Below are 140,815 nucleotides of genomic sequence, written 5' to 3' on the forward strand. Positions count from 1 at the left end.
TTTTAAAGAACACTGTGAATACATGAGATAAATAAAATTCAATAATTATTTATTAAATTTTATCCAGTATCATGTCTCATTTAATCTGCAAGAAAACTGGCATTTTTCTATACAATTTATTAGGTATTTTCTCCCTCCTTCCTGCATCCCTTCATGGTGCAATTGGAAGCATATTCGAGTGGTCCAGGGTTCAAATCGTTACGAGGGCACTGCACATTTTTCATGTCCCCAGAATCAAAATAACCCAATGAGTTTCAAGAACTGAAAGGTGATGGATGATAATTCGTCACCATCATCTCCAGTTGCCCTTAAAATGGGGAGTATATAATGTATTTTCTTTTTCCACAATCCTTCGTGTTGTAATTGGAAGCATGCTGAAGGCATTTTTGAGAGGTTAGGTTTCCGCACATTTTTCACGTTTCTAGCATCAGAAAACCTAATAATTCTACAAACTGATTAACAACATTAAGATAGTAGACTACACATTTATATGCTTAATTAAATTGTAAAAAATCCTTACAAGATAAAAGAGAAAGTATTTTTCAAGCTAAAGAAAAATACATTTGAGAGCATATAACAATGCACAAACTCTGCATAAGAAACCAACATAATTGTGTATGTATGTGCTATTTTTTAATTCACACATTTTGCACATTTATATTTTTTATTTATTAATTTGACAACAAATTACAGGCGAAAAATTCAAAACAACAACAAAACAAAAAATGGTTTCAGAAAGTTAAACTACAATTAATAACAGCTTTTAAATTGCATTTATAAATTTACATTGTATGCAATTCAATAATTCTACCTCCAAATAAAATTTGCATTAAAACATTAACTAAAAATTTAGATCTATGAAATTTCAAGCACAATATATTCTTAAGCATATCACTAAAAGAAATTTTCATATTACTTCAAAAACACTGTTCTTGGAAAGTAAAACTCATACAGCAGCCTTTTCTTTATAAGAACTCAACAGTGTGCTGAAAAAATATCTATCTATTTATATACAATACTTAACATTCAAAATATACAAATGAAATTTTACTGATGTCATCTTTAACAAATTAAACAATAAATGACAGAGTAAATTAACCGTGAGTATCAGAGGGAAAAAATATAGAATAATAAAACTTAAAATAAGATTTAACATAACACAGAATCTCAAAAAATTAGTATCACCTACTGTAAATATCAGAGGGGAAAAATATAGAATAATCAAACTTAAAATAAGAATTAACATATGGAAACATACCAAAATGCAACTGGAAGAAAAAACATACTTCTTCCCTCTTCTTTTTTTAGACTATTCTTTCCAACCTTTCAGTAATCTTCCAGTTCAATAAAAATTAATTTACTGTGTTCATCAAAATTATGCTGTAATTATGGCTGACTGTACAAGAAATATATTTCTTTTAAACAGAAAATTGGGAGTTATTAATGATTAAAAACTTTCCAATTACACGTCTTGAAAAATGAAGCAAATAAGTGAAGTGAAATGAGCTCATAATAATGAAATTTTTAATGAATAGTTAAAAAATAAAGTATAAAAAAGTTTCAATCTATGAATTTTAATCCATTAGTTACCTGATGTTACACCTACAAATGCAGTTGTTCTATTCAAACTGCTAAAAAGTGACAATGAATATATGCTTTAATTTAAAATGCTTGATTTTATAACATTCACACATTGCAGTAAAATGGAAAGAGTGTTCATGGATATTGATCGCTTAACAATGTTAAATTGAATACATTAACAACATCAATTACTTAACATTACATTAACAATATCAGTATGATGTCAATTACAATGTCAGAGCACATTAACAATGTCAATTACTTAACATTACGTAACATACAATGCCAATTACTTAACATTACGCAACATACAATGTCAATTACTTAACATTAACAATATCAATGTTAAATCGAATACATTATTAAGAAGTTAAGAAAATACAAACTCTTCAAATGCTTTCTCATTTATACTTCAATACTCAATAAATTTATAAAATACTATAATATTTAAATAATTAAATCTCAAGGCATGCCATTTATGTGCAAAGCATTCAGAATTATTAAAAAAAACTTGCTTTTTGAAATAGACTGAAAAGATTAAACAAAATATTTTTTTTTCCATCTTAAAGTTGTGATGATAACTAAAGAATTCAAGAAATGTCTTTCTTAAGAATAAAATTACATTTCTTATATATATATATATATATATATATGATTTAAATTCAAGTCCCTGTACGAAGTTTTTTTCATAATTTACATACAAGTTACTTTAAAACACAATTTTCAAAATTAAACTTCCTACACATGGGTTTCTTCTTTTCGGATACTTCTACTAAATTTACATTAGGAGATAATATAATCAACATTTCTTTAGTAAATAAATGATACATATGTATGTATGTATATATATATATATATATATATATATATATATAATAGGGCCTAACTTTAGAAATATATTAAACACAGTTCCCCAAACTTCAGAAACTGCAGCATTCTCAACTTCGGTAACACTTATTATTTTAATATCATATGGGTAAAGAGATATAAAGCAGAATCACCACTAGAGAGCTGAAAAAAGAAATTTTGCACAAGATCACAATACAAGTCACAAGTATAAGCTACAACAGCACAGAATATTACAATTATGGCTCTTACCACTTTTCCATATCCTCGCATCTGTCATCATCACAACAATTATGTATCAAAGTCAACATATATTTACTTCACTTTACTTAGATCAAAAACTACAATTTTAACACACATATAAATGACAGAATATATTCCTTAATTCAGAAAGGAAGAAACTAATTCCCCATTACATACTGAAGACAAAAGAAACAAAAGACGATATATTAACAATGGCATGACTAGAAATAGTACATTAATGTAAAATGATGTCACAATAAGTTTCTACTTGAACATACAGTACTATTAAGACAAAAATTACAAGGGGGTAGTATCAAATCTGGAACACAAAGGAAAAACTATTTTCTAGATTCTGTACTTTTTATCTTTAGAAATAATTTAGTAAGGAAGATGATTATTTAGCATACAATCACTATAAAAAAATATGAAACATAAAATAAAAAGAAAGAATGGGAAGGGAAAATAAATGATGGATATAAGGAAAACGAGAAACTTTGAAGCAATAAATTCTACTGAAGAGCAGGAAATTCAAGTTATATGATGACATTAAGTGCTTCTCATGCACAATTTTCTAACAGTTCTTTCATAATTCAAAATTCCTTTTCTAGCATAATATGCTTGGTTCCAATAAACAAAACTTTCTAAAATACGTTAGTAATATTCCATGAAACAAAACAATTTTAGAATATAATAAAGTAAATTTATACATTTTAAATGATGGCATCTCATTTATAACACAGAAAATAAGAGAAACAAAAGAAAAGTACCAAACTCAAGATTTAACATGAACATAAATACTTGTTTACTTTTATAACAGATAATAAAAAAGTTTGTGAACTTATGCATAAATCCTTGCAAATGGTCCAATACTGACAATTTTTTTCATGAAATGAGACAGCAATAAATTTAAAAAAACTTAAGAAGATGCTCATTCACATATTACAACACAAAATTCATGTTAGCATTGCTTTTTAATGAGCATCGAGAAATGCTTCCAATTTTTTATGAACTAGTCCTTTATAGGGTATTCCTGACTTTCGAATAACTTGGGCACAAATACATTGTAAATTTATGTATTTTAATGGATAAATATCCAAACGAGAAGTATCTTGGGCCAAGTGAAGAGGCGTTTTCCTTTTAGAATTAGCAAGATCAAGATGAGCGCCATGGTTCAAAAGAGCTTTAAATACTGCTTTTGCAAATGGGTTGTTCATTGCTGCAACATGAAGTGGCGTATTATGATCATAATCTACAGCATTAGGGCAAGCACCAACTTCTAGCAGCAGATCCACAACTTCAGGAGAAGGAAATGTAAACACAGGATACCTTCCAATTAAGGAGGAATCTTTGAAGCATGCAAGATGCAAAGGAGTCCAGCCATTACGGGATCGAGGATTCATTCGAACAAGTTTATAAACAGACCTTTTTAACTCTAAATCTTCATCCACAGTTAGCAGTGGTTGCAGTCGGCACATGAGTCCCACTAAATGCATTGCAATTATGAGAGTACGATGAAACTGGCTTGTGCCATTCAAATCTTTTCCTCCATTTTGGGATGATTCTAAAGCAGCTTCTATTTCTCCCAAAGCTCTTTGAAATACATTCAGCAAGTCTCTAAAATGAACAACGGGAAAACCTCTAGCCCGAGCCCAAGCTTCAGACATCATATATGAAAACAACTCAGCAAATGAAAGGAAGCTACTTTGGGTCATAGGACTCAATGGCTCAAGCACTTTTTGCTGTACATCTAAAGCATACATCCACAACTTAATGCAACGATCAAAATTCCCATTATCTGCATAAGCAGCACCTCTGTATCTGACATAATAAGCAGTATCTGGATGACCAGGGCCAAGAATTCTTTCTCGTATAAGTAATGCTTGCATTCTCACTTTGTCTGGATCAGTAATCAATTCATTAAGTTGAGCAAGTGTACGAACTTCAGTTATATCTATATAAGCTGCTATTGGTGATTTTGTTTCTGGTTTCTCAATAGGGCAATGCGGATCCTCATAACGTAATGCCATCGCACGGCGCCAGCATTCAAGTGCCATGACCATGTCTCGTTTTTTATCCATAAATGTGGCACCTAATAATTCAACAGCATTTATTTTTTCTAGCTTTGAACAATGGTATTCATGAAGAAAATATTCTACTATGTCTACATGGCCAATAACTGCTGCAGACAATAAAGGTGTAGTGCCACTAGAGTCATAATTAAATCTAGCGCCATGTTGCAAAAGCATCTTCAATATATCCAAGCTTCCAGATTCAGCACAATCATGTAAAGCAGTATTACCTAATGGGGGGGAAAAATCAAAATATTACTAAAAACATTACAATTAAAAATTTTTAACATAAAGCAGATTTTTATCCAACACAAATGAAATTTTCTTAGTAAAAGTTAAAATAAATTTAATTACAGTACAAAGTCCGAAATCCGGACTCGTCGGGACTTCGGCGATTCTGGATAATACATCATCAATTTAAATCTGGTAAGATGGCATGCAGAAATTATACAATTAAAATATGAAATCGTAATTTATGAAATAAAGAACAATTATGTCTCTAAAGGATATCAAAATTTACAAAAAAGCTTAATATTTGTTTGTTAGCTTTATTAAACATTTCTTTCAATGTAAGTTGTATAAGTTGCTTCCATAAAAAAATTCAAAAAGTTTCTTTTTCTTATGTCATATACAGTAGACTTTCCAATGCCATAAATCCTTGTATAATTTTGAGACAGATATGCCTTTATCCATTTTTTTTGCAGTAATTCCAATTTTTGTTTAATGGACATCGAAACATGGTTTTGCTTTGTAGATCCTTTGGCAGCTCCAGAACTTGGAAACTCCTTTCGATATACAGTACAAAGTCCGTAATCCGGACATCTATTAATCCAGACTTCAAAGCCACAAACTTACACATGCGTGTAAAGACAGTAAAGTGTTTCCCCATGCGTGCTTCCAATAGTGAAGAAAGTTACATTGAAAGAAATGTTTAATAAAGTAAACAAATAAATATTAAGCTTTTTTTTTTTTAATTTTTATACCCTTAAGATCATAATTACTCTTTATTTCATAAATTACGGTTTCATATTTTTAATTGTATAATTTCTGCATGCCATCTTACCAGATTTAAATTGATGATCTATAATCCAGAAAAACCCCTAATCTGGAATTGCCGAAGTCCCGACGAGTCCGGAATACAGACTTTGTACTGTAATCAAAAGTTCAAGCTCAATTTTTATAAAATTTCTGCAATAATAACAGTCTGCAAAAAATAATAAGCAGGATCAAATTAAAAGATTAAGGAGCAACGCAGTCTGCTACATTAACTGAAATGCCTTAGAATAAAATCAGTTAAGATAATTTTAGCCTAGCTTAATAGCATCCGTTATACATTATTGGCTGTGTATCACAAGATTGGCGACGAAAGCCAAGTTGTTCCGCTAAATTTTGTCTTGCTCTTATTGCATACTGAATGAAGCCTGAATTGTATTAGTTATTTACTATACCTACGTTTATTTCTTGCACATGCTTAAAACTAATCCGAGTCCTGAATAAATAAACTCCCATACATACTTAAGGCTTTATCTCGGGCCGACGCTAGATACCGCCTAATGCAGTCTCTAAATTCTACTACAAAGCGCATTCCTAAGTTCTAAATTTTCACCACGGCTAAACTTTGGATCCCAGTGCTTTCCCCCCTGAATTATAAAAAACTTCTCATTCCTTAATTTTGCTGCTCGGTGCTTCCCCAAATTCCAAACGTTGTGTCTTCCCTAAATTCTGCTGCCACTTCTGGGTTTAAGGTGAATAACATACCAGTTATTCTTAATTGAAATAGCACTAAATGTAATCTTTTGGCCTATGAGTTTCATTAACAAAACGTATTTTTAGTATATGACAAGAAATTTTTGTTGAATTTTTTCCTCGTCAACATTTCTTAGAGCATTTAAAAAACCTATAATCATCGCCAAGCGCAATGTTAGCAGAAAAGGTCGCCTTACTCTTGTTATTCAATTACTAATATTAAAAAAAAGTTTAGACATCACTACATGAGTTATTACTGCAGCGTCATGTATTGATAAACATGTGGTGTTGAAAGCAAAATATAATAAATAATGACTTGCTAGGATGGCGTCAGGGATATAAAATAGGCGAATGTTTCGGTTTGAGATGTAATGCCAAGCAGATACTCAGCTGCAGAGCCAAATTATTAATCTCACAAATTTATGCTTACATGATTGTTGTTTCGTAGCGATGTATTTTATTTAGTGCCCAAGGGAAATTAAGAATTGGAATTTTTAAGTGAAAATCTCCACACCTTTTATTATGGAATTAAAAATCAAATGCGCATATGCAAAGCATACAAAAAAAAAAAAAAAAAAAAAAAATTGTGGCTTTGAGGTCGATTTTAGATCATTCCGGATAATGGACGTCCGGATTTTGGACTTTGTACTGTATTTATTAAATGTTCAATTAACTAAATTATACACAATAAAAGTTTATTTCATGAGTGTTATCTATAGAAAAATGCTAACATTTGATGCACAAATTCAAAGCCCAAGGATTAACAATATTTCTGTATACATAATGAAAAAGGTAAGAGATAAATATGGCATCATATTTATTTCTGCATGTATAATGAAAAATGTACATCAATAGAGACAAATATGGGATGCCAATTATTTCCCAATACCTAACACAAGACAGTAACAAATTATTGGAAATAACAAATCAAAGGAATAGTAACAAGTCTTTTGTAAAAAATTATGCACAGAAATTGGCCATGTGCTGGTATCACACAGGTCAAAAATGTACAGGCCCTTACCACCATAAATTAATTAAGAAAAAAGAAACTCGGTCTGCGTTTTTAAAACAAAGGGTGAGGCTGGCTCAAGACTTCACAAGCCTGATAATGAAAGCTGCAATTTTCAGGTGAGCATGTTTCTTTCGAGCTGCGACGCAACAACCATGATGCAGAGGCACACTCATTAGTAACTCTTTCCAGCACACTACCTTTTAAAGTTGGAATTTCGATAAAAAAAAGTTAGACAGTCTAATTAAGGCCTAGAGGAGTGAACAAGTAAAATTTTATGAAGATAGCACTTATCGTTTTAATTCTGTAGGTGTGCCTGAAGTGAACACACTGATTGAAAAGAGCTTCGAAAAGAGTGCTGAAACGAGCACTGCTGGGAAGTGCGTAAAAGAGTAAGAGATTTTGCCTACAATTAAAAAACATTAGATTCTAAATACTGTAGCCAATTTAGCATTGCCTAAAGTGTGAAACAGGGAGACCTGCTACTCAACACCCCCTAAAAGGCTCTTTTTAGTTATATGATGATTACATGCGTATGAATGAAAAAAAAAAACGTAACTTAGGTATATAACACAGTCAAAAGTCTTTAATCCGGAGACTCGTCGGGGCTTCGGCGATTCCGGTTTATAGATCATCAGTTTAAATCTGGTAAGATGGCATGCAGAAATTATAAAATTATGAAACCATAATTTATGAAATAAAGAGCAATTATGATCTAAAAGGTATCAAAATTTACAAAAAAAAAGCATAATATTTATTTTTTTACTTTTTAAGCATTTCTTTCAACGCACACATGCGCAGATCATACATTACGCATAGTTGAAATTAGAAAATTGCAACCAGAAAACTATTTTATGTGTATTCGTGATATTTATAATGACGAGGAATTTGATTTAAATCATATCAAAGATGGAGTACATCGAGATGAAATACTACATTTAATAATGAATTATAAGGCGAATAAAATAAGAACATCTGCCCTGAAGATAAGAATGGTGCTGACAGATCAGCTTCCAGTTCATTGCGAGCCGCATCGTCCCTCCCCCCAGAGCAGCATGAAACTGATAAACATCGGAATGGTTAGAGAATCAAAAGCCTTTATCTATTTTTTGCAGCAATTCTACTTTTTGTTTGATGGACATCGAAACATGCTTTCGCTTTGTAGATCCTTTAGGAGCTCCAACATCGGAAATTCTATCTAAAGTTCAAGCTTACTTTTATAAAATTGCTCTAACAGTCTGCAAAAAATAATAAGCCAAATCCAATTCGAAGATTAAGGAACAACGCAATCTGCAACATTAACTGAAATTAGATAACTTTAGCTTATACCGTCTGTTATACATTAAACGCGCACGTGTAAACGTATTATGCGAATACCGTCCGTTATACATTAAACGCGCATGCGCAGCTGTAAGGTCTTACGCGCATGCGTCAACGCAACACAAAGTTTGTAGCTTTGAGGTCCAGATTATAGGCTTTTGTTCTATTACAGCTTTGAATAGCCCTCCATATCCGGTCTCACTTTCCTCTAGCTATCAAGCTTAATGCCACTAAAGAAGAAAAAGCACTTTCGTTTTGGACAAAGCATCTAAAAGCATAATGTTTAAAAGAAACTAAGTATTTAAAAAAAATAAGTTGGGGAATTTAATTTTGAGATTTGCTACTTATTGTCTAAATATTGCACAAAAGAGGGAAGGAAACACAGTGAAATAATTACATTAATTTTGAATTTCAGTTAAGTCAACAAATATAACAAAAATATTAATTTTTTTTGAATAATGTAAAAGCACATCAACTTCGATGCTTTCAATGCAACGAATTTTATTTTCTTGGTCATCTAGCAATTTAAATTATTGTCATTTAAATCGATCTAATAAGATGTAGTTTTTAAAAACACAGATAAAAAATTCATTCACTGCAAGCAATTTATTTTACTTTTTTATTAGCCCAAAGGGACAAATTGTCCAGAAGGGCTATTCATTTCGTTTTGGAACGTTGCGGCGTTTCACTTTTTGAATCGTTGCCACCAAATAGTACAGCCCTGCATTATATTTAACAAAATTAAATAATGAAAAATCTCCATGATTGTATGTATGTTTCTCACATTGTGATAAAACAACGGTAACTAGCGACATCAAACTTTAAATAACGTAGTCCTTCACTCAATATAGGCATCTGGAAGCCCAAATTGTGAGTTTAGAATTTGCTTTATTATCTATTTCCTATTTTGTAAAACTTAAAAAAAATTTTGATTAACAAACTCATCGATTTCAAAACGAGCAATGGCAACACTGTGTGTTGGAGGGGGGCATTTCCACCGCGTGAGGACTGTATTGGAAATTCTACAGATATGGTATTTTTAGTTCATTTTGTGGTATTGCTGTTGAATTGAATTTTATGATTTAAATGCGGAGAACATGATATTTAATAAATAAAGGTAACACTGAAAACGTTAAAAAATGCCCCTATGAGCGTATTTATTTATTTAGTGTGCGTCCGTATTTGAGAACAAATAATCAGATAAATACCAATTAAAAGAAGTATAAATTAAGGATTTTTAAATAGAATGAAAAAAGCACATAACCTAGTATTAGTGGGCAAAATGTATAAGATTGTTGAACGGTGCTAGTTCAACATAGGTTAGAATATCAGGGAACGAATTGAATGATCGTTTATGGTTTTCCTTGCGTATAAGGTAGACAGATAAGTTTCTCTTTGAAAGTCCTCCATGAATGGGATGGCAACCCTTCCCACAGACAGATAACCTTTCTTTGCTTTTCCGTACTGATTTAAACAAGCAGTAGCAAGCGTATATAATGATAAAAATTTGATGCAATTGTAAGATCATATACATCGCCGACATCATGCCAAAACCACAAATCAACAACATCCCTTTCCGAAGGAAATAGCTTTATTGGCATGGTCTTTGTTTTGCAAAAATCAGTGTTCTATAGTTTTAACATGTTTATCAAAAACAAATGCATTTTACTTTTTGATCATAATGCAAAACAGAAAAACAATATTACAAAATTCAGTACTAATATTAGAGACTATTACCGTTGTCCTCGGTAGGGGAATGCGAAAAAATCATTAATTTTCCCCTGGTTCATTATAACAGGTTAGATTCATGGCCTAAAATTTTGAAATATTTATTCATTTTTTAATTCTATAGTATAGAACATCGATTTTTGCAAAATTCTTAAAGCTGCTTTTTTTCAGTTTTAAAGCTTCTGTTCCTTTTTAAGGAAAAAAGAAAAGATCTACAAATGACACAAAATGTAGGCACACAGTTCTTTGCTCTCTTCCTCTGTTTAATAACAAAGGCATATCTACGAATAGAACCAAGGCATTTTACTGAATTGCAGGAATCACTATAGAAGATCTAATTAGCTCTTGGGGATAAACTATGAGGGATCCAGCCAATTTGATCATGGGAATCGGTGAACAGCGAAAAGTAACAGATCCGATCTAAAGTCTTTGAAATTTACTGTTTGTTTTTCTTGCAAATTTAGCTATGTGTTGTGTTACTAGAAATAATCCTTTAACTTGCATTGGGTTAATATAAATCATTTAATATGGGACGCCCTGAAAAAAGAAAACATAAATTAGAAAAAAGTGTAAAAAAAATTGAGGTTCCTTTTCTCCAAAAACATGTACATTTTCTAACGAAGTGAACTCTACCTGAAGCATTTCTGTTGTGAAAAAAGGCAACTAGTCTTTCCTCCTTATTTGAAAATTCTGACTATTATATAATTATAGCTATTATAATAATAAATAAAATGCATTCAAAATTCATGCGGTATGTCCTATTGTGTATTTAAATGTATTTATCTAGACTGAAAATTTTGGTAACTGGTAAAATTTTTAATTACCTGCATTTATGAATTGTACACGAAACATTAGTTTCATTTGGAATAATCTTAATTTTATTTAACTATACAGTTCAGAGATATCATTTATATAGTTAATGCTTCCATATTGCATTTAGAAGACATAATTTTCATAATAAACTTATATCTTTAATGTATGATATTAATAAGGGGACAGTTTAATTCTTTTTTTAAGTTTTTCTTCGAAGAGCAACACTGATCACAAAGGAATGACTGGATTAAAATTTGCTAATAATGTCTCAACTTCACCAATTTTATAGAGGTGTAAAAGGAAAATGTCTTATACTTATCTGTATGCTTATCCAAGACCTTATACTTATCCATATGCTATAAAATATTCCTTGCTCCTATATCCAAGAATTTAATTGTTTAATCTCTTATGTTCTATTAAAAATTCTAAGAAATGTGAGAATCATTGAATTAGTGGCGGGAGAAAAGTACAAAGCTTCTCCTTCTAACTCTTTTACATTGAAGAATCAACTGTAAATAACTTAACCTGTGCTGCTTCTGTTAATTAAAAACATTGAATCGATATGTAATTTGACTTATTGCTTATGAAATTATAAAAAAGTTTAAATGTGATCGATCATATCTAAAGTGTTAGTGAAGCTTTCATAAAATTCTAATCCATAAACTCAGAATTAAAATAAAAGTTTAAAAATAATTTATACTTAAATGATAAACCCAATGACATAAAAGTAAATTAATAATAAGTAACTAAAGCCAATCATTTTTTTGGCGAGATATCATTATTATTTCCAGCTATATATCCACATATTCGAATACTATTTATCAAGGGGAAAATATATGTTCCCTTTTCTGTTTTAGAAACAAATTAAATACAGGGAATCCTCTTATGATGACCATCTTCCTTAGAAGACCATGTATTGATGGGTATTTCTGAGAACGGTGACTATTTACTTAGCAGATCAAAATTGTCTGCAATAAAGGACTTTCGTTTAAAAAAAAAAAAAGACTCACAGTATATTTCACGCAGATAAAATAGATTAATAATACAGATAAAATAATAAATTTTGTATTCAAATAATAAATTCCGATACACCGTTTAAATGAAGAATGCTAACAGAAAAACTGTAAATCCCTCAAGATATTGACTTCAACATAAAAGGCGGAAAGTCGCTTTCTGTAGCTTAGCAGTAGTTAGCTCTTATCTCGCAGATAAAGCACTGCATGAAATCCATCTTTATTTAAATTCAAGTTATTGTTTTAAATAAAAAATATTACTTGAGATAAAATTGTGAAATGAATCATCATATGAAACGTTTTAAACAGTTTTCAGTATTATTCTTATTCTGTTATGAATATATTTGTTCTTCTGTGTAATATTATTAAATGGCTAAGTTTAAATATTTGTACTTTATATTGTCTTGCATTTTGGTGCCTAATAAATTTGCATTCTGGCTTACATTAAACCCATGTGATCGACTCTCAGATGATTTAGGTCGACAAAAATAGTATCAGACCTTTGCCGGACAAAATCGACCACGCAGTGTAAGGCGTACCAGCATTTTTATTAAAGCTTTTTTGATAAAATTAAAGCCCTAGAGCACATTGTGTGCCTCAACCAAACTAGATGCTTATGCGCATAATCAGTGGAGTGCGCAATGTAAGCCAGACGCTATGGTTCTGCTGAGTTAAATCATTTAATTTACTTTCATAGTAACATTCATAACAGCATATCATTATCTACCTCATTTAGAAAGAATTACAGTTAAACTTCAGAGACAACCTGGAGTTTTGAGATCATGTGATCATGATGGGCAAATGTGTAAAAAATTAAATGTAGAGTTTAAACTGCTACGCATCATTTGAAAGCAAGTCTATTGAAATAATGCTTATTGTGATTCTGTGCTTAATTATTATAAAACTATTTTAGCAATTCCTTCACTTAATCATCTCATTTTCCATTTAAAATCTCAAGTTTTAAATTTAGAAAAGACTACATCATCCCCTGTTTAGCATAGAACCATCAGTTTGCGCTGATCATGTAAATAAAATTGCTGTAAATAGGTTGAAAGTGATATATAAAGATGATTTACCTTTCCGGAATTTCTAAATGAAGAAAAGAAACCTTGGCGATGGCATTTTATGTCTATTCCCAAAGTAAAGCTCCCAGACACACCAGTTTAAAAACTTCAAATAAAATCTTTTTACCAAATATTGATGTGCTTTTGCACATAGCAGCTACACTGCCGATAACATCTTGCGAATGTAAACGTTCTGCAAGTGCTTTGAAAAGGTTAGAAAATTGTAATAAAGCTACTATAACGGAAGAACACAGAAATTCTCTGGCATTAATGCACATTCATTACACCAAAGAAATAGCAATTGACAAAATTATTCATATATTTGCCAGTTTGCAGCCATGGAAAATGGATTTCGGAAATATTTTAATTGCCGAACCAAAATGAAAGGCCAGAAAAATGTTTGCCTTTTAAAAAAGAAAATAATACTTGCAGTTTAATTTCATGTCCAAAATAAATGATGTGTTTACAAATTTTATGTAACTCAATATCTTTATTATAAAATTATACACAACAGAAATATGGACTTTATATATTTATCTTTATATTTGTATAATGAAACCAAAGAAAGATGAATTTTAAAGTTCTGTTAATATTTTAATAATAATTTTTAATTAATTTAAAAACAAAAATATTGAATTTAAGCATTTAGTATGTTTGTAAGGTAATAATTATAAATACGATAATGAAATGCAATATATCCATAATTATGTTACATAATTTTATTAAGAAAATTCATAATATAATTATTATTTATATTAAGATAACTGCCATTAACATAATACATTTGCCACGTAATAATCACCTATATACTTGAAGATGCTGTAATAAGTAGAACAGTATAGCCATAGAAGTCGTAACTGGCACACCCCCGCCCCTCCCCCCAGAATTTGAGCTGGGTACGCATATGCCTAATGCATTAGTGTTGGTTTTATGTTTTATTCGTAATGTTAGAGCATTTTGTGTAATGTCTGATTTTGAGAAAATTGGGATAGCAGGCTGCTGTGCCTCTCACATTTTATGAGATTAAGTCTGGCAACAACTGTAGTTGTAAATATGATTAAATTTGTTGCCGAGCTTCCCCTCCCCCCAAAATAGAGTTAATTTTTTTTTTTTTTTTTAAAAAAAAAAGGGTTTTTAGGATTGCATTAAAAAACTGAGTTTTAGTTTGGATGAAATGAAATCCGCTTCGGATTAGCAAGCTTTCTCAATTTGCTGAGTTTTAGAAAATGAGGACTCCTATTTTTGAGGTATACAAAATTACAAAATAAAAATAAATTACAAAAGTTTTCTCAAGTTTAGAAAAAACATGTTGGGCTTATTCTCAATGTATAGATAAGTGAAATTTTATGCTATTGTGGTTACATATAATTTGCAAATATAACTGTGAATAGAATTCTATTAAATGCTTTCAAAAATTTGAAATGGTATTTTAAGTTGTAGATGCTGAGCATACATTCTATGTCGGAGACTGTTTCAGTGAGGTATGAAAAGTAAGAATTTTTACTCACGACAACATTGTTACATGCCCGGGGATATATAATTTGCCTGTAAGCTCTAGTTTGAGCTTATGGCTGTTTGTTGCATTACTGCATGACAATATTGTGTCCCTCTCCTTGCTTCTTTTGTAGCCATGTGCCAATTTTTTTTTCCCCCTGGATGGCAGCGTTTTCAAAGATAGCATTCGAAATTTCAGATCAGTCTCATCACAATCATAAATTTGATCTCCAGATATACCCTCCTTTTCAAATAGTTTGTAGAAATTATCCTTAAATATTGCAGCATTTTCCAAGCTAACAGACAGCTTTACTCCAAAAACATACGTTTAACTGCATGATGCAGTATCGCTTATCTGTCGAGCCAGGCAGCACTAGCAGTAAATACAGCCTCTCCTTGAAATTCATCATAAATTTTTAGTGATTTCTCTTTTAAAACTGGTCCTGATATGGGCATTCCCTGCTCCCCTTGCTGCCTGAACCACAAATAAAGTGCACCTTGCTCCCTTTTGGGTATTCACCATCTTTCATACTTTTTCTGCCCTTTAAACTATCCGTACATGCTCTTTTCACACATCAAGAGTCTATTTCGGGCCTTTTTCCCCCCACCCTATCAAAGTAATCTGTGCAATACCTAAATCTATGGCAATTTTGTTTACATTCCCCCCTTTGTTCAGTCTCTTTAAGGCATCTAGTTTCATTTTCATGTATATTGATTTTCTTTTTGAATGACATTTTCACTTCACAAAATATCAAAAGTTCCCTAAAATATGTCAACACTTATATGCTTGGATGTGAACTGAGGAACAATACCCACAATGAACTGGTGTATGTTTATTTTTCAATAAGATACAGTCACAAAACTTCAGACAAGTCTCCTGACCTTTTGCAACAATACAAAGGAATGGATTGGAGTATTCAGTTATGGCAAAGCACATGACACACAATACAAAGGAATGTGAGCCAGCTTGCTACCTGACTTTCTTCATATCCTCAAAAGATGCAAACAGTGTTGCTAAGTATTACAACATATCTTGAAATCTGTTAGGCGGTTCCAAAAATTAATGACACAATGTAAAAACGGCAAAAATTATAGAAAAATAACACTCAAATGCCAAAACGGAACAGAAAAGACATATACTTAAATAATAATTATATGTACTGTATGTAATATTTGCTCTGTCTGGCATACAGCTATCTTAAAAACGTTCCTAAAATGTTGTTGAGTTACAAGGAATGTCAAGATATCGGGAGTCGAGTTCGTGCTAACTCTACTGTACCACTAAATTCTAGGTTTTTTTAAATTTATTTTTTAGGATACTCTGCTTTTGTTTGCAACAGTAAATATCAACTCTTTGAAGACTAGAGTGACCCACACGGTCACAACCGCCCCAAACAGCCGAAATTCCAATGTTGTTTTCTTCCCTCTAATAAGGTATACAGTAGCAGGTGCAGTTTCCTCAAATGCATTGTATCAGCTTATTGCAGACAGCTTGTCCTAAATGGATTTATTTGTCATTTCTATCTTATTTGTTAGACGTAGAAAAGATGCCATTTGAAAGCTTCACTTTTCTTTGAGCGCTATTAGATGGGGTGGGGAAGAAATTCGACTCTCAAAAACCATTTCGGCAGTTCGGTATTTTAACATACAGGTTAGTGAAGGCTTTGGCTTTTAATTTGTAGCAAGCCCCTTATATACATAAGTTGAAGGGAAAACTTATTGAACTTTCAATTAATTTCTTTGTTGTATTTGGAAAACAACATCAATTTCTGAAGACAATACAGATCTGACAGCTGTTCCATTTTAAAAGTGTGATAAACAAAACAAAAATGAAAATTTAGTGACTGGTGCAGAAACAAGATAACATTTTTTAAATGCCTAGTTGAATGAAAGAAGTAAAATTAATTTTTAATTCAGTATAAGCCTATTCTGTAACTATGTTCACATATATACTAGATAAATGATCTGTTTTTAAAACATGCCGAGTTGCTGACATGAAATAAGAGAACTAAAGTTCAACTTCGTCCATTTATTTCATGAAGAAATTGAGAATTTTCTACGATTCAAGCTTATAATAAAAGAAGTTGCAAATTTGCTTACTGATATAGCATGCATAGAAACTACAAAATTAAAAGATATAGATACATTTAATACAAAGTATTGCCTTATCATACACCTCATTCAAATATATCCTATAAAAGAATTTTTTCCTGTTATCAAAAAGAAGCAGATTGTATTTCAACTGAAGTAGAAAAACTCTTAAGGCAGTTGTTATACAAAAAGTAAACTTTCAGGCAAATTATAAACTCTGTTATTGGGGGGGGGATGTGCAATTCATAACTTAACAACTGTTAGAAAGCATTAAGTTCTGAATCACAGAATTTGTGCTACTAGCAATGCAGAATGATCTATAATCCGGACCTCAAAGGCACAAACTTTTTTTTTGTATGCTTTACGCATGCGAGTTTAGCACAAAAAACGAAGCAACTTACACAACTTACATTGAAAGAAATGTTTAATAAAGTAAACAAATAAGTATTAAAGCTTTTTTTTTTTTGTAATTTTTGATACCCTTTAGATCATAACTGCTCTTTATTTCATAAATTACGGTTTCATATTTTTAATTGTATAATTTCTGCATGCCATCTTATCAGATTTAAATTGATGATCTATAATCTGGAAAAAAACCCTAATCCGGAGTCGCTGAAGTCCCGACGAGTCCGGATTATGGACTTTGTACTGTACATAGTCTTTACGATGAATTCTATGTGTATTTCTTGTCCATCTAAAATTAAAATAATTTCTTTTTATTTCCCTATAGAAATCAGAATCCATAAAGACAGACTCAGATTTTCTCTTCATAAGATTGCACGTGACTTAAAACATTCATTTCAAAAGCATACTAGTAAATTTTGTGATACTTCTGCTTAAGTTATAAAATGAAACTTTCTCATTAAATATGCATCCAAGTAACAGACAAAACCTTTAATTTTTTTATATTCAGAGATGTATTAAAAATATGGTTAACGATTCAAAATTAATTATTATGTTAATTAAAAAAATATGCACTATATGAATATGTTTAATGTTCTGAAAATGTTTGCATACTGAGTACTGAAAAGTTTTGCAATATTTTAGAGTCTATGCCCACACACATATATACACACTGCTGGCCATTAACACGTTGACTGCTGCGCACATTTTACGTGGTTTGCCCATGACGCCAACTTGACATTTTTATTATGCGATGTATATTATGTTAAATTATTTACAGAAGATAACGTGAGTTACATATAATCGTGCTTAATGCATTTTTTGTGGTGCGGGTCAGGCACTGTAGACCATTATTGCAATTTATAATTAAAATTTTTACAATTTATTATTCTCCAAACCATTATAGTAACAATGGTACTATTTAAATATTTATCAGTATCAATATTTACCCCAATTATGTATTTTACTATTGGTCTGGTCACCGGTGGCACCCACGCAGTAGCCAAGTTGAGTGCCAGTCACCGGTGACCTCCACGGCAGTCAATGTGTTAAAATTCCAACACCATGAAGGATAAAAAATTAAAAAAAATATTTACTGTACATAAACAGTATGGCATAAAGACAAAATGATTAAATTTGTAAGCAGTTTGGTGGTTTACAGGGATGCAAAATTAGTAGAAACATCTACCACCCCTGGCAGCCGAGGCAGACTTTGGCAACTCCTTCATGCTGCTTTAAGTCTATGCCACCCTTCATCAACCGCATTAGCTGCAGAGGGGTGGTGGGCCAGTCTCTCAGCAACCCGACCAGATGTTTTCTGTGGATGACAGATCTGGAGGCCGTGCAGGCCAGAAGAACAATCAAATACCCCGTGCATCAAAGAAGGTCAGAACACGATGTGCAAATCACGATTTGCATTATCTTGTTGGAAAATGACGTTGGCAAGCCTCGAATATAGAGCACAACCAATGAACGTAAGATGTCAGAAATGTACCGATCTGCATTCAAATTAGAGTCGGTCCGAACTAGAGATATGCATGTGGTGTACCCAATGGCTGACCAGATCAGGTGCAGGTCCCCTAGGCTGATATCAAGTACAAGGAGGGGAAGCCTCCAGGCACGTATACACCCATGAGAAGACTGCACGCAGAACCAGAACTTGTCTGAAAAGACGACATTGTGTCACTCCTAGAACCAACTTTGTTGTTCAGCGCACCACGGTCGCCATCTCTCTCTGCTGCATTGTCAAAGGATGCCGAAGTAATGGTTGCCATGCTGATAGTCCATGATACTACAAATGTTGACGCACTGTAAGAGCTGATACTCGGCGTACTGCAAACATGCCCATTTTCCTGACTAATTGTCTGCAATATGGTTGTATGGTTTTGCAGGGCTGACCTGACAATATGTCTGTCTTTTCGGGCATTAGTCATGGGAGGGCATCAAGACCCTGAATGCTGTTCAGTATTACCCCTAACTATCTATTAATTCTATATTCGCATCACAGTGGTTGGATGTCGACCAGTGCAACATCATAGAATGATAATCCACATTCTCAATAGGCAACGATCCTGCATCTATCGAATTCCAACACTTAGTGGTAAGCATTTCTTATTATTCAAGGCGTAACATTGCCCACCAGCGGCTGAGTGGTAAAGTCGCTAAACACTGGTGGTTTGGTCCGAGGTTCGAATCTCATGAATGGACTGGCTGCGTGGGTGTTTTCGTGGTTTTCCCCATGTGTAATGTGTATATGAGCCAGTTTCTCTTAGAAAGTCCTCCACAAAGGCATTCCTCCCTTTAGGCAGATAGCGCTAGTGTGCTTTGCCTAAATCTCAATAAACCAAAGCAAGGCATAACATGATATTCTCAGCAAAAATTGACCTTACAAAACACTTTCCGAATGAGAAATCCCCTACACAACTTTTCTTTTATGCAGTGCTTCAAATGTCATTTCTCCTTCCTGCGTTATCTAAATGCACAGAAATTCTAATCATTTGCATATACCAACCACTTCTTCCTTTCATTTGGTTTTGAAATTTGTCAGATCATTCCTTCCTGGTGTTGCAATTCTAAAGGAAAGCAGTACACATATACAGCTACATACATATACAAATACAAACAGAAACAAATTACTTAATCTGTTGTGTCAATGTTGTATTTTTTGTTGGTGTAAGAATTCTGGTGTACTTTTTTAGGGATGGGGAATATCATCAGGTGGATTCAAGTCTATGATAATAAAATTCTTATATTTTTATAATTTAGTTTTATTTTAATACTGTCTTTTAATTTTTAGTTTCCTCTTTTTACCTTTAATTTTCTGCTTATTTTGCTATTCTTAGCAATTTTCAATTCTAGATACTTCTGGATGTGCCCTGGGTTATCTGTTCAGGATAATCAAACAAGTCATTTAGCTCATACACCTTCGGAAAATAGATTACTGTAACTTATATAATAATTTGGATAGTCCTTGAAAAGACTTAATTTCTCTATTAACTTGACTATTAATCATTAAATCATAAATATTTTTAAAGTTAAAAGCAATGATAATTTGAATTCAGAGCAGTTCCTTTTTTATTCAAATTTATTCAGTTGCATGAAAAATCCTGGCTTGTTTTAAAACTGTAATATTTCTGTTTTCCTTAGGGTTAATTTTTTTTCTTTCAAAAGCACTTTTTTTTGGCTTTCTACCATTTTTAATTATTAAATAGGCCTATTTCCTTTTCATATGTCTTAGTAACTGTTTAAGCAGAAGATTCTTCTATTTTTAAATTGTTTACAAGATTATATATTAATTCTTATATTGCTGCTTTGTGCATATAGTACTTTCATATTTCTTTTTTTCACCTTTTTTTTTAAAAAAAATTATTATGTTAGTATTTTAGAATGACTGTATGCACACACACATATAGTATATATATATATATATATATATATATATATATATATATATATATATAAAGAAGCCATGTTGAAAAACTTGCGGATTTAAAGTACTACATAAATTTGATTTGTAAATTTAAACAGAAATGAAAACAAACAACAAACCTTTCACACTTTTCCTGTTTACATCTGCTCCACATTCCAGCAAATATTTTGAAATTTCATAATGACCTTTATAACAAGCAATCATAAGACATGTGTGACCATGCCTGTTTGCAATTTCAATATCTGCACCATGTTCTACAAGGTATTTTGCAATCTCAAAATGTCCATCAAAGCAAGCAGCTCGTAAAGGAGTGGAATTAGTTTTTGTAGTGCTATTGACTGATGCATTGAATTTTATAAGAGTTTTGACCACATTTAAATGTCCAGCAGCTGCTGCACACCACAGCGGTGGAGCACCTTCAATTGTTTCGCCGTCAAATGTCACAGAACCAACCTATTAAAAAAGTAAGCATACATTTAAATCTGAACAAACATTAACTTTGTTTTACATTTTTTTAAAAAAAAAGAGAGCATAATTCTGATTTCTTTGGGTAAGCAAAGCATTTAGCATTTAATACATAATACAATTTTTATAAATATTACAAAGAAATAATAGTACTTTCACTGTTATTTATTATTACTATATGTGTTTTAAAGAATTAAGAAAAGAGTCCTAATGCAAAGACACACACACACATAAAAAGAGTAAGAAGTATTGCACTTTATTTACCAATATTAATCAGGACAGCTCCAAAGTCTTTTTACAGTTGTCGAAGATCTACTATAAACACGCTGTTAACAATCAGCAACATAGCCTTCACACTGTCAGGCAACAACAGTGGAGAAAGCTTCCTGCAAAGCACTAGAGTACAGCTCTTGATTCAGCTTGGTCGTTCTCGGAACTCCATGTACTCTCGAGACTCACCACGCTACAACTCGCAATGTACTCGACGACACAGGAGCACAGCTCCCGACTCTTCGGTTCAGTTATTCCTGAAGCTCAACACGCTCTCTCGACGATGCACTAACCGCGATACACTGCGAGACACTTTCGGTGCACTCAACACTCGCTGCCCGGCTGTCAATGCGATCGACTCTGCAGGGATTGACTCGCTAGACGTGACACCAACTCGATACTAACTATCTTGCACTCTATGCGAGGCACACTCCCCTCTGACTGCGACCAGCAGGGTTTATATAGCTTTTGGGTTGTGTTCGAGAACATTCTAGGCTAAACCGGTAAGAATTCGTTCCAGAAGGTTCTGCATTCATTCATGGTATATTGCCAAATGTGGCAACCCTGCCTTCCCTTGCCATTTTGACAACCCTAAACCTGCTTTGCGGGAAAGCTTGTACATTTCGTTGCAATATCATAATCGGACTTTAAGCTGGCACCGGGCCAAGCATCGAAGTAAGCGCAGTAATTAGAAAAAGGACTGGAATGCAAGTAGCTGTAAATATAAGTGTGTATGCGAGTGATGAAATATTTTGTATGTATAATAAAAGTAGCATGTAGTTTAAAAGAGTGCATCTTGTTAAATAATTACCCACTAAAGGATACACGACAGTAATTAAATACATGTTTTCAAATCAGCAACATTTATAAAATAATAGCTTTAAATTTTAAATCCATAAGAGAATTAATCAACTTTTATATGATATATAACAGATACTTCCTTAACTATTTATATTATTTACATTCTCATATAAAATTATAGTAATCCTATATTTATAACATAAATGCTTGAGCAGAAAACACAAGGCCATTTTGGGGAAAAGGGACATGAAATGCATTTGTTAAAAAAAATTATTTCACTTTTAATGCAATGAATTAAACTGCCTAATTTGTTAGTAGATATGGAAGTTTGGTACAATTAGTTTTAATACAGTTAGAATATATCTTCAGGACAGTTCTCTGCAGAACACAAGATTAGAACCAAATTGTAAAAGTATTGTTTTAGCAGGAAATTAAAAAAATTACTAAAATCTACATGTATAACAAATTTTTTTAAGAGGAAAAATTAGTCTTGAAAAACAGACAACTGGCTAAATTGTGTTCTTAATGTTGACTTCAATCAACTATGTAAGCAAACTGAACTATGTTATGTAAGCGAACAATCTATGCATATTCGTTTACATAACACAAAAGCATTAAATATTCCAAATTATTTGGTAGTATTATTTTGAAAATTTTACATCACTGACAACAGAAAAAAAGGACTGCTGCTTAAATGACTAAGGCAGAGCATGTAAGGATTACCTATCTCAGCGAAATGATGCCTTTGTGGAGGATTTTCTAAGGAACTATTTGAATCAACCACTGGTACCCGAAAGGGCCTTATTTAATAAGCATTACAGATCCTACATAGGTAGGTCCTATGATCCGACGCATTGTGATGAAACTTGTATTGCAGTTTTCATGATTTAAAAGATTTTTCATACTTCATTTATGTAAATTTATTTTAAGTCAAAATACCAAATTACAGAGTAACAGAACACAGCACAAAAGTTTTAAATTTTCAAAGAAAATCAGATGATTCAGGTTATACATTACCACTCAGAGAAGTTTCAACAAGAACATAATTATGAATTCAAATCAGATATTTGTAGGATCAATTATAAGGCATATTTTTATAACCATTATTTTAATTTTGAAAAACTTTTCTATCATTTCTTGTTTCCATTTACAACTCCCTACAGTTTTTAGAATCGTGTTGAATGCAAATAAGTTAGAAGAAATGTTTAAGGAAGGTTTAGCTAACTTCAATAGAGAGTGCTAGGAGTCCTTAGTGGCGCCCAAACTAAAAGATGGATGATGATTCTTCACCACCAGGATTTGGCAATTGGGTCTCCTAATTCCCAGTCACCCTTTTAAAGGGGAAGTATAATTTTCTACCTCCTTTTCTGCATGCCTTCGTGGTATAACGGTTAGCAGACTCGGAGCGTATTCGAGAGGTCCAGGTTCGAGTCCCAGCAAGGGCACTGCATATTTTTCACGTCATCAGCATCAAAATAACCTAATAGACTCTACAATATGATAAGAGGTATGAACAACCGAAATGACTAATTTGTACATCTAACAGAATATGCTAATCTCAGCACTTTTTGTGTCTACCTTTAGAAGTAATGGATTATATACGGTGTGGCAAAGTTCCTGGAGGGTTGTCAGTGGGATGCCATTGTATGGAAATTCAGCGCTACAATATATCATTGGAAGTCGAAATTGCTGATGTATGGACTAAACTTCAAACAATCCTATCCCATTGATACATGGAAGACTTGGGAATTATTTGTGACATGTTGAAAGGCAGCTCCAGGATAGTTCCATTAGGAGTAGTAAGACTTTTGGTTAAAAGAAATTGCTGAGGTACCTTTGCCTCCAGATAAACAGACAGAGAGCTTTATGCAAAGGTTTGTCATTATACATTTAATGCCTGCACTATCAGAAAGGTGTATGAGCAGAACTGTACACGTTCTTGTAACACACACCATACATAAGGCTGACTGAGTTCAGAAATCACACGATGGTTTGATTTTGTAGGGCTTTGTAAAACAGTTTCAAGAATTTTTTCAATCGTTTTGGCTGCTGTTCCTCCTGGACTGGTTTTCGTTCACACGCAGCCTGTGTCCTGAAACTGCCTCACCCACCATTCAACGCTGTAATGGTGCGATGGTTCTTTACCAAATTTGTGTGAAAATGTCTTTGAATGACTATTGGCAATGTTTTGATGTATTCCAAAATAAAGAATGCTTTCTCCTGCATGGATGGTGCCATTTTGATTAACAGTGCCTCTAGCGGCAACTTCACACCTGGAAGATTTTTCGCTGTTGCCAAATAAAACTTAAATAATTACAGTTTCAGATTAATTTTTTGGCTTAATCAGTTACGAAATTTGTACATTGCTATTCTTTTTGTCCCATTTAATATGAAACACCCTGTATTTTCATAATATATAAATAAAATAAAGGTCTTATAAATCATCAGTTGGTAACAACATGGTGTAATATTTCTTACCATCCTTTTTTACAATGGATAAGATCATATTTTAACTAAAAATAATACAGTGGCTTTGAAACATTAAATTTTTTCCTCATTAGTGAAGTTCGATCTGATATCAAAATGGAAAATAACATAGAAATTCTATAAAAGTGAACAAATACAAGTTTTAATGATTGGGTTACTTACTTAATCAGCTTCATTTCAATTACTTAACACTTCATGTATGGTGATACCAATTAACGAATAAAAACTATCACCCAACATGTAATGTTCTTCAATCATTCAACTGAAAGAAGTCATTTCATAATTCCAAAGTTCAGTTACTATTTTTCAACCACTGAAATCACTTGATAGTGACAACGGTAATGAATCAATGTAAATTTAATACTTTTATTAGAGCTTGAGTATAATCATATTACAGCCAACCATTATACTTACAGCACATTTTAACGATTTTGAAATAATCACACTATATTAAATCAGTACTAAAAGGAGAAGCTATATGCATGTCCTTCAGACAATTTCCCATATACTCCCACTGTATGAATTAGGTTTTGTATACCAATTCATAAACAGTAGAAGTAAAATTACTATTTATACAACACCGACAAAAATTTCCTATTTCGAACAATTACAAAAAGTGTTCGTTTAACTAGTACTTACATCAGCTGTTGAAATGGATATAAAAAAATGATAATGATTTATTGTATCCTTTAATAAATTAATAACATTATTATGGATGTTACGCGGTTTCATCTAATCGCTAAAAATTATTTCTATCACTCAAATAAATTTATATGAATTTTAATTGGAGAGCATGGGAACAAAGTTGCAAACGTATGTATCAGGTTAATTGAAAGGTAATGAGGATTTTGGCTTGTTAAAATTTACTTACATAATAATCACGCTATGTATACTAAATGCAATCAAAATTTTTAAAGATCGCTATAATTATGACAAAGTATCCTTTTATTCAAAGCCATATGACTGAAATAACATTTCAGTTCATTCCTAGGTAAGTGGAATCAAATAATATACAATATATTCTCCATATTATATTTCATGAGCTGTTCTTGAATTGAGAGGCTGAAGAAACCAACGGAAAATACTTCCAGCATGCTTAGATGCTATGAATGAATGTCAATGTCAAGAGCAGTTTAAAAAGTTCCAAAGTATAAAATTAATCTTAAAAGTGAGTATAGAATTGGGCAACCAAAGAAGACAGAAGATGATGAATTGAAGATGTTAATCAAATCAATTCCAATTTATGACTAGAAAAGAAAAAATGAAGAAGCTGAATGGTATTTAGTCAACAGCAAAAGGCAGCTTGAAAGCACTTTTAAGCTAGAAACTCAACCCAAAACAGCTGGAAAACATCTGAAATTAGTTTAAAATTGTACTCTTCAAATTATAAGATATGAAATGGAGTCTTCTTAAGGCCTGTGATTGGAGAAGCAAAAAACAATTCTTCTGGCTAACGTTACTAAAAAAAAAAAAAAAAAAAAAAAAAAAAAAAAAAAAAAAAAAAAAAAAAAAGACAATGGCTGAACCCAACACAGAAAACAGTTTCCCTGAAAACAATGACTGCATTCAAAGAAAGTTTTTGTCCTGCATGTGGAAGACATGGTTTTATTTGAACAGTTAAAATAACCAAATCTTTAATGTAACATAATGTAGTCTTCTGTTAAACTACTTGGAAATGCTTTACCACCTAGTAATCTGCACTGAGCAACAGACCTAATGCAATTTTCAGGAGGATAATACTACATCACTTAATGCACGACAGCTTAGGAATTCTTACTTATCTGCTTACGGGTACAGATATCGTTCACTCAGATTATTTCTGTTTAAGTCATTGCAAGATTTTTTTGGTGGCAAAAATTTCAATAATATACATAAGAGGTCAAAAGTGGTATAAGTTAACATATTGTAGCAGAATTCTTCAAACAGGATACTGAAAAGTTGCCTGTGAGATGAACAGAAGCCAAAGACAATGAACCTGTATCAATAATTAAATTTATACCCTAAAACTTTTTTTTTTTTCATTTGAAATTACCTGTCTCAATTCTGCATTACTTTCTAATCAACCTGATATAGTCTGCTACTCATGAAAAAAACTCATCATTTCACAAACAGCATCAGTTCGTTAGAGAGAAAATGCTTAATTACCTTTTACTTTTCAAGATCAGTTAAAATTTTTAAAATTTGTTACTAATAATAATCTCAGAATATGTAAAAAAATATATTACCTGTTCAATATCTGCATTACACTTTTCCAAAAGATATACAGCTACATCTAAATGGCCATTTCGACATGCCATAACTAATGGTGTTGCACCATTCGTACGTGAAGAAACTAATGCTGCAATTTCTTCTTTGGTTTTGTTATCTAAGAAAACCTGGAGGAAAAAAAAAAAAAAAAAGTGACTTCCATGATCAACATTTCAACTTTAAAAGCCTGTACGAAGAATACAGTAAGTGTAGAGCAATTGTTCCCAAACTTTTTTGACCCATGGACCTCTTTTTATAGTCAAAACTTGCCCATGGACACCTAAGTGAAAAGCTACATAAATGCATAGTATAAAAATTACAAATTTATAAAAACATTTTGTTGCAGAAGTATCTATTGAAATTATAACTTTTCTTTACAATAAAATAAAAAAATATTAATGACTTGGAAGAATTTGATTTGATGTTATGAGTGTATTTATTGTTCGGCTCAATATTCAAGTAGCAACCACAAATCCCCACAAGCATTAATTTCTAGTCTTTTTTTTTTTTTGTGATGAGGTTCATAACGACATTGAATTCACGTTCTACCAAACAGGCAGACAGGAAAACAGTCAACAGCTTCTGTACAATAACCCATAATGTAGAATACGAAATTGGAATCTGTTTTTGTAACCATAATTTATGGTACCCTTGCTTAAACATTGGTTCAAACATTTTCTCATCAGTGGATATTTCAATAAGCTGCTCCTGTATTAGTATGGATTCATCTATCTGTGTTTGGGATCTGAGTTTGTCCACGCGCAAAAGGGTTCAACACCTAGTCGGGTATAGTCAAAAACATTCATATAGAACAAAAACATCCTATTACAGAACATTCCCCTCTTCCCAAGTCTTGTTTATACAGAAAAAGTTTTAACGTTAACTAACGTTAAAGGATTACTATATTGTTCGTACTATAACTAATCCCTTAATGTTAGTTAATCCCTTAAAGGATTACTATATTGAAAAATGTGATATATACTTTTTTATAACAGAGATCAATTTTATTCAAATATACTTATGTTACAAAAGTACACATCTGCATAACGATACAAAAAAATGCAACTATGCCAAAACTTCCAACAATAAAAAACTTCTTTTTGTCTAACACTGGAAAAATTTGTTTATACACTTCGTATCAGCATCACATAGAACTAAATTGTTGATTAGATGCACGATGTACGACTCTTTTATAGTTTATATTTATATAGTGGACAAGTTAGTAGAATGTAGCTGCATTATTGCGTTCCTGTATAAACCTGTTTTCGGCCATCTGTCTCGCACTGTACCATGCTTGTTGTTAACTTATGTAACTGGCAACATATAGAACTATTAAATCATAGGAGTGTGTCAGTGGATTTTCTATATTTTCATTTTTGAGGGATTACCTTTTTTTATTATTATTTTGTTGTTACCTTGTTAATAGAAACCAAACGATTAAATTTATTGAAATAAATTGAACAATAACTAAGTTTTAGTAATAACATTATAACAAGTTATACACACCACTGTTATTACACAGCACAAATCAGTGGAAATAAGTTTTTGTCAATGTTCATTCTCAAAAGGTATTACATAACGCTCAGTACTTAAATAACACACTGTTTTTTAAACATTCACCTATATTTATATTTTACTCAGGATGTAAAAGTTGATACTATTTTATTTATTGTTGTTTCTTTAAATTTTGATGATAATAATAAAAATGGATCATACTTTTATTATTTTATATTAAACCTTGTACAGACCCCTTGACATTGTTCAGGGACCCTCAAATCAATTTTAATTTCCCACGGACCTCCTGAATGATACAAGGGACCACTTTGGGAACTACTGTTGTAAAGCATACGTGTAGAGCAAATCCACAATGCGATACAAATATTGTAAAAAGCATCCTGCAAATCATAGGTGATCTGCTGCATGAGATAGAAAGCAGTAGCCTCTTTCATGTCGCTGAACAGCAGCAGGACTTCAAAAATGACAAGTTCCTTGCAGAACTCAAACGAGCTTAGGTCTTGCTTACATTTTTGTACAAAATCTATTACTCTCTTTTTTATTGTTTTCTTTCTTTCTTTCTTTTTTTTTTTTTTAAATTCTTATTAAATTTTTCATCACACGTTTAAACTCTTCACAAATTATACTTAAAATTTATGCACATTAATATCTGTATATTGTTTCTAATTAAAAGTAAATTAATTTTTTCATTTCTTTTCACTTTTATTTTACAAAATTTTTATATTTTCTTCTCCAAATTTTTTCCTTCTTACTTAAAAAAAAAAAAAAAAAAAAAAAAAAAAAAAAATTTTTTAACATTTCACTTTTTTAACTTACACAAAGGTAATATTTATTTCCGGAAGTTTAATTCCCCCCCTTTTTTAAAAAGTTGTTTTTTCATTTTTTACTTTATTTATTTTCAGATTTTTATACTCCTAAAATTTTTTTCTCACATTTTTATTTTGCACTTAACTCCCTTGTTTAAAATACTTATTGATGTTGCATTTGCATTTCTCCAAAAAGTAACTTATATTTTTCCATCTACAAAATTTAAACTGGAATTTACATGCATATCATTATCTCCTTGTTCCCTTAAAAGGATCCTTAGTATTTAATTAAAAATTTTCTTAAAAGACGTTTTCAAACCTGGCCTTAAAATGACTAATGTTGCAAAAAAATTAGACAACATTCCAAATACAATCCAGCACCACACTTGAATTTGCTGCCTGAGACAGAGACTCCAGCTTGACCACTCTTAGATATGGATGGGTATGCGCTAGTGTTTCAGAACTTCAGATATTAGATCATCCTGGATTTTGGACTTTATACTGAATATTCTGCATCTAGTACTGTTTTGCAGATTTCATGAAATTTTGAAATGTGTCAGAAAATTTGCTACTAGTGATAAAAAAATATTTTTTCTGATTGGCTTTAAAATATTAGCAGCTACAGGTTTGTGAAGTTGGAGTAATTGATGATAACACTTGATGAAGAGTATTACACAGGACAGTTCCGAAGAAACATTTACAGTTGTCAAAAAACTATGATTAATACGCTGAATCAATCAGCAACACAGCCTTCACGATATCAGGCTATAATGATGAAGACAGCTTCATGGCAAAGCACAGCCCTCAAATTAATCGATCGTTCCTCAAGCTAATCTTTGAACTCAACATACTCTGTATACAGGCAAGGTATTTATAGCTTTGAGAACATTCTTGAGAAAAACTGTCAAGAATGCATTCTAGAATGTTCTCGCTCCGTCTATGGCATATCGCTAATCTTGTCACCAAATGTCGCCCAATGGCGATTTCGTGCCAAATCTGGCAACCCTGCCACTTTCTGGCAAAGCTAACTCCGCTTTGCGAGGAAGCTATCTTAACAAAGCTGGGCATTTTAAAACACTATAAATCAGTAAATTCATATTTATATTGTTACAAAATGCCCAGCTGTGGTAAGATAGCTTACCATAAAGCTGGGTTAAGGTTGCCAGATTTGGTGCAAAATTTCCTCTTTGGAGACAAACTTGGCAATATTCCACAGACAAAGCGGGAACATTCTGGAATGCATTCTTGGTGGTTTTCCTCAGGAATATTCTCGAAGGTGGATAAAGCTACATATACCCTGCTTGTATGCAGAGTAGGAGTATGATGAGTTCAGAGCAATTGATTAATTTGAGATCTGTAGTTTAGTGCTTTGCTGTGAAGCTGTTTTCACCATTATAGCCTGATAGTCCGAAGGCTGTGGCTGCTAAGTGCTTCAGCATGTTTGTCATAGTTTTTTGACAACTGTAACATGTCTTTGGAACTGTCCTGTGTAATACTGATGAATAAATTGTGTTTTGATTCTTCATCAAGTGTTGTTATCAATCACTCTAAATCCATGTACCCATAAAATGCAACAACTGACATCAGAAGTGGGTTTATTAGTGAATGCCAATGACCCACATGCAGGAGAAAGCCATGACGGAGGATATGAAGGCTTTGATTGACTTAACAGCAACTGTAAAAGCCAGACAGGAAAAGATGAAGGCTGAGATCAAGGAGGGACAAGAAAAATTAGTGAGCAAAATGAAATCGTTGCAAGAAGAAATAGAAGCTGGACAGGGAAAGCTGCAAGAGCAACTCCAACAAATGGAAGTGCAGCAATATAAGATTAGAAGCAACATGTAAAGTTTAGAGAGAAAACTAGAGTCTAAATTGAAGATGAGGAATTGACAGTAGTGACACCTGAAGAATCAAAGGATGAAGAAATGAAGGAAGTAGCTGGTGAAATGTCTCAGAAAGACGAAGAAATGAAGGAAAAAACATCTAATGTGATTAAAGAAAAAAGAACATAAAGATGTAGAAAGGATAGGAAAAAAGCTTTTATTCTTAAGTGCTTGAAGTTAAAACAGGAGGTGGTGAAAATGTGACTGTTAAGTCAGTAGAAACCGATAGTGAAGTTATGAAGTTGCATTTAGCAAGGTCTTGAACATTCTGAACATCATGTGATGCAGAGATGGGAGAAGTGGATGTACAGCTTAAGCAGAGTGTTCCAGTATTGCAGGAAGAGCGAGAACATTTTAGAACACATTCTTGGCAGTTTTGCTCAGAAACATTCTTGAAGATAGAATAAAGCTATATGTACACCCTGCCTGTATGCAGAGTAGGTGTATGTCGAGTTCAGTAATAGTGTCTTGAGTTCAGAGATCAAGTCGAGAGTGATCGACAGATTTGGAAGCTGTACTTTAGTGCTTTGCCTTTGCTGTACTTTTCGGGAGCTGCACCTGTCTTCACCGTTACAAATCCCAAATTCCAGTTTCTAGGCAGCAAGGAGACTGCATTTTATTTCTCAAGTCAAACTGTCACTTCTTGGTTATTACAGGTATAATCAACGCTTTCTTTTCTTCTTTTGTCAGCCTATAATGACCAACCCCCTTTTTTATTCAGAAAGAAAAATTTTTAAATTCATTTTGGAAACTTTTGCATGAATTTTAAAGCTTAAATTAGATTTAAATCTCCGGGTTTAAATTCATATATACAAATAAAATCTCTTTCCTTTCACAATTAAAACAAAATTAACTGAGCTACTAGCACAAAGTAACATAATGGTACACATTTTTCAGCCAGAAATATAAAATCGGTTTTATTACAGCTACTACATTTTCTAAGTTACAAATATCGTTAATTTTATTATTTTGTGATGGGAATTATTATCTTCATTACTCTTTAGAAAAAGAACAGTAATAGCAAAATAGAAATCTGTTGATTATAAAAAAAGACTGATGCATTTTTTTTACACAAGAAACTATAAATTTTTATAAACCTTCACAATATTAATACAGTCAAAAGTCGTTAATCCGGACTCGTCGGGACTTCGGCAATTCCGGATTATTGATTTTTCCAGATTGTAGATCATCAGTTTAAATCTGGTAAGATGGCATGCAGAAATTATAAAATTAAAAATATGAAACCGTAATTTATGAAATAAAGAATAATTATGATCTAAAAGGTATCAAAAAAAAAAAAAAGCTTAATATTTATTTGTTTACTTCATTAAAAATTTCTTTCAGTGTAAGTTGTTCAAGTTACTTCGTTTTTTGTGTTAATACTTTCTCTTTAATTCTATAAACAGACATAATTTCTTGTTCAGTTACAAAAATCTGCTGTTCAAGTCCTATAATTGCTGTGTCGAGAATACTGACTAATTTGTCAATTGAAATTTTTTCGTTTTCAATAATCTCTATGTCACCTACCTCACTATTGGAAGCGAATTATAATAACGAGGAATTTGATTTAAATCATATCAAAGGCGGAGTACATCGAGATGAAATACTACATTTAGTAAGGAATCATAAGCCAAATAAAATAAAAACATCTGCCTGAAGATAAGGATAGTGCTGACAGATCAACTTCCAATTCATTGTGTGCCGCGGCGTCCCCCCCCGCCGTCGCAGAGCAGTGTGTAATTGATAAACAGATTTCGGAATGGTTAGAGAAACAAAGGATATGCCTTTATCCATTTTTCACAGCAATTCCACTTTTTGTTTGATGGACATCGAAACATACTTTCGCTTTGTATATCCTTTGGGAGCTCCAACATCAGAAATTCTATTTGACATAATCGAAAGTTCAAGCTTACTTTTATAAAATTGCTCTAACAGTCTGCAAAAAATAATAAGCTAAATCCAATTCGAAGATTAAGGAACAACACAATCTGCAACATTAACTGAAATAGATAATTAGATAATTTTAGCTTATATCGTAAGTTATACATTTAATGCGCATGCGTAAATGTATTATGCGCATGCGCACACGCGCAGCTGTAAAGGTCTTACGCGCATGCGTCAACGCGACGCAAAGTTTGTAGCTTTGAGGTCCGGATTATAGATCATTCCGTATTATGGGTGTCCGAATTAACGACTTTAATATTCAAATTAATAAATTCCGATAAATTGAATGAATGAAAAATGAAGACTGCTAAATAAAAATTGCAAATCCCTCACAGTATTGACGAGAACAGTGATGGCGAGCCTATAGCACACGTGCCACAGTCTGCACGCAGAGCCTCATCAGCCGGCACGCGACTGAAATATGGCAGCGAGTTTTAATACTTTCATTGTTAAATAGCTTCTAGTTTTCAGATCTAAGCATTTTGAGGTAACTTATGAATAATTCTAATTTAATATCTTAAATGGAATGTAAAAAACATGCCATTTGATAATATAGTAAGAAACAAAAGCTTAGTAGGGAAACCAAGCTTATTCACATGCACTCGGCCAAAATAAGCCCAATAAAGCCGAAAAGGAGCATATGAAATCTTAAGTTAGAAGTTTAGCAAAGAGATATCCAGGTTAATGGTTACTGCTGTCCCAGTCTCAAAGTCTAACGATCTTGAAGCCTCACAAATGACTCCAGCAAAAAAGGCAAAATTAAACATTGATAGTGGAAGATCATTTCAAGAGATCTGGACAGAATCATTTGGAACTATTGAACACAAATAGGATTATGCAGTCTGTGCGATGAAAGTGCTATGTGTTGCACATCTAGTGTTAGATGGCACTTTAACACCAATCACAAGATTGTTGCCAAACTTGATGAAGCTAAACGGAAAGTGTTTATTGAAGAGAAATCGTAGAATTATAATTACCAGAAAGTTGGTTTTTGTAATTATCTTTCTAAAACAAACCATCTAACAATGGCCAGCTTTCAAATTTCACCATGCCTCGCAAAACATGGTAAACCGCTCTCTGATAGGGATTTAATCAAAGAGGTTTTGGGCACACAGCCCCCAAAAGTTCGCCACCACTGGACTAGAACATAAAAAGCACAAAATCGCATTCTGTAGCTCAGGATTCACAACTCTTATCTTGCAGATAAAGCACTGCCTGAAATCCATTTTTATTCGAGTTCAAATTATTGTTTTAAATTTAAAATATTATTACAGTACAAAGTCCGTAATCTGGACGTCCATTATCCAGAAAATCATTTTATACCTGAGGCTTGGTGACATTGGAATTCGGTTGGTTTATCTGAAGACTCAAAAGTAGCCCTGATTGTTGACAACTGTTTGGCGCATACTTCACTTAAAAGTTTTAGTGAAAGATAATGTATCCGTATTATTCTTCCCCCCAAATTGTACGTCTATCATTCAGCCTATAGATATGGGAATAGTGCATGTGCGGAAATGCAAATATAAAGTAGCATTTTAAAAATCTATGTCAAATTTCTTGATCAATGGCAAGACAATTCAAGACTTTTTGAAATTTTTTAGCATAAAATTGCTGTGTGGAGCATAGCAAGATTGTGGGAGGATGTGTCTCCAGATAGTTAAAAAATGCTTGCCATAATTTATGGCCAGCTACAATATTTCATGGTTAGGACGATGAAGATGATAGCCGCGAATTTGAAGGTTTTCGGACATTGCAAACTAAAGGTGAAATTTTCCAGTTACTGGATTTTGTAAAGAAATGTGAAGAAGCGGTAATAAGTGAAGATGATATAACAGAAGTTTTTCACTGTGACGACAATGCCCCAACCATCAATCAATTAATGGATGGCGAAATCTGTAGTATAGTTCTAGATCCAGAAAATACCGCTTCCGATAGTGAAGAAAGTGACAGAGAGGTTATTGAAAACGAAAAAATTTCGACTGACAAGTTAGTCAGTATTCCTGACACAGCAATTACAGGACTTAAACAGTGAAACTTTGTAACTGAACAAGAAATTATGTCTGTTTATAGAATTAAAGAGAAAATATTAACACACACACACACACACACAAAAAAAAAAAAAAAACGAAGTAACTTGAACAAGAAAAGTTTAATAAAGTAAACAAATAAATATTAAGCTTTTTTTTTTTTTTTTTTTTGTAAATTTTGATACCTTTTAGATCATAATTGCTCTTTATTTCATAAATTAGTTTCATATTTTTAATTGTATAATTTCTGCATGCCATCTTACTAGATTTAAATTGATGAGCTATAATCCGGAAAAAACCCTAATCCGGAATTGCCGAAGTCCCAACGACTTTGGACTATGAACTTTGTACTCTATTGAGATAAAAATTGTGAAATGAATCTATCATACCATAAGTTTTAAACACTGTTTTCAGTATTTTTCTTATGCTGTTATGAATTTGCTTGTCTATTATTAAATGGCTAAGTTTAAATATAAGTCTGTTTGTACCTTATAATGTCTTATGTTTTGGTGGCTTTCTGTACAATATTACTAAATGGCTAAGTTTAAATATACGTCTGTTTGTACTTAATAGTGTCTTATGTTTTGGTGGTTAATAACTTTGCATTTGTAGTTACATTAAACTCATAAGATCGAGTCTCCCCCCCCCAAAAGCAAGGCATTCCATTTTAGATCACTTTTGGTTATTTCTAAAAGAAAACTGCAAAACAACATTGCACATACTGTTGTGCACTTACTTCATTACGCATCTTACTTTGCAAATAAAATAATTACTTACAATCTTTTTCAGAATTATGATTAAGAGTAATAATTTAAGTAATCTGGTTTTAGATGTATTATAAGTGTATTGTAAATGCAATTATGTGAAATATTTTAAAACTTACATGAAAGCAAATTTCCGAAATTCTTAAACAGCACAGTAAACACAGTAGCTAGAAATTCAGAATGCGAAAGACTCCAAAATTGTTGAAAATTCAAAAATTTGTCATATTAATTAGGCTTTTATTTAATTAAATCAAAATCCCTAGATAATGTATATAAATAAAAGCAATACAATTCGAGAATATTCCAGCAACTGATGGTGTAAAAGAAATCGCAAAAAATAATACATGTTTGTTTTTCAAACACATTATGCTTCGTTAAAAAAGTAAAAATTAACAAATCATATACATAAAAGATGTAACTTCTGTTTTCTAGTACGCACCATATTTTACTTTTGCATTACTTAATAAAAACAGTTTCAAGCTTCACACATTCTCAATTTCATTATGAATGATTTTACGCTCATGAATAATATTCCTGCAAACTAATTAATCCAATCGGGGTAAAAATGCCAAGGAGTAGGATGGCTTAGGCATGGGTTTGTCATAGTTTTCTCCATCCATAATGTGAATGCAATCCAGTTTCTATTAGAAAATCCTCCACGAAAGTTTCCCACTCCAGTTAGAGTAGATTTAAGGGTGCCCCTTGTACATTGACTACCAATAAGTATTTGGACACCTATGCAAATGACGATATCTGCGGTCCCAAGGTATGCCACGGACTCCGCCGGTATATATCGTGTAGGAAACAGCATCGGCTTTAGTCGCATGCAAGATGCCTCGCAGTTCGGAGCTCTCCGATTTCGAGAAAGGTACAATTATCGGATATCACAAATGTGGCCGATCCTTAAGGGACATATCTAGCAATCTGAAGTACCCAATATCGACAGTGGTCTATGTGATTAAGAAGTGGAAGGTGAGGGGCGATTGTCGGAATGTGCCCCGAGTCGGCAGACCAACGAAACTGGGGGATAGAGACTGACGAGTGCTGTTCAGAGAAATTCGGAAGAACTGCACCCAGCCGATAGCCCTCATCCGCGAGGAGTTTCAACTGGCATCCGGGAGTATTGTTTCAATGAATACCATCCGTAAGGAAGCACATCTGCTTGGTTTTCATGGTCGTGCTGCTGCCCATAAGCCTTTGATTACAAAGTCCAACCGTGCTGCTCGGTTAATGTGGTGCAAAGCACATCGAAATTGGACCGTAGATCAGTGGAAACGGGTTTTTTGGAGTGACGAATCAAGGTTCACCCTTTACCGTTCGGATGGCAGGGTCTGGGTCTAGCGTCTACCTGGAGAACGTCTCCTGCCAGAATGCATTGTGCCAACAGTCAAGTTCGGCGAAGGTGGAATTATGGTCTGGGGGTGTTTCTCCTGGTATGAACTGGGACTTTTGGTCCCCATTCATGGTAAACTCAACTCCAATGCCTACTGCACTATTTTGGATGACAATGTGCTTCCTACGTTGTGGCAGTTTTACGGGTTGGACCCCTGTTACTTTCAGGACGACAATGCCAGTTGTCATGTTTCGACGTTAACCAAAGCTTGGTATGGTGCCAATGGAGTTCATCGAATGGGCTGGCCTGCCCAGAGTCCAGACCTGAACCCTATCGAGAAACTCTGGGACGAGTTGCATCGCCGAATTCAGGAGTGCACTACTCATGCAAAATCGGTGAAGGAACTTCCATGTGTTCTCCAAGCCGAGTGGAAGAAAATACCATTAGCTGTCATACAAAGACTTGTGGAAAGTATGCGCCGGAGGGTCCATGCTGTAATTACCTCTCGTGGAGGCTCTACCAACTATTGATTTTGAATAAAGTTAGTTCTTCTTTTCTATCACAGGTGTCCAAATACTTATTGGTAGTCAGTGTATTAACACGAAGTTGTTTCATTTATGGTAATCTGAGTAATTGAATGTTATGAAAACCCTATTATGATGTAATCAATTGCGTGACTACAATGAATTTAAATGATGGGAAAAGATCTGTAAGGGCTTGTGGTGTGTGTTGGTTAGGAAGTTCGTTGCTTGTTTTGTGGTTTAGATGGTAAAATGGCTTAATGTGGCGAGATTAATTTGAAGTTTCTGTATGATTTGCAACGGAAGGGGAAAAGAGTATTAAATGACTTGGTGTATAAACGAAGGTTTACTTCGTAGCCATTATAGGTGTCCTGCTTGTAAGAAGGAAATGCGTATGGTCAAACGTCCCAGCACTACGGAGGATATTTTTTAGTCTTTGTGAATTTATGTGGTAACTCTAGTTCAGATAATTTTAAGAAGTTTCTAGATGCTGTTAAGGAATTTTGTTTGATTGAAGACAGGAAAATTTCTAAATAAGGTAAGTGGATATTTCCTTTCTGTAGTGCTAAGATGAATTTCCTTTTTTATGTTATTTGATTGTTTTGATTTAAAATGTAGTTTATTGAGAGTACATATTTTTGGGGGCTGCTCCTGTAACTTTTTAAGTGAAAATAGATCGATGTATACATGGTCAAAGTCAAGGGAATGTGCAATGCCAAGTTTGTGGAATTCTTTGACTTGTTATTTTAGCTTTGTGTAGTAGCGATTTTTTACTACACAAAGCCAAAATAACAAGTTAAAGAATTGCACAACCTCGGTATCCATGTACCACCAAAATTTACCAAAGAGCACCCATAAATATATTTTTACCCCCACTCCTTAAGGTGTTAACTCCGAGATCCTTTTACCATAATCAAATAGCCTAATCTAAACTTTTACAATCATAGCTTTGTTGAGAATTGATTTTATGTTTTTTTTTAAACACCTCCATGCAAAATTTTATTCCATTATGGCTGATGAAGTCACTCCAAATAATGTGGAAACTTTATCATTGTGTATCATTGCATCATCAAGATTTGTCGACAGTCAAAAGAAATATTATAGAAGAGTTCCTAGATTATTCTCAGACTAGATAGTATTACAGGGGAATTTATTTCAACCTCTATAATTTCAAAATCTGGGTTAGATGCTAGCAACATTAGAGGTCAGAGTTATGATGGAGCAGGTAACATGTTATCAAAAAATTTGGAGGTTACACTCGGATTAAAGCTTTCGCTCCAAAAGTGCACTGCACTGTCATACAAAATTCCTGAAATTCACAATAACCTGAAACTGAAAAAAACATTTTTTTTAAACAGTCCTAAACAAAATGTTCTTCTTATTCAAATTGTCAACAAAATGATTTTCTTATTCAAATTGTCAACAAAATGATTTTCTTATTCAAATTGTCAATCAGAATGCAATACAGGATTCAGGTTAATGAAAAATAATATTTTAGACCTTTGCAGGAACAGCTGGGCCATGTGGCATAAGGCATACCAGCATTTTTATCACAGCTTTTTAGATACCACTGAAGCCCTAGAGCATATTGTGTACTCAACCAAACCAGAAATTTATCTGCATAATCAATGGAGTGCACAATGCAAGCAAGATCCTGTGGTCCTACTGAATTCAATCATTTCATCTGCTTTCATAATAACAATCATAACAACATATCCTTATCTATCTCATTTAGAAGGAATAATAAAGTATATTTAAGGGTACCCCTTGGTGAAAATTGGCGATTTTTGGCAGTACATGGATAGCAAGTTTGTGCAATTCTCTGACTTGTTATTTTGGGCTTTGTGTAGCGGCGATTTTAGGGACAAATATTGCCGCTACACAAAGACAAAATAACAAGTCAAAGAATTGCACAAACTCGGTATCTACGTACACACTGACCTATTTTTACTTAAAAAAAATCACAGAATTGTACAAACTAGGCATTGCGCACTCCCTTGAATTTATCCATGTACATGTCGACCTATTTTCACTTAAAAAAAAAAAAAAATCAAACTTGGCACTGTGCACTCACTTGACTTTGCTCATGTACACATGGATATATTTTCACTTAAAAAGTCAAAGGAGCACCCAATTCTACAGTAGAGGCAAACAAAAAATACATAATCTCAATAAACTACATTTTAAACCTTCCTTTACCCACCAGTTAATTAATGCTCTTTTTCCTTTTTGTTCCAAATCGTACAGAAACTTCAAATTAATTTTACTACATTTAGCCATTCTACCATCTAAACAACTTACAAAACATCCCATAATTCAAAATTTACTGCAATCATGCAAACTGATTACATCTTAATAGGGTTTCCACAATATTCAACTAGTCAGGTTACCATAAATAAAACAACAACTTGGCGACAAGCGATACAACAACTTGGTGATAAATGAAACAACAACTTCGCGATAATACAAGGGGTACCCTTCAGTCTACTCTAAGCAAAGGAATTATAGTTAAACTTCAGGGACGAGCTGCTGCTAAAGCCTATAAACATGGCCCAGGAAATAACTAAGTTTTAAATTTCTGAGCGTGAAAATGTAGAAGAATTTTGAGAGTACTTTTGATTATGCTGGGTTAATGTTTATAAAATTAGATGTAGAGCTTAAAATGCCATGCATCATTTGAAAGCAAGTTTATCAAAATAATGCTCATCGCGATTCTGTGTTTAATTACTACAAAACTACATTTTGGCAATCCCTTAACTTGACCATCTCATTTTCCATTTAAAATCTCAAATTTCAAATTTAGAAAAGACTACATTATTCCTGTTTTGCATACTACCATCAGTTTGTGATGATCACGTAAACGGAATTGCTGTACATGAGTTGCAAGTGACAGATTAAGATGTTTACCCTCTCCAGAACAAAGGGATGAAATATTGGCAATGACATTTCATGTATATTCTCAAAGCAAAGCTCCCTGACACAGCAGCTTTGGCTTTAAAAGCTTTGAATAAATATTTTTGCCAAATATTGATACGGTTTTGCACATAGCAGCTACATTGCTGGTAATACAGGGTGGGGCAGCGTTCATAGCATAATTTGACTTAACTCGTGCTGCATCCGTGTACTAATGAGCTGCCATTTCGAGTGTGACAGTGATATGGATCGTTGGAGTGCACAGCATTGTGCCTTTGCTGTTGAAAGTTATTTCAAGAATAACTACTCTGTTATTGGCTACCTAGCGTCTATTTCGGCAACATTTCAACTTGGGATGTTATGGGAAAGTTCCAGAAGGACGGACCATAGCGACAGACATTTTCAGGTAGAATAATTTCCCATTTTGGTGAAATTTCCTAGCTGCCTCGCTCACCTGATCTTTCATGTGCCGACTTTGGGGGTATCTGAAGCAAGAAGTTTTCCGAACACATTGCGCCACCATTCCTGAGTTGAAGGATCGCATCCGAACTGCCATCTGAAATGTCCCAGGGAATACGTTACGCCGAGTTATGGCAAGCTTCTAACGCCGCCTAGATGAATGTGTTGTGCAAAAGGGGGCATTATATTCAAAAAGTAATCCACACAATGGACAATGACTTACACATTAGTAAATGGCATACCTTTAACTATTAATTGACATAAGAGGTAATAAATAAATTACAGTTGCTGCCTTATAGTGTGCTTTTAATATTCTACCATGAACGCTGTCACACCCTATATTTTGTGAATGTGAACATTCTGTACGTGCTTTGAAAAGATAACAAATTTATATTAGAGATACTATGACGGAAGATCGCAGAAGTTTTTTGGCATTAATGCATATTTATTACACCAAAGAAATATCAATTGACAAAGTTGTTGATCTATATGCCAATTTACAGCCACGAAAAGAGGAATTCAGGAATGTTTTAATTGCCGAACCAAAATGAAGAAAAATGTTTGCTTCCCCCCCCATTTTTATTTGCAATTTAATTTTATATCCAAAATAAATAATGCATTTACAACTTTTATGTATTTAATTCAATATCTTTACTATGTAATTATATAGAAAAGACATATGAATTTTATATCTTTATTTATCTTTATAGTTGTATTATGGAACCAAAGATGAATTTCAAAATTCATTTAATATTTCTTTGCACGTATGTGAGTGTGTAGGTCAGAAATGAAAGTAAAATACTACAGAAGTACTTTTACTAGCATTATTCTATATTTGTTATTTCGTTAACTATGCTTAAAACTGCTTTAATAAAGGTTAAAGCTGTTAAGATGAAAATACTGCATTACGAATTTAATATGTTTGTAAGGTAATAATTATAAGTACGATAATTAAATACAATATATCCATAATTATGTTACATAATTTTATTAATAAACTTTATAATATTTATATTAACATAACTGTCATTAGCATAACATATTCATCACGTAATAATTACCTATATACTTGAAGATGCTGTAATAGGAAGAAGAATGGTATAGTCATAGTCGTAGAGGGCACACCCCATATTTTAAGCTGGCTATGCCCATGATATGTGCCGATATGTGTGTGTGTACACATATACGTATGTATGTACAAAGAGCTTAAATTGTGCCCGAGCCCGGCTTTGGTACTTCTTAGTTTTGGGGATAAATTTTAATCCTAGCAGGAGTGCATTGAAGCCCTAAATAAGGTTTCAGTACTTCTTTTATGTAGCTAAACAGCAGTTTCAGTAGAAATTTAATCTCGAAAATTTTATTTTTAGGGATAAAATTATATTAAAAATCACTTATTAAATTTTAATTTATCTCTTTGCATTTTATTTAATTTTAATAATTTAATTATTCAATTGTTTTATTAAATAATAATTCATAAAAATAATTATTAATATCAATTACGTAGTTATTAATAAATTTGATAATCATTAACTATTTAATTTTTAAATTATTAATGATTTTAATAGTAATTTTATTTAGTTATTTACTCTAGTCCCTCTTTCCTGACAGTCTTCCATAGGACTCCAGCACTTCTACTCTTAGAAATTAAGCCCTGTATGTACACTGCTATAAAATTTTTTTTTTTTTAAAATATTAAAAAAAAGGAGGAGACAGTTCTATATCTCCCGTTCTACTGGGCCGATTGACAAAATTCAAATTGCGTTTTTCATGTCTCGAAAGCGTGACTTAAGATATATATTAGATTTATATATAGCACTATTCTAACATAGGTATTTTGACACAAAATCAGACTTTTTCTGAAATAACATACCAATTTTTTTCCATATTTCGATTCTACGACTCAAATTATGCCAGAATGCCAAGTTTTGTAAAAATCGTACGAGTAGTTTTTAAAATATTAGCTCTCAAAATTTTATCTCCTCAATGTTAATTGAATTTGGCAAATATTTATTAATATCTCTTTTTTATTAAACTTTTTTGATTTTTCCTTTCACATTTCGAAATTTAGGTTCATTCCAAATAAAATTTACCCATTTTTTCTGTTCTACTTTTTAAATTTCTATTTTTAAAAATTTTTGAATTATAAACCTATAAAATTTTTACCATCATCTTAAAGTAGGTGTATTTCCAAGCATATCTGCAGAAAATTAAACTTTTTTTATTCAAAATTTTCTAAGATATACACGAATTTACATATTTTCGTGTTTTGAAATTTTTTGAGCGATAATAACGCCAAATGCAGTTTATGGATTTTTGTTACAGTGAATTGCCACAGCTATTTTTAACCTTAAATTTCAAATAAAGTTTTACGGAGAATTAATTATATGAATTTTTCCCCCTCAATGATGCGTAATAAATATTTATTAACCCTTTAACTGTCAAGTTATTTTGATGATTTGGGTACACAAATTGTCAAATTCTTTTATTGGAAAAATCAAATGTTTAGTACAAAATAAAATATACTTAAGTTTTAAAATTTGATATTTTGAAGTACATGGGTAAAATTTTTAAAGTTTTGTAGCCACTGCATATTTGCTTGAGGCGGCTGCCACTCAACATGGCAGTTGTAAAATTCGCTTCTAGTGGAGCATTATTTTCTAAAAATGAAAAAAAAAAGTGAATACCTATTAGTAGTTTAGTAATTCAGTCTTGTGTGGTACAACTGGAAACACTTTTCCAAGCACAAACCAACTCCACTATCACTACACCAGAATCGGGTTTCCTTCCTTATCTTTTCACCATTTTTATCCTTTTTCGAACAACACACTTTGCACTGTCCTGTAGGCCCACGTTCCACAGGAGTAGAAGGAATACGGGAAATAAAATGTTGTTCAGTAAGATGGGCAGGGTTATCTATTGTTGGTGGTCTGCCAACATTCTTTTGTCCAGAAGCTGCATCACCATATTTATGTAAAAGCTCTTCTACAACTTGGAATCGAAATTTTAAAAACAATCATTTTTATAGAGCAAATATGAGTTCCATAGTACCTTGTCTAGTAAATGTAAAAATATCTTTTTATAATATTTTTTCTGACGTTTTCGGATTGTTGGACGAAAGGACATTTCCTGATCACAGCGATCTACACCACCCATAGTTAGACTGTAGTCAGAAACAATCTTCGGCTTGAGAATATCTTCATTTTTTTTTATTTTTGAGGCTGACCACGGAAGTATCATAAATACTGCTCATCAAACACACATCCTTCATCTTCGGTTGAAGAATGTAAATCATCTATATAACGTTTCAAAGAACTGGACGCCATTTTACAACAAAAAGATCCCGTGCACTTTGAACCAAAGAACTTATAACCTCTAACATTTGAAATCTTCAGTAAAGTGCTGTCATCTATTGAATTGAGCACACATTAACTTTACCTGAGATACAGTTGGGTTTGACAAAGAGATAAAGCCGAAATAAACGTCTCCCGATATATATTCGAGTATAACAATACGATGCACTCAGAAAAAAATTACCCCGAGAAATACTCGGGCATGACATTTTCGAACACCAGTGCTATCTCGGGCATGACAGTTAAAAGGTTAATACCATGTGAAAAGTTATTGTTTTTTTAAATTATAGATATTATTCAAATTTTTAACTTTTTCCCTTTTTAAAAATAATATTTGCAAGAGTAAACTTTTATCTTCACCGTGTTATCGTCTGCTACTTTACTTTAACTTCGTTTAAATCGAATTGTCTAAATCTGAGAACTTTTGATGTTTATTTTCACAATGTTTTCAAGCAAGCAGGACGTTGGAATACTTCTTGGACATTTCCAATGTGGAAACTCTTTTAGGCAAATCGCTGAAATTACGGGCATTTCTAAAAGTAGAATTCATCGTTTGTGCAGCAAGTATTTTTATATTAATATATTAACATATTCTTTAGCACTAGATTTGACATATTTTTTGTACTGCTTTAATTAAATAAACATAATAGCTGCTTACTTCACCTAATATATGCGTTTCAACACATGCACGAAAATTTGTTTGCCTAGTAAACAAAAAATAAGTTTAATATTTATGCTTTCCCTCATCCACTGCAGGCGTAGCAATTTCAATAATTCATGTAAGCACTAGCAAATTAATAAATAGAAGAAAACTTAAATAATACTAATAACGATAATATTTGAAAAGATTAAAATGTTGTTGATTACCCAAAGTTTAATATGGCTTAGTGGAGTAGCAAAACATTTTATAGGAATTGAAATTTTACACAGAATGAATTAAAATTAAAAAATTTTTTTTCTGCCTTCTTTTCTAAAATCTCGTCACATTATCTTAAATTTTAAAATACGTATGCTAATATTCTGTTCGAATTTTTATAGGAAAGCTGCAAAACTTTCTTGTCATGCTTAAACATATAAGAAGTTTTTAAAACTAAAAAAATTATGCTTTGACTCTTTTCAAATATTAATGTATAATTATTCACACACTTTATTATTATTATTATTTAAAAGTGCATAATTTACCAGTTTTTGCTTTTTTACTTTGTGTACGCAGCTAAACCTAAAATGTAAAATGATTATTCGTATCAATTAACAGACCATTTCTAAGTATTTTAAAAAAGTTAAGTTCAAAGTAAAAAGAAATCACAATTTTATATTATAATTTAATGCGCTTCCCAAAAGTGATTTTACAAGTATGCTTCAAATCTTGAGTGCTATATTCGCTTAGAATGTTTAGAATATCATTCATTTATAATTTTTATGTTATCTAAAAAACAAAAACATTTTTGTTTTGATATTTAAATTTAGATATCAGAGCCTAGGCTCCACTGACAGATGGAAAGGGAGTGGCCGACCCAGAAAACTGGACCTGTATGAGGAGGAAGGTATTGTAAATGCTGTTCAGCATAAGCCAACGGTAAAAGCAAAAGAAATAGTTGATCTTTGATAACCAGTAAGTATTTATATAATTATATTATTATTTTAGTATATTAAATTATAATAAGCAAACTGTATTATAGTACTTTGCATTAACTGAAAGATATGTAATTATTTATATTCAATTATTTCATCTGGAATATTAATTACTGTTTAATTAAACTTTTAAATACTTTAAGTTAGAAAGAATTAATAATGTTCTAGCTTTGATAGTGATTATTTTGTTGACGCATTGCAGGACTTTTTCTCTCAGCTGCCGGTTTCCGAAAATATTTGTTATTACTCATTATAGTAATCTCTGCATATTACATTAAAAATTGCTGCATTAGAAAATCTGATGTAGGCATCGCATGACTTCCTTGTATGGCCTGCTAACCGATGAAAGTTTTTTGTTGCACTTCACTTAAAATTATTTCCTGGAATTATTCTAAGCTAGTTAAACGATCCCTCAAGGTAAATTGAAAATAACATCATAAGTTGCAAATTTTGAAACTTAATAACAATTTTTGCCGTACGGGAGTCAATCTTCTTATAATTTTATTTTTTTCATGACGATTATAAATGTTGTTCAAAAGTTGTATTATCATGTAGATATACTTTTATCAGAAAAGTATATCTATAGTGCGATAAGTACTCAATATGTTTACCGTTTTAATGTTGTTACTATACTCCAATACTATTTTGAACAAAATGATTATTCTGCTAAAATAAAAAGGATTTGAATAATAGGATATCTTGCCAATTTTTCCACGAATGTGTGTCGAAACAAGAAACCATTGCTGCGCCATCATCTATATATTCCTGCAAATACATTCTGCCATTTCTTTCCTGTATGATTCCTTTCCGCTTTTGCCTCTCTCCCAGGAAGAATTATTTAGCTATGTGCTGTGCTTTTAATTTATTATCACCCCCACACATATACACGTTTGTCTGACAGCAATAAGAAAGGGAGGTGCACAACTAGATGTTATAGCAGTTATATATATATATATATACATATATACATATATATACAAAATTTCAACTTCTATGAAAATTTTTGGAATGCTGAATCTACGAAATTTTTCATTGAAATAAAAACGAATAATAACGCCGTTGAAATTAAAAAGGTTTCATTGAAATAAAGTGTGCTCAGGCAATTTTTTATGATTACAATATTTAGGTTATACTCTGTAGAAGGAAATAAAAAGAAAATTAGATTATAATTGAGAAGAAATTATGAAATATTTTTAAATAATTTAAGAATTTAACAAATGTATTCGTTTCTTTGCAGGTTTCCGATCAAACAGTGAGAAACAGACTGCATGAGAAAAATTTCCACAGCAAACTTGCAGTTTGTAAGCCTGCTTTGACTGATCTTCAAATTCAGGAGAGACTGAACTTTTATAATAAGTTTTCTAGTTGGGGAGTTTCTGAATGGGGTAATGTTCTGTTCAGCAATGAAAGCTGCATCTACTCTGATTATTCTGGGCGTATAAGGGTTTGGAGACCTCCAGGTCAGCGTTCCAATCCCTTATATTTTCAGAATGTCAAAAAAAAAAGTGGCCGATTTTCTATTTCCGAGTGGGGTTGCATGTCTGCTAACAGACTTGGAATTCTTCACAGAATTCAAGGCAATCTGGATGCAACTCTCTTTCGTGACATTCTTGAACATATCATGATGCCAGAAGTGTTAACCATTTTTTTGATGGGCTATGTTATTTTCAACATAAATCCCCCATTCATAGTTCTAGCCTCGTCAAAGAATGGTTGGATCAGCAAACTTTCTGCCTCATGCCATGGCCAAGCAAAGGAGCAGATCTGAAACCCATTGAGAACGTCTGGTCTCGTCTGAAAATGACTATCAATTACAGAGGCATACGAAATGCAGACGAGTTGTGGGATGCCGCAATATCATCTTGGCAACTCATACAGTCTGATTCAACATTATGTCACTCTTTGGTATCATCAATGCCTCATTGCATTGAAGATGTGGTAAATCAAAGAGGAAAAATGACATTGTATTGAATTAAATTTATTGGACTGTTCTCCATTTCCATTCTGGGCTTTATTGCATGTAAAAATCATCTGTAAATAGAAGAATGTCTGTAAATAACAATTTTAAATTTCTGTAAATAGTACTTTTGATGATGAAAAATAATTTGAATATAATAATTATTATTTATTATTCGTGTGTTGTATTTTGTTTATCTTGTGTGTAAATGGTTTTGAAATTTTCCAATCCTAAAGAAAGATCTCAGCTCATTGCAATTCAGACTATCACGAAATATCCTTACAGTATTATATTATGTTTAAAGTAATGCATTAGCAAGTAATATAAATTGATACAAAAATTCATCTATAAATACTGAAAACCAAAATAATTTTCCTAGAGAAAACAGTAATTTTAGATTGTTTTATTTGTGAAGATGAAAGAATGAAATCAGTTAGCTTTTACAATTAAAAGCACTTAACTCGTATAACTATATGATTTTCCACATGTTGAATTGAAAGAACAAATATCATTATCTTATCTGAATGAGTAATTTTTTATTGTGATAAGCTGAAATGTAGAATCCGGAATTAATGTTAATATTTTTATTCATAGCTTTTTAAAATCCCTTCAATTTCAGCTTATCTGAACTCTACAATTTATATTTATTTTATAAAGTTTCTATTTCTTTAGATGATTCGAACATTTTATAATATTTTATTTGTTGCTGTACGCACCTATTTGTTAGTGATATACTCTTAAAAAGTGACATACAAACCCAAAAGCATATGATAACCTTAGAGATTAGCAGCCTAATGTTTCATAGTTTCACTTTCTATATCTGACAAGGAGATTTTGCACGAAATATAACTGATCGAACGAAATAAACTACAGCTTTTTAAATCAAAAATAGTGTTCCAAAAGTTCAAGTCGATGGAGTTTATTCATTACCTCAAAATACAAATTTTATAATTTTGGGATCGAAAAAATTCTATTCAATTCACAGTGTTTCTTTATGACATAATGTCTTTTATGTTCGATATATATGCACAGATTTATCTTCAGATTTGAAACTGATTTATCACATAATATATGATATATTTGATACTTCTGAACACTTCAAATAACACGCCAAAATATTGTGTTGCCATTTACTACAGAAATCTTTTAACGATTGCAAAATTTACTAGAATGTAAGGTTTTACTTTTCCTTCATGTTTGTAGCAAATGCAGCAATTAAAAATTTATGTTTTATGTTCCAAAATATTTTATGACATTAACTGCATAATTTATTTCTAAACAAGCTGCTGCTTATGAAGTTGCTGAAAGAGCGGCTGATACTATCATTCATATTTTTTAAGCACAGTATATTTTCATAGAAACACAAGATTTAGAATAATAATTTTTATAAAAGTCAAATTATTATATAAACATACAACCCTCTAGAGACCAAATTAATGGAAGTTCAATGGTTATGTAGAAATGATATGCAGCTACTTAATGGCAGTCCATTAATCTATACAAGACCAGATGTGGTGGTCTATTATGGAGGCACGTAATAGGTGGGTCACCACTGCCTTCTATGAAGGGACGGACAGTTACAACCATGCCTTCTCCGGGATTCAAACCCAGGCCCTTCGTCATTGCAGTCAGGCTTCCCTAACCACTATACTGTCTGGGCGGCTTCATCAGTAATATAATAAGTGATTATTACGGTTATTAATAAATCCTTCTTATAAAGTAATTGCAAATATTTCAAAAGTTGTCCTTTTCTATGCAAATATTTCTAATTTTATATTAATCAAGATTACACAAGATATTATTTATTTGCACTTCATTTTCTACCGTCAGCTCTAGTGGAAGTTACAAACCAATTACGTTTAATTAAGGAATGACCATCTAAGTTTAGAAACAGCGTATTGGTGCCGTAACAGCAATTCAATTATTGACGCCGTATCTTTCATGTTTCTCCTGATTGGCAAGCTACATGATTTTTTAATGAGTGTTCGGCTTTTTCTAGTTACTTCACACGGAAATTGCAATTAACCTTTTCGCAACAGTGCACCTTTGTTTAAGACGCTCGTGAGGGACGGAAGGGAATCGAAGGCAGTCACCATACCGGACGGAGGTTTTGCATCGCTAAGCCTGATTTTATTTAAAAAAAAAAAAATCAGAAAAAAAAGTTTCACTTCTAGCCTCATGATTTTTGGTATCATTTTAGATTATTACTTGAGCTCCTATATATGTTAAAATTAGCACTTAATAACATTTTTTTCTTTATTTTACATGAAAATATACTTAAAAATTTCCTTATCTTGTAAAATAATTTTTGGAAGCGCTATTCAAATTATTCCAAAGTTTTAATTGACAAAATTCATCAATACAGTCTAAAATTAATAAAACACAATAAAGCCCAGGCTGATCTTTAGAATATGGTAACTGGTAGTTTGGCGACATTTTGGAGGCGATAAAGGTTACCTGTGACTTTGGTAATAATGTGAGCAGTACTCAGTTCCGATTACGCATTATTTTGTGTGAGGGAAATGAGAGATCATGGGATATGTCATGTGATATTAATGGACGAATTACGGTTCTTTAATCGGAAAAGGGGGGAAATCGGGAAAAAATCTGGAAATTTTGTATTTGGCTTTATTCTGTGTTGTGTGAAACAGTGTTCGTAAATTTTTGGATCCCATGGCCCTAATTAAAGTGAATTCAAAATGAGTATTTAGTGGGATTGAAAGGGGTAGTAATAAGTGTTTCTATAAGGTTGTGCGAGATAGAAGTAAAGATGTTTTATTAAGTTATTTATTTTACCTGGTACCTTGCTGTGAACTATATGTATGATTTTAAAGATCCTGAAACAGAAATAAGAAAAGTTTATCGGACACGTAATCAAGATTCTGAAGAAGATTAGGTAAGTTAGTATTTTTAATTATTTGAGGGTATTATTCTTATGCATTGTTCTAAATGTAAGGTGGAAGTAAAGTAATTTGGTATTATTGGGAAAATTGTTATTAGCAATGACTTAGTTTAAAGTAATTAGGATTGTAAGCTAATTTTTATTAATTTAATGTATGTGCTTGTTTATATTTTAAGTAGTGTTTTTGAATTTAATTATATTTTAATTAAATGAGTTATTTTGTGAATTTTATGTTTGTAGGAATTTGGTATACGTTTTAGTTGAAGTAAACGTGCATGGAAATAATTTAAATATTTGACACTAAGTATTTGTAATGTTTGCGGTATGAGAGGTAAAAGTTTTTGGATATTTTATTTATTTTATATGTGGAAATGTTCATATTTGGAAAGGGTATATACTTTTTCGTTATTAGGTAATTTAATATATGTTCTTTTTAACGGGTTTAAAGATTCAGAAAATTGTCATGCATTTTCGTGAAAATTTTCTAATTTATGAGAAAAAAGGAGTGTACATGGATATGGTGAAGAGTGTGCGCAATGCCATTTTTGTGTAATTCTGGGATGTTTTTTAAAGTAAAAATAAGTCGACGTGTACATGGTTTATGTGTATGTGTTATTTTGAAAAACGTGTTAGGAGTATGGTATTGTGCACTTTTTCCCAATTTTGCAGTGAATATTTGTCATGATTAAGCAGTTTTGTTTGATAAAATTTCTAGCATAAGTGTAATTCGGCTAGTAGATTGTTGGAAGAAGTGTTCAGTAGATAAAAAGAAAAGAAACATGTCTTTACTTCGTGAAGACAAAATGGCGGCGGGGAAAAAAAAAAATAGAGGGTTGCTGTAGGAGAGTTGGTCGCCAAAAAATCGCCAAGTTACCATAATGTAAAGATCAACGAAAGCCTATTTACAGTAAGAAGTAACAAAATTTAAAATGAAGACTGAGTGTGGTAAATCTCGAAGCACGGAGAAGTATCCCTTTCTAACTCTTAAGAAAAAAAATCACAACTCTCATCTGCGTTAGTAAATGGTTCATTAACCATACAAGGGTATTCTTCCTCTGATAAATAGCGCCTTCGCGCCATAATAGACTAGAGGTGAGATTTCCCGAAATAAAAAAGAGAAAAAACGAGAATATATCTGAAGTCAATGCAAAACTGGACTGTCTAGTAACCCTAAAAGACCGTATATAGTAGAGGAAAAAATAGAATTAAGAAAGGAATTGGATATAAATCGGACATGCGAATATTTACATTAGCATGTGGCAATTTAAAGAGCCCACCTCTGTTTACGCTTTCGCTCCCCTCCACCCTCGCAACAGTTGATGAGTAAAATACCAAAGTCGGACAGAATATATCAAAATCAAGGTCAGGAACCTAAAACTGTGTTCATTTCAAAAGTAATGGACATAGAATGCCATCTAGTGGCCTTCAGAATAACGTTCCAGCTTAAATAATATATAAATCTAATACATATCCTAAGTCATGCTTTCGAGACATGAAAAACGCAGTTTGAATTTTGTCAATCGTTCCAGTAGAACAGGAGGTATAACACTGAACCATTTTTTTTTTAGCAGTGTACATACATATGTGCTTGCATGAACACTAACATCCATGCATACATCGTACATTTCTGAATCCGCTCCTGGAAACAGAAGAATACATAAAAGAATTAAAGGGAAAACTGTAAATCAGACAATATATATGATGATATGACAATTTTTAGAGCTATACTTACTTATAGGCAGGGAATACCTCCTTTAGAAAAATAAAGGGGTGAAAAACCTAATTAAATCAAAGATATTTATACTTCTTATTTTTTTTCCCTTAAATAAGTTGAAGCTTTGTCTTTTTATCCTTTTATTGCAATTTAAAGCAAGTTTAAATTTTTAAGCATCTTTTATTTTTGTAATGACAAGTATTGAATAAAGAAAATAAAACTAAAGATAATTTAAAATACAGAAAAGTTAATATAAGAAATAAACATGCACCTTTTGATAAGGGTATTGAATTTAACGGCATACACCACAATCACTGTTTCACAAGCACTTTATTATACTAGACCTTCAGAAAAAAAATTTCATGCCATTTAAATTGTGGGCTAATCTTTGGAATATGGTAACAGGTAGTTTAGGCGACATTTTGGTAAGGCGATAAAGGTACATGGATAAAGTCAAGAGTGTGCACAATGCCTTTTTTGTGCAATTCTGAGATGGTTTCTTAAGTGAAAATAGGTCGATGTGTACATGGATACCGTGTATGTGCAATTCTTAAAAACGCGGCAAGCGATTCTGCACTTTCTCCCAATTTCGCACCTAATCTTCGTCATGATTAAGCACTTTTGTTCCATAAAAGTTCTAGCATAAGCGTAATTCGGCTAGCAGATTGTTGGGAAAAAATGTTGAGTAAAAAAAAAAACCTTTACTTCATGAAAACAAAAATTAGCAGGTTGCTGTAGCAGAGTTGGTCACCATATTTTCGCCAAAAAACCGCCGAGTTACCATAATCCAAAGATTAACCAAATTCTGTTTAATCATTTCCTGTACGTCAAAACATTTATTTCATTTCAAAATACAGGAAATTTCATTGTAAACTCTATATAATTTGCGATCTTTCTATAGCATGTACAGCACTGGAGATAAAATACACTCTTTCGTTCACAATTTTATGATTGAACTTCAGTATTGGGCCAGCTTTCCTCAAATTCCTTTTAATTAAAATAATGGTAATTATCAGCGAAGGAAAATGAATGCACACACAATATGTTTACAAAAGTACATAAGTTACTAGTACATCAACACAACAATGACAAATATACGACACCAATACCAAATAACCCAATAAGACATTTAACACTAAATATTTTGAAATCTCTGTATAAAACACAAGTAATACATACTTTTACCCAAGAATTGGGTGCCCCTTCAACTAGCGACAATTTTTTTTTAAATTTTGGCGATGAAACTTCACTTCTGGTTATCACGATAGTTTTTACTTTGTTGTAGCTTCCTGATTTTATTTAAATGAAAATAGATCGATGTGTACATGGACAAATTTAAGACAGTGCCCCATGCCAAGTTTGTGCATTACTAGGATTTTTATTTTAAGTGAAAATACATTGATGCGTACATGGACACAGAGTTTGTGCAATTCTTTGACTTCTTATTTCAGTTTTGTGTAGCGGCCATCTTGAAATTGTCTCTCCAGGCGCTGATCGTGGCGTCAAAAAAAGAATCATCAAAAAACAAGGGGCACCCAATTGTAAACTTTTACCCAATACAAAATACAATACATTTCTACGCAGAATATTTCCATTTTCACAATTCTACGCATAACGATTAATTACCATATGTTTCGTTTTATGTATAATGTATACCTCACTTCTGGTTACCATGATAGTTTTTACTTTGTTTTAGCTTCCTGATTTTATTTAAATGAAAATAGATTGATGTGTACATGGAAAAATTTAAGGCAGTACGCCATGCCAAGTTTGTGCATTTCTAGGTTTTTTTTTTTAAGTGTAAATACACTGAAGCGTACATGGACACAAGAGTTTGTGCAATTCTGACTTCTTATTTTAGTTTCGTGTAGCGGCCATCTTGAAATTGTGCCTTCCAGGCGCTGATTGTGGCATCAAAAAAAGAATCGCTAAAAAAAGGGGCACCGAATTGTAAACTTTTACCCAATACAGAATACAATACAATACATTTCTACGCAGAATATCTCCATTTTGACAATTCTACGCATAACGATTAATTACAATATGTTTCGTTTTGTTCCCCCCCTCCCCCAATATTCCTCGAAGCGAAAAAAAATAATGTAAATATCAAAATAATAATCTTTTTCTTTCAGACACTGTAATAAAAAATCGAATATCATAAAATGTAACGTTACAGCACACATAATTCGAAAAGCTAATAAAAGAAAAATTACCTTCAGACGGCACAGGTTACCATCCCTTGCATCGTTAAATACAACGTTTCTAAAGTCTATTTTATGTTGTTTAGAGATGAAGATGTTGGAAGCCATTTTACACCTGATTTCTTTTCACTAAGAATTAGAATTACAGACGAGAAGAGAAAACTAAACCAGAACTTGTAACTTATGCAGCGAATGAATGACACACCTCGATCAATAATCCCATACAACGACTGACTGACACTAGCGGCTCAAAACAGGGATGGCTGTGAACGGCTCCCTATGAGAAAATCTTTTGAACGAACTGCGCATGCGCCGTTTCTTTTTATCGCCAACAAATGATGGTAAACATATTGTAATTTCTCGCCAGCGTTTCGCGTTTCATTTGAATTAGCGTAGGTGTTATCAGTGAGATTAATAACAACGATAATATAAAAAGTCATTTCAAATGTTTACCCAAGGAAATATTTTTTGCTCTTTTTCACACTATATATGCTATCATCGATAGAATTAAGAACTTTTAGTAATTAGGTCAAAATTAATTTTAACGTGTAAATTTCAAACTCACAAATTTGGTGCTGGTTCCTTCATAGATTTTTCCGCACACCCCTATTGGTTTATTAGGTGCCTCCGTAATAAAGTGACCACCACCTGGCCTTAGTTGTGGCCAAGCTGAAGGCCCGCCCTTGGGGGGGGGATATTTTTAAGTCGCCATTGGAATACTGGTTTATTTTTTTTATTCTTTTTTGATAATGATATGGATCTAACAATTTGGGAATTGCCCAATGACAAAATGTCTGCAATATAATTTTTCCAAAGAAAAGACATCATTCATTATAGAATATTATGATCGAAAAACCACGAGATGAAATTATGCTTTAGCGGTAACTCAATAGCGAAATGGAGGTGCAGGAATGAACCTGTATTCTGAAGAAAGGATTAAGAAGTCAGATATTGGATCGAAGGAACGAAAATCCCCTTCCTTATAACTGATAGGCAGGCTCACCTATTTTTGGTATCAGGAGATGACATCTATTGAATTTTGTGAACTCCAACTGAAGATGAACCACAATACAACTGTAGACTGGAAGATATGCGTGAGGTGTGTGCCATAGCTTTAATTTCTCAGCCTAAGTTGAAATTCGGCGGATGTGGAAAAAATTATGAAGCAGACAAAAGCCTTTTCAGTAGAAGCAAGAATAACATTGGGCGTCTTCTTCTGCCACAATGGGTTTTTGGTGGATTCTGCAGAGAATCAAAAGAATGTTTTAGTCGCTATTCCAGATCGATTGGTGAAAACCTTATGGAACATCATAAAGGTTTGGTTTGGTTTATGTGATTAGAGCAAAGCCTCGAGGGCTGTCTCCCTAAGGGAAGAGAGGCCTACGTGGAGGACTTTCTAAGGGAAACTGGCTTGTATACACGTTACACATAGAGAAAACCATTAAATTGTCCATACAGCCAGCCCGTTTGTGGGATTCAAACCTCAGACCGAACTACCAGTGTTCAGCGACTTTATCGCTCGGCCATTGATGTTCGAACATCATAAAGGAAAATGTCACAGAATGAAGCATTATGTATACTGACTGCTAGAAATCATATAAGTTTGATGAACTGCGATATGTCGGCATTGAACATTTTACTGTCAACCACAACTAGAATTTTGTGGACCCCGAAACGGGACCATACGCAAACAATACAGCGACTGTCGGGCAGTGCTAAATGGCATAATAAACACCATCGAGGCACATTTCAATTCTTATTTGTCCGAGTTTATGTATAGACATTTACACAAAAAACAAAAAAAAAAACTGAAATTTTTTCTGCGATGTTGCAGGATCTTAAAAATTTTATGCCTCCCGTTTAATTTCACTTATTTTTAACCCTTTTTTTAATAAATTAAATTAACAAAAAAGTGTAATATATGAAGTTAACCTTCCATCAACTTAAATTAATAATCTTAGATAGTTACAATAATGCTTTCTTACAGTTACAATTAGCCGTTTGTTTATATTAAATTATAATAATAAAGTGTATTATATGAAAGTAAACTTTCATCTAAATTAAAATAATAATCTTAGATAGTTATTTTTTATTATTATGCTTTTCTTGAGTTAAGGTTACCATAATTATTTTGGCATCAACAATAGTTTTGGTGATTTTTTGCGGTCCCTATGACGGAATTGTACCGTATTTTTAAATGAAAATCTAGTTATTTAAGTCCTTTGTATCTATAAAAATACATACTGCAATTATTTACTTAAGTCATAAGGCCCTTTTCAAAAGTTTATGTCTAATTTAAAATAATTAGTTAATGTCAACTTAATCATATATATAATTATTGTAAAATCGTGGTGTTTAAAATGCTTTTCGCTACTGAAAAAGAGTGTTTTTGTTATAACTTTATAGAATTAAAAATCCCTCAAAGTAGTATATTTATAGTTTAAAATGTTTGTTAATAAAAATTTATTTATTTACATGATGTTTCTTAGAGTGAAGTAAAAAAAAAAAAAAAAAAAAAAAAAATGATTGCTTGCTTATTTATATTCATGAAGGTATATTTCTAATACAAGTAATAATAACTTTTGAAAAATGTTTCATGATTCGAGTAAAATCTGGATATAAGGGCCTTTATAGCAGTCGAAACAATGTCGTTTCTTTTCAAATTGTATGTGCCATGTTCAAATGCATGATTTATGTGAATTCAATCACAAATTTGATTCTGCTTTGATCTGAGTGTTTCATGATTTTTTGCTGTATTGAAGAAAATTTTTTGGAAATTAGTTAATGGCATTAAGGTTCTTTAAATTAGTGTGTTCAAGATTCGGCGTATATGAATCTATTCATGCACATTATGTTTCTGAGAATAAAATCAGAAAACTGTTATCCTTCTTATTTATAAATATGTTGGTAATTTCAAATGTAGGTAATAATGGAACTCTGATGTAAATAGAATTATTATAAAAAATGTTGTATGATTCTGACAAAATTTGAATGTAAAGGGTTTTTATATCATTTGACACAAGGCTGCGGTTATTCACTTAAATCAATTAGGCCCTTTTCAGATTGTATCTGCCATGTCCAAATGCATAATTGATGTGAATTTAATCACAAGTTTAATTCTAATATATGGAGTTTTTCTAATTTTGAAGAAAGTGTTTTGGATATTGACTAATAGCATTAATACTCTTTCAAATAATGTAGCTATTATTTAATGTAGAGTTTATGTGAATCTATTCATGCATGTTGTTCCTGAAAATGACATCAGAACATTAAATACTTGTTTATTTATATTCATGAAAAAATATTTCAAACCTAGGTAATTATTTATTACTCTTGTATGTAGAGCTAATATAAAGTGTTTCGCATTTGTGTTAGAAGTTGGATGTTTGAAGTTTTTGCTTTGAAAATTATTTCAAACCTTAAAAACTATGTCTTTAGTATTACAAAGTTTGCTTTATCTAAGTGTAATCGTATAACAAGTTAGGATATATAATTTAGATCTTTTATGCTTGTTCTCTGCATTAAAAATCAAGTTATGGTTATATGCCAAAAAAAGAGAGAGAGGATCTTTTTCAAATTATGTGTCTAACATTCAGATGTTTGATTTAAGTCAGTTTATTTGAAAATGAAACTGAAGAAATTTATTACTTGCTACTATTATTAGTATGCGGTGTAGCTGAAAATCAAGTAAAAACATTTTATGATAAAATTTTTGTATCTGAAACTGCAAGATAATTTTCTTTTTTCCCTTTTTGTAATTTATTATGTACTTTAAAACTTGTTATTGAGTTCTTACATTTCCTTATTTTTCAAGTGTTAAAATACTATATGAAATTTTTATAGATGATTACTATATGATATACTATATGATTTTTTAGTAAAATAAAAATTTATTTTTGATTTGAGCAATTTTCTTACTTTATGAAATCACAAAACTTGTTTAAGAACTACAAAACTCATTTAAGAACATCTTATTACAAATAATGTTTAAACATTTAATATTTCTAAAATCTAAATTTATAGGTGATGAAAGCATAAATGAAGAAGTACGTCATACTCAATTAATCAAACTACATAAAAGAAACATTTACGAAAGTCAGTAAACATGTATTGCCACTATTTCATTATTATTATTTTTTTAATTTGCATTTTTAAAATTCTCTAAAATGGGGCATAAATAATATAATGATAGAAATAAAATGACTGCATAATAGGTATATAAAGCGGTTGAAATCTGATGTAAGAAAGTTAATTTTACTATATTATGCAACGATGAATTTCAATCATGAAGTTGGAAGGTTTGTTTAGAAGGAGATTCTGATATAACCCTAGAGCTTCTGTGGAAGTTTCTATTGTTGGTCATGAGGCATTCCTCCTTAAGGCAGATATCTGTAAAATACTTTTACATAATCCAAATAATCCTAATCCGTTAGTTCTCAGTGAAGATATTCCTTCTGTTAGGTAGCTAGCACACATTTCATCATTCTCAATTAAACTAGCAAACCTCTTTAAATGTAATAGCTTTGATTCCCATAGAACATTTTAAAATTTAGGAAAATATTTTTTTGTAATCTACATGAGCATTAAAGTTATATATGAATGGAAAATACTCAAATAATTATTCCAAAACTAAATAAATATGATTATGGTTATTAGAGAAAAATTCTGAAATTTGTAGGTTTTTTTTTTTTTTTATTTTTTTTTTTATAGTTTGTTAAAGATGTCTTCAAATCAATCCATAATAAAATTATTACTTTCAGGTTAGATTAACTTCATATGGACTATCTGCCTAAGGGAAGGGATGCTTCCATGGAGGACCTTTCTTAGGGAAACTAGCACCCAAAATATTTATTTTTATGACAGGAATTTCTCTTATTTTGTTCTCAGAAGCACTAACATAATATTCGAAAAATGTCTCTTCTGCCTAGTGATGGCTCGGAAGCTGAACGTGAATGTTTTCACGGAAAGAATTTTAATATTTAACTGTTCAGTTTTCATTGTTCGCAAAGAACTCTGTCTAAATAGCAGATCTTTCATTTTCAGCATTTAAAACAGTTATCATATGTGTGAAAAATATTATTTATATATAAAGTGAAAAAGGAACCACTCTCACATTCGAATTTTCCGATAATTGATAGAAACAACGCCAAGTGGCGCATAATAGCCAAATGTAGTAGCCCAATGATCATTTGAAAATAAATACATTTCACGATGTCCGTGAGCATGCGCATAACAGGCCTTCCGTAAGGAGCCGCTCACAGTCGAATTTTACAGATAACTGAGTCCCTGATACCGGAAGTTTACCGAAAAATGTGTACTTTTTCCCATGATGCCTTTCGAAATCGCTGATGCAATGTAAGGTTACCAGAATAAATTTTAGAGCCAAGTGCATTGTTCAAAAGTAGCCAAGCTTTTGTTCAATCTGTCTTTGTTCGTATTATTAATATTAAGTCGTTCGCGTCGTGAATACGAGTCGGAAGTTTATCACAAAGTTGACCCTTTTAAAATAGAAAAATTAAAAGTTAGATGTATAGAAAGCGAATAGGTTCGTAGGCATAATTATTCCTATTATGTAAAAGAGCTACTTTGAGGAAAACTGTGAGAGAAAAAAAATTTTAAATTGATGATGCTTAGTGAATTGAAAGTAGTGCCATATTTATTCTCATTATTCAAAACTGCTTTAAGAAAGATTTTAAATGAAGTATGCTATAAAATTAAATATGTTATTAATCTGTTGCTTTAATAGTTCTTTAATACTCTTAATTCAGTTTTGTTCATCAGGCTTTTGTAATATTTAAATTAAACTGTATATTTTTATTAAACCAAATAAATATATATTAATATCTTAAAACTGTTAAAAAATAAACTCAAAAAAGTTACAATAACATTTTTTTTTTAATATCATTTGTTAATTTGTTGTCCCAAGTAAAACTGAGAATGACTAAAAACTTTAAAATGTTCTAGTTATAAACCCATTTTATACCGTAAATCAAAATATTGTATTAAGAAAATACAAAATTTGAGAACAACCTTTAACAGAAAATTTAAATAAAACTACTTTTGAACATTGCTGTCTAAAAAAAATTTTTTTTTGGGCTCCTGTGTCAGATTCCAAAAAAATTAATAGTTTTATTTAAAATCTCTGCCGATTTATGCATTGTCATAAGAGTTATCATAAAGTCATGCATACAGTCATGCATAATTTTGCATAACATCTGTATATATGCACAGAATAAACGACTTCTTTTCCAAAAGGAATTTTTTGAATGATTTCTGTACATACATATGTATTTATCTCACATAACTAAAAAAGATTAGCCGTAGAATGTTTGTTGTATATGGGACTGCTATAGTTGTGCATCTCTCTTTATATTGTAATTGCCAGAACCAAATGTGTATATACACACACCTTTACCTAGCCTTAATTTTCACAATCATTGGCCCTAGTCTATACTCCCAATTATCATTGAAATGCTTTAAATGATGAAAATAGTTGTGTTTTATCAATGTAAAACTTTTTTTTAAAATTATTTTGACAAATAACGAAATCTATTTTAATGCGATCTCCAGCTTCCTTATGTCTGCAAAAATATCTGGGACATTTTTATACTCATTATAAAAAATGAAATTATGAGAAGTTTGACTCCCATGTGACAAAGACTGAGCAGTGTTTTAAATTTCAAAATCTGCAGTTTTTGTATAATTTAATAAGTAATGTGATGTGCACATCAGATTTTGCATATGTATTTTAGAATTTTATACTCTTTAATTTACATCTAGTAATAATGTATTAGATTGAATTAAATTTTATAATATATGTTTCTGGTGTTATTTTTATTTTAATGTTTGAATTTGTGTTGAGTCAGAATACATACGTGTGAGCATCTCAGTTAAAGGATGAAAATATGACTTTTTAAGTAAATTCAAAATAGTTTCATTCAAATAATTTTGAAACTGATAAAAAGCTTTCAGAGATTTGTAAAATAATAATAATTTGTAATTGTCTCCCGAATCCTTCTCTTGTAAACATTGTATGGTAAAAAAATCTGAAAATATTAGTATATATGATGTTTGAATATATTCAAATCAAATAGATATTTATTGAAATTGTTTTGTTCTAAAGAGTTTATGTTCATAATGTATATTTTAGCATCTATAATCAGAATTACCTAAATCAAACTTATGTTTGTTTGTCCCTTCATAATAACTGATGGGCAACAAAAATAAGCTTGTTTTAGTACCTGACAGATTGAAGGAAAACCAGCACCTGTATATCTAAGTGGGTAGGTATTGCTGGGCCTTGCTAAGTACTAAGCTTCCACCAAAATGGAATTTTGAGGAAGAATGCTCTGAATGTGGTCAGAAAGTCTCCTACCACCAACCTCTCAAGGATTTCGCCTCACCTTCTGCTTTTAATGCTCCTTGCTAAACAACCATTACAACCTTACATTACAACATCCATGCCTTCTTTGGGATTTGAACTCGAACCTTTTGGTATGGTAGGCAACGTCATTAACTACTATCCTGTCTGGGTGCTACAGCATAGTGTTGCTATAATGGAAGATGTCTTGTTCTGTGAAGACATGAAAACAATCACAAAAGAAAAAGATGCCTTTCTGCATGTGAAGGAATTCTTTGTGAAGTATGCTCTTTTGTCAATCAAAACAAAATTCAGAAATCGCTTGGATGCTCAAGCAGATATGCGAATTGCTATTAATAATAAAGTGCCACAATTTGAAAAAAAATATCCAATACAGAGGAATAGAAATAGTTATTAATTATTGTTTTGAAAAATTTATGCAAATATTAAATTTTGTAATATTTTTTTTAGTTCCATGTTTTATTTTTGTTTATTATTAAAATTTGATTACATAACTGTTTTTTTTTTCCTCACCCTCCCTAGAAACTTTGTTAGGGGCTGCAAGAATATAATTTTTTAGAACTGCTAGACATGGAAAAGTTTGGGAACCTGTGTCTTAGAAAATGATATTGTGAAGTTCAGTTTTGAACTAATAAAGAATACTGTATATGTACATATAAAAAAAATCTAATATCTATGTGAATATGTTTCAAACCTATTTCTGAATATATATATATTTATTTATATTTACATAATACACTTAAAAAAAAAAAGGGAAAATAACTAAAGTTTTCGTTTAATAAACTAAATATACATGCAGGAGTAGTGTTTGACCTACTCCACTCTCATGTAGACATTACTCATGCAGGAGTAGTGTTTGAGCCCAATACTGGCATATGTATATATATATAGGAGTGAAATCATTAAGCAACTGGGAAACAAAATAATTTTGCCCTTTACAACATTAAATTTTTTCCATACATCTAAAGCATTCTTAGTTACATTGCTGTCATAAAATCTGGTCTAAATTTTTGTGAAATGTAAGTTAGTACATTGCTTATACCACTTGTCCATCAGAGTTCTTATGCAATCATTGGTTGTATGCATATATTGGAGTTTAAAAAATGATTTAAAAAAACATGTAACTTCAAGTTGCGTAAGTCAGGTATAACTCTACTTGATATGGGATTAAGACCAGGAAATTAGCTAGATGCTTTTAAACATGGACTGTTTATTGTATGACATTCTAACTCGATGAAAAGGAGATTATCATTTGCTTATATTATACATTATACATATCAATAAGTGTGGTGTTAACTGAGTCTTTACATGCGGAAAGACCTTGAATATTCATAATAGTGCAACTTTATACCTGTTACTTGTGGTGTTTATGTTGCAGCAGTATAGGTAATTATTTCTTAGATTCGATACATAAAACCCGAAAAGACAGATTCCTGTGGTTTACACCTTTTGTTTGCTTTCTATCATCCACATCAGAGCACTTTTGGACTGACAGATTTCAAGTGTCCTTAATGTACTTAAGCATAACAGTAAAAAAATAGCTTATTTGAAGTTCGAATCTTGGCACAAGTGAGTCGGTTCTTCTGAACCATATTGATCAAGTTGCTGCATAGCAATGAATTATCTAGCATTAATATTTCAGAAAACACAAACAGTTCATTGTTTCTGGTAAAAAAAAAAAGGGATGCAATGTCACAAAATAAGCGAAATGTAATCACAGAAAAACGCAATGAAGTTCATTCACTATGACATAAATCAACAGTGCTATGTATTAAATCGATGAAGAATTAGCAATTTAAAAAAGACTGGAAGAAAAATAATAGATCGAATAAGAAGCAGACTATATTACTTAAAATGAATGACTCGTAAAATTTCTGGGCTGGCGTAAACATTCAGGAAATGTAGTGTTAGAAGAATTAATGTGCAATTTGAGAATACAGTCAATGCGTGGGAAGGTGCAGAAAGAACGTCTATGCATACAACGTCGAATATATAATCTTTGTTTGATCAGTTGACTTATGCGAAAACCGGTTCTTTGGAGAAATCAAACGAGAAACAGTGCTTCAAACGAAACATTTTCGTTTAAGTATAAAATTATCTCGCTAGCTAGGTGAGACGCAGTTTTCAACGAAACATGTTTCAGTTAGGAACACTTCAGTAGTACACTGTTGGCCATTAAAATAGTAACACTGTGAAGAAAAGCAAATACAAAAAAGATATTTATTGCAAAAAGATATGTATGGCATACGACGTGCAGTCTCCTCGTTGCCTCCAGACACATATATGGCCATCAGAATATCACACGCTGAACAGGGACATGTCTGAAAAGACAACATTGTGACATTCTTTTATCCAGCTTTGTCGTTTGGTGCACCAGAATCACTGTCTCTCTCTATGCTGCATTTTCAAGGGAAGCCAAAGTAGCGGTCATCGTGTTGATAGTTCACTCCGCTGCAGGGCTTAAATTTTAAAATTGTAAGTGCTGGAGCCCTATGGAAGACCGCCAGCAAAGAGCAATAAAAGTAAATAAATAAATTAAATGACTATTAAACTCATTAATAATTTTAAAATTAAACAGTTAATTATAATCAAATTAATTAACAGCTATTTAATTAAAGTTTATAGATTTTATTCAATTAACAATTATTATATAATTCATTATAATTTAATTGATAATTATTAGATAATTAATTATTATTTATTGAAATAATTAAAACTAAAATAATTGTAAACCGACAAATTAAAATGTCATAAGCGATTTTTAATATAATTTTACTGCTAAAAATAAAATTTTCGAGTTAAAATTTCTACGGAAATTGTTATTCAGTTACATAAAAGAATTGCCGCAGCCTTCTTATTTAGGGCTCCAGTGCACTCCGGCTAGAATTGTAATTTATCTTGAAAACTGAGAAGTACCAGAGCTGGGCTCCGGTGCAATTTAAGCACTGCTTTGCTGCAAATGTCGAAGCACCGTACGAGCGGATACTCGGCGTACTGCAAACATACCCATTTCCTAACTAATGGTTCGTTATGTGTTTGTGCGGTTTTTTTCAAGGCTAACCTCACAATATGTCTGTCCTCTCGAGCGTTAGTCAGGAGACGGCGTTGAGATCCTGCATGCCGTTCAGTATGACCCTCAGCAACCCATTGATTATATATTCGCATGACAGTGATTGGATGTCGAGCAGTGCGACGGGCGATATCGCGGAACGATAATCCACACTCTCTATGGGAAACAATCCTGCCTCTACCATATTCCGACTCTTGCTGGTAAGAATTTCGTCTTAATATTTGAGGCATAACACGATATTCTGAGAAAACTCTGGCCGTACAAAGCGCGTTCCGAATGAGAAATCCACTATACAACTTTTTTTATGCAATACGTCAGATGTCTTTTCTCCCTCCTTGCATGCGCTTAAATTCTAATCCATTTGCATACCAAATCTCTTCTTCCTTTCACGTGCTTTTACCGTTCGTCGCATCATTCCTTCCTGGTGTTGCAATTTTAATGGCCAGCAGTGTAGGTGAGGACAAGCTCATTTCCCGAAAAAACAGTGTGCTTATATAAGCCTTCTCTTGTCTTACTTAAAACTGCCTGAGCAAGGTTTATTCAGTTAAGCATATCGACTAACGTGTCAACGTTCTATAACTTTGACTACTTATTTCACAGTTTTGTTTGCATTAGCTAATGAGAATGTATCCGAATACTCAATATAATTCAAATGATAAATTCGACAGTGACTGCATTACCACTTTCATGGGAACGGACTGATCTTACTGATGCATCGTCTGATATGAGAACCAGAATTCTGACAAGAGTGTAATACAGTTAGAACTGTATTGTTACTAAGTATTACAATAAGGCATTCAGAATCACCAAAAGGACAGACGCAGAGCTAGAATGGCAGTTTCTGGGAAGGATCGTGGGATAGCAAGAGTTACTGCAAATTAGTTGAAAGCTTCTACCATTCAGCATCACATACCTACATACTCTAGACGTGTAGTTTTAAAAAACAGTGTTGTAAGGAAAAGTGGTTTGAATTTTCGGCGTCTGTTGCAATATCCACAACTCCTAGGCATGGAGAGCAGAGCAGAACAGAACACTGGAGACGAGCTCCTGCCCTGGATTAACTTTCAGAAAAAATCCTCAGATCTGCAGGAGACCATTCAGGCGGACGTAACTCACGCGGTCTCCTACGGACTTTATATATATAACATTGGACGAAAGATAACGCTCAGTCAATAAAAGTTCCAGCTGGGTACCAGTCCGGTTTCAATGATTATATTTGATGTGTTGTTCCATCTACTAAGTGCACCAGAGGACCGAAGAGCCAATGACCCAATGAAAACGCCTCATATCTAATCATGTTGCGACCTACAGTCAATAGGCAGACAAGACAGTGCCATATGGTCCCTGCAGGTTTTGAATGGTGCCATATGGTCCCTGCAGGTCCTGAATGATGCCATATGGTCCTGAAACATTCTCTGAATGAACGTAGGTTCTAGTCCTGTAAAGACTGATTATACGTGGCCGAAACTGCTTATGTATAGATCTTAGACAGTAGCTTCCCGATTTTCCGACGTAGATCCCCGGAAAGGGGGCATTGAGAGCAACGTTTATTCTGGTGTTGCGGCTGATAATTTTCGAATGTATCGGGTTAGAACTGGATCATGTTCTGCGATGAATTATGATTTTCGTTAGCTTGGGATTCATACGTGAAAGAAGATTGGCTTACCTTAATTCAGCATAGAAGTCCCAGTGAGCTGTGTACCCTTTGTCAACGTAAAACAACCATACCTCTGTATATACTGGCATTATTATCTAGGCAGCCAAATTCTATAATAACCAAATTTGTACTGATCTTTCGCAGCACTTTAAGAGCCCAATGATTTATGGACAAGATCCTGCCAACTTCTGTATTGACAAAACTATGGCATTTGTCAGCGATCATCCTTGAGCAAGATAATAGCCAGCTGCATGCGGCCAACGCCTCCAAGGAATGTCTGTTTAATATTACAACCTCCCTTTTGCTTGCCAGATCTTCAGTTTTTTTCCCAAAAGTGATATGCATGAGGCGTGTTAGGACGACAGTTACAACCATTTGACAACGCGCATAAACCTGATCAACAATTAAAAACTCTTGTCATCAAGTTTCGAAATTATGTTTCAATTTTGTTTCTGAAAGTGCTTATAGGATTGAAACCAAAGAATTGAGTTGGCACTATTTATGTTCGGAAATATGCTCTTCAGCCAATATGAGATCAATTATGCACGGTGACTATCGTTCTCTTGAAAGTTAACATTAGCATCTGGTGGAATAGCATCAATGAAGGAGTGTACGCAGGGCCAATGGTAGGTTCTTTGCCCCACGGTGCAGTCTTTGCTGTCTTAACTTCTGCCGCCCAGTGCCTCCCTAAATTCTAAAAAAATTGTCTTCCCTAAGTGCTACCGCCCGGTACGGCTGCACAGGCTCCGAACCTGGTCCTGAGTGAATGTGATCGGCAGCGATATTGTGGTAAGCTGTAGTGCTAATAGCTGTTTTCTGAGAGCATAATTTCATTGCCGTCAGTGAATAGTTGTCTCTTTTACAGTTGTCTTTTTTTCAATCGTCAGGAATTCACTTTTAGGGATCTTGGGCCATGTTTATCAGTCCCTCTCCGTGGGTCCTTCGTCGACGTAGGGAAGAGACGGCAATGCATGAGTTGGCTGCTCTACTTATGCGAGTTAATCGGACCTGACCTCCCCCACGCTGCTCACTTATTCTGCGCATACGTTGGGAGTGGAATATGGAGAAAATTAGCGGCCTTCACAGAACTATAAGCACCGTTCTGTTCAGGGCGCGCTCAGGCGCGGTAGGGATTCGTAATGATACTACCAAGGTCTGACTCGGGCTGAGTAATCGCTAAATAGTTTTTAGACACCCTTTGGTGTCACAGCATTCAATGCTGTATGGCTTATTGCCGGGTCGGAACTATTTTAATCTTTATGGCATGGTAGGCCGCCAGATTCGGGCAGAACAAAATATCGCAGATCTGTAGCGACAACTGATGAATGCTTGGCAGAATGTGTCGCAGGATGACATTAGGAACCTCTACCATTCCTTGCCTCGACGAATTAAAGCATGCATTGCCGCCAGAGGCGGTTCGACCAACTACTAACTTGAACACTCAATGGGTGATTGTGAGCCATGAACAGGTACTATAACTTTGACCTTTTAATCAGTTTATTACCTGTGTATGAGTTATACATATATTCAATTTCATCAAAAACAACCACTTCCTTCATGGTGCTTGGATTTTTTGCAAAAGAGTGTAGTTTGTGTTCCGAAGTATGCTCTTCAATCAATTTGAGACCAATTATGCATGGTGACTAAGCGTAGACTCATAGGCTTCCATCGTATTTTCATTTCTGTATTCTCATTCCTCTTGCATGTTTCATGATGATCATATAATTTTTCTAAATGCACACAGCTGATGGTTAAAGTACTCTGCTTTTGGCCGTTAAAATTGCTACACTTTCATATATGGATACGTCCATCATGATGGCTGACGCAGAACCGAGTTTCATCATGATGTTGAAGCAGAACCTCTACAAAGAGGATGTGGTGGTACTCTTGTGTCCAATATCGTCGTTCGTCAATCTACTGGTACGTACGCCTGTCTCTGCTGCGTCATCAATTGAAAACCGCAATAACGGTCGCAGTCCTAACAGTTCGTGGTGCTGCAGACGTCATAGCGCGGTCTGTACAGACACTCGTAGTCCTGAACATGAGGAGCCAAATTCCTGACTCAGGGCACGTGAAGTCATTGTACAATCCCGCAAAAGCCGAGACGAAATGGCTGTCCTCTAGGCGCTAGTGGACCGATAAACCCTCCAATCCTGGAGCAATCGATTTCTGACAGGTGCTGGTAGGAGTTTTTCGTTTATAATATGTAGGCGTAATACTCAAACGACCGATGTTCAGTTGTGATTTCTAAATGAAAATCGCGGTGTGACTTTACAATTATACACAATACAGATGTTATTCATACCTGCTTTGTGTGCATGCGCTAGAATGCTCATCATTAACTATTTGCACATCCCACCATGTAGTACTTTAGGCAAATTTGACATTTGTTGCATGCCGCAGTCATGGTATAGCAAGTTCAGCAGCTAGCAGTATAATACCAATTTCAAGGAAGAAAGCAAAGTATGACAGTAGGGACTCAAATAGGTGGGAAATATAGTCCTCAAACATGTACTTTGTAGGTTATGTAATCATCAGATCCTGACTAAGGCAAGGGCATACGGGGCAGTTGCCCCAGGCCCCCACATCACAGAAGGGCCCTTAATCGACTAGAAAATTTATTACTATAAAAATTTAAATATATCTAAAAAGTTCGCGTGTTTGAAGCAGTAAAGCATAGGAGGGTCCCAAAAACGTTTTTGGTAAAGTCCCCATTTAGGCTAAGTTGGGCACTGGCAATCATGCTTCTTATATCATTGCTTCTCATTTTAGTTTGACAACAGCTTGGATTTTTTTCTGAAGTCACATTATATAAGTATTAGGACCAAGCAAAGGAAACAGTGTGATTTAATTAATGCCAAGGTAATCAAGAGTTACATAGCACTAATAATTTACTATTAAAATTTAGAGGTACCAAAAGATATAGCATTGATCAAGAAACCAAGCTGCAGTGTTCTCATATGCTAGCATCCTTAAACCAAGAATTGTGTTCTTTCCTAATAAATAATGCTGTATGATACATGATATCTCTAAATATTTATTACAAATATTACTGTTATGTGTAAAAAATTTGAATATTGACAAAACACTGCCTTCGAAGAACTTAAATTACATACCACGGTAGATTTTGTTTCAATTAACTTAAAGCAAAGTGTGTAAGGAACATCTGCTAAGAGAACGGATGCTTTTCTGGACGATTTTTGAGATACAGACTTGTATTCATGTTACAATATTTCATTTGCTTGTCAGGACGAAAAGGGGAAGTTCATTTTTTACCGAAGACTTCTACATATTTGTTAACATTCCAGGTTTCAATTGATTAGAATCTCCTGAGAAGTTAGAAGAACTTCTATGAATTTAGGATAAATAGGAAAAAGTAGGGGGGAAAATAAACTTACTCAAAATTCTGAATTTTGAGTAAATTGAAAATTTGATTGAAATTTTGATTACAGCATCCAAGGAAATTTGACTTATTAAGAAAAGTTAGTATCCATTTTTGATAAAACTTTTAAGGTATTTCTCCGACTTTCTTGGCATGCCTTCATGATGTAATGGTCTACACACTGGGCGCGTATTCCAGAGGTCCGTTGTTGGATTCCCGGCGAGAGCACTGCTCATTTTTCATCTTTTCTGCTTCCAAAAAAAATACATAATGTCTCTAAAGTGGCACTCAAACTAAAAGAGTGGTGGATGATGATTCTCCACACCCAGGATTTGGCGAGTGGGTCCCGTAAAACCTCAGTCACCTTTTAAAAGGGGAAGTGTATAAGGTAATTCTCCTAGCTTCTTAGCATGCTTTCGTAGTGTAGTGGTCAGCACGCTGGGCGCGTATTTCAGAGGTCCGTGGTTCGATTCCCTGTGAAGGCGTCGCTAATTTTTTACTTCTACTGCATTAAAAAAAAAAAAAAAAAAAGAAAGAAAGAAACAATATCTCTATAGTGCCGCCTGAACTAAAAATGATGGTTGATGACGACTCTCCACCACTAGAGTTTGGTGATTAATCAACAGTGCCCTTTAAAAGGGGGAGTATATAACATATTTCTCCCACCTTCTTAGCGTGCCTTCGTGGTATATTGGTCTGCATGCTTGGTGGGTCTTCGAGAGGTCCGTGGTTCGATTCCCGGAGAGGGCATTGCTCATTTTTCATGTCTCTTGTTTTAAAATAACTTAATGCCTCTACAAACTCATCAGGGAAAGAGGAATTTAAATTATCACAAATTTTGAATTATCAAAGTTATGTTTGATTTATGAAGAAAAGTTAGTATACATTTTTAAAACAACTCATCAGGGAAAGAGATATCTAAATTTAAATTATCACAAATTTTGAATTAACAAAGTTCTATTGTCTTTTCAAACTATTAGATATTAGAAATAGTATTAGTAAGTCTGAATACTATTATCAGAAGCTCTATGCTAACAGGAATAATTTTTTAATGCCATAACTTCATATCAGTGAAATCTCCCATCTGATAGATACAATTTTATCTTTATTTCCAACATTAGCAATGAGATTCATTACATTAAAAAAAAGAATTTTTATTTTAAAAAAAAGTTAAAAATTTCCATAATTTTTAAATATTAAATCTGAGAACTTTTTTTATGAGATCATGCATTGACAAATTATGTATGAATAAAAAATTCAGGATGTTTATTTCATTAACACATCATGATGCTAAGTTTTTTTTCCCCCTTGAGAAAGTAAATAAAAATTCCATATTAAACATTTCTGAAATGTGAAAAAAATGTAATAATATATACTATTGGATTAAAATTATAAATTTTTATTAAACATATTTCTGAAAATCTTTTAAGCATCATGCATATAGTTTATGTGAGAGAGCAGAAGCAAATAATGAGTAATGAAATAGCAATAACTAAATATCTACACAGTGAAATCTCTGCAAGAAGGGCATCCATGGCTCTTATCTTTCATGGAATCCATCATCTTATAGAGATATTTAAAGCTTAATATTTAAAAACGAATTCTGTGAAGTTTGATTTATGATCTCAGAAACATTACTCATTTTCAGGAAGTGGTTGCCCCAATGATTTCACTGTAACTGTTAAAAATGATCAATAATTATAAATAAGTAAGCAGTAAAATCAAAACTTCTGCCCATTTCACAAACCACTGCATTTAATAATTGTTATTGACAACTTATGTTAGCACACAGTGATGAAATAGCACATATACATATATAAATAGTAAACTATTACATAAGTTATATTAAATGTAATAAAATCTCCCTAAGATGATCATATATGATTCCTGATGATTTTTCAATTTCTGTTTCTTTTAATAGCTTTTAGATTGCTCAAACAAGAAAATAACTATTACTAATGCCCAATAATAAAGCTTTTTTATGTTCTCAGAATTACTATTAACTTTCAGAAGTTTCCAAAATTGTTTTACCAAAGATTTTGTACAATAATAAAATTTCATATGTGTTATATGTTAACTTTTGTTATACTTATTATAAGTAATGTACAGATCATAATTAAATTGCCAGATTAATTTTTCAAACTGCAGATTGGTATTTTTGCTTTCATTGAAAACATCAAAATGGATGTACGTGTAAAATTTGAATTTGTTTGGCAAAGTGAAATTCCAATAGTATGTGGATTTGTGCCTTTATGCAAACAAAAGCAAGCTCTTATGATATAAGTCAGTTGCATTTAAGAAATATATAACTTACAATCGTTACACAAAATACAATAAATATCAAACATCTTTAACATGACTCATCCTTGCCATTTTAGGTCAATACTATTTCTTACTGCTGGATAGAAATTTCTATTAAAATTTTACATGCTGGATATGAAGGTTTATATATTCAGGAAAAACATGACTATTGATTTGACCATTTGTCATTTTTTATGGAAATTTTTTTCTATGTAATTTTATTCCATAGTACTGTTTTGTTTTTAAAACAGTAATTTATTCCTCTATTATAAATAAAATGACAAAATAATCATATTTATCACAATATGGTTTAAACCCTTTTTTATTATTATTACTTATTTTTATTTTTCGCCTTTTAGGGGTTTCATTCTGTCCATCAGAATATATAAGTGAATAGTAAAAACTCTTGTTGAGAGGATGAAGGATAATTGAATTTCTGTTAAATTATATTTAACAGTACATATCTAAAAAAATAGAAATTTAATACAGATCTCCACTTTGCAAAAGAACAGCACTGCTGTAAAATCTTTAATAAGACAAAATGGTAAAAAGTAATGAAGCAGCTAAGGTGAATTTATATAGAAAAACTAACCTTTATTAAAGGATATTATATAGAATACTTTTTTTTTTTTTTAAAGGACAGCTATTAAATCATCATTGGCATTTATTTCTGTATGGTTAGCTTCTGTGCTTATGTTTCAGAATATGATGCTAATGTCTGAAATGTTGACTCATACCTGATACTCTGAAGAAACTTATGTAAATGATTCACCGCGAAAATTTTATCCAAATGAAATCATGAATGTTTAGGAATACGCAAAGCTAAAATGTCTTACAACTAGTCCGAAGACAGTATGAGAATTATAATAATCTGCCTGGGGAAAATCTTAAAGCTGATAATGTAACCAAAGTCATAGGTAAGGTTTTCAGTGCCCAGCTGAAGTTTTCGCACCCCCTTTTGTTTGCTAAGAATGGAAAATATTTAATTTTAAAATTTAGTAACATCAGTTTGGCTCCCCTTGGGGGAGGCAAGGGACAGATGTCCACCCTCACTCCCCTCTAGCTATGCCCCAGGAGGTAACAATGAAAAGAATGTTACATGTGAACCACCAAGCAAGGAGACCAATTGTCCTCATTTGGTAGACTCTGTCCTTCTTCAAGAAGTGTCCTCCCAACTGTCTTCCTTTTCAATATTTTACAACTAATCTGTTTATCTCTGTATTAGTTAAAGATGCTGCTTCGAAATGTTACACGTCAATGGTCATGTGATGGTGCAGTTCGAAGAAACATGATTATAAAATGCACAGACAACACATTCTGGGCATATCAAAACATCACGCAGCCACACTTGTCATGCACCTCACACTTTTGCGCACTTTACTTTGTTTATTTTAATGTGTCTATAATATTATAGTTCGCATTTACATCTGATGCAAATACAAATTTCCTTTCACTGTATAATTATTATACTCTGAGTATAATAATTGTGACAATATACTTGCAGAAGACTTGAAAAATGCAGTATTTGTAACAGTTTTATCTGAGGCATCGAATCATAATGAAACAAAATTGTATCTAATAATAGTAAGATATTATAATGTTAACAATGGCACTCACATAAAAATTTTTAATTTAAAGTCTATTGAGGGCGAAGAAATTTTGGTGAACCATCTATACAGAGTAATAAATGAAAACAATTTGAAATATAAAGTTGTTGCACTAACAGCAGATAATACAAATACAAATTTTGGTGGGAAAAGATGCAAAAGGAGTAAATAATGTCTATGAAAAATTACCAGATTTACTCTAAAAGAAAACACTAGGCATAGGTTGTAATACACATATTTTGTCAAATGCAATAAACATGGTATCATCTGCCATGCCAATTGATGTAGAAGTAATAATAACAACAATTTATTTGTATTTTAGTCGTTTTACGGTTCGTGTGACTGCTTTAAAAAAATTTTGTAAAGACGCAAATGTCCTGCTTTGTTCGCTTTTTTTCCTCTTTTTCATTGTAAAAAGAAAAGGGTCACCTTCATTAAATCATTTTCTTATAATATAAATGTTGTCCTTTTTTAAAATCATATCAATTTCTTAAGAAATAAAACATAGATAAAAGAAACAATCATATGATGAATACATAGATTATGTAGATAGAAGTACATGTATATTCGGTGTAAAAAAATGAGTCCATTGGAAACTGTAAAAGAGATGGCAGTGAAAATGTAAAGTGAGTTGTGAAATATCTGGTTGTGCAAGATATAGGAGACAGGTTGAAGACCACTTATTAATATCTAATTATTTGAATCTATAAGATCACTATGTCTATAATTTAGGTGCCCAAATGGGTCAAAAAGTTAAAAATTTGTTACACTTTCACTAATGTTTAGGATACTAGCTGTTAAAATTGATATCTGCAGATACTTCCTTAAATCTGTTGGTTTCCTTGTTTTTCCTGTTACATCATAATTGGTCCTACTTTTCAGCAGGCATTATATGAAATAAATGTTGCACCATAATTTTGCTTTCCAACTTTCTTCATAAAAGTGAAAGGATGTAAAAAAGAACAACTTTTTAAACAGAAACAGCAAATTTTACATAAGCTGCAATAATAAGTGTAGTTAAATATAGTAATAAGCAATAAAATCTATATCTAAAATTATCTAACATTCTTGCATTCAAAATTCTTTAGTTTTTAGTCATCTAAATTTTCTCAGTAATTTGCCGATTACGCCCTAATTTTTAAATAAAGATAAAACAATTGATATCTAAGACACTACTTAACAGTCTTACTTTTATTTTCAAAGAAAATATATCTATACTTTTTGCAAATATGCAGTTTTACGATTGCAAGGACAAATATTGTAGAAATCAATAAGGAATCTCTGCATTGATGAACTCACATAATTGTTCATTATATATAAAAACAAATTCTGTTAACATGAAAATATATATGTGGACAAGTTTTTTTACATACACAATTCTTTTGACCTAAATATTTATTTTTGATTGATTTCAAAGGTTGCAATCATAAATATTCCACATTCATTACATAATATATAAAAACAAATATTTGAGAAAATGAATAATAATTGCCTTCCTTAAATCTTTTAGGGAAATATGTTTAAATTATGTGAACAATGTCAGGTTTCTTTTCATAATACAGTGGACATATTCAACAAAGAGTTAACAGAGCGTAATGTTCGGAAAAAACTTGCTTAGCAAAACAATCCATTATACAGTTTTTATAATATTTCAAAGATTACTCCACTTGACAATAAAAACGTAAAAAAATTGCTAAGGTAGATTGCTCTAGTTTCTACAGTTACTTACAGGGAAATATTAGGCAGTTTTTTCGGTTTCTTTACAGAGGGCAAATAGTCAATTTACCTTTATAATCTGCGTTTATCTATTTAAACTTCAGAAGATTTAAGATGAAGCGAATATATTTAACACAATGGAACACAATCTTAAGACTTGTAAATCTTTTAAAAGACAACAGCAAATTTTTAAACATTACTGTAAAAAATATCTTCTCTTCTAATTATAATAAATAATGAGATAACGCATGAATGAATTGTTAATTATATGATAACTATGCATTTATAAAAAGTTTTTAATAATGAACTATAAATAATATTTTTAATTATCGATGTATTGTTTTTTAAAAGATTTACAAGTCTTAAGCTTGCGTTCTGTTGTGTTAAATATATTCACTTCATATAAAATCTTCTGAAGTTTAAACAGATAAACGTTGATTTATAAAGGTAAATTATCTATTTGCCCTCTATCAGCAAACCAAAAAAAAAAAAAAAAAAAAAAAAAAAAAAAAACTACCTAATATTTTCCTGAAAGTAACCGCAGAAACTAAGTCAATCCACCTTTGCAATTTTCTGAACTTCCTAATGTAAGCAAACATCGTGCAATGCCGTTGGCGTTCCTCAGAAAACCATTCTAACTTCCCTACTCCCCGATGAAAATAACAGAATCGCCTCTCTCATAGGCTGCCGTTTTGGGATGTAGACGCTAGTAACTAACTAGATATATGTCTTGCTTTGCATCAGTTTAGTCTTTCTGCCTATAGGTAGAAAAGTCAAGTGAGATGGCAATTCGGAATGAAGTCTGGTAGGACCAAGGCCAACTTATACTCAAGGCCTGCCAGTGTGAAAATATTCTTTGTGTTTTCGGTTGCCTGCGTGATATTCCTACTGACCGCAAGATGGCGCTACAATTCTGCAATGTTTACAAAGATCGGAAAAGTACCAAAAACGAATTATGTCTTGTTATATGCAAAGTCTAAAAACGATTAATCCATAGTAGTCAGAAATTGTTGATTTCTTATTAGTAAAAATATTTTAATTAGAAGGAAAGCATGGAATTTTAAGCTATCTCACCTTTTTTCACACATAAACACCAGCTATTTGATCTCGATTTTAATTCCTGTTTCATCTAGACATGCGCTGTTCTGAATTGTACGCATTACAACTATTTATTCTAATTTAAAGGTAATTCAGAGTATACACCTTATTTTTTAATTATTTATATAGTAAGAAGTTAACAGATAGCTTCAGATCATGTACTATTTCAGTGAAAAATTTTCAAAATATTTCTATCGGCTGTACTGGGCCAAAAAATAATTTAGTATCCCCTATCAAACATGTAATTAACACATCGTGATCTAAAATTTGTATATCTTTTTCCACGACATTGGAGTAAAAATATTACTTAAAGAGATTAAATTTTACATACTGTAGTTTTTTTTTAAAATTATTTAAATAACTGTTTTTAGGAAATCTTAAACAATAAAAGTTTAAATAATGCAGATTTTGATCTCTGTGCAGTATTTGCATTCCAGATATTCAAAGACATTCTAAAATTATTAGGTAAAAAAAAATGTCTTACTGTGGCATAGATTTTGAATGAAACTTAAAGTTGCTTTTTTGACTAATTTTAATATTACACAGGTGTGTTTCTCTTCACTTTCATTTGTATTCTAAATTTCATTGATGTTAACATTAAGAAACTAGTAATTGAATTAAGTGCAGTGCAGCAATTTACATTTTCAGAGTTAGAGAAACTTCAATTTTTCAAATGAAAATAATGAATTTTTTGATAAAGCTATTGATCAAATCAATCTGTTTGTTATAAATAAAAGAGACACAGACATCATAAAATATATTTTAACAGCACACAAAAAATAATAACTCTCATAATCACAATATATACTTAAGAAAACGTTCAGTTCTGTATATCAAGGATAAAATCTGAAAACTTGCAATGGCTGAATATAAATAATATATCCATCACACATGCCCACAATGCTAAGTAGAATGAGGTATATACACAATTTTAGATATATATGCATTTAAAGTTAGGCAAAAAAAACAAGCTTATTAAATGCATCACTTAAATATACAGCAGGTAGACCTTTTTACACACATACAATATTTATCAGAATGACATGTGTACAAAATTTTATGGCTGGCAGCGTGAGATGCTGATATAGTTCATTATCAAGAATGATGTATTCATGAAATAAAATTACTGAAATTCACAAAACAATATTATCACTATTAAGCACACATACACATGAGTGCCATCTTGATACATTACCTACATGACATAAATCCATGTGTAGCATTCCCATTCCAGATTAATCAGAAGAAAGTTCCACACAAAGTTTTGAAAGTAACAGCATTAGATGCACAAAGATTTCAGAATTAAATAAGCAGAATGAAGAATTTCAGAACTGAGTTCAATGAGGTATATAGACAATTTTAAACCTGTATGCATATAAAGTTAGGCCAAAAAAATCAAGTTTATTAAGTATAGCCCTTAAATATACAGCAGCTAGACACTTTTTACACATATACAACATTAATGAGAATGACATGTGTACAAAATTTTATGGCTGGCAGCGTGAGATATAGTTCATTATCAAGAATAATGTATACATGAAATAAAATGACAGGTATATACAAAATTTTAAACCTATATGCATATAAAGTTAGGCAAATAAACAAGCTTATTAAGTATAGCCCTTAAATATACAGCAGCTAGACATTATTACACACATACAACATTAATCAGAATGACATGTGTACAAAATTTTATGGCTGGCAGCGTGATATACTGATATAGTTCACTATCAAGAATAATGTACACATGAAATAAAATTACTGAATTTCACAAAACAATATTATCACTATTAAGCACACATATTTATGAGTGTCATCTTGATACATATCCTACATGTAACTACCTGACATAAATCCATGTGTAGCATTCCTAGTCCAGATTAATCAGAAGAAAGTTACAAACAAATTTTTGAAAATAACAGCATTAGATGCACAAAGATTTCAGAATTAAATAAGCAGAATGAGGAATTTCAGAACTGAGTTCAATGAGGTATATACACAATTTTAAACCTATATGCATAAAAACCAAGCTTGTTAAGTATAACCCTTAAATATACAGCAGTTAGACATAAAACACACTTTTTGTTAATAACGAGCCACGTTACAAATAGTGAGCGTATAGCAAAATTGTAGCAGAATGCGAGCGCCACCTAGTGATGAATTTCGCGAAAGTCACTGAAAACTGGGAGCCAGAATTTCGTTCAGTCTCAAGGAGGTTAGAATAGGAGGTTCTAACCTCTTTGTTCAGTCTGGCAGGCCTTGAGTATAAGTTGGCCTTGGTAGGACAGACAGACAGTCAGACAAAGTAGACAGATGTCTTGTTTTGCACTTGCTAAGTCTTTCTGCTCCGATGGGCGAAAAATCAAGCTTAGGTGCGAGAGAAAGGTATATAGAAAAAGGGCAATTTCGTATTTCAGAGGAGAGTAAAAAAGAACTTCGTACATTTTATATGAGTTCGAAAGACAATATTTATCAATATTTATCAGGACGAAAAGAGGGGACAAAATAAAATAAAAATAAATGGCCCAAATATAAGAGAGGGAAAAAAAGGGCCTTATAGAGAGAAAAGGAAAGGAACTAGAAAATTTCCTACAATACGATTGTGTCCATGAGTGTAGACAAAAGGACAGGAAGCTTTACTCATTTGCAAAAATTAGTGTCTTAAGAAGCAAACTTTAAGAAGCAAAGTTTAAAAAAAAAGTTCTGACATGGCAATGTGTATGCCTTTTTATCTTGAGACCTAACTACAAAAGACACATATCATCACAGAGATGTACATATTATTTTAACTAAAGTAACATTAACTACTACCGTTCCCAAAAAATTCATGTATATTTCAGAAAAACAGTAATTGACAAAATCATAAATCCATACACAGTGTGAAAGCATATCAGCAAAAATAAATAAATAAATTATAGAATTTAATTTTCTTAAATATTAGTTAAATATAAAATTTATTTATTAATTTAACCGTTGTAATTTATTAGAGTTCAAGTTTAACAAATTCCGTCACACTGTATTTATATTTGCTCATAATTCTAAGTTTGAGACCTGAAAAAAGTCGAGGATCTTAGTTACAAAAATCACAATCTATTTTCATCGATGTTCAAGAGATCCCCATTTTTCTCTCTCAAGAAATTCCTAAGCACGAAAGTGTATACGAGCCAGTTTCCCTTAGAAAGTCCTCCACGAAAGGCATCCCTCCCTTTAGGAGATAGCCCTCGTGTGCTTTGCCATAATTAAATACACCAACACCTAAGCACGAAAAGGGGGGGCTCCGAAGGGTGTGAATTGCTGATAAGAAAGGACTACTGATAAGGAATATGGCGTCTCTACGGAATAGTTACGAAAAAAAGAACCATGTGACTTACTACTAATTATTAACTATTGTATAATGCTAGAATCTTATGAAAATAATTAGTAAAGAAATTTAATGGCACTTTTGTGATAGAGAATAAGATATTATATAGAGAACAGAATGTTACTTATCTGAATATTCTGTGTGAGGGTTTCATTTGCATTTCTCCCGTTGATAGTGAACAACGAACAAGATATTCAAGTTTCGAAGAAGCGAAGTTTCCTTTTTCAATTTGATGGATGAGCCATTGCAGAGGAAACGTGCATTAAACTTTTTTAGAGAGTTGAAAACATTTACTGAAACACTTATTTAAAAATTTCGGAGCTATGTTTAGACACTGCCTCCAGCTCTCGTGATCGCCGCGCCAGCTCCCAAGTCTGGTAGGCATCTGGATTTTTGGAGATATCTGAGTCCAGGGCCTAGGGAGAAATGCTTGCCTTTTGAAGGAAAGTGACTAAAACAGAAAATAGTAATACTACTGCTCTGGCGCGCCAACTAGTGGTTGAAAAATGGAAACATGAAGATAGATAGTCTCGTTTATGTCTGTCAATACTGCCTATTTCCAAGTCGTACCCTACTTTTACAATTTTTGAAATCACGGAAATATGAACTAATTTCACTTAGGGTTAAATGGGCTAGTTTATTCCTTGCCAACGCGATCCTTGTAAGGGGTGGAGGCAACAGGCAACTGATGTCACTATGCTGCACTTGTTCTAACTTCGCCTTGTTTAAACTAACAATGTGGGCATCACAAATTAATTTTAATCATATATATTATTTTCTACCAGAGCAGTGTCAAAGTCAAACTGGCACCACACGGGCCGCATACGGCACTCGAAATAATTTTATGCTGCCTGAGAATACAGTTCCCGTAAATTAATTAGCGTTATTATGACAAGAACTGGAAGAAAAAGTTTCTTAATGATCTGGACTCCAGCTTTACGTTATATTCATTACCAACAACCAGCGTAAGTCTTCGGAAAATCTAGAAATAGAGCTAAATTAAGTTACGCTGTCATATAAATCTTGTTCAAAGATTTTAAGATACAAATTTGATTAACTTTTATTAGCATTTGTCAGAAGATCTTAAGTTGCGAATTTTTGCAATAAGAATACTCACTTTGCTTTTGAGTACATTTACATGAAAACAGTTTTTTTGTACTTGAAAATTAATAATTCTACGAGAAGAACCAGACTGCGGATGAGTATCTACAATTTTTGTTGACACATAAAGACGGTTACAATAATTTAACATACAAACAATTATTTTTTTTTTGTCTTGCGTCATAGAAAAGTGTCATAAATAAAATAAAGAGGCTAGGTTTCCGTTATTTATTCTCAAGTTTTGTCCCCTTTGGGAAGCTTTAGTATATTTCTTTTTAGTTTTAATTAGAAGTAAGTTACTTACTATTTCAATATTATTTCTAGTAGTTGAATAAACGCCAGTCTGAAAATTTTAATATTTAGCTGTCTGTTTGAATTCCAAATTATGACCAACAGAAATTTCTTCTACATACCAACTTTGAGATTTCAGGCAAAATACAAGTAAAAATTTGACATTTTTCTTTGCGTTATTTTTATTCATATGTATTTACAAATATCTATTAAAAATTTTAATTTTATTAACCCTTTGAGGGGCGGTATATAAAATAATTTAAATTGTGGTAAAATTTTGAATGAATTGTAACTTATGGACCCTTAGGACACAAAATTAAGACTTCAAAAAACCTAGAGTGAAATCCTGAATTTTGAGGGCCGGTGTATATTTTATACAGGTGCCCCTCTACGACATTTTTTTCCCCAGGTAGCTGCCAATTGTTAATTTTTGTTTTTTTTTTATCTATTTTTGCGAACTTTTGATGTGCATTTATAGAGATGGGTGCTTGAGTACAGTTATGTAAGTCTGAAGGCAAAAAAACTTCGCGATTAAAATTTCGCGAGAAATTTAAAATTAGAAAATAAAATTTATGTTTTTCGCACTTTGATGATACCACCCAGTTGAATATACTTATGTCAAATATGGGTAAAAGGATTCTTAAAGTGATTTAAATTCAATATTATTATTTTATGAAAAAATTTAGCTAATATGCATGCATTGATGCACAGAAACCGTATCATGCTGCAATTGAGCTAGTATAATGTTACAAGGAGATGTTACTCAGGCGAAAAATTTACAAGAAAATTAAAAATGAAACACTATGACTCAGCTGAAAAAATTATGTTGCATTTTTGAAGTTATTATATTTTATGCTTTAGATAATATATAAAAAGAGTATGCTTCATGCTATGATAGCAAGAATCGCCCCCCTTCCCTACACACACTTTCGATTATGAGGCACGGTAAGGTGCCCTTTTTAATTTTTTGTAAATACAGGTTGTAATATATCATTTTGTTCAAGAAGGAAAGCTGTTAAACGATTTTATTATTTGATACACCTCAAAGCTCTTATTTCAATCAAAACTCAAATATTTGCCCCTTTTTTTCATTCCAAAGGTAAAGGTTTTTCACCTAAAACTGGCCTTAGAAATGTTTCCCTCAATTCACCAGCTGCGAAGACTAAACCACGTACTTGTATCCTAATCTTTTTTTCTAAGGGGAAAATTTTTCTTATATTCCTTACGAAATTAACAAAGACCTAAAGAATGGTTTCAAATCAGCATTTTTTCTATTGCACTAAGAAATGGACCTAAAGTGGATTTCAATTCCCGTACTTTTAGAGCTTTTCCTATGTATGATGTTATCACAGTCCCTTTGTGAAAATGGCATGAATCCTGCGTGACAAACTTGTTGTCTGTCACCTGTCATTTTCGACATTTTGTCATTCTAAGATTTTGGAAAACCCGAAACAACGGGTGTGTGCCACATTTAACCTCTACAGCTGTGTGAAGTTCTTTTGACGCCAGACGAGTCTTTCTCATGGGAAAGGGTGGAGTGCTGAAATTAAAATTTTAGCTAAACAGAGACGAATGAGAAATTTGAGTATTGTAAACAAGGAATAAAACGAAACTAATATATTTGTATTCAAGTCCTAGGACAGGGTCAGTAAACGTTCCGTACACCCATGAACATAATACGGAATCCTAAATAACTTGTAAATTAATCACAAGCAAATTATTGCATCATAAACTATTATGATGTAAAGAAATTCTGTTATCTCACAGAGTAGAGAAGGAGAAGCCTGGTGCTGCCATCTATTGGCAAGATACCCTCAGTAAGAGCGCCGGTTATATATTATATACCGGTATTAAAAACGTATACACAATCTTTTTTTAATTATCAGTTTTGATTCAAATGCAGTAAATATAAAAGGTTCAGCACGTGTGCGTCATATATTTGAAGATTGTGAATTTTTCCTAACCTCCAATGGAATTTATGAATATTCAAAGATGATACCTTTGAAAGAGGTATATTAATTTCATAACTGCAAAATATTGAGCATTCATAGGGTAGTGCTGCCATTTAGAATCAAAAGAAAACAGTAGAAACTTATGATTACAGCTTTTGGTGTAGAAAAATTAGCTATTTTTAAGAGGTTAAAAAATTGACAAACATACGGTATATATTATATACCGGTGCCCTTCAAAAGGTTAACATTTTTTTGTTAAAAAATAAATCCCGGCTTCTTTTCTGTAATTGGTGACTACCAGCTACTTCCTAATTGCACATTGGCCAGTGTAGAATGTTGAGCTACTAGAGATACCCCCTTTATAGCAGCTTTAATGGAACGTAAGGTGTAAGACCACTGCTGTAAAGTATCGTTTATATAATATATCTTCTTACGTTGTAGCAAAGTGCCATAAAATTCATGGAAATGAGAAAGATAGAGATATTTTATTTTATATTTTTCCAGAGGACACTTTTCTTTTGACGAAAAAAGTAGATACATGTATCGAAGACAGGATTCTATTAATGTCAAGAACGCAATTGCAGCGAACATTTTCTATGCAGTGATAGTGAAGATGGCTTGAAAAATCAATTGCTTGGATTGTCGCAAAAGAAACTGTTAAAATAAAAAATACTGTGCTGAGAAAAGAAACTAATGCAGAGTGCTTTTGAAAGACTACAGCAATTAAATTTGAAAAAAAAAAAAGTATCTTGAGGCCGATTACGAAAATGATGACAGAAATAATAAATCAAATACGAATTATTTTAAAATAGAACTCACAAATGACGATGTAAATATTGCTGAATGCCCTAACTGTAGAAGTAAACTAGAATGCATTGATAATTTATATATATAAAAAACAAAGCTAGCTCAGCATTTTAGCTAATTTATAATCGTATAAAACGTCAGAGTAATTTCGCACAAAAAGACCTTCCTCCTTTGCCCCTCTTTTGAGAAATTAAGTAATTCTCTTAGATTAAGTAAAGGTTTAGATAATGTTGTCAGGACTGCTATGCCTCCTAATTGCCTTGGGGAACATAACTGGAGTCCTGAGTAGGAAAAGGAGCTTACTCAAACTATGTTCACGTGTGCGTAGAAAAAAAGATACAACACAAATAAGAAGGGTTAACTTTATAAGGCCTTTCTTCCACCTTCTTGGCGTGCCTTAGTGGTGTAGTGGTTCTGTACGCTGGGCCGGTATTCCAGAGGTCCGTGGTTTGATTCCCGGCGAAGGCGATTGCTCATTTTTCATCTTGCCTGCTTCCAAAGAATACTTAACGCCTCTACAACCTTATCCTTTATTCTCACAGCGTACAGCCGCTCCCGTACTTCGTGATACAGAGACTAGCCCTTTTGGTCTAAAACATAGAAAATAAGAAATAAACTAACTAAATAAGAACTAAACCTAAATGCTTTACAGAGACTACTAACGGAAGATTGGCCTTTTGACACTAAGTGTATAGTGATCGAAATGAAAATACTGCAATACGCTACAAAGTTTATTCTACGTTTTCTAACAGTTAATTTTTAGTTAAAGTTACTTTCCTGTCCATTCTTATTTTCAGCTTACAACTTCCGGCCAGAACGTATTTTCAAAATCGCGGTCAAATGCAAATGAGGAGGAGAAGACTTCGTTTGAGAGCCACATATTCTGAGCAGAGAGCGTTCGCCATTTAGACAACTCTCTCTCTTAAACTATTATTACGCTCGGCCGTACTTTAGGCCCTTGATAGCTTCCCTGTTAGTTAGCGTTAAGAGACCAACTCTGTTAGAATCTTTATAGCTTCGGCTATATCTTTTTAGTTAAGGTTTACTTATTAATATTCCTGATTTCAAGCCCAAGTGGAGGCTTTATTGTAAACTCCAAGAAGGAATCTACTGTTAAATTTATTTTGAATAATAAAGGGTAGTTAACCCTTGTACGTTTGCGTTTCTATCTTTCTGAATTAAGCGATTATTCGCTTACCAGTTCTTAAGTTCCACACAGTTAGCAGTAACTCAAAGGTTGGAATCTTACAGCGTCTTCAAGTATCAGCAGGAACTAAATTCTGTCCTTAAAGGCAGACATAAACTAAAAAGCGCGTGGCAGGGCTCCAAGAAGACTCTCCCTTCTCTTGGCTAAAAGCCACTTCTTAAATACATATACAGTTTGCAACTTCATTAGTATAAACAATTCCTACTCGCGCTTATTCTGGCCGGAAATGGAAAATAAGAGAGGATAGAAAAGTTTTAAAATAAAATAAACGTTAGTAAATGACCTTGTTGAAAATGTTAAATTCTAAACACTATATTCTAAAACGAGGCCAATCCTTCCAATTACTTTTAACCTAGAACTATTATTTCTAACTTAGAAATTATTTGTGTATTTTTGTAGACGAGAGGCCCTGGAGACAAAGATTCTTCATCTGTACCTGAATCTAAAATATAAATCTTTTCTTCTCATTTATCTGGCTCCTTCCAGAGATCTGGAAGGAAAACTAACTTAGTACTCTATATATTACATGGCAAATAATATGAACACATTCCATTTTGAAGTGCGCTATTCTCATTTAGCTATTTCATTTTTATTTACACTTATTTATTTCTGCACCTGTGCTCTCTGACATATGTTGTACAAAGAGAAATATCAAACACCGGCGTGTATATGTACTAGTGTACTAGTGTTCAACATTCAAGACACTAACGTGTTAAAATTCAACATATTCAGACCTCGGAAGACGCCTTACAATCAGCTCGAGAAACCCTCAGGTACTACTCCAAAAAGGTGAGCTAACTCTCAAGTGTAGCGTTAGAGAGCCTGATCTACTTTCATTCATTCAATATTTAGCACATATTTGCAATGCATAGCGCTATTTTCATTCATTCCATCACATTCTTTTAATTCATAAGTTTTAAACTTTTGCATTTATACAATACTTTTAACATATCAACGTACTTCTAAATCTTAAGAGACTAGTTCACATTTACATAAGAACCCATTAACATTTCATTAATTTTAAACGTTTTCAAAACATAGAGTAGCAACAAAATGTTTTGTTAATTTTCTTACCTTCAAGGCAAGTGAATTTTTGCTTTTACATTTAAATACTGCATTTCACTTTTATAGAAGTCCTTCAGACTAAAATGTCTTTTCTTTACAGAACATTTCAATAAAACCTTATACAATACTCTTATAATATTCTTAAAATAGTTTTAGACATTACTTTTAGATTACTCGTGAGTAACTGTGTGTGTGTGATTATGGCAAAGCCGCCTCGAGGGCTATCTGCCTAAGAGGAGGGACGCCTTCGTGGAGGGCTTTCTAAGGGAAACTGGCTCGTATACACGTTACACATGGGGAAAACCACGAAAACGCCCATGCAGCCAGGCCGTTCGCGGGATTCGAACTTCGGTGTTCAGCAACTACCAGTGTTCAGCAACTTTACCGCTCGGCCGCTGGTGGGCCCGTGAGTAATTGAAAACATAGTAAAAATGAGTAAAAATCATTCCTCGCCTATTTGGCTCAAAACTTGACCTCACTTGAGGTAAAATTTCTTGTTAACTTCTGTAACTTGCAGTAAAGAACGAAAAATTAATTCAGTAAAGTAACAGAAAGTTTTACTTATCTTTTCTGATATTTAGCCATGCGTGTTGCCTCCCATTTATCAAACGTTGCGAAGAACGTTTTGGTTCAATCGACATCTGGCTCAGGGCTGAACATCGCGCTCCTCGTCCTGCCATTTTCTTTTGGGACCTGTCCCTTGACCTTTGAAGACCTTCTTCCTTTCCCCTGATTGTTGTGAGGGTCGCTTGATGGGTTGTGTCCTGGAAGACTTGGGCCCATCTTTGGTCCACTGTTGCCGGGTCCTAGTCGGTCACTGATCGGGATTACCGTCCTGCCTTGAGTCTGGAACTGCATTCCTCTGGTGAAGTCGTGGATATTTGCTTCGTAAAATCCTTTCGGACGGCTCACGTTTCCTCTTCTCGCTGGTGGTATGGCTCCGGCCAGTTCCTCTTGCCCGCTTCTTACTGCTAGTATTCATCGATTCATCATGTTACATTTGGTCATGACTTCTCTTGTCTGGAGGCTACTTTACCCTTCTTGTTACCTCTGCTTCTTCGTCGGGGGGCTTTTCTTTTTGGGCCTTCATCCGTACTTGTCGATGGCTCTGGCGCTTGTTGTTGTGCCGTTTCTTGAGAGGATGCCTGCCGTGCCGGATCCTTCAAAAGATCTTCAAATATCTTCATTTTAATTCGGTTGTAGTAAGGTTTAATTTGATCGATATTTGCCGTAATTTTCTTGCCATTCTTGGTTCTCAAAACCACCACTAACTGTGGTTATTTCCTCAATGAAAAATTGCCCTTCAAACCGTGGACAATATTTAGCCACTTTATCATCTGGTGCTGAGGAAAGTGAATGCTTAATCTTGAGGACTTCATTCCCCACATTATAACTTACTTCCTGTCTTTTATTTTCTTTTTTTTTTTTTTTTGGTCGTAATATAATTTCTGTTTTCTCTGCGAGACTTTAGAATTTTTTTGTTTCATCTATTAATTTCTGTATATCCGACATTTTAATTTCAGGGGCCATTTTCTGAACATAAGATAACGTATCTAAATGAGTTATAATTTTCCTGCCCCAAAACAACTCAGCAGGTGTCTTGCCAGTCGTATCGTAGTTCTAAAGGCGAAGAATGATTCATTGATATGGTTATCCCAGCTTTTATGAAAATTCTTAACATAACTACGAATAATTTTAAATATGTTCCTATTGACTCGTTCCGCTATATTTGACTGCGGTCGATACGGAACCACTTTTAAATGACTTATGCCCAGTTTCTCATACATGTCTTCTAAAATATTACTAATAAATTGCGGACTATTATTCTATATAACTCTTAGGTGCGCCCCATATTTTAAAATATATTTATTTAAGATTGAATGAGCAACTACACTGCTCGCCACTCAAATTGCAACACCAGGAAAGACAAGAGATATCAAACAAAACTTATTTAGTAGATAACATGTTGACCAAGCATCAAATGATTAAATTTATAGACTTCTGTGAAGTGTGGTTTCTTCCAGAATCAGTAGCCAGAGTAGCCGCCATTGTTGGAGATCACCGCTGCCACACGCCTCGGCATTGATTCAAAGAGACTTTGGATGTGTTCGTGGGGTACAGCAGATTAAGCAGCTTCCACACGTTGCCAAAGTTCACCTGGTGAGGCAGCTTGGGATGTAATCTGCGTCAATCGTTCAGCAATCATGGACCACATGTTTCTATCGGCGAAAGATCCGGAGAGCGAGCCGGCCAGGGGAGAAATTCAATCTGGCGATTGACGAAGAACCCTTGGACAATGCGTGCCACGTGTGGTCGCACATTATCCTGTTGAAATATGGTTGTGGGCAAGCCCTGAAGGTAAGGAAGGACAACTGGCTCCAACACCTCGGAGATGTAGCGCTGGCTGTTTAAAGTATCGGCAATGCGTACTAGAGGAGTGCGCGAGGGATATCCAATACCGCCCCATACCATAATACCCAGTGCAGGACCAGTGTGGAGGTGCATAACGCAGCTGTTCAGCATCCTCTTTCCACGGTGTCTCCAGACTCGAATCCGACCATCGTGGTGTTGCAGACAGAAGGAATCGTCAGTAAAGACAATTTTATTCCATTCTGCCGTCCACATCCTTCTTTCCTCGCACCATTGGCGGCGGAGACGTCTGTGGTTCTGCGTCAAGGATAGACGAAGCAATGGACGTCTTGCGGACAGACGACTTTGCTGTAAACGGTGTCGAATTGTATGCGCACACACTGGATGATGCGTTACAGACTGAATGTGCTGTGCTATGGTTCGTGATGTGACTGAGCGATCCGTCACTGCCATGCGCACAATGTTCCTGCCATCACGTGAAGTGTTGCACTGAGGTGGATGCGATCGAACACGCCGGTCCGTCGTACCCTCTTGCATCCAACGGTAACATATCCGCATTACAGTTGTTTGGTTTCGTCCAACACGATTACCGATTTCCCTGAAAGATAATCCACACTCTAGGTAAGCCACTATCCTTCCTCTGTCGAACTCGGATACTTGATCAAACGATGATCACTGTTTACTACGAGGCATAACTGATCTTTCTGAAAAAAACCACAAGAAAAACACAATTCCCGAACTTTAAATCGTCGGAAACTCCAAGCCTTAAATAGCGCTTTGAAGTGGCGTCACGGGCGCGCGTGATGTGGGTCTGCGCTGAAATTCTAATCATTTACATATCTCACCTCCGCTAATGCATGTTGTAAATTTCATGTTATTTGCACGCTTCCTTCAGGGTGTTGCATTTACGGTGGCCAGCAGTGTATTTTCGCAGAGACTCGTTTCAGCGGAACCCTTTCCGTCCACTTACTAAAATGGTCGGCCATAACGAGGAGATAATGGCTTTTATTAAACTGACGTTTGAGAAAAGGATCAATAAATCGACCCCTATTATTTTATTTAGGAATTGTGACATAATACGATTTAAGAATCCGGCCGGGCGAAATTTAAACATAATTAACTAATTGGCATGTTGGGCAGGACTGGATATACGCCTTGTTAACTTTTGCAGTTCAGGAAAATAGACTGCTTCGTGTACGCATTGGACAGTTTTTCGAATGCCTAAATGGCCTGACATAGGGGTGGGGGGTTTTTGGTCACTACTGTGGGAGTGACTCTCAGTTTACCCCGTGTTGAGCAGTTTTAGGTAGCGTATCTGACTCCTTGTAATGATTGGATAAGTTTGCGAAGTTTTGTACTCCTACTGCATTTTAAACTCAAACATATTTATTATTAGTAAAACTCTTTACACACACACACACATATATATATACATATATATATATATAATTCATAGATAGCACAGATAGGTATTAAAAATGAATTATAGTCCTCGTAGTGTGAGGCGTCTCGTAACGAACATCTCTCTATTCGAGAGGTCTCTCTATCCCAGAGTTCAGGAGCGTTCTCTTCATGTTACTCCGATGGGGAAAATCTTCAGACTGAATTAGCCACGCCTTTTTAATTTTACAATAGCATTTTATATCCTTTGATGCGTTATATCTAAAACGATATCAGAGGGAAAATCAGATCATTGGTTCGTCACCCCTCCTGAAATCGAGAGCTTTTGACGACAGACACGGTGCAGAACGTTAAAATCTCCCGATACTAGGCATGAAGTTACGTCTCAGCGATGTCAAAAACATGTCGTGTGACACATCGTAAAGGCTGGGAGCTATGAATTGCAGGGACCGCACACACGTTTTACTTATCTCTGTGTGGTCCGCAACGGGCGAATCGTGTAACTCCTGCAATATATTTAATCTAAGACTAGCTGGGACAACAGGTCGAAACTCGTGGTTATTATTTGTAGTCTTAGTATAAAATAAAAATCCATCTATCAGTTCGTAGTGAGCCGTCCTATTTCTTATTGCCACAATATCTTGGTGACTAAGGTTTTCGGGATCTGTCAAATAATTATATATATTTTTAAATTCAGGATCTTTGCCCAGTTCGGTTATTACGGTTTCACTAGAATCAATTATTTTGGATGTGAGCATTGCCACTTTAAATGTATTTCCGTTTTATTAATTAGCTTAATTCTTGATAAGGTATCTGCAACGACGTTTTCCTTTCCAGAAGTGTGTTTAATTATCAAATTATAATATTGTAGATTAAGTGCCCATCTTATTAATCTTGGCGAAAGAGTTTTCTCGAATATAATCTAGCGACCGCCGCGTGATGTGAATAGACTTGTTATTGGAGAACTTCCAAAATAGACTCGGAACTTCTGTACCGCTAACAGCATCGCAAGTGCTTCTCTTTCTGTGGCAGAATAATTTCTTTGAGTATCATATAAAGTACGATTAAAGAATGCCACAGGCTGCCCAATTTGGGAAAGCACTGTCCCTACTGCGTAATCCTACGCATCTGCCGTAATTTCTAGATTTTCATCATTTTCGGGTAATTTCAACACAGGAGCTTGTATTAACGCTTGTTTTGATTTTTCAGACGCGGTGTTAGCTTCGGCTGCCTAAGGAAATCTTTTCTTCTTTCGTTTTAACTTTAATAGCTGTTCGGCAATAATTACGAAATCTTTTATAAAAGATCTGTAGTGAGAACACATCCCCAGATAAGAAGATAATATTTTCGCAGTATTTGGCGGCGGATAATTCTGGATTGCAATTATTTTTTATTTGTCTGTTTCACTTCCTTTCTGGGAAATTTTATACTCCAAATAACGTAATTCTTTTGCCGTAAATTTGCACTTATCAACATTAATTTTTCGACCGGCCTCATTTAACAATGAAAACACCTCTCTTAAGACTTTAACATGTTGTTCTAAATTATCACTAGTAACTATACTGCCATACAAATAGATAAAAGTGCTCTTCCCTAGGACGGGGCTTAAAACAATGTCCATGCAACATTGAAATGTTGCTGGCCCTCCTGATAGGCTAAACGGCATACGCAAAAATGCATAAGTGCCAGACTTAGTTATGAACGCAGTTTTACGTACATCTTCAGGCTTTACGCCTATTTGAAAATAACCAGACCTTAATTCTAATATAGTCATGTATCTAAAGGAAGTTATATTTCTCAAGATTTCCTCAATAATCGGTAATGCGTACACTGGGTATTTTGTAACACTATTTAATTTGCGATAATCTATTGCGAAACACCACCTTTTCGGGTGCGTAATCGGGAATTCATTGCTTTTGTTGCACAGCACAAGAGGACTGGCATAACTACTGGAAATTGGGGTGATAATCTTCACTCAATAATTTGTTCTTTAGATTTTTCATAGCGGTACGGCTTGTGCCTGACCGGTTGTGCATCTGCAGTATCTATTGAGTAGTGTGTAACATGTGTACACCCCGGCGTATCATTAAATAAAGTAGAAAACTCACTTATCACTTGCCGCAGATTTTTTTTGTTCTTCAAATGGCAGGTGTTGCATGTTTACTACGGGGCCTCCACTTTCACTTCTGGTACTGGTTTCATAGATAACGTGAGTGACGCTTGCTGGAAATTTAACTGGGCTTCAGCTAAAGAGGGAAAATCTACCTTCAAAATAATACAAGCATGTAGATTTTTAACTATGAGAAACATTACTTTTACCTGCTCGTCCTTAATACGGATATATAGGGGTACTTTGCCAGTGTACTTACATCTTTCTTCCTGGGCAGCTATAACCGTCATACCGTCCATGCTGAAGACCTTATATCTGCGAAACTGTTTCTTAAAAAAACTTCTGAAATAAAGCTGCATTTAGCAACTGTATCCAGGAGGGCGGTGGCTGGGATATTATTCACCAGAACTTTAATTTTAAGCAAAACTAAATTTTTCAGAATGATTGTATTCAGCTTTATGGTAGAGGGATTTTTCTTGGCCTTGGGATTTCTGCACCCTCCAGTCAGCAGAAATCTGTTTCATTTTAAATCTTTTCTATTTTTTCAGGGGCCTTCTTCGTTTTTCGCTGATCTTCGTACTTCTTGTCTGGCTTACTGTTGAATTATCCCCGGCTGCTTTTGAATTTTGGTTTTTCTTAGGCCACTGATTCGACTTGCTTCCGTATTTTTGTTCTTGCCTCCAATGTGGCCTTGGCTCACCAAAATGGCTTCGCTGCTCATATTGGCGCCTTCTTTCGTTGTCCGCCGTTCTTCTACTAGACTAGCTGGGACAACAGGTTGAAACTCGTGGTTATTATTTGTAGTCTTAGTATAAAATAAAAATCCATCTATCAGTTCGTAGTGAGCCGTCCTATTTTTTATTGCCACAATATCTTGGTGACTAAAGTTTTCGGGATCTGTCAAATAATTATATATATTTTTAAATTCAGGATCTTTGCCCAGTTAGGTTATTACGGTTTCACTAGAATCAATTATTTTGAATGTGAGCATTGCCACTTTAAATGTATTTCCGTTTTATTAATTAGCTTAATTCTTGATAAGGTATCTGCAACGATGTTTTCCTTTCCAGAAGTGTGTTTAATTATCAAATTATAATATTGTAGTTTAAGTGCCCATCTTATTAATCTTGGCGAAAGAGTTTTCTCGAATATAATCTAGCGACCGCCGCGTGATGTGAATAGACTTGTTATTGGAGAACTTCCAAAATAGACTCGGAACTTCTGTACCGCTAACAGCATCGCAAACTGGATTGCGAGCTCGAATAACTTATCCAGTGTCATAGGGTTCCTTAACTCGATGAAGTTTTGTACCTGGGGTAGTAATCTCGGCAAAATCACTTGGATTATTTCTGGATACGAACGGTTTCCATCCATTCAGAAGTTTTAATACTTGTATTTTTCTCAAAATAAAATCGGACAATTCCTCTATTCTTTGTTGGTATATACTGAAAAGTTCCGCCTATAATTTGGCTCGATTCCTTACTACGGGGAAGGCCTTTACAAAAGCAGTTTTAAAATCTTCGTACGTACAGGTGAGACTTCCTGGTTCACCCAAGAGATTTTTTCCGATACACATGAACCAATTAAGCGCCTGTCCCCTCAAAGCGCTGGTAGCCAAGGTGACTTTCTGAAATTCATGAACTGGATATAGCATGAAATGGGTATCTACCTTCTCCAAGAAGCTGTTCAACGCTGAATTTCCATCGAAGCTTGCCGGCAGCTTCATCGATGCTCGCATGGTCTGAACGATGTACCCGAATCCTTCTTGGCTGGCGGCTGGTAGTTCGGGATTCTGGGCCGATGCTGCAGGTACATAAAATTCTTCTTGGTTTTCGGTCATGGTTCTTCTTCGAGCGCCACTGTTAGGACTGCTATTCCTCCTAATTGCCTTCGGAAACATAACTAGAGTCCTGAGTAGGAACAGGGAGCTTACTCAAACTATGTTCGTAGGTGCAGAAGATACAACACAAATAAGAAGGATAAATTTTCCCTTTTATTTCTCACAGCGTACAGCCGCTCCCTCACTTCGGGGATATAGAGACCAGCACTTTTGGTCTAAAACGTAGAAAATAAAAAATAAACTAACTTAATAAGAACTGAACTTAATGCTTTACAGAGACTATTAACGCGAAGACTGGCCTTTTGACACTACGTGTGTAGTGAGCGAAATGCAAATACTACAATACGTCTTCAAATATCAACAGGAACTAAGTTCTGCCCTTAAAAACAGACATGAACTGACTGAAAAGCACACGCGTGGCAGGGCATCCAGAAGGCTTTCCTTTCTCTTGGCTAAAAGCCACTTCTTAAATACCTGTACAGTTTGCAGCCTCATTAGCCTAAACAATTCCTACTCGCGCGTATTTTGGCCGGAAATGGAAAATAAGAGAGGCTAGCAAAGTTTTAAAATAAAATAAACGTTAGTAAAACTTAAAATCCTTACATTGTGAGCAAAGTTACTTTGCCAAACTTAAGACAACGATCTTGTATTTATTTAAATGTAATGCAATGCATGTGTATAAGTGTCAGTTATATAATTATTTTTACAATATCTGTTATTATATCAAATCGGACGCCAATGTAAAATTTATAATTATGCCAAAAAAGCAATCTTAGATTAGATTAAATTTTGAATAAAAATATCGACTTCAAGAGCAATCAAACACAAGTTCCTCTTCTTTGACTGCAGGGAAAAAATGACATATAAATTCGAAACTACGTCAAACTAAGGTTTGTTTTTTCCTTTTGTTGCCTAATTTTAAAAAGTTGTTATTATAGTTATCCCAGAAAGACTAATAGAATTCTTCCGCTTAGTATGCAGATAAAGAAAAGTTAATGAATGCCATAGATTTTTTCGTCATAATTGAATAATAAATACACAGGAGAAAAAGATCTACAGCGTTTAAGTAAACGTAGCGTAATGCTGTATGAACTAGTCCTTCTCTTCTAAGTCCTGAGTTTCATCTGGCAAATAGAAGTAGGTATACCGCAAGGTCTCTAGAAGAACAGGTTAGCCTAGTTTTTACGGTTAAAGGATTTTTCTTTACAGATTTCAAACAATTTTTACTACAATAGAAATCTAGATGACTTTGGATAGCCTTGGAAAGCTACTTAAAATACTTGCTAAAGTTTTTTTCTAATAATTCATAGCTTTGATTAAATTTCTTTTCCTTGGAGATGATATATAAATACCTTAACTAATAATAAATTCTTGATTTATTACTTAGTAGCTTTTGCGCAACTTTTAGGCTTTTTAAATTACTCATAATTATTTTTACTTATAAATTACTCATATATATATGTATATATATATATATAAGAGACTAGTCCAAGTGCTGCTCTGTGTCTGGATACAAGATAAATAAAATTTCAATAATTGCGTGGCAGGAATCAGTGAATATGAAATACTGCATATTTCTAGAATACAAAACCGTTTTTACAAAACCGAATTCCGTTTCTAATTAAGCTATACGTAAGCGAGCTACTCTACCTCGGATCTCCTTGAGATCTATCGATTGGATATCGTCATTTTTTTCTAACTATTTTAGGTTTCGATTTCCGTTTCTATAGTAGAACGAATGGAACGACTGTAGTCAACTACAGCTCTGTTTAAGACCTTATTCTCACGAACAGTTCATTACTCTAAATTTATTAGATAACTAGTTTTGGTTTTTATCATGGGTACAATCTAACGTAGGGTACTCAACGTTAGTTTATTTTATAGTTTGCTTAAGTTTACTTTTTATTAGAGGTACCATGGAATTTGGGTATGCAGATAAAAGATCTCTGCAAATACAAAATTCGGGCTGTTCTCGTTTTTTAATAGGTATCATAGATCACAAGTTTGGCTCGATTATAGGTACACCGTAAAAGGTACCACGAACAGAACTTCTATTCTGTTAAAGGTAGAGACAATTTTTTTTTTGAAATTTTAGTGCAGACATAGACTCACATGCAAACTTTTGCATAATTTCATTTTTTAATAAGTTTACAGTTCCCAGGGGGGTAGCTAGAGGGGGCAAAGGAGGGCATCTGTCCCCGGGGGCAGAATCCAAGGGGAGCCAAACTGATGTTACGACATTTTAGAATTAAATGTTTTCCATCCTTGGCAAGCAGTAGGGGCGCGAAATCTTCAGATGTCCCTGGGCGCTGAAAACCCTAGCTATGACTCTGACAGTTCCGGATATATTTTCGGTCAAGAATGTTTCAAAAACAGTACATCAACAGTACTTGCGTTCTATTATACATATAAAAATAATTTTTGCTGTAAATGAAGGCGGTGCTCAAGAGCCACATTTCAGCTACTCATATTTGTTTCTAGCTTTAATAGACCCTGATATATCTTCGGTCAAAATTTACATAGATTTAACACTAGAAACGGTAACTCCTGTTTAAATACATGGAAAATCAATTTTTTTTAATGATAGAACGTTTCACGCCCAAACTTTTGCATATTTTCCTTTTTTAATTACTATACAGCTTCCAAGATATTTTCCATCAAAAATGTACCAAAAAAGAGACATCAACAATATTCCTGTTGTGTCAGGCTACTATCACACATCAGTTTGTTTCGAAAGAACAACTGTTTGGAACAATTTTTCTGCTTTCTCACAGAAGCCAATCACCACAAATTGTTTTGAGGGTTAACGCAGGGAAAACACGGTTCTCCATTACAAACAAGCTGATTGCATTCGAAGCTGATAGCTGATTGGTTGAAAACGAACAACTTGCAATTTTTTTCGAAAGGAAGGAAAAAATCGTACGTCTTTCAATAGTAAACCAGGACGAAAAATTATCCGAAACAGTTGCTTGTGTGACACAAATGCCCGTGTGATGTGGGCCATAGAGGTAGAATCATAACTCTTGCTACAACTGAAAGGGTTCCTCAAGAGCAACGTTTCGGTTACTGATATTTTGTATAACAGATTCCGTGATCTACGATCAAAATTTACATGCGTTTAACATTAGGAACGATGTTTCCTTTTCAAGTATACGGAAAATAATTTTTTTTTTAAATGATAGAGATTTTTGCGAGTAACATTTGCCGCTTTCCGCTTCTTAATAAGTACTATCATAGTTCCCGAGACATCTTGTTCCATATGTACAGCGAAATGAAACCCTCATTTCTTGTTTCTATTGCAACTATTTCTAAGCGGGCTAATGAATCGTTTGGGTATCCGTCCGTTTCCGGCATGCTCCTTTTAAAGTTGGAATTTCTACCCCCCCCAAAACAAAAAAGTTCAGAGGATTACACAAGTAAAATTTTGTAAAAATAGCACTTACAGTTTTAACTCTGTGGGTGTGCCCGAAGTGGGCTCACTGAATAAATAGAGCTTCGAAAAGAGTGCTGAAACGAACATTGCTGGGAAGCGAGTAATAGACTAAAAGATTTTGCTTGCGATTAAAAAACCGTAGATTCTGAATACCATAGCAGATTAAGCATTACCCAGGGTGTGCCTGTGCCACGGGAAGGCCTGCAACTCTGCCCCCCCTCGCCCAAAAAAGCTTTTCTTGGTAATATGATTAATACATGCGTATAAGTGATAAAAAAAAGTAACTTGGGTATATTATATTAAATATAACTTGGTATATATATTATATTAAATATAACTTGGTACATATAAAGCAACTTGAGTATATATATTATATTAAATAATTATTATATTTCATATTTACACTTTCTATTTTTTTCCATGGTGGTACTTTTCGAAGAAAGTGACACCACCGTTGTAAAAGCACAACCCAACATTGCATGTTTTGCACATGTACCGTGATCCACATCAAATTCACTATCTGAAGGCAATTCATGTAGTACTTTCAGTGCTTCAGAAATGGTCAGCTCTCTCCGATCCATTTCCAAAATAATTTTTTTAAAACTAATATTATATATACAATTAGAAAATATAAACTATAAAATAAAATTAAATAAAAGTCTACAACTCGAAACTATCAAAACGAAGCGCTAACAAAACGTTTTTGAACGAAAGCGAAAGAGAAATGAGCTGCTTTAGTGAAAAACCAAACAGTTAACTAATAAAGTTATCCCTGATCTTCAGAAAAATCACACCAACAATTTCTTAGCTGATAACCAAACCTCTCTCCAAAAAACATTACGTCCAAAGGGGCGTTTTTTTAACGTTTTGTGTTGCAATGTTCCAACCTATAATTTACAGCTAAATGTGTGGAACCTTAAGAACTGGTAAGCGAATAATCGCTAAGTTCAGAAAGATGGAAACTTAAACTCAAGAAGGGTTAATTACCCTTTATTGCTCAAATAAAGTCACAGTCGGTCCTCTCTCAAGACGTACAGAAAAGCCTCTACTTGGGCTTAAACTTAAGAATGCTAAAAAATAAAACTTAACTAAAAAGATATAGCAGAAGCTATAACAAATCTACAGGAGTTGTCCCCTTAACACTAAATAAACGGTAAAGCTTACAAGAGCCCAAAGTATAGCCGAGTGTAGAAATAGCTTTTGAGAGATTATAGTCAAAAGGCGAACGCGCGCTGGTCAGAATCTCTGGCTCTCTAACGAAGTTATCAGACTTCGTTGGTGGTTCTTGAGGCATCGACCGCTAGGAGTTTTGACCTCTAGTTGGCGCTGTGCTCTGAGGCCTTTGGCTGGAAATAGAAGAATAAGCACTTTTGCACAACTTAGATTAGTATCTAAGTTAAACAAACATGAAAATGTTATTTGCTATATGGGAAATGAAAAATAAAGCTAAAACTTAATAAACATAGATGAAGTAGATTATATATCAAGAAATTGTATTATTGCGATGAGGACTTGATAAATTATTTGTCAAGTATAAATGCGCTAACAGTAGAATAATTAAAAATGCGGTGAGAGTAATAATATGAGTTGAAGTAAGATACAACAAAGTCCTATTCCCGCTTTGTCTGGGGCAAAGTCCATTTCTTTGCAAGTTATATGAAAGTTGAATGCATAATAAATGAAAATGTAAGAAGATTTAGAGAATTCAAAACAAAAGTCCAGTTAAATCACATAATATATGTTGTTTTGATGAGATTTTTTAAGAGCAGGGAGAGTGAGTGAGTGAGAGTTTATTGCCGCAAAACAAAAGATGATTAAAATGCGCCAAACATAGGATGGGATGATTACAAATGATGAAACTAAAATACAAGAAATAAAAACAAGTGGACAAATGTACCAAATCCAGAGGATGAAGTCATATAAAAACAAGGTAAAAGCACAATTAAAATCCAAGACACAATCTTCAAAACAAATTACATTAGGTAGTAAAAGCCAGTCTCTTTTAAATAATAAAATAAATTACAATTAGCCTCTCTTCCGATTAAACGGTGGAGAGGTTAAGTCACAGCTATTAAGATGCTTCTGACGAAGACTATTAAAATATGGACACTCAATTAAAATATGACGGACAGATAGGTAGGTAGGTAGGTTACGGAGGACTGGAACGCCTGGTGTCTAACAGAGGTAAACAGGCATGTATTCCAAGCCCTCCTCTAACTACGGCAAAAGCTTCCTGGAACACACGAGGCTTCACCAGGAGATTATTGAGGTTGTCAAAGGGAAGTACATGGCTTTACAAGGGCATTAGTAGGATTGTATTACAGATTGAAGAGGCAAGCTGTGGTGTTACAGATAGTAGGTAGTTAAACTAAAAATACTTGGATAATAAGACGTACGCATAAAAAGACATAAAAATGCATAGGCAACAATACACAAAGCACAATGCGTAAAATGCATAAACAGAGAGCACAAAAAAAAAACAGGTATATACACATAGTCACTTAAGGCACAAAAAGACAAATGGAGTACATGAAGTCACATGAAAGCTGGAGCACAAAGTTAGTGTAAGGAAGTTCTGTTGTATATAAATACAGGTACATCTTGAATGATGCATGATGAGTTCATGAATACTCATGCGTGTAGAAGAGTGCAGTTAGATTGCTAAGGCGTTGATTATTGTAACGTCGCTAAGAACATAGATAAAAACACTGATAAAAGGCACGAGGATGTTGTAGCACTAATTATTGGGCAGTGCCCCAGCAATATGTGCACCGCGAGGCACACAAGCGTTCACTAACACTGCATAAGAAGATGCCTGTTCACATGCTGTTGAAGGGATTACACACGTATCATTATGGAGGCATAACACATCTCACTAAGGAGATGCCACATATTTGCGAATTGTTAGTATTGCCACTTTAGATTGTGGGCAGGGGAGCTTAAACACACAGTTGTGGTGAAGCCCAGATATTATAAAATTCATTGGACTAGTCTTAGAGCTTATCGTCAGTACACCAGAGGGTCATTTTAGCACGGTAGGCAAAGGTCTGTGCCCAATGCCGCGATGGTATTCATGATGCTGGAGATTGAATTAACCGCTCCTTTATGCGTTATAAGGAACCGGTGATAGGCATTCCTATTATTTGTAGGTAGCGGGAGATGGTGTGCAGCCGTCAAAGGACATTCAAATACGTAATGGTCTGGTGACCCTTCTGATCCACAGACACAGATATCGGTATTTGAAATGCCGTGGCGATTGTAATAGCTGGGAAACGGGCCGTGACCCGTGATGAAGTAGGTGAGAGGTGCTACGGCAAAGAGTCGATCGGTGGAAACTTTCGGGAGGTGGGTGAAAGTCCGTCTGCCTGTCTCGCATTCGGTCCACTCACGTTGCCACTGGTGCATTCCTTTCTCTCGTAGGAGGCCCTTTAGATAAGAGCAGGGCGCAGGTACGGTGATGGGTTGGGCTGTCGGGTTGGAAATTGCATCTTGGCCAACGTGTCAGCAGCCTCATTGCCCTCATTATTCGCATGGGCTTTAACCCAGACTAGATTGAGATGGTAATGAGGGTGTTGCATAAGCAGATGTTGGAGACTGAGTATGAGAGGTGAGACATGATGATGGTTCTCAAATGCAAGTAAAGTTGAAAGGCTATCGGTATAGATATTTGCTCGTGGGATCTGGCAATCTATGAGATGTATGACGGACAGATAAACAAACATTACAATTTGAACAAACAGGCTCATTCTCAGGTTTCAAAAGGTCACTCTAGTGTGACCAATTCTGAGGCGAGTCAAAAGAACATCCTCCTTACGATTTACAGCAAAATCCCAATGCTCGATTCTAGGCTTTACATTAATCAACTTGTTGTTAAGCTGAACGTTCCAAATTTGCTGCCATGTTTTCGGAACTTCCTCTTGATGACACAGCAGATGTCTCTAAAAGGGATGAGGCGACTGGACAGTTCAACAGCAGATTTTGCTGCGATATCTGCAAGCTCATTTCCCTTTATTCTCGCATGCCCAGGGACCCAGCAGTACAGGATTTCATATCTTCGAATTGTTAAGTTTGTATGAAACTTAAGAACATCCACCACCACAGGATTATGAGTGTCGGGAAAAGCTTCCAACGATTTAGAGCACTATATGCGTCTGTATTAACTATGAACTTTTTGTGGCAGAGCTTTGAGATGTACAACATACCATAATATATTGCAGTTAGTTCAGATGTTAGAACTGAGAAAGCATGGTGCAGACATCTGCCTTCTACGTAATCTTCAAATACAAATGCCATCCCGACATGATCATTTGACTTGGATCCGTCTGTATATAGCGGGTAATAACTGTATTATTTGTGCCTGTGCTCAGCGAAGAGTTGACTGTAAATGATCTCGTTGTTACTTGCCTTAACGTGATGTTTGGAAACATCAAGAAGCTGAATTCCTCCATTTTCCCAAGGTGGGATTTGAAAGTTCTGAACTGCTTGGGGGCGCATATCAGAGAGAGAATGTTCCTCAATGACAGGGCGAACTCTTAAAGGAAAGGTAGGGACACAGAATGGACGTGTTTCAAATAAGGTGTTACACATATTATCAAGTCAGCACAACTTATTAGGATGTTCAAATTGAGAAGAGAGACAGTTGCTCATGCCTCAGATAAAGTGATGGTTCGTTAGAGTCAACATACAGGCTCTGGACAGGAGAAGTCCTGAAAGCTCCTGAACAAATCCGCAGAAGATGGTGAACAGGATCTAGTTTTAACAAAACTGATGACCGAGCGGATCCATAAACAACTCAGCCATAGTCCAGTCTAAAGCAAACAAGCGCTCTGTAAATGCGAAGCACAGATCAACGCTCTTTAACCCAGGAGGTGTTCGCCAACACTTTTAAAATATTTAGTGTTTTTAAACACTTTTTCTCAGGTTTAAAACACGAGACAGGGAAGTCAATTTTTGGTCAAACGTCACTCCTAAGAATTTTACTTCAGGCACAACTGGAATATTTGTACCTTTCAGATATAACTCAGGCTCAGGATGGAGACCTCGCTTCCTACAAAAGTGCACGCACAAAGTATTCTCTTACGAAAATGCAAATCCCTGTTTGTCTGACCATTCTTGGATCTTATTCAGAGCCATCTGCAATTGCCTCTCTACGTATCTCATGTCTGCCCCTCTACAGCTAATCTGTAAATCATCTACATATAGAGATGCCACGATGGGGGAAGGAAGTTCTTTTAATACAGAGTTTATTTTTAAACTGAACAGGGTTACACTAAGCACACGCCCTTGAGGCACACGCTCTTCCTGTTCAAAAACATCGGACAAAACAGAGCCAATCCTTACTTGAAAAGTTCTAGTGTTCAAGAAATTCTGAATGAAAATTGGTAGGTTGCCGCACAAGCCACTTTCGCGAAGATCCCGATGTATACCGTATCTCCATGCCTTATCATAAGCTTTCTCAATGTCCGAAAAATACCGAGACAAGGTGACTTCTTCTTACAAAAGCTTTTCGAATGGATGTCTCTAAGAGGAGCATATTATCTACGGTAGTTCTCCCCTTTCGAAAACCGCTTTGATAAGGCGAAATAATATTATTCTTTTCCAAGAAGTAGACTAGGCGGCTGTTTACCATTTTTTCAAACAGCTTGCATGCGCAACTCGTAAGGGCAATTGGCCGATAGTTGGAGGGATTTCTTGGATCTTTCCCTGGCTTAGCAATACGAATTACAACAGCTCTTCTCCATGCACTGGAAAAGTACGCTCCTTCCACACTCTATTGTAAAGAGTGAGAAGGGCAGTCAGTGACTTATAGGATAGATGCTTTAGCATTTCGTAATTAACGCAATCGTGAGCCGGAGAAGACCTATGTGTCTGCAACAAAGCTCTCCTTAATTCAAGCATAGTAAAGTCTCTGTTGTAAGGCTCAGATTTTGAAGAGCTGAATGCGATGGGATTTATTTCAGAATGCTGCTTGATAGAGAGAAATGCAGGTGAAGAGTTTCTGCTGGAAGAAACGGCAGCAAATGTCTCACCAATAGTATTCGCAATTTCTTCTATGGAACTAATCACTCGGCCATCTTTTTCCAAAAAGGAAAATGAGTGGTCTTTATATATTCCGCATGCTTTTCGAACTCTTTCCCAAACCCGCTTACTAGGAGTAGAGGATGTTATTGATGACACATATGAGATCCAAGAATTCCTTTGGCTTTGCCTTCTTAGTTTTCGTGCATTTGCTTTGGCTCTTTTAAATGCTATGAGGTTTCGCAGGGTAGGATATCCACGAAAAATTCCCCACCCTTTTTGTTTTTTTAGTGCTTCATGACAGTCACGATTCCACCATGGTTTCGAAAATTTTGGGATTTTTCCTGATGTTCTAGGGATGGAGAGCATAGCTGCCTGAGTAATAGCAGTTGCTTCCACTGCTTCCACTGCATCATCGATAAGCACATCTTCTACCATTTTCTGTGTGAGCTCTGCAGAGGAAGAAAAGAGTTCCCAGTCTGCCGTATCCAGTATAAACAGAGGGAGTCTCGACATGGGGTTCGCTCCTCTTCGTGCAAGAGATAAAAGAATGGGATAATTATCGCTGTTGTACAGATCACTTCCAACACTAAAATTGCAAAATGGCAATAGAGATGGTGAACAGATGGCTAGATCAAGAGCGTGGAATGTCCTTGTAGGTTCATGGAAGTAAGTGTCCTGCCCATTATTGAGGAGACAAAGGCAATGGTCTTCAATTACCTGTTCAATTTGTCTTCCTCGTGAATTGGTGTCTTTGCTTCCCCACAACGGACTATGGCCGTTAAAATCACCCATTATGATAAAAGGCTCAGGCAGCTGAGCCACAAGTTCATTTAAGTCCCGCTGATCAATGTGTTCATTAGGAGGCAAATAAAGAGAAACGACTGAAATTACAATACGAAAATTTACTTGTACAGCGACAACATGGAGAGATGTCGTCAAAGGAAAGGAACTTGAGGGATAGTCCAGTGAGGTAAGGAGATCTACACCTCCACAGGCACGTTCACCTGCAAGGTAATCCTTCCTGACGAAAGAAAACCTCCGAAGGTTTGCTTGTTGATCTGGTTTCAGATTTGTTTCCTGTACTGCCAAGCACACAGGATGATAAGCATTGATCATAGCTTTGATGTCAAGGAAATTTCGGTGGAAACCGCGACAGTTTCATGAGACGAGGGTGGCCATTATGTTTGATGTTTGTTCTTTCTGTGTTGCTTTTAGTTTTGCTCGGAAGCAGATGTTCGGGAACTTCCAGACCCTCTTCCACTTCCATACTATCTGAATCTGCAGATTCAGAAATTAATTCATCTACAGAACTATTGCTGGGACTTCTATTTTTGTTAATTGATTTTTCAGGGACATTTTTTGGTTTGCTTTGAATAACTATTTCTTTATTTTGTACGACGTGTGTTGGATTTTCCTTTTTCTTGCTTGCAGGTTTCTCGGTTTTATTTTGTGCAGTCTGTGTACTTATTGAGATTGGGGTGGGAATGGTACGTGTTGTTTTAAAGGCAACGGTACATGATTTGTTTGATTGGAGCTGTGTACTTTGAACTAGTTTTCTGGCTTCAGCATACGAAAGGTTCCTAGTGACTTTTAACGTCTGTACTCAGTGGCGTAGCAAGCATAACTGGCGCCCGGGGCAAAATACCATTTTGGCGCCCCCCACAAAAAAACTTTCAGTAATACAATGTATAGAATATATTCGTAATAAGAAAATAATGCAAATAATAATAAAATGCTGAATCTGCCATAAAATACTCAAAAATATATTAAGAATAGTCACTACCTAACTACACTAGCCTTGGATTCGGAAATGCATCTATGTCGGCGGAAAAATCAGACATACGATGATCTAGAATTAGTTAAAAAGGTGTTATTTATTTTGCATATTTATATAAGTGTTTTTAAAAAGTACAGTTCTTAAACAATTAAAAGTTTAATATACAGATATGTGGGAACTTGCCTACTACAACTCACCTCTGCCAGTCTGGTTACCCATAGCAACCAAAAACAAAATAATATTTATTCTATACAATTGTTATAATTATTTAACGATCTGTCTCAAAACATTGTACTATCGTAATTGGTGACCCACATTTATTACGAATAGCAACCTTCAATGTTGCACGAATATGGAGTTTATATGTCAAAATTGTGAGCAGCAGTAAGTTATCCAGTGGGATGAGATGCAAGTAAGACATTTCAACTGTCATTTCAAGCGTTGTGCCGCATTCCGGCGAGTCAACATATTTCTGTCATAATTTCAGCGGATATATGTATCGTCTGCTGTATTTGAGCCGCCAATTTCTCTGATTTCAAGTACCAAAAAACTGTGTCACTATATACATATTGATTATTTTTCTATACATATTATTATTGTGCATATTCTATACATATTATTATTGTGCATATTCTATACATATTATTATTGTGCATATTCTATACATATTATTATTGTGCATATTTGATTAATCTAAAGTGGCTGACAATGATGCTGCTTCACAATTGGCGCGAGTGGCAGTTAAGCCACCGCCTTTTTTGTCGCCGAGACCCATCGTTATGGTCCATTCAATTGTATGCGCCGTTTAAATCAAGTCACATTACTCAGTTTTATACAGCGATCGCCACGTTTGAATCAGAGGTACTGCAATCAGCGCATGAAACGATTTTGAATCCACCGGCGACGGACAAATACAAATCTTAAAAAAAAAAAAAAAAAAAAAAAAAAAAAAAAAAGATTCATTTCTGTTTATGAAGAATCCGAGATAGTTAAAATCAAGCAGCTGTTGAACGATTTACGGTTGGGTGATATGAGGCCTTCTCATTTGCTGTCTAAAATGTCAGACTTAGCCGCCGGTAACCTAACGGATAACATTCTTAAAACATTATGGATGAATAGAACTCCCATCTAACATGCAAACCATTTTAGCGGCCAGCAGCGAGCCAAATAAAAATCTTCCCAAAATTGCTGATAAAATTCCCGAGCTGGCCATTCCAGAGCAAATACACGCAGTGCAGGCTCTTGGTCCAGGTATTGCGGCGTTACACGCTCAAATTGATGATTTGTCCAAACAGGTTGCTCAGGTAGTAGCCATCCAAGCTGAACCTTTTCAGCGCAACCGCTCCACATCACGTGGTTGAAATACACGTCGTAGCCCACTGAGGGAATGTTATGAAAGCCCTCCTCAGGGTGTTTGTGTTTAGCACCACAAATTTGGAAACAAGGCAAACAAATGCCGCCCACCATATCGTTATAACGACTAGGGAAACGAGAAGGGCCGTTGCTCGATGTTGTGAACGACAGCGACCGGAATTTTGCACGCCTTTTCGTCATCGAAAAGAATTCGGGCTGATGTTCCAAATCCGTTCCACCACATTTTCACGAACAAAAGCGCCTTACCAAGTTACAACTTTATGTAGCAAATGGAACTCCTATTCAAACTTTTGGTGAACGCCTGATATCTGTTGATTTAGGATTGCGCCGCAACTTCCAATGGCCATTCATTATTGCTACTGTTTCAAATCCTATTATTGTCGCTGACTTTTTACAAAAATTTTCTTTGCTTGTCGATCTTATGAATCGCCGTTTGATAGGTTTCACAATTAACTTAACTTATCCGGGACTAATCCGGTTAAATTAACTTATCCGGTTAAATGCAGCTACAATTCCTGATCGTTACCCAGTCCCGCACATTCAAGACTGTATGCAAGTTTTAGAGGGAAAAGCTATTTTTACAACCCTTGATCTTGAGTGGGCGTATCACCAAGTACCTTTTAACCCAGCTGATATTCCAAAAACTGCGGTTATTACGCCTTTTGGACTATTTGAGTTTCCGGTCATGACTTTCGGCTTATGCAGTGCTGCTCAAACGTTCCAACGCGTCATGAATCAGGTGTTAAACGGCCTAGACTTTTGTGTACCTTATTTTGATGACGTCTTAATCACCTCCTCTTCAGAGCAAGAACACCTATCACATTTGAGAACAGTTTCTTGAACTTTTTCAAAGGTACTGTGCCAGTCGTAATCCTTCCAAATCCGTTTTTGGCCAAACAAGAGTATTCTTTCTTGGTCATGAAATTTCCGCTGATGGCGTTCGACCCCTTCCAGATAGAGTCACCGCTATCCGCGATATGCCCGAACCATCTACAGTGAAGGACTTAAGAAGATTTCTTGCTATGCTCAGCTTTTATCGACGTTTCTTACCTCATGCAGCAACGATACAAGCACCTCTAAATTTTTTTTGGTCGGAGGCAAGAAAAACAATAAACGTGTTATAACCTGGACCACAACAAAGCTAGCTCAGCATTTTAGCTAATTTATAATCGTATAAAACGTCAGAGTAATTTCGCACAAAAAGACCTTCCTCCTTTGCCCCTCTTTTGAGAAATTAAGTAATTCTCTTAGATTAAGTAAAGGTTTAGATAATGTTGTCAGGACTGCTATGCCTCCTAATTGCCTTGGGGAACATAACTGGAGTCCTGAGTAGGAAAAGGAGCTTACTCAAACTATGTTCATGTGTGCGTAGAAAAAAAGATACAACACAAATAAGAAGGGTTAACTTTATAAGGCCTTTCTTCCACCTTCTTGGCGTGCCTTAGTGGTGTAGTGGTTCTGTACGCTGGGCCGGTATTCCAGAGGTCCGTGGTTTGATTCCCGGCGAAGGCGATTGCTCATTTTTCATCTTGCCTGCTTCCAAAGAATACTTAACGCCTCTACAACCTTATCCTTTATTCTCACAGCGTACAGCCGCTCCCGTACTTCGTGATACAGAGACTAGCCCTTTTGGTCTAAAACATAGAAAATAAGAAATAAACTAACTAAATAAGAACTAAACCTAAATGCTTTACAGAGACTACTAACGGAAGATTGGCCTTTTGACACTAAGTGTATAGTGATCGAAATGAAAATACTGCAATACGCTACAAAGTTTATTCTACGTTTTCTAACAGTTAATTTTTAGTTAAAGTTACTTTCCTGTCCATTCTTATTTTCAGCTTACAACTTCCGGCCAGAACGTATTTTCAAAATCGCGGTCAAATGCAAATGAGGAGGAGAAGACTTCGTTTGAGAGCCACATATTCTGAGCAGAGAGCGTTCGCCATTTAGACAACTCTCTCTCTTAAACTATTATTACGCTCGGCCGTACTTTAGGCCCTTGATAGCTTCCCTGTTAGTTAGCGTTAAGAGACCAACTCTGTTAGAATCTTTATAGCTTCGGCTATATCTTTTTAGTTAAGGTTTACTTATTAATATTCCTGATTTCAAGCCCAAGTGGAGGCTTTATTGTAAACTCCAAGAAGGAATCTACTGTTAAATTTATTTTGAATAATAAAGGGTAGTTAACCCTTGTACGTTTGCGTTTCTATCTTTCTGAATTAAGCGATTATTCGCTTACCAGTTCTTAAGTTCCACACAGTTAGCAGTAACTCAAAGGTTGGAATCTTACAGCGTCTTCAAGTATCAGCAGGAACTAAATTCTGTCCTTAAAGGCAGACATAAACTAAAAAGCGCGTGGCAGGGCTCCAAGAAGACTCTCCCTTCTCTTGGCTAAAAGCCACTTCTTAAATACATATACAGTTTGCAACTTCATTAGTATAAACAATTCCTACTCGCGCTTATTCTGGCCGGAAATGGAAAATAAGAGAGGATAGAAAAGTTTTAAAATAAAATAAACGTTAGTAAATGACCTTGTTGAAAATGTTAAATTCTAAACACTATATTCTAAAACGAGGCCAATCCTTCCAATTACTTTTAACCTAGAACTATTATTTCTAACTTAGAAATTATTTGTGTATTTTTGTAGACGAGAGGCCCTGGAGACAAAGATTCTTCATCTGTACCTGAATCTAAAATATAAATCTTTTCTTCTCATTTATCTGGCTCCTTCCAGAGATCTGGAAGGAAAACTAACTTAGTACTCTATATATTACATGGCAAATAATATGAACACATTCCATTTTGAAGTGCGCTATTCTCATTTAGCTATTTCATTTTTATTTACACTTATTTATTTCTGCACCTGTGCTCTCTGACATATGTTGTACAAAGAGAAATATCAAACACCGGCGTGTATATGTACTAGTGTACTAGTGTTCAACATTCAAGACACTAACGTGTTAAAATTCAACATATTCAGACCTCGGAAGACGCCTTACAATCAGCTCGAGAAACCCTCAGGTACTACTCCAAAAAGGTGAGCTAACTCTCAAGTGTAGCGTTAGAGAGCCTGATCTACTTTCATTCATTCAATATTTAGCACATATTTGCAATGCATAGCGCTATTTTCATTCATTCCATCACATTCTTTTAATTCATAAGTTTTAAACTTTTGCATTTATACAATACTTTTAACATATCAACGTACTTCTAAATCTTAAGAGACTAGTTCACATTTACATAAGAACCCATTAACATTTCATTAATTTTAAACGTTTTCAAAACATAGAGTAGCAACAAAATGTTTTGTTAATTTTCTTACCTTCAAGGCAAGTGAATTTTTGCTTTTACATTTAAATACTGCATTTCACTTTTATAGAAGTCCTTCAGACTAAAATGTCTTTTCTTTACAGAACATTTCAATAAAACCTTATACAATACTCTTATAATATTCTTAAAATAGTTTTAGACATTACTTTTAGATTACTCGTGAGTAACTGTGTGTGTGTGATTATGGCAAAGCCGCCTCGAGGGCTATCTGCCTAAGAGGAGGGACGCCTTCGTGGAGGGCTTTCTAAGGGAAACTGGCTCGTATACACGTTACACATGGGGAAAACCACGAAAACGCCCATGCAGCCAGGCCGTTCGCGGGATTCGAACTTCGGTGTTCAGCAACTACCAGTGTTCAGCAACTTTACCGCTCGGCCGCTGGTGGGCCCGTGAGTAATTGAAAACATAGTAAAAATGAGTAAAAATCATTCCTCGCCTATTTGGCTCAAAACTTGACCTCACTTGAGGTAAAATTTCTTGTTAACTTCTGTAACTTGCAGTAAAGAACGAAAAATTAATTCAGTAAAGTAACAGAAAGTTTTACTTATCTTTTCTGATATTTAGCCATGCGTGTTGCCTCCCATTTATCAAACGTTGCGAAGAACGTTTTGGTTCAATCGACATCTGGCTCAGGGCTGAACATCGCGCTCCTCGTCCTGCCATTTTCTTTTGGGACCTGTCCCTTGACCTTTGAAGACCTTCTTCCTTTCCCCTGATTGTTGTGAGGGTCGCTTGATGGGTTGTGTCCTGGAAGACTTGGGCCCATCTTTGGTCCACTGTTGCCGGGTCCTAGTCGGTCACTGATCGGGATTACCGTCCTGCCTTGAGTCTGGAACTGCATTCCTCTGGTGAAGTCGTGGATATTTGCTTCGTAAAATCCTTTCGGACGGCTCACGTTTCCTCTTCTCGCTGGTGGTATGGCTCCGGCCAGTTCCTCTTGCCCGCTTCTTACTGCTAGTATTCATCGATTCATCATGTTACATTTGGTCATGACTTCTCTTGTCTGGAGGCTACTTTACCCTTCTTGTTACCTCTGCTTCTTCGTCGGGGGGCTTTTCTTTTTGGGCCTTCATCCGTACTTGTCGATGGCTCTGGCGCTTGTTGTTGTTCCGTTTCTTGAGAGGATGCCTGCCGTGCCGGATCCTTCAAAAGATCTTCAAATATCTTCATTTTAATTCGGTTGTAGTAAGGTTTAATTTGATCGATATTTGCCGTAATTTTCTTGCCATTCTTGGTTCTCAAAACCACCACTAACTGTGGTTATTTCCTCAATGAAAAATTGCCCTTCAAACCGTGGACAATATTTAGCCACTTTATCATCTGGTGCTGAGGAAAGTGAATGCTAAATCTTGAGGACTTCATTCCCCACATTATAACTTACTTCCTGTCTTTTATTTTCTTTTTTTTTTTTTTTTTGGTCGTAATATAATTTCTGTTTTCTCTGCGAGACTTTAGAATTTTTTTGTTTCATCTATTAATTTCTGTATATCCGACATTTTAATTTCAGGGGCCATTTTCTGAACATAAGATAACGTATCTAAATGAGTTATAATTTTCCTGCCCCAAAACAACTCAGCAGGTGTCTTGCCAGTCGTATCGTAGTTCTAAAGGCGAAGAATGATTCATTGATATGGTTATCCCAGCTTTTATGAAAATTCTTAACATAACTACGAATAATTTTAAATATGTTCCTATTGACTCGTTCCGCTATATTTGACTGCGGTCGATACGGAACCACTTTTAAATGACTTATGCCCAGTTTCTCATACATGTCTTCTAAAATATTACTAATAAATTGCGGACTATTATTCTATATAACTCTTAGGTGCGCCCCATATTTTAAAATATATTTATTTAAGATTGAATGAGCAACTACACTGCTCGCCACTCAAATTGCAACACCAGGAAAGACAAGAGATATCAAACAAAACTTATTTAGTAGATAACATGTTGACCAAGCATCAAATGATTAAATTTATAGACTTCTGTGAAGTGTGGTTTCTTCCAGAATCAGTAGCCAGAGTAGCCGCCATTGTTGGAGATCACCGCTGCCACACGCCTCGGCATTGATTCAAAGAGACTTTGGATGTGTTCGTGGGGTACAGCAGATTAAGCAGCTTCCACACGTTGCCAAAGTTCACCTGGTGAGGCAGCTTGGGATGTAATCTGCGTCAATCGTTCAGCAATCATGGACCACATGTTTCTATCGGCGAAAGATCCGGAGAGCGAGCCGGCCAGGGGAGAAATTCAATCTGGCGATTGACGAAGAACCCTTGGACAATGCGTGCCACGTGTGGTCGCACATTATCCTGTTGAAATATGGTTGTGGGCAAGCCCTGAAGGTAAGGAAGGACAACTGGCTCCAACACCTCGGAGATGTAGCGCTGGCTGTTTAAAGTATCGGCAATGCGTACTAGAGGAGTGCGCGAGGGATATCCAATACCGCCCCATACCATAATACCCAGTGCAGGACCAGTGTGGAGGTGCATAACGCAGCTGTTCAGCATCCTCTTTCCACGGTGTCTCCAGACTCGAATCCGACCATCGTGGTGTTGCAGACAGAAGGAATCGTCAGTAAAGACAATTTTATTCCATTCTGCCGTCCACATCCTTCTTTCCTCGCACCATTGGCGGCGGAGACGTCTGTGGTTCTGCGTCAAGGATAGACGAAGCAATGGACGTCTTGCGGACAGACGACTTTGCTGTAAACGGTGTCGAATTGTATGCGCACACACTGGATGATGCGTTACAGACTGAATGTGCTGTGCTATGGTTCGTGATGTGACTGAGCGATCCGTCACTGCCATGCGCACAATGTTCCTGCCATCACGTGAAGTGTTGCACTGAGGTGGATGCGATCGAACACGCCGGTCCGTCGTACCCTCTTGCATCCAACGGTAACATATCCGCATTACAGTTGTTTGGTTTCGTCCAACACGATTACCGATTTCCCTGAAAGATAATCCACACTCTAGGTAAGCCACTATCCTTCCTCTGTCGAACTCGGATACTTGATCAAACGATGATCACTGTTTACTACGAGGCATAACTGATCTTTCTGAAAAAAACCACAAGAAAAACACAATTCCCGAACTTTAAATCGTCGGAAACTCCAAGCCTTAAATAGCGCTTTGAAGTGGCGTCACAGGCGCGCGTGATGTGGGTCTGCGCTGAAATTCTAATCATTTACATATCTCACCTCCGCTAATGCATGTTGTAAATTTCATGTTATTTGCACGCTTCCTTCAGGGTGTTGCATTTACGGTGGCCAGCAGTGTATTTTCGCAGAGACTCGTTTCAGCGGAACCCTTTCCGTCCACTTACTAAAATGGTCGGCCATAACGAGGAGATAATGGCTTTTATTAAACTGACGTTTGAGAAAAGGATCAATAAATCGACCCCTATTATTTTATTTAGGAATTGTGACATAATACGATTTAAGAATCCGGCCGGGCGAAATTTAAACATAATTAACTAATTGGCATGTTGGGCAGGACTGGATATACGCCTTGTTAACTTTTGCAGTTCAGGAAAATAGACTGCTTCGTGTACGCATTGGACAGTTTTTCGAATGCCTAAATGGCCTGACATAGGGGTGGGGGGTTTTTGGTCACTACTGTGGGAGTGACTCTCAGTTTACCCCGTGTTGAGCAGTTTTAGGTAGCGTATCTGACTCCTTGTAATGATTGGATAAGTTTGCGAAGTTTTGTACTCCTACTGCATTTTAAACTCAAACATATTTATTATTAGTAAAACTCTTTACACACACACACACACATATATATACATATATATATATATAATTCATAGATAGCACAGATAGGTATTAAAAATGAATTATAGTCCTCGTAGTGTGAGGCGTCTCGTAACGAACATCTCTCTATTCGAGAGGTCTCTCTATCCCAGAGTTCAGGAGCGTTCTCTTCATGTTACTCCGATGGGGAAAATCTTCAGACTGAATTAGCCACGCCTTTTTAATTTTACAATAGCATTTTATATCCTTTGATGCGTTATATCTAAAACGATATCAGAGGGAAAATCAGATCATTGGTTCGTCACCCCTCCTGAAATCGAGAGCTTTTGACGACAGACACGGTGCAGAACGTTAAAATCTCCCGATACTAGGCATGAAGTTACGTCTCAGCGATGTCAAAAACATGTCGTGTGACACATCGTAAAGGCTGGGAGCTATGAATTGCAGGGACCGCACACACGTTTTACTTATCTCTGTGTGGTCCGCAACGGGCGAATCGTGTAACTCCTGCAATATATTTAATCTAAGACTAGCTGGGACAACAGATCGAAACTCGTGGTTATTATTTGTAGTCTTAGTATAAAATAAAAATCCATCTATCAGTTCGTAGTGAGCCGTCCTATTTCTTATTGCCACAATATCTTGGTGACTAAAGTTTTCGGGATCTGTCAAATAATTATATATATTTTTAAATTCAGGATCTTTGCCCAGTTCGGTTATTACGGTTTCACTAGAATCAATTATTTTGGATGTGAGCATTGCCACTTTAAATGTATTTCCGTTTTATTAATTAGCTTAATTCTTGATAAGGTATCTGCAACGACGTTTTCCTTTCCAGAAGTGTGTTTAATTATCAAATTATAATATTGTAGATTAAGTGCCCATCTTATTAATCTTGGCGAAAGAGTTTTCTCGAATATAATCTAGCGACCGCCGCGTGATGTGAATAGACTTGTTATTGGAGAACTTCCAAAATAGACTCGGAACTTCTGTACCGCTAACAGCATCGCAAGTGCTTCTCTTTCTGTGGCAGAATAATTTCTTTGAGTATCATATAAAGTACGATTAAAGAATGCCACAGGCTGCCCAATTTGGGAAAGCACTGTCCCTACTGCGTAATCCTACGCATCTGCCGTAATTTCTAGATTTTCATCATTTTCGGGTAATTTCAACACAGGAGCTTGTATTAACGCTTGTTTTGATTTTTCAGACGCGGTGTTAGCTTCGGCTGCCTAAGGAAATCTTTTCTTCTTTCGTTTTAACTTTAATAGCTGTTCGGCAATAATTACGAAATCTTTTATAAAAGATCTGTAGTGAGAACACATCCCCAGATAAGAAGATAATATTTTCGCAGTATTTGGCGGCGGATAATTCTGGATTGCAATTATTTTTTATTTGTCTGTTTCACTTCCTTTCTGGGAAATTTTATACTCCAAATAACGTAATTCTTTTGCCGTAAATTTGCACTTATCAACATTAATTTTTCGACCGGCCTCATTTAACAATGAAAACACCTCTCTTAAGACTTTAACATGTTGTTCTAAATTATCACTAGTAACTATACTGCCATACAAATAGATAAAAGTGCTCTTCCCTAGGACGGGGCTTAAAACAATGTCCATGCAACATTGAAATGTTGCTGGCCCTCCTGATAGGCTAAACGGCATACGCAAAAATGCATAAGTGCCAGACTTAGTTATGAACGCAGTTTTACGTACATCTTCAGGCTTTACGCCTATTTGAAAATAACCAGACCTTAATTCTAATATAGTCATGTATCTAAAGGAAGTTATATTTCTCAAGATTTCCTCAATAATCGGTAATGCGTACACTGGGTATTTTGTAACACTATTTAATTTGCGATAATCTATTGCGAAACACCACCTTTTCGGGTGCGTAATCGGGAATTCATTGCTTTTGTTGCACAGCACAAGAGGACTGGCATAACTACTGGAAATTGGGGTGATAATCTTCACTCAATAATTTGTTCTTTAGATTTTTCATAGCGGTACGGCTTGTGCCTGACCGGTTGTGCATCTGCAGTATCTATTGAGTAGTGTGTAACATGTGTACACCCCGGCGTATCATTAAATAAAGTAGAAAACTCACTTATCACTTGCCGCAGATTTTTTTTGTTCTTCAAATGGCAGGTGTTGCATGTTTACTACGGGGCCTCCACTTTCACTTCTGGTACTGGTTTCATAGATAACGTGAGTGACGCTTGCTGGAAATTTAACTGGGCTTCAGCTAAAGAGGGAAAATCTACCTTCAAAATAATACAAGCATGTAGATTTTTAACTATGAGAAACATTACTTTTACCTGCTCGTCCTTAATACGGATATATAGGGGTACTTTGCCAGTGTACTTACATCTTTCTTCCTGGGCAGCTATAACCGTCATACCGTCCATGCTGAAGACCTTATATCTGCGAAACTGTTTCTTAAAAAAACTTCTGAAATAAAGCTGCATTTAGCAACTGTATCCAGGAGGGCGGTGGCTGGGATATTATTCACCAGAACTTTAATTTTAAGCAAAACTAAATTTTTCAGAATGATTGTATTCAGCTTTATGGTAGAGGGATTTTTCTTGGCCTTGGGATTTCTGCACCCTCCAGTCAGCAGAAATCTGTTTCATTTTAAATCTTTTCTATTTTTTCAGGGGCCTTCTTCGTTTTTCGCTGATCTTCGTACTTCTTGTCTGGCTTACTGTTGAATTATCCCCGGCTGCTTTTGAATTTTGGTTTTTCTTAGGCCACTGATTCGACTTGCTTCCGTATTTTTGTTCTTGCCTCCACTGTGGCCTTGGCTCACCAAAATGGCTTCGCTGCTCATATTGGCGCCTTCTTTCGTTGTCCGCCGTTCTTCTACTAGACTAGCTGGGACAACAGGTTGAAACTCGTGGTTATTATTTGTAGTCTTAGTATAAAATAAAAATCCATCTATCAGTTCGTAGTGAGCCGTCCTATTTTTTATTGCCACAATATCTTGGTGACTAAAGTTTTCGGGATCTGTCAAATAATTATATATATTTTTAAATTCAGGATCTTTGCCCAGTTAGGTTATTACGGTTTCACTAGAATCAATTATTTTGAATGTGAGCATTGCCACTTTAAATGTATTTCCGTTTTATTAATTAGCTTAATTCTTGATAAGGTATCTGCAACGATGTTTTCCTTTCCAGAAGTGTGTTTAATTATCAAATTATAATATTGTAGTTTAAGTGCCCATCTTATTAATCTTGGCGAAAGAGTTTTCTCGAATATAATCTAGCGACCGCCGCGTGATGTGAATAGACTTGTTATTGGAGAACTTCCAAAATAGACTCGGAACTTCTGTACCGCTAACAGCATCGCAAACTGGATTGCGAGCTCGAATAACTTATCCAGTGTCATAGGGTTCCTTAACTCGATGAAGTTTTGTACCTGGGGTAGTAATCTCGGCAAAATCACTTGGATTATTTCTGGATACGAACGGTTTCCATCCATTCAGAAGTTTTAATACTTGTATTTTTCTCAAAATAAAATCGGACAATTCCTCTATTCTTTGTTGGTATATACTGAAAAGTTCCGCCTATAATTTGGCTCGATTCCTTACTACGGGGAAGGCCTTTACAAAAGCAGTTTTAAAATCTTCGTACGTACAGGTGAGACTTCCTGGTTCACCCAAGAGATTTTTTCCGATACACATGAACCAATTAAGCGCCTGTCCCCTCAAAGCGCTGGTAGCCAAGGTGACTTTCTGAAATTCATGAACTGGATATAGCATGAAATGGGTATCTACCTTCTCCAAGAAGCTGTTCAACGCTGAATTTCCATCGAAGCTTGCCGGCAGCTTCATCGATGCTCGCATGGTCTGAACGATGTACCCGAATCCTTCTTGGCTGGCGGCTGGTAGTTCGGGATTCTGGGCCGATGCTGCAGGTACATAAAATTCTTCTTGGTTTTCGGTCATGGTTCTTCTTCGAGCGCCACTGTTAGGACTGCTATTCCTCCTAATTGCCTTCGGAAACATAACTAGAGTCCTGAGTAGGAACAGGGAGCTTACTCAAACTATGTTCGTAGGTGCAGAAGATACAACACAAATAAGAAGGATAAATTTTCCCTTTTATTTCTCACAGCGTACAGCCGCTCCCTCACTTCGGGGATATAGAGACCAGCACTTTTGGTCTAAAACGTAGAAAATAAAAAATAAACTAACTTAATGCTTTACAGAGACTATTAACGCGAAGACTGGCCTTTTGACACTACGTGTGTAGTGAGCGAAATGCAAATACTACAATACGTCTTCAAATATCAACAGGAACTAAGTTCTGCCCTTAAAAACAGACATGAACTGACTGAAAAGCACACGCGTGGCAGGGCATCCAGAAGGCTTTCCTTTCTCTTGGCTAAAAGCCACTTCTTAAATACCTGTACAGTTTGCAGCCTCATTAGCCTAAACAATTCCTACTCGCGCGTATTTTGGCCGGAAATGGAAAATAAGAGAGGCTAGCAAAGTTTTAAAATAAAATAAACGTTAGTAAAACTTAAAATCCTTACATTGTGAGCAAAGTTACTTTGCCAAACTTAAGACAACGATCTTGTATTTATTTAAATGTAATGCAATGCATGTGTATAAGTGTCAGTTATATAATTATTTTTACAATATCTGTTATTATATCAAATCGGACGCCAATGTAAAATTTATAATTATGCCAAAAAAGCAATCTTAGATTAGATTAAATTTTGAATAAAAATATCGACTTCAAGAGCAATCAAACACAAGTTCCTCTTCTTTGACTGCAGGGAAAAAATGACATATAAATTCGAAACTACGTCAAACTAAGGTTTGTTTTTTCCTTTTGTTGCCTAATTTTAAAAAGTTGTTATTATAGTTATCCCAGAAAGACTAATAGAATTCTTCCGCTTAGTATGCAGATAAAGAAAAGTTAATGAATGCCATAGATTTTTTCGTCATAATTGAATAATAAATACACAGGAGAAAAAGATCTACAGCGTTTAAGTAAACGTAGCGTAATGCTGTATGAACTAGTCCTTCTCTTCTAAGTCCTGAGTTTCATCTGGCAAATAGAAGTAGGTATACCGCAAGGTCTCTAGAAGAACAGGTTAGCCTAGTTTTTACGGTTAAAGGATTTTTCTTTACAGATTTCAAACAATTTTTACTACAATAGAAATCTAGATGACTTTGGATAGCCTTGGAAAGCTACTTAAAATACTTGCTAAAGTTTTTTTCTAATAATTCATAGCTTTGATTAAATTTCTTTTCCTTGGAGATGATATATAAATACCTTAACTAATAATAAATTCTTGATTTATTACTTAGTAGCTTTTGCGCAACTTTTAGGCTTTTTAAATTACTCATAATTATTTTTACTTATAAATTACTCATATATATATGTATATATATATATATAAGAGACTAGTCCAAGTGCTGCTCTGTGTCTGGATACAAGATAAATAAAATTTCAATAATTGCGTGGCAGGAATCAGTGAATATGAAATACTGCATATTTCTAGAATACAAAACCGTTTTTACAAAACCGAATTCCGTTTCTAATTAAGCTATACGTAAGCGAGCTACTCTACCTCGGATCTCCTTGAGATCTATCGATTGGATATCGTCATTTTTTTCTAACTATTTTAGGTTTCGATTTCCGTTTCTATAGTAGAACGAATGGAACGACTGTAGTCAACTACAGCTCTGTTTAAGACCTTATTCTCACGAACAGTTCATTACTCTAAATTTATTAGATAACTAGTTTTGGTTTTTATCATGGGTACAATCTAACGTAGGGTACTCAACGTTAGTTTATTTTATAGTTTGCTTAAGTTTACTTTTTATTAGAGGTACCATGGAATTTGGGTATGCAGATAAAAGATCTCTGCAAATACAAAATTCGGGCTGTTCTCGTTTTTTAATAGGTATCATAGATCACAAGTTTGGCTCGATTATAGGTACACCGTAAAAGGTACCACGAACAGAACTTCTATTCTGTTAAAGGTAGAGACAATTTTTTTTTTGAAATTTTAGTGCAGACATAGACTCACATGCAAACTTTTGCATAATTTCATTTTTTAATAAGTTTACAGTTCCCAGGGGGGTAGCTAGAGGGGGCAAAGGAGGGCATCTGTCCCCGGGGGCAGAATCCAAGGGGAGCCAAACTGATGTTACGACATTTTAGAATTAAATGTTTTCCATCCTTGGCAAGCAGTAGGGGCGCGAAATCTTCAGATGTCCCTGGGCGCTGAAAACCCTAGCTATGACTCTGACAGTTCCGGATATATTTTCGGTCAAGAATGTTTCAAAAACAGTACATCAACAGTACTTGCGTTCTATTATACATATAAAAATAATTTTTGCTGTAAATGAAGGCGGTGCTCAAGAGCCACATTTCAGCTACTCATATTTGTTTCTAGCTTTAATAGACCCTGATATATCTTCGGTCAAAATTTACATAGATTTAACACTAGAAACGGTAACTCCTGTTTAAATACATGGAAAATCAATTTTTTTTAATGATAGAACGTTTCACGCCCAAACTTTTGCATATTTTCCTTTTTTAATTACTATACAGCTTCCAAGATATTTTCCATCAAAAATGTACCAAAAAAGAGACATCAACAATATTCCTGTTGTGTCAGGCTACTATCACACATCAGTTTGTTTCGAAAGAACAACTGTTTGGAACAATTTTTCTGCTTTCTCACAGAAGCCAATCACCACAAATTGTTTTGAGGGTTAACGCAGGGAAAACACGGTTCTCCATTACAAACAAGCTGATTGCATTCGAAGCTGATAGCTGATTGGTTGAAAACGAACAACTTGCAATTTTTTTCGAAAGGAAGGAAAAAATCGTACGTCTTTCAATAGTAAACCAGGACGAAAAATTATCCGAAACAGTTGCTTGTGTGACACAAATGCCCGTGTGATGTGGGCCATAGAGGTAGAATCATAACTCTTGCTACAACTGAAAGGGTTCCTCAAGAGCAACGTTTCGGTTACTGATATTTTGTATAACAGATTCCGTGATCTACGATCAAAATTTACATGCGTTTAACATTAGGAACGATGTTTCCTTTTCAAGTATACGGAAAATAATTTTTTTTTTAAATGATAGAGATTTTTGCGAGTAACATTTGCCGCTTTCCGCTTCTTAATAAGTACTATCATAGTTCCCGAGACATCTTGTTCCATATGTACAGCGAAATGAAACCCTCATTTCTTGTTTCTATTGCAACTATTTCTAAGCGGGCTAATGAATCGTTTGGGTATCCGTCCGTTTCCGGCATGCTCCTTTTAAAGTTGGAATTTCTACCCCCCCCAAAACAAAAAAGTTCAGAGGATTACACAAGTAAAATTTTGTAAAAATAGCACTTACAGTTTTAACTCTGTGGGTGTGCCCGAAGTGGGCTCACTGAATAAATAGAGCTTCGAAAAGAGTGCTGAAACGAACATTGCTGGGAAGCGAGTAATAGACTAAAAGATTTTGCTTGCGATTAAAAAACCGTAGATTCTGAATACCATAGCAGATTAAGCATTACCCAGGGTGTGCCTGTGCCACGGGAAGGCCTGCAACTCTGCCCCCCCTCGCCCAAAAAAGCTTTTCTTGGTAATATGATTAATACATGCGTATAAGTGATAAAAAAAAGTAACTTGGGTATATTATATTAAATATAACTTGGTATATATATTATATTAAATATAACTTGGTACATATAAAGCAACTTGAGTATATATATTATATTAAATAATTATTATATTTCATATTTACACTTTCTATTTTTTTCCATGGTGGTACTTTTCGAAGAAAGTGACACCACCGTTGTAAAAGCACAACCCAACATTGCATGTTTTGCACATGTACCGTGATCCACATCAAATTCACTATCTGAAGGCAATTCATGTAGTACTTTCAGTGCTTCAGAAATGGTCAGCTCTCTCCGATCCATTTCCAAAATAATTTTTTTAAAACTAATATTATATATACAATTAGAAAATATAAACTATAAAATAAAATTAAATAAAAGTCTACAACTCGAAACTATCAAAACGAAGCGCTAACAAAACGTTTTTGAACGAAAGCGAAAGAGAAATGAGCTGCTTTAGTGAAAAACCAAACAGTTAACTAATAAAGTTATCCCTGATCTTCAGAAAAATCACACCAACAATTTCTTAGCTGATAACCAAACCTCTCTCCAAAAAACATTACGTCCAAAGGGGCGTTTTTTTAACGTTTTGTGTTGCAATGTTCCAACCTATAATTTACAGCTAAATGTGTGGAACCTTAAGAACTGGTAAGCGAATAATCGCTAAGTTCAGAAAGATGGAAACTTAAACTCAAGAAGGGTTAATTACCCTTTATTGCTCAAATAAAGTCACAGTCGGTCCTCTCTCAAGACGTACAGAAAAGCCTCTACTTGGGCTTAAACTTAAGAATGCTAAAAAATAAAACTTAACTAAAAAGATATAGCAGAAGCTATAACAAATCTACAGGAGTTGTCCCCTTAACACTAAATAAACGGTAAAGCTTACAAGAGCCCAAAGTATAGCCGAGTGTAGAAATAGCTTTTGAGAGATTATAGTCAAAAGGCGAACGCGCGCTGGTCAGAATCTCTGGCTCTCTAACGAAGTTATCAGACTTCGTTGGTGGTTCTTGAGGCATCGACCGCTAGGAGTTTTGACCTCTAGTTGGCGCTGTGCTCTGAGGCCTTTGGCTGGAAATAGAAGAATAAGCACTTTTGCACAACTTAGATTAGTATCTAAGTTAAACAAACATGAAAATGTTATTTGCTATATGGGAAATGAAAAATAAAGCTAAAACTTAATAAACATAGATGAAGTAGATTATATATCAAGAAATTGTATTATTGCGATGAGGACTTGATAAATTATTTGTCAAGTATAAATGCGCTAACAGTAGAATAATTAAAAATGCGGTGAGAGTAATAATATGAGTTGAAGTAAGATACAACAAAGTCCTATTCCCGCTTTGTCTGGGGCAAAGTCCATTTCTTTGCAAGTTATATGAAAGTTGAATGCATAATAAATGAAAATGTAAGAAGATTTAGAGAATTCAAAACAAAAGTCCAGTTAAATCACATAATATATGTTGTTTTGATGAGATTTTTTAAGAGCAGGGAGAGTGAGTGAGTGAGAGTTTATTGCCGCAAAACAAAAGATGATTAAAATGCGCCAAACATAGGATGGGATGATTACAAATGATGAAACTAAAATACAAGAAATAAAAACAAGTGGACAAATGTACCAAATCCAGAGGATGAAGTCATATAAAAACAAGGTAAAAGCACAATTAAAATCCAAGACACAATCTTCAAAACAAATTACATTAGGTAGTAAAAGCCAGTCTCTTTTAAATAATAAAATAAATTACAATTAGCCTCTCTTCCGATTAAACGGTGGAGAGGTTAAGTCACAGCTATTAAGATGCTTCTGACGAAGACTATTAAAATATGGACACTCAATTAAAATATGACGGACAGATAGGTAGGTAGGTAGGTTACGGAGGACTGGAACGCCTGGTGTCTAACAGAGGTAAACAGGCATGTATTCCAAGCCCTCCTCTAACTACGGCAAAAGCTTCCTGGAACACACGAGGCTTCACCAGGAGATTATTGAGGTTGTCAAAGGGAAGTACATGGCTTTACAAGGGCATTAGTAGGATTGTATTACAGATTGAAGAGGCAAGCTGTGGTGTTACAGATAGTAGGTAGTTAAACTAAAAATACTTGGATAATAAGACGTACGCATAAAAAGACATAAAAATGCATAGGCAACAATACACAAAGCACAATGCGTAAAATGCATAAACAGAGAGCACAAAAAAAAAACAGGTATATACACATAGTCACTTAAGGCACAAAAAGACAAATGGAGTACATGAAGTCACATGAAAGCTGGAGCACAAAGTTAGTGTAAGGAAGTTCTGTTGTATATAAATACAGGTACATCTTGAATGATGCATGATGAGTTCATGAATACTCATGCGTGTAGAAGAGTGCAGTTAGATTGCTAAGGCGTTGATTATTGTAACGTCGCTAAGAACATAGATAAAAACACTGATAAAAGGCACGAGGATGTTGTAGCACTAATTATTGGGCAGTGCCCCAGCAATATGTGCACCGCGAGGCACACAAGCGTTCACTAACACTGCATAAGAAGATGCCTGTTCACATGCTGTTGAAGGGATTACACACGTATCATTATGGAGGCATAACACATCTCACTAAGGAGATGCCACATATTTGCGAATTGTTAGTATTGCCACTTTAGATTGTGGGCAGGGGAGCTTAAACACACAGTTGTGGTGAAGCCCAGATATTATAAAATTCATTGGACTAGTCTTAGAGCTTATCGTCAGTACACCAGAGGGTCATTTTAGCACGGTAGGCAAAGGTCTGTGCCCAATGCCGCGATGGTATTCATGATGCTGGAGATTGAATTAACCGCTCCTTTATGCGTTATAAGGAACCGGTGATAGGCATTCCTATTATTTGTAGGTAGCGGGAGATGGTGTGCAGCCGTCAAAGGACATTCAAATACGTAATGGTCTGGTGACCCTTCTGATCCACAGACACAGATATCGGTATTTGAAATGCCGTGGCGATTGTAATAGCTGGGAAACGGGCCGTGACCCGTGATGAAGTAGGTGAGAGGTGCTACGGCAAAGAGTCGATCGGTGGAAACTTTCGGGAGGTGGGTGAAAGTCCGTCTGCCTGTCTCGCATTCGGTCCACTCACGTTGCCACTGGTGCATTCCTTTCTCTCGTAGGAGGCCCTTTAGATAAGAGCAGGGCGCAGGTACGGTGATGGGTTGGGCTGTCGGGTTGGAAATTGCATCTTGGCCAACGTGTCAGCAGCCTCATTGCCCTCATTATTCGCATGGGCTTTAACCCAGACTAGATTGAGATGGTAATGAGGGTGTTGCATAAGCAGATGTTGGAGACTGAGTATGAGAGGTGAGACATGATGATGGTTCTCAAATGCAAGTAAAGTTGAAAGGCTATCGGTATAGATATTTGCTCGTGGGATCTGGCAATCTATGAGATGTATGACGGACAGATAAACAAACATTACAATTTGAACAAACAGGCTCATTCTCAGGTTTCAAAAGGTCACTCTAGTGTGACCAATTCTGAGGCGAGTCAAAAGAACATCCTCCTTACGATTTACAGCAAAATCCCAATGCTCGATTCTAGGCTTTACATTAATCAACTTGTTGTTAAGCTGAACGTTCCAAATTTGCTGCCATGTTTTCGGAACTTCCTCTTGATGACACAGCAGATGTCTCTAAAAGGGATGAGGCGACTGGACAGTTCAACAGCAGATTTTGCTGCGATATCTGCAAGCTCATTTCCCTTTATTCTCGCATGCCCAGGGACCCAGCAGTACAGGATTTCATATCTTCGAATTGTTAAGTTTGTATGAAACTTAAGAACATCCACCACCACAGGATTATGAGTGTCGGGAAAAGCTTCCAACGATTTAGAGCACTATATGCGTCTGTATTAACTATGAACTTTTTGTGGCAGAGCTTTGAGATGTACAACATACCATAATATATTGCAGTTAGTTCAGATGTTAGAACTGAGAAAGCATGGTGCAGACATCTGCCTTCTACGTAATCTTCAAATACAAATGCCATCCCGACATGATCATTTGACTTGGATCCGTCTGTATATAGCGGGTAATAACTGTATTATTTGTGCCTGTGCTCAGCGAAGAGTTGACTGTAAATGATCTCGTTGTTACTTGCCTTAACGTGATGTTTGGAAACATCAAGAAGCTGAATTCCTCCATTTTCCCAAGGTGGGATTTGAAAGTTCTGAACTGCTTGGGGGCGCATATCAGAGAGAGAATGTTCCTCAATGACAGGGCGAACTCTTAAAGGAAAGGTAGGGACACAGAATGGACGTGTTTCAAATAAGGTGTTACACATATTATCAAGTCAGCACAACTTATTAGGATGTTCAAATTGAGAAGAGAGACAGTTGCTCATGCCTCAGATAAAGTGATGGTTCGTTAGAGTCAACATACAGGCTCTGGACAGGAGAAGTCCTGAAAGCTCCTGAACAAATCCGCAGAAGATGGTGAACAGGATCTAGTTTTAACAAAACTGATGACCGAGCGGATCCATAAACAACTCAGCCATAGTCCAGTCTAAAGCAAACAAGCGCTCTGTAAATGCGAAGCACAGATCAACGCTCTTTAACCCAGGAGGTGTTCGCCAACACTTTTAAAATATTTAGTGTTTTTAAACACTTTTTCTCAGGTTTAAAACACGAGACAGGGAAGTCAATTTTTGGTCAAACGTCACTCCTAAGAATTTTACTTCAGGCACAACTGGAATATTTGTACCTTTCAGATATAACTCAGGCTCAGGATGGAGACCTCGCTTCCTACAAAAGTGCACGCACAAAGTATTCTCTTACGAAAATGCAAATCCCTGTTTGTCTGACCATTCTTGGATCTTATTCAGAGCCATCTGCAATTGCCTCTCTACGTATCTCATGTCTGCCCCTCTACAGCTAATCTGTAAATCATCTACATATAGAGATGCCACGATGGGGGAAGGAAGTTCTTTTAATACAGAGTTTATTTTTAAACTGAACAGGGTTACACTAAGCACACGCCCTTGAGGCACACGCTCTTCCTGTTCAAAAACATCGGACAAAACAGAGCCAATCCTTACTTGAAAAGTTCTAGTGTTCAAGAAATTCTGAATGAAAATTGGTAGGTTGCCGCGCAAGCCACTTTCGCGAAGATCCCGATGTATACCGTATCTCCATGCCTTATCATAAGCTTTCTCAATGTCCGAAAAATACCGAGACAAGGTGACTTCTTCTTACAAAAGCTTTTCGAATGGATGTCTCTAAGAGGAGCATATTATCTACGGTAGTTCTCCCCTTTCGAAAACCGCTTTGATAAGGCGAAATAATATTATTCTTTTCCAAGAAGTAGACTAGGCGGCTGTTTACCATTTTTTCAAACAGCTTGCATGCGCAACTCGTAAGGGCAATTGGCCGATAGTTGGAGGGATTTCTTGGATCTTTCCCTGGCTTAGCAATACGAATTACAACAGCTCTTCTCCATGCACTGGAAAAGTACGCTCCTTCCACACTCTATTGTAAAGAGTGAGAAGGGCAGTCAGTGACTTATAGGATAGATGCTTTAGCATTTCGTAATTAACGCAATCGTGAGCCGGAGAAGACCTATGTGTCTGCAACAAAGCTCTCCTTAATTCAAGCATAGTAAAGTCTCTGTTGTAAGGCTCAGATTTTGAAGAGCTGAATGCGATGGGATTTATTTCAGAATGCTGCTTGATAGAGAGAAATGCAGGTGAAGAGTTTCTGCTGGAAGAAACGGCAGCAAATGTCTCACCAATAGTATTCGCAATTTCTTCTATGGAACTAATCACTCGGCCATCTTTTTCCAAAAAGGAAAATGAGTGGTCTTTATATATTCCGCATGCTTTTCGAACTCTTTCCCAAACCCGCTTACTAGGAGTAGAGGATGTTATTGATGACACATATGAGATCCAAGAATTCCTTTGGCTTTGCCTTCTTAGTTTTCGTGCATTTGCTTTGGCTCTTTTAAATGCTATGAGGTTTCGCAGGGTAGGATATCCACGAAAAATTCCCCACCCTTTTTGTTTTTTTAGTGCTTCATGACAGTCACGATTCCACCATGGTTTCGAAAATTTTGGGATTTTTCCTGATGTTCTAGGGATGGAGAGCATAGCTGCCTGAGTAATAGCAGTTGCTTCCACTGCTTCCACTGCATCATCGATAAGCACATCTTCTACCATTTTCTGTGTGAGCTCTGCAGAGGAAGAAAAGAGTTCCCAGTCTGCCGTATCCAGTATAAACAGAGGGAGTCTCGACATGGGGTTCGCTCCTCTTCGTGCAAGAGATAAAAGAATGGGATAATTATCGCTGTTGTACAGATCACTTCCAACACTAAAATTGCAAAATGGCAATAGAGATGGTGAACAGATGGCTAGATCAAGAGCGTGGAATGTCCTTGTAGGTTCATGGAAGTAAGTGTCCTGCCCATTATTGAGGAGACAAAGGCAATGGTCTTCAATTACCTGTTCAATTTGTCTTCCTCGTGAATTGGTGTCTTTGCTTCCCCACAACGGACTATGGCCGTTAAAATCACCCATTATGATAAAAGGCTCAGGCAGCTGAGCCACAAGTTCATTTAAGTCCCGCTGATCAATGTGTTCATTAGGAGGCAAATAAAGAGAAACGACTGAAATTACAATACGAAAATTTACTTGTACAGCGACAACATGGAGAGATGTCGTCAAAGGAAAGGAACTTGAGGGATAGTCCAGTGAGGTAAGGAGATCTACACCTCCACAGGCACGTTCACCTGCAAGGTAATCCTTCCTGACGAAAGAAAACCTCCGAAGGTTTGCTTGTTGATCTGGTTTCAGATTTGTTTCCTGTACTGCCAAGCACACAGGATGATAAGCATTGATCATAGCTTTGATGTCAAGGAAATTTCGGTGGAAACCGCGACAGTTTCATGAGACGAGGGTGGCCATTATGTTTGATGTTTGTTCTTTCTGTGTTGCTTTTAGTTTTGCTCGGAAGCAGATGTTCGGGAACTTCCAGACCCTCTTCCACTTCCATACTATCTGAATCTGCAGATTCAGAAATTAATTCATCTACAGAACTATTGCTGGGACTTCTATTTTTGTTAATTGATTTTTCAGGGACATTTTTTGGTTTGCTTTGAATAACTATTTCTTTATTTTGTACGACGTGTGTTGGATTTTCCTTTTTCTTGCTTGCAGGTTTCTCGGTTTTATTTTGTGCAGTCTGTGTACTTATTGAGATTGGGGTGGGAATGGTACGTGTTGTTTTAAAGGCAACGGTACATGATTTGTTTGATTGGAGCTGTGTACTTTGAACTAGTTTTCTGGCTTCAGCATACGAAAGGTTCCTAGTGACTTTTAACGTCTGTACTCAGTGGCGTAGCAAGCATAACTGGCGCCCGGGGCAAAATACCATTTTGGCGCCCCCCACAAAAAAACTTTCAGTAATACAATGTATAGAATATATTCGTAATAAGAAAATAATGCAAATAATAATAAAATGCTGAATCTGCCATAAAATACTCAAAAATATATTAAGAATAGTCACTACCTAACTACACTAGCCTTGGATTCGGAAATGCATCTATGTCGGCGGAAAAATCAGACATACGATGATCTAGAATTAGTTAAAAAGGTGTTATTTATTTTGCATATTTATATAAGTGTTTTTAAAAAGTACAGTTCTTAAACAATTAAAAGTTTAATATACAGATATGTGGGAACTTGCCTACTACAACTCACCTCTGCCAGTCTGGTTACCCATAGCAACCAAAAACAAAATAATATTTATTCTATACAATTGTTATAATTATTTAACGATCTGTCTCAAAACATTGTACTATCGTAATTGGTGACCCACATTTATTACGAATAGCAACCTTCAATGTTGCACGAATATGGAGTTTATATGTCAAAATTGTGAGCAGCAGTAAGTTATCCAGTGGGATGAGATGCAAGTAAGACATTTCAACTGTCATTTCAAGCGTTGTGCCGCATTCCGGCGAGTCAACATATTTCTGTCATAATTTCAGCGGATATATGTATCGTCTGCTGTATTTGAGCCGCCAATTTCTCTGATTTCAAGTACCAAAAAACTGTGTCACTATATACATATTGATTATTTTTCTATACATATTATTATTGTGCATATTCTATACATATTATTATTGTGCATATTCTATACATATTATTATTGTGCATATTCTATACATATTATTATTGTGCATATTTGATTAATCTAAAGTGGCTGACAATGATGCTGCTTCACAATTGGCGCGAGTGGCAGTTAAGCCACGGCCTTTTTTGTCGCCGAGACCCATCGTTATGGTCCATTCAATTGTATGCGCCGTTTAAATCAAGTCACATTACTCAGTTTTATACAGCGATCGCCACGTTTGAATCAGAGGTACTGCAATCAGCTCATGAAACGATTTTGAATCCACCGGCGACGGACAAATACAAATCTTAAAAAAAAAAAAAAAAAAAAAAAAAAAAGATTCATTTCTGTTTATGAAGAATCCGAGATAGTTAAAATCAAGCAGCTGTTGAACGATTTACGGTTGGGTGATATGAGGCCTTCTCATTTGCTGTCTAAAATGTCAGACTTAGCCGCCGGTAACCTAACGGATAACATTCTTAAAACATTATGGATGAATAGAACTCCCATCTAACATGCAAACCATTTTAGCGGCCAGCAGCGAGCCAAATAAAAATCTTCCCAAAATTGCTGATAAAATTCCCGAGCTGGCCATTCCAGAGCAAATACACGCAGTGCAGGCTCTTGGTCCAGGTATTGCGGCGTTACACTCTCAAATTGATGATTTGTCCAAACAGGTTGCTCAGGTAGTAGCCATCCAAGCTGAACCTTTTCAGCGCAACCGCTCCACATCACGTGGTTGAAATACACGTCGTAGCCCACTGAGGGAATGTTATGAAAGCCCTCCTCAGGGTGTTTGTGTTTAGCACCACAAATTTGGAAACAAGGCAAACAAATGCCGCCCACCATATCGTTATAACGACTAGGGAAACGAGAAGGGCCGTTGCTCGATGTTGTGAACGACAGCGACCGGAATTTTGCACGCCTTTTCGTCATCGAAAAGAATTCGGGCTGATGTTCCAAATCCGTTCCACCACATTTTCACGAACAAAAGCGCCTTACCAAGTTACAACTTTATGTAGCAAATGGAACTCCTATTCAAACTTTTGGTGAACGCCTGATATCTGTTGATTTAGGATTGCGCCGCAACTTCCAATGGCCATTCATTATTGCTACTGTTTCAAATCCTATTATTGTCGCTGACTTTTTACAAAAATTTTCTTTGCTTGTCGATCTTATGAATCGCCGTTTGATAGGTTTCACAATTAACTTAACTTATCCGGGACTAATCCGGTTAAATTAACTTATCCGGTTAAATGCAGCTACAATTCCTGATCGTTACCCAGTCCCGCACATTCAAGACTGTATGCAAGTTTTAGAGGGAAAAGCTATTTTTACAACCCTTGATCTTGAGTGGGCGTATCACCAAGTACCTTTTAACCCAGCTGATATTCCAAAAACTGCGGTTATTACGCCTTTTGGACTATTTGAGTTTCCGGTCATGACTTTCGGCTTATGCAGTGCTGCTCAAACGTTCCAACGCGTCATGAATCAGGTGTTAAACGGCCTAGACTTTTGTGTACCTTATTTTGATGACGTCTTAATCACCTCCTCTTCAGAGCAAGAACACCTATCACATTTGAGAACAGTTTCTTGAACTTTTTCAAAGGTACTGTGCCAGTCGTAATCCTTCCAAATCCGTTTTTGGCCAAACAAGAGTATTCTTTCTTGGTCATGAAATTTCCGCTGATGGCGTTCGACCCCTTCCAGATAGAGTCACCGCTATCCGCGATATGCCCGAACCATCTACAGTGAAGGACTTAAGAAGATTTCTTGCTATGCTCAGCTTTTATCGACGTTTCTTACCTCATGCAGCAACGATACAAGCACCTCTAAATTTTTTTTGGTCGGAGGCAAGAAAAACAATAAACGTGTTATAACCTGGACCACAGAATCTCGCGAAGCGCTCAAAAAATGCAAAAATGATTTAATTTCGACAACAAATTTGCAGTATCCTTCTGCATCTAAACCATTATATTCTACGTTTATAAGGTATTCCTCCCACTTTCCTAGCGTGTCTTTGTGGTGTAGTGGTTCTGCATGCTGGGCTGGTACTCCAGAGGTCCGCGGTTCGATTCCCGGCGAAAGCATTGCATATTTTTCATCTCTTCTGCTTCCAAAAAATAACTTAACGTCTCTACACGTTGACGCATCAACAACAGGTATAGGAGCAGTTTTACAACAGAAAGATCAAGAATTATAGAGACCACTTTCATATTTTCTAAAAAACTCTCACCAGTGCAAACAAGATATAGCACTTACGATTGCGAATTATTAGGAATTTATGAAGCTGTCAAATAATTTCGACATATGCTAGAGGGACGCGTTTTCATGATCTTCAAAGATCACAAACCCTTAATCTATAATTTTCAACAGCGTTCGGATAAAGCTTCCATCGTCAAATGAGACACTTTGATTTGATAGGGCAATTTTCAGCAGATATCCGTTATATTGAAAGTTCGCAGAATATTGCTGCAGACACCTTGTCTCGTATTGAAGAACTAGCCGTTCCTTCGCCAATAAACTTTGCTGCCCTTGCGGATGAACAACACCGGGATTCAGAACTACAAACCCTCTTGAAAAGCAAATCTTCAACCAATCTCAATTTGCAGCCTATGCAGCTGTCACCTGAAAAATCACTTTATTGTGATGTTCAGGATTCAAGATTTCGACCTTATGTTCCCTCCGGGTTTCGCCATGCCATTTTTAGTCAGTTACATCGTCTGTCACATTCTGGCATCAAGGCTTCGAAGAAACTGGTACAGCAACATTTCGTATGGCCTAGCATGCAAAAGGACATAGCCAATTGGACACGTTCGTACTTGGGGTGCCAAAGATCTAAAATTGTCAGAAACACCACCAGCCAACTTAAAAATTTCAATCTGCCCTCATCTCGCTTCAATCACCTCAACTTGGTCGAGCACTTATATTTGTTAATAATAATATAATACACGAATAAATTAATTACTATGTATACATTTTTCTTACCTTGGATGAAGCAAATTTATCATTTACTTCAGCGAAGTCGATTCTTTCAAATTTTTCTCTTTCCACACTTAAAAATGCTAGATGACTTAGGGGATCTTGTCCCATCGTTGATTGTAAATATGTGAAAATTTATTTTAATTTGCTGAACAACATTTGATAATGAAATAGTAAGTAGTATTTGAAGTGCGACTCTTAGATTTGTGAAAAAAATTTTCTCTATAGATCTGTAGTGGAGTTTTAGGTTCCGTTTCTTTTCTACTGCGGAGTAACGTCATGCAGTCACACTCACTGCTCAAAACCATTAGGGGATATTGTGGGTTCGGTATGAAATAACCATACAATCGATAACCTTTTTTGAACAAAAGGAAATAGAAGATATTATAAAGGAAAATTATAACGTTTATAAAGTTGGGAATATGCAAATTTAGTTTGTGACTTCGAAAACTATGCGTTTTAGATAAGGAGCGACCTGCAGTATTCCTTTTGCAATAGGAGATTAAAAATAATTGACATGCGTTGAATGCTTCGTAGCAGTGAATATACGATGTCTCAGCAAGATTACTTAGTTGAATCGGTAGCCAGGAAGGCCATCAGTCGTTTACAGGAGAGTCAAACGCAATCCATTGTACCGGAAGCGTTAGGATTTTCCCAAAATGTCATTTCCAGATTATGGAACCGAATTTGGGAAACTGGGTATATTTGAGAAATTTGGGACAAGGTCGTGTTATCGTTTTAAAATAAAAAGCGGGAGTATACGTGCATTTCGTTTTAAAAAATAAAAATAGATTTCTACTGTGGAGAAATAAAGTGGTCAGAAAGAACGTTTTGGTTAATGTACTGCAAACATTTTATTACGCATTTTATCAGACAAATCAAGAAAATAAATAATTAATTATATTACAATAGTTATTAATTTTAAATATATTTTTCCAGAAAGCGATCAAAATAAAATCTGAAATTTTCCGGAAAATCTTGTTTGGAGACGATTTGGCGCCCCTCTACGAGCGGCGCCCGGGGCATCATGCATCCGCTTGCCCCCTCGCTACGCCACTGACTGTACTTCCTTTTCTGTTTTCCATTTTGGGCATGATCGGGAAAATGCTGGATGGTCACCTATACAATTTATACATAATGCCGTAGCAGTGCAACTTTCGCTATCGTGGCCAACCAACGAACATTGAGCGCACGTCAGGTTCCGACGACAGAACATCTTGGAATGGCCGAAACGCTGGTACTGGAAGCATCGCATAGGATTTGGAATATACGGTCTTATGGGGCAATTAAGATATCCAGCCTTGATATTCTTCGGCAGATCAGGCGACTTGAAGGTCAGAATGACGTGTTTCGTGTCAATCAACTGATCTTTCTTACGCATCTTGATCCGCTTTGCAGCACAAACCTTTTGATCAGCTAACTCGGAAACGAACTCTTCTTCAGGAACAGACAGAAGGTCGACTTCCGAGATTACGCCGCGAGAAAAATTTAATGTCTTATGCCCTATTACAGTGACAGTTGCTTTACAAGTTTGGTTATTTGAAGTAAGAAAGCAGACTGGTTGGCCGAAGTTGTATCAATCAGCAAGTCTCCAGAGCGGAGACGCTTAATATTTCTGGGCTCACCAATACAAGAATGGATATATTTTTTTATAACAAAAGGAGACATCTTTTGCAGCTCGCAAGAAGGACTAGATATAACAAGGAAACGGGGACTATTGTTAGGATTATTAGCATTTGCATCTGTACGAACCTTTTTAGCAGATTTTTCAGGACTATTTCTTTGACCGACTTGGCTAACTTTGAAGTCTTTAATGAGATAAATATGAGAGTTTGCCATATTGAAGAGAGGAAAGATTCGGGTTCGGCCCCGCCCACCACGGAGCCCAACAAGGGAATACAGATTCCTGTGTTAGGGCTAGCCGGACCTATACGCAAACTGAAGCCCCACAGTCGGCTTTCCCGAAAGCAGGTACTCCCGAGAGCTTATCCCCAAGCCACTGACACAAGGACTAGTGACCACCAGATTGACACCCGTGAGGACGACTAAGGTGCCTCCCGTTTAGCTGAAGCAGAGGCCAAAGTAGTGTGTTGGGGACAGTACCTCGCCCCTCAACTACTAGGACCCTCCTTTCCCGCGACACGGGTCTCCACGCACGGCAAACACGTGGACAGTTTTCTCGCCACTCGAAAACTAGAGACAAGGGCTGTTTTATTCTCTCGTGACGAGCCCCAAACTCCGAAGAGAGAAACCACAAGGGAGAAGGGAAGGAAAAAAAGTTCCAGCCAAGAGGAGAGGAGACGGAAAAGACGATAGATCACTGGGGCTCCAGGATCATGACACCCGTCTCACCAAGACGATGATCCCCTGAAGGGCTAGGGTACCTCGGGATTGCCACACCCGTACTCACAAGAGTGAGCGCCTGAGGGGTATGAGTAGGGAGAAAAAACGAAGTTATTGTACTTTTGGCTTGTGTTGGCGGAGTTTAATATACAGGGTTATGATGAATTAACGAAGTCAGTAGAACTTCAACTTTAAATACTTGCTCTTCCTTCATTTGCATTTAACTGCGATTCTGAAAACACGTTCTGGCAAGAAATTGTAAGCTGAAATTAAGAAGGAAAGGAAAGTGGCTTTAACTCGAGATTAACTGTTGAAAATTTAGGATAAACCTTACAGTGTGCTACCTTTATTTATTAAATGTCATGTTGTACGTACTTAAACCATAAAATTCAGCTCAACAGCAATATAGCAAAATAATTTCAAAATGAACATATCTTTAGAATTTACGATACAGAGTCTCGTGCGCTGGAGATATCTAAATAACAGATCTGTCATTTGGGTAGAGAACTGGAGAACTGTCGACTGGTTTTACTCATTCCTTTCTATTTTAGTTTCGGATTTCGGATTTAAATTGTAGATAGAAATTCTATATAAAATGAAAGATCGCGGCAAATGCAAACTTTCGGCTACTCTCGTTTATGCTCGATCATAGGAACACCGTAAATGGTAACCCAAAGGAACTCCCATTCTATTGTAGGTAGAACCAACTTTTTTTTTTTTTTTTAAATAATAGTGCGTCTCAGGTTCAGACTTTTCCATATTTTCTTTTTTTAATGAGTATCACAATTCCCGAGATATTTTCGAAAAAACATATGCCGGAAACAGTACACCAACTGTACTCCGGTTTTATTTTAGGTAGAATGAAAATTCTTCCTGCAAACGAAAGGGATCCTGAGACGCAACATTTTGGTTACAAGCATTTATTTGTAACTATAATAGATCCCGTGATATCTTAGATCAAAATTACATGTATTCAACATTAGGAACGCTAACTCCGGTTCAGATATAGGTGAAATTAATTTTTTTTCCAATAATACAGCGTCTCGCGCGCAAACTTTTCTATATTTCCGTTTTTTCATAAGTATCACAGTTCCTGAGATACACTGACTACCAATAAGTATTTGGACACCTATGGTAGAAAAGAAAAACTAACTTTATTAATATCAACAGTTGGTAGAGCCTCCACGAGAGGTAATTACAGCGTGGACTCTCCGGGGCATACTTTCCACAAGTCTTTGTATGACAGCTAGTGGTATTTTCTTCCACTCGGCTTGGAAAAGGCATAGAAGTTCATTCACCGATTTTGCACGGGTAGTGCACCCCTTAATTCGGCGATGCAACTCGTCCCAGAAGTCCTCGATAGGGTTCAGGTCTGGACTCTGGGCAGGCCAGTCCATTCGATGAACTCCATTGGCACCATACCAAGCCTTGGTTAACTTCGAAACATGACAACTGGCATTGTCGTCCTGAAAGTAACAGGGTCCAACGCGTAAAACTGCCACAACGTAGGAAGCAGATTGTCATCCAAAATAGTGCAGTAGGCATCGGAGTTGAGGTTACCATGAATGGGGACCAAGGGTCCCAGCCCATACCAGGAGAAACACCCCCAGACCATAATTTCACCTCCGCCGAACTTGACTGTTGGCACGATGCATTCTGGCAGGAGACGTTCTCCAGATAGACGCCAGATCCAGACCCTACCATCCGAACGGTAAAGGGTGAACCTTGATTCGTCACTCCAAAGAACTCGTTTCCACTAATCTCTACGGTCCAATTTCGATGTGCTTTGCACCACATTAACCGAGCAGCGCGGTTGAACTTTGTGATCAAAGGCTTATGGGCAGCAACACGACCATGAAAGCCAAGCAGATGTGCTTCCTTACGGATGGTATTCATTGAAACAATACTCCCGGATGCATGTTGAAGCTCCTCGCGGATGAAGGCCATCGGTTGGGTGCGGTTCTTCCGAATTTCTCTGGACAGCACTCGTCGGCCTCTATCTCCCAGTTTAGTTGGTCTGCCGACTCGGGGCACATTCCGACAATCACCGCTCACCTTCCACTTCTTAATCACATAGACCACTGTCGATTTTGGGTATTTCAGATCGCTAGATATGTCCCTTAAGGATCCGCCACATTTGTGATACCCGATAATTATATCTTTCTCGAAATCAGAAAGCTTTGAACTGCAAGGCATTTTGCATGCGACTAAAGCCGATGCTGTTTCCTACACGACATATATCGGCGGAGACCGTGACGTACCTTAGGACCGCAGATATCGTCATTTGCATAGGTGTCCAAATACTTATTGGTAGTCAGTGTATTTTCGAAGAAAAATATGCCGAAAACGGTACTCTCGGGTTCTGTTATAGGTAGAACGAAATTTTTTTTTGCAAATGAAAGGGCTCCTGAAACGCAACATTTTGGTTATTTGCGTTATAGCTATAGTAGATCCCGAAATATCTTCGATCAAACTTTTGCATGTGTTTAATATTAGGAATGCAAACTCCAATTCAAGTATAGGTAAAACCAAATTGTTTTTACTTATAAATGATAGAGAATTTTACGCGTAAACGTTTGGCGGTTTTACTTTTTAAATAAGTATCACAATTCCCCAGATATGTTGAATCATAGGCACAGCGGAACCCTCATTTTTCGTTTCTATTGTGGATATCCGTTAGCCGGTTACGCAAATGACAGATGTCCCCGAAATCTGATGTTTGGGATCCTGAAGAGGAGAGATAAAACTACGCTTTACTAGCTTATAAATTGAGATCAATAGTTACATATTTACAAATAGGAAAAAGCTTCCTTGGGTCAAAGCACACAGTAATTAGTTTAGATCTGAGAGCGGATTATTTTGTGAAATATACGCATTTCGGATTTATTTAGCAGTTGAAAACCAATAAATATTTGAAAAAAAAAGTAGCGTTTTTACAATAAAAATATATTTATGCACAATAATATCAGATTACTAACGCAAATGCAGTATATCTACAAAAATATTTAAAGGTATTTATCAAGACAGTATAATAATTAATATACAAATTATATGAAATTTTAGCTGAATTTTTCATTGCCATGGATTTTTTTTTCAAAAACGTGTAAGTTTATTACAAAAAGTACATTGTTAAGCATTTTAAAGTAAAATAGGAATCCCAGTCTTCTAACTCTTGATTTGTTTTTAAAGCCTATTCCAGCCTTTTTTCCATTTGCAATGTAAGCTTGAAAACTTGCATTGTAAGTACTTCACGAAAGACAACGCTCAGCAGGTAGCTTAGGAATATTTTCAGCAAGATAAGTTTGTCAAAATATAAAGGAAGTGTAACAATATAGTTCTGCTTTTGCTATAATATTTATTAATAAAGAATTAAATTTACATATATTTATTAAGCTTCCAGCGCATATATCCACTCTTAGGAAAAAAAAAAAAAAAAAAAAAAAAAAAAAAAGAACCGACAAGATATAAAGCAAATTGGACACAAATTGATATGCATACAGGTTTCGATGGAAAATGCAAAATTTTACATTTTCCATTTTGGCTGCCAATGAATGAACAGCGCATCTGTTGTGCGCAACTGGCAGGATATTTAAGAGGAGAAATTACGATTCCATGTCATAAATTCTTCACGAATTTCATTCTGTATACTCTGGTAGACAGTAACTGTGTCTCGTATACATGTGCGCGAACGATATGCGCAGATGCAAGAATTTGAGAGAGGTCGTGTAGTTGGGCTCAAAGAAGCCGGTTGGTCTTATCGGCTATTCGCCAATAAGATTTTGCAGCAGGAGCATTTGAGCAGGAGCGATGCCACTATTAGACGATGCTGGCAGGAATAGGTGAACCATGGCCGCACACATCGTCAAGAAGGAAGGGTAGGCCTAGAGAAACGACAGAATGTGAAGACCGAGCAATCGTCAGAGCGGCACTCACAACCCCAGATTATCATCGATTGTACGATTATACGTGCAACAAGTGCTTCAGTGACCGCAAGTACCATTCATAGGCGGCTCACCGAAAGGGGGCTGAGGTCACGGCGCCCCTTGCGCCGACTACCGTTGACCTCTGTACAATGTCAAGCCCGTTTGCAGTGGTGTCGGGCTCATTCGCACTGGAATGTCACTGACTGGAGTAGAATTGTCGTCAGTGATGAGTTCCACTTTGAACTGAGCCGCGATGACCAGCGAAGGCGAGTCTGGAGACGCCTCGGACAGCGGTGTGATACCAACCTGACTGTCTTCCGGCAGACAGGCCGACAACCAGGAGTGATGGTCTGGGGTGCCATTTCATTTCATATTAGGACCCCTTTGGTTGTCATCCGTCACAACCTTACAGCGCAGCTGTACGTCGACGAAGTTCTAAGGCTCGTTGTGTTGCCCTTTATGTCACGCCACACTGGGCTTATATTTCAGCAAGATAATGCCCGCATTCACACTGCACATGTTTCTATTGCTAGCCTTAGTGCACCCCCGTGGGTTGACTCAGGCGAACGCTTGGGAAGTACTGGTTAGGATCTGTACCTAGGCAGTCTCAACCACGGGGGTATAAAAACAGACTTCACAGAAGGCCTGAGGACTCTCGGGACAGAGTAAGGCTCGGCAGGGACCGTACTAGTACTGCCTTGTCTGCCCTTGCTCTGTGGGGTCGCAACATGGTAGATTGATTTTTGTGTGGGGCGGTGCAAATCTGAGAGGCTAAGTAGCCAGGACAGAGCTGCCTCGCACTACGAGTTGCTAGCCTTAGTGCTTCCCGAACATTACCTTGGCCAGCAAGGTCGCCGGATCTCTCTCCTATTGAGCACGTTTGGAGCATTATGGGCAGGGCCCTCCAACCAACTCGGAATGTTGACGATCTAACGCGCCAGTTGGACAGAATTTGGCACGATATCCCTCAGAAGGACATCTGCAATCTCTATCAATCGATGCCAAGCCGAATAACTGCTTGCATAAGGGCCAGAGATGGACAAACGCGTTACTGACTTTTTCACTTTGTGAAACTCTAGCACTTCAATAAACCATCCAAGTTTTCTCTAACTGTTTGCATTTGTTTTTTTGTACATGTACATTTTGTACATCACTTCTACCGATTTTCGTCCCATTCGAATAACTCCTTCTTGGTGCTTCTTGGCTTCTCGAATAACTCCTTCTTATTTTATAGATTATTTTAATTTTCAAATATTTTGCTGTAATATTTATAAAACCATAATATTCAATATTAATTACTTTTATTAAAGTTTTACAGAATAATTTAGCACATGTTTCTT

At 35.1% G+C, this 140,815-nt stretch overlaps 1 protein-coding gene across 1 annotated transcript; it reads right to left on the reverse strand.

Annotated features, from left to right (window-relative positions):
• Nucleotides 1–645: 645 nt before the first annotated feature.
• LOC118193388 (protein fem-1 homolog C-like) lies at nucleotides 646–55,306 on the reverse strand. Its single transcript, XM_035364466.2, has 4 exons — nucleotides 55,053–55,306; nucleotides 27,098–27,247; nucleotides 20,969–21,302; nucleotides 646–4,969 (listed from the first exon to the last, which is right to left on the reverse strand). The coding sequence occupies exons 1-4, from the start codon at nucleotides 55,146–55,148 to the stop codon at nucleotides 3,642–3,644; spliced, it is 1,908 nt and encodes a 635-aa protein (XP_035220357.1). The 5' UTR covers nucleotides 55,149–55,306; the 3' UTR covers nucleotides 646–3,641.
• Nucleotides 55,307–140,815: the final 85,509 nt, after the last annotated feature.

This window comes from Stegodyphus dumicola, chromosome X1 (genome assembly GCF_044657685.1).
Source record: "Stegodyphus dumicola isolate Sdum_Otavi_A_Nest chromosome X1, ASM4465768v1".
NCBI lineage: Eukaryota > Metazoa > Arthropoda > Arachnida > Araneae > Eresidae > Stegodyphus > Stegodyphus dumicola.

Excerpts from the sequence above, each read along its gene's own strand:
- LOC118193388 (XM_035364466.2), bottom strand. The coding sequence starts at position 55,148 with ATGGCTTCCAACATCTTCATCTCTAAACAACATAAAATAGACTTTAGA. Across the intron at positions 21,303-27,097 it reads GTAATGCAGATATTGAACAG|GTTGGTTCTGTGACATTTGA; the intron begins GTAATATATTTT and ends CTTTTTTAATAG. Across the intron at positions 4,970-20,968 it reads AAACAGGAAAAGTGTGAAAG|GTAATACTGCTTTACATGAT; the intron begins GTTTGTTGTTTG and ends CCCCCCCATTAG.